Source organism: Nesoenas mayeri (assembly GCF_963082525.1).
Source record: "Nesoenas mayeri genome assembly, chromosome: 2".
In the NCBI taxonomy this organism is placed as follows: domain Eukaryota; kingdom Metazoa; phylum Chordata; class Aves; order Columbiformes; family Columbidae; genus Nesoenas; species Nesoenas mayeri.
Genome location: NC_137543.1, coordinates 138,863,296 through 139,007,474, shown reverse-complemented (window position 1 = coordinate 139,007,474; position 144,179 = coordinate 138,863,296). Strand labels below are relative to the sequence as shown.

The following is a 144,179-nucleotide window of genomic DNA, read 5'->3' as shown; positions in this document are numbered from 1 at the left end:
AGAAAAGGCCAAGATTCCAATATGAAAATGTTTTCTTTTTCACCTATTAAAATTCTCTGATGTTTCAGAGCTGTTTTTTTCACCACAGTTTATTGTTTTTCTACCACCACCAAACAGATTTATGCACCAAAAGCAGCTAAATGCACTGTGTAAATTTTGGAAAAATAGTGAAGAATGAGCATAGTTTGAATAGGAATTTAAACCACTAGTGTGTTTTTGTTTAACAGTCAGTAATACACAGGGTGTGGCGAAACAAAAATAGATGAGAACAACATAATACAAGCGGAAGGCAACTTGCCTGTGTTTGATCTCTGTCCCTTGCAATAACATATTTCTATTTGCAGAGCTAGTTGTGTTGTTGTAGCTGGAATAATTATTTAAGCCAGACAATGAGCTTTTCTGCTTCCTACAGGAGAATAACTTTCTCTGTCAGCTGAGTTTTTTCAGTAAATGTCACTTGTAAGTGGGGAGGAGGAATGCGGCTGCCATGACCTGCATACACATCCCCATCTTACAGAGGGGTTGTAGCCAGATGCAGAGAGGAAGCCCAGGGGGGCGGTGGGGCTGGGCAACAGAGGGGACATCCAGGGGACCTTTTACTTCGCCTTCCCAGAGCAATGGGCAGATATTTTCCTTATTTATAAATCTAATGCTACACATCCTTTCTAGTAAAAAAGCACAGCCATACCTGGACCCAAATAACTATTAGACATTACATGCTGCATAAATAAGACTGTTTTATTAAAATGTTGTACAGGTATTTTGCAGTTTAAAAGACTGTTAGGATGGACTTCTGTCTTAGGTCGCTAAAGTCATCTCACATTATTGACAGATGGCTTCATTTGAAATGGCTTGCTGATCTATTATCAAGACATGAGTACAGATTCTGAAACAAAATGTTTCAGGAGTCTTATAATGCACTTTGGCACAGGCAAAATGTGCCTACAGTGAGCATAAAAGAACAAAGAAAGGAACCGATACTGAGCTGATTTATTTAAGTTTGTCATGAAAATACTTAGAACAATGTATACGACTGGCAGTTTTAAATACAGAGGCTCCAGAGGTGGAGAAACAATTATTTCTGTAAATTCATCTGCATTTTTTGCCCTGTGGCCCTGCAGTGACATCAAATGTGGTAAGATGGAATGGTGTCAAGCACTTCAGAAATCTGCATGCTAATTTCAGAGCCATTAAAATATCCACTCCAGACAAGAAGAGGAGGAGGAAAGAGGGCAAAAATCAGACTTTGCACATCCCAAAGGGCTGTTCCAATTTGAAACACACAAATGAAGTCAGCTTTGAATGAATGATGCAGGAATTTGTGGGGAGGGTTCCTGAGCCGCTCAATCCACCAAGACAACTTCAGTACTTCAGAGTTCTGCCCAAATGTTTCTACTTACAACCCCTGCCTGACGCCTTCATTTCAGAGGGTTATTTACTAGGAGAAAATCTGGTGACTGCATTATTTTTCAGATCACCTCAGTACTTATACCAAATCTGGGCAGCACCAACTGCCTCTGTGAAGTGCCAAGTCCTCTTCTCACACACAACAGTGAAGTTGTCCTTCTCCATTTTTTACAGCATCACGAGATCAGGATATTCACTGAAACCCACGTTATTTTTCCTTGTCTTTGAAAGAAGGAGGTGGGAAGAATGTTTAGTAAACAGATCAGGGAGGTATTTTAAATAAATGCAAATTATTTTTCATAATACAGAGTGCTTTAAATAATCCCAGACAGACTGTCTTAAAGGGTGGATACACTATATACTTTCTCTTTAATCACCCTAATTATTTTCCACACAATTAGCTGTTAGTGAAGTATCCTTTTTTCTATTTACTTTATCCTAGCTCTAGTTTATCTCATTATTGCCTTTTTTCCCCCTGGCTGGAGCTAACTGATGCCATCTAGCAGCTGACCCTGTGGTAATAATAGTGAATTCTCCTTCAGGATTGAGACACCTGCTAACAGGAGCTTCTGGAAGAGGATTCCTCTATTTGTGAAGCGGCTTGTAGCACACTGTTTGCTTTAACAGGGTAAGATTGGCTTCATTTGCACTGGAGAATTGTAATGTAAAATAACCTTAACATTCTTCAGCTTGCAGAAATTACTTGAATATTACTTGCTCTTCTAGTCAATGAGAAACAGGCTCTTTGGCAGCAAATAAAAAACCAGTTCAAATACAAAGGAAACAGAATTTAATAAGAACACATTACTTTGAATAATACACATATGTACATTTTTAAACAGTTAACTGCCTGACAGATCAGTTTCTAGTTTGTAAATCAAAGGATATAACATTGAAAGAGTTAAAAGAATGACTTTATTTTAAACCCCATATTTATTTTGCAGTCTGTCATACTGTATTTATTACTTTTCATGCCTAAATTGAGATGTTCTCTTGTAAAAGTCAACCCAAATAAAAAATTCCCATAAACTTTTTTTTTTGCCATTTTTTAGTAAAACAAGTGTGGGAGGCATCTAGGGCCTGATTATTCCTTGTGCCTCCCACCCATTTTATATCGCAATTTTTAAGCTGTCCCTTTGTCTTTTGTATTTACAAATAGGTAAAACAACATAAGGGATGGAAAAACTGCCATATTTTCCAAGAAACTATTAATAAAAAGAAGAAAAAAAAGGGCAAGTTGTAGCACCCAAAGGAAAGGGATTGTCAGTCTGAAGAGAAATTGCTATTTCAAGAAAAGCTGACATAAGCCTTTGCCATTCTTGGAGGTGTTGGCTTTTCTTTTCAATATATAATAAAGAAAACCAAATCACATTGGTATTTTCAGATGCTTTGATTTCCTGTTCCTGTGTCTTCATACACATCTAGGAAAGAACATATATATATATACATAGATATAGCAGTTGTCCACAATGCTGCTTTTCTTTTATTTAACGAACACCATTGCAAATATATAAAAACCCCAGCAATTCTAAATACAAAAGTAAAATAGTTCTTCAACCTGATTGATTGACAGCTCTGGGGGCACGTTTGTAACACTTTGATATTTGACTGAATTTTTAGTATGAGTAAGATCTCTAGTTTTAAATATATAAGACAGGTTTGAGCCATAAAGAATATAATGGCTAATATAGCATGCCGCGTTGCTGCTTTTTCAGTACAAATATTTCAAGTTGTTCATACATTAGCAATGATAATGTATGGGAGCACCTGCTATAGGGTAGCAGTAAGGGAAGGCTGAGCCAGTGTAATCTGCAGCACAAACCCTGTGCTGAAATGCTGGGCGAGGGTTTGCATCCTCACTGCTCTACAGCAGCTGGTGGAGCAGAAATGTGTGAAATGGTTAATGCTTGATCTGAGAGAAACTGTGTGTATGAGAGGAGAAGGAGATGATGTAAATTTACCTTCATTTGGACTAAAAATGAAACCTAAGTTACAAACAGTGCTGCTCTCAGAAAAGCTGTGAGCTGTCAGTGCTTGTATATAAAAGCTGGGTAAACTTGCTCGTTAGCTTTGCAGGTATTTTTGGATTTCTTTCATATGTGGAAGAGCCTGTTGTCCAGTTTGTCACAGGATTTATATTTAGTTTTTAAACTGTGCAAGGATCATTAAAAAAAAAAAAACAAAACAAAACCAAAAAAAACCCCAAACTAAAATGGTTTAAAATAATGTGTTTAATGAAATAGTTGAATATGTGATAATCATGTAACACCATGCGACTGTGAAGCCCAGTGATGGAGTAGGACAGTTTGCTCAAAAATTGATTTCATGTTTGCCTTTTGATTCTTTGGAGGAGCAGGGGAGACAGATCTGCAAAAGACTATTGTGAACAGTGATTAATATCACCATGCGAATGTAAAAGTGGGATGCCAGCCATCAGCCCAGCTCCTTTTTTGACTGCAGTTTGTTATGTTATGTTATGTTATGTTATGTTATGTTATGTTATATGTTATATGTTATATGTTATATGTTATATGTTATATGTTATATGAGTTTAATTAGTTTCCAGCAGTATTATCACTTTTTAAGAGCTGGGAAACATCTGCAATTTTGTAATTATTTAGAGTACCAGATGGATATGTGCACATGTGGATGAATGGACAAAAAGACTGATGAAAGCATAAGGAAAAGTGGAAGGAAAAAGCTATTCCCAGGGTGTTAAACATTGGCTAGGCCACAAATTTGCTGCTACTATCACTGGGATTTCTAATAGCAAGAGAGAACATCAGCTAACATTATAGAAGTTATATTAAAAAAGAGGATTTGAAAGATTCTCAGACTGTAAACCTGAGAAGGAAACAGTGGTTTTGACTTATTTTTCTTTGCATGTTAATTCTAATAATTAACAGTTATTAATAATTACATATATTAATAAATTAATAATTACATATATTAATAATTACAGTTCCAGCAAGAACCACTGGGAATAAGATTAAAACAATCACTTGAACAACAAACCTGTTTGGCTCCCAGAGCATCTGTTACTTTGTTCTGCACAAAGAGAAATTCCTGCCATAAACAGAGTGCAGGCAAGTTCTGTACCGTTTTCCCCATGAACATTGCTGATTACTGTACAGATGGCTGCATACCAAGTTTGTGGGATCCATCCACAAGTGATCATTACTTTGCACTACAGGAGTATGGAATTACTTTCCCAGCTATGTTCCCTGTTCTATGGTGGTTTGGTTTTTTTCCTTATACTGAATGTTGAAGCATCCTGCTGTGAGGACCAGTATCAACTGAGTTGTCCTTATTCATTTACCACTCAGAGTGCTCCTTCATGGCAGGTCAGAAATTGGAAAATTCATGAAAATGGTCTTTCTAACATGAGTAGTTTGCCCATTATCATGTTTACCAGCTTTCATTAGTAAAATTTGGTTTTATATTTATTTTTAAAAATCTTGATCTATGAAAAGAGCAGCAAAATGGTTTTATGCAAATGAGTGCTTTACAAATACAGAATATGTTTTGTGAAGTTTGAATTGAAATCTGAACTGTAACAAATTTCAAGTTACTTTTAGTTTGAAGAGGAAGAATAAGATGTACTTTATGAATGCTGTTTTCCACATCTGGTTTAAAAAAACATCTTAAGGTTCAAAGTGAGTACCTCCAAGCAGAACAAAAATGTCATTAGTAATTCATTATTGCTTTCTCACTGATCAGCTTGCTTTTACAAGCATGGCTGTGTGCTTGCATACATAATTTGGACACACTGTTGAAGATGTAACCTGAATAAAATTTTTTATAGTGTAAGTAGTGAATGCTAATGCAGTCACATAAACACTGTGATTACTCAGCCAACTGATTAGTATATTGCTAAGAGTGCATGTTTTCCTTTTCAACCATAAAAGAAACAGAACACATCATAAAAAGATGGAAAATGTGATATAATAGGCTTGTTACCAAATAAAGTCTTGTGTGCTGTTCTTAATTTGTAAGAAAGACCATCGGTATTCAGAACAGATTTATGGCAGCTATGCCACAATTACAGAAACTTTACAGTATATTCATTCTTCTTATGCCAAGAAGTGCTACGAAGTAGGTGATTTGAACAAAACCAGGACTACCAGACACTAACTGCATAAGCACAATGGGCTGTGCTCTTTCTGGCATTCAACTCAACAAAAGTGTTTCTGTGGAGTTCCCAGCCAGGGTACTGCAGAATAAGAATTCTTTTGCTCTAAATAATTAGTTAAGATACAAATTAAGAGATTGCTTACTCAGGTAACTAAGCATTATCTGTTAGTATTCAGTGACCATTTTAACAACCACTGGTCACTGATCAGTTGACCAGTTTCAACACTGAAAAAAACCCCAGCAAACAAACCCCTAACTCTACTTGGCACAAGGCTGGCAGCCTGGAAGCCGTGCTGCCAATTAAACTGCTTTGATTGAAGACTTAACCTGCTCAGTGGGAAACGCTGATGTCTCAGTGCTGTGAAACTACAGCCACCTTCTTAAAACATCTGGGAATTTTCATTTGAAATAGCGTTTCAAGATCTTAACTTTTGTTTTTCACACTTAGACAAGACTGGCATGATGAAAAAACAGACTGGAGCCTTGAGGAAAAGTGAGGATAGGAAATGGTGGAGGAATTGACGTAGCTTATACCTGTTTTCCTTCCTTACTCCTCTTGCTGGAATCAAACACCTGCTACCAAAATGTAAATTTTTCTGGAAGCAAAAGTATTTGTCTTTAAGCTACAACATGAGTCTGCTCAGGCTTTAACTTACTGTTGATGGTCTTGTTGTGGCTGCTCAGGAATATGATGAATAACTTCATAAACCGTACTAAGCATGTCCTGGCCTGGGACAAAGTCAGAGCCAGGAACAGATTGACTTGAGACCTAAAAGCAGCAAAGAGTATTCCTACTGTGAGTGCATGCGGGAAAAGATTCAACAGAAATTAAACTGATAATGTAATTTCTCATTTTTTAACTTTTCCCTATAAATGGTTTGTGTGTGGATTGAACAGTTCATCTCTATCAGTTCACATTTCATTTTGAGTAAGTTTTCATCACATTTATAGTAAGGCAAGTAACAGTTTTAAATTCAACTAAGATCTTAGAAGATTTAGGATGCAGCACTTGCATTTACTATAGCAAGTGTTTTACACGAGTGTACCACAAGTGAAGGAAGGAAAATTTAGTAAAGAGAGAAGCAGGATAATAGATATTAAAAAGGGAGAAAATATTCAGGGAAAGGGTTCAGCTTAAAACTCCTACCAGCATAGGAAAGAGAGGGAACTGAAATTAATTTCCATAGATGAAGTAATAACTAAATTATTCAGTATGTTAAGCATACAAATCAGCTCTTTTGTCAACCCAACACCTACACTCCCCACCTATAAGGAATTCTCGGTCTTTCTGCCTGTACCCAACTGCCAGTTCTTCATTATCTCCGGTTTCTTATTTTTCCCTTTTTATGCTAACTAACTAAAATGAACCAGTGGATCAAATGCTGACTTTATCTGCAATGCCATACATCTCAGTAACTGAATATAAACCAGTGGAGTTTCTCCCTTTTCTTCAAATTGTACTGGAAATTAGAATAGATTTCATTGTTTGTACATGCATCCTTGTGTCCTTGTCACCTCTCTCTCCCTCCTGACCCACTGAGGCCCCAGTTCTGCAATAATGTGACTTTGTGATATGATCAGCTTAAGGGATATTGTAGTGTGCCTAAGACTGTGATGATTTAGAGCCCAAGCTCCATACTTAAGAAGCCTCCTATGGTTATGAACATTCACAGATACAGTTCAGCTCCTCTGTTTTCTAAAAGCCTTTTATTTCTGCTGCTTTAAAAGTCTATCCTCTCCACTAACCTTTACAAAAGCACTCTAGAACTAGAAATGTTTATTTCAATTATCTAACCCCAGCAGAGAAAAGGTTTTTAAATATATGACTGGTTTTTTGCTAATACGTCATGTATTAGGAGAACTAATCACAGTAACAACAGGTGTGACTGTTGTGACCCTGTGTGATCACGTCTTAAGAGCTCTCCCTTACCTGACCATACTGATGCTCTTCAAAGGTAAATTATATTCCCAGAAATTTTCCCTAGCAAAGAGAAAGTGCTTCTTCTCCTTCCTCTCAGTTTCAGTCCATTGTCCCTAAATTTTGTGGTCCTATTTCTCATTTTTCTTTGTGCTTTTATACCACATCAGAATGATCTCCTGCTGCTACACAGTAATGATAGCAAAGCCTCAATGCAGAGAAGTAGCATATGTAGTAGGATTTCTTCTGCTAGCAAAATTCCTGTGCTTAAGTCCTACCCCACTATACATGAAGCTAACAAAATAATTATTGTGAAATATAGCTGAGATTTCGTTTGCATATTTTTACAATGAGAACTTTAAATACCCCCCAAGGCTTTTCTGCACTTTGGAATTTGTATGTTGCAGAAGCAGCAGTATTAGGGCCAAGGGACAAAATGACATCAAAATAGTTAATTTGCTTGTGTGACGCAAGTAGTTCAGTGCTACCCATCACTAGTAAATATTCTTTTAATACAGGGCAGCTGAACTGAGATTTTTGTCTTTAGAGCTTGGTTTGTTCCTTACTGCACCATGTTGATACAAGTACTGAAATAGTAACACAGCAAAGAAAGAGCAAGTACTGGGTAAACAATAGCCATGAATATGGTGACATGTAAACATCTGTAAAAAGCAACAGAAGCAAAGTGACAGAAGGATTCTGGTACAGATATTTAGCACACCTTGAGAAATAGAAAACAACCCATGCATTTATGATTTGAAGTCACATACCCTAGAACCACTGGCAAGATCAGGAATAGCGACAAATTCATATATCCCAAAATCATCCAAAGCACTTTGATGTCCTAAAGTTAGAACAAACAAACATGAAAAAGGTATTGAGATGTAATATGAACCTGGAAAATAATGCCTGGCAAAGTAATTTGGCCTAATTTTTAAAACATCAGAATATTGGTTGTTTGATCTGCTGTAAACCACTTCCCTGCCCAGCTCCTAAGCTGTCTTGGAGCAAAGCAGGGCAGGTGCACAGCCGTGTGCCCAGGGCTTGGCTGCCTCCAGCACCTTGGAGCAAGTGAGGAGCCTCTTGCTAACCTCAGCAGTGCTTTTAGTAGAGTAATCGGGGCTCTCTTAGCTAAAAGGCTAAACAGACCAATTTACTTCCATTTCTCATGGAAAAGAGATCCAGTCCGTAAGCTGAGCACATCTACACTGTAGTGAGACAGCAGCACCTGAATATTTTATGATGCTGAAAGTAAAATAATGGAACATAACACTAATAGGTGCTGCATTATTCAACCAGTCGACAATTTGTATCTAGGATTTACTTCAGATACAAATTGTAGTTAGGGTGGGAGTCTCTTTCTCTACCCTCCCACTGTCCAGGAGATCTGAGCCACTTGGTTGTCTCTTGGGCATCACTCCATAGCAAAGGCTGCAACACTAAAGGCAGTGCTGAGATTCTCTCCTCCAGCACCACTTGCTGGGGTGAAGGACCCTCTGTGCTCAAGTGACTTTTTCTTACCTTCTCTGTCCTCTCACATCTCACAGATTAATGGCCTGCTCTGATGTTTCGGCATAAATAGACAGGAAAAAAAGGGCTACCCTTCCAAAGGGCAGCTGGTCTCCAGTCTCTCCTACTCAGGACAATGTGGGAAGGATTGTCGAGGGAAAAGAGTCAGTGACAAAAACACATGGGGTCCTCATGACACGAAGAAAGTTAGCACAGAGTGCGGTAGAGGCTAGAATATATATACTGTAATGTCATATTAGTATCTCATGATTTTGGCATCAGTTGGTGCCATGAACACTTAGAAATGCGATCCTTCTATGGCATATCACCTCTCATGGCTATCCCATAATAACACTAATTTATTTCACATTGGTGAGAACAGCAGAATGTAGGTGATTAACAGATAGAATTCAAGATAACGGAGTACATACTGCTGTGAACTCCAGGCATGAGCTAAAGCCACATTGACCTGTTGTCATTTTGGTTTTATCTTAAGTAAGCTAACACACAGGTAGGTGTGCAACCCAGATTTAAAACCACGTTTCCCTTCCTTTCCTTCTTTCTTTTTGTATGTGGAGATGCTAATTTCTTTGAAGAACGGATTTTGACCTTCTGCTCATATTTGTTTTATTAGCATTACCTGAGAATGTCTGTGCCTTTCTGTAATCAGCTTCTGGCCTAGGAAACATAAAATGTTTTTCAGTTTGACGTTACAAGCCAAGGAAAGAAAATTAATATGATAGAATGTAATTCTCTAAGAATGATTTATTTTTGTACCTGCTCTGCAGCTTCCGTTGTATCACTGAAAACAAGAGAAAAAAAGAAAAATAATTCTTTTTGCTCTGATACTCCAACAGAAGAGCTGGAGTGTGCTTAACTTTTACGTACCTTTATGTGGCTGATATCTTTTCCATATGAACAAAAAAGTCATAGCTAGGATCAAAAATAATGAAATTCCTGTTATTACTGCAAGAGATGACACAGATTTTCCTTCCTGGGCCAGCTTTTCCAATCCTGTGACAGAGAAGATGAGTACTGTATTATTCTCTTGTTCTGTACAATAAACATAATCTATGAATTAGAGCTTCACAAAGACGTAGAATAATAGTCTAATTTTAGGTGTGGAGACACCAGATTACTAAGAAATTAGGTGACAATTATGTGAGCAGTTTGTGCTAGATGGGAGGGAAACCGTCCAAGCTGCAGGAGCCGTAGAGTAGGAGAGAATAAATGAACTATTGTATTTTTTCTGAATCTTTCAGGTCACTGACAGTCTGATTGTTTATCAGAAGCCAAAAAATTTTGTTTGTTTGCATTGATGTCTAAATATATCCAAAGTATTTCTTTCCTTTGCTCGGGTCTTTTGCTGAGATGTGCACTAGCAGCAGTTTTCCAACAGGATTTACTGATACAACACAAACACAGTATGTATATAATTACATACACAAAAGCACACAGAAAATATTTGCATAGAATCTGCAAAGACAGGGAAGTGAAAGTTAGGGAATGTCAGACATAGTTTCTTGTGCACCCTTAGTTTCCTCCTTTCGCTCTGAATCGTGCTGAATTCATGTAATGAAAGGTTAAGAAAGGTTTAATTGAACCTATCTTGTTGAACATTATAGCATACATTGCTTATCTCAAACCACTTGTATTGATCCATATTAATAAGAGATATCAGACTTCCTCAATATCTTGTTTTTTGCTGTATGCTTCTGGAGATTTTCTGAAAACCTGCTTTGTTGCTGTTTAATGCAATCTGATACAGAAATTGAGGTTATAAGGTGTGAGAAATAAAGGTGTGTGTTCAGTCAGTCCATAGATTCACAAATATGACAGTGAAACCTTTTTTGTAAACAGATTCTAATAAAACCATGCATCATCACATCTTATATTATTATTACATTGTCCAGTAAACTAAGGTTCTTAAAATTTCATTACATTTAATTTAAGGTTTCTTAAACATTTCATTACATTTAATTTAAGGTTCTTAAAATTTCATTACATTAAAATTCACAACCCCTGCAGGTAAATTAATGCTTCATATTTGTCAGTGCCAACTTTATTGATACAATTCAAGTGTGTATTATTTAGCTGGATGTACTTCCAGTACTTTGATGAATTCCTGTGCAGAGAGTTAGCATTTCTTACATCTACTTACACCTTCATATAATTCACTGGCATTATGCTGGTTGCCACAAAGATTGTCACAAAGATTAAATACGTGGATTTCAAACCAGATGAATCCCGAATATATGAATTTCGAACCAGATGCATCCCAAAGATATGAGAAAATAAATCACTGCTATTTCATGAAAGTTCTTTCATGCTCCTTCAATATACTGCTTTTCTTGGAAAAAAACAACCAAACAAAAAAACTACAACACAAACCCAAATGCTGGAGAATCAGCTGAGTCCTTAAAAGTATCATTTAAAATGAATAATTTCAAATTTTGACTCACTAAATATATTCTACATGGGCATACCAGTGCAGAAAACAAATATATGCTCTGTGTGCATTTAACACGCTCGCTGACTCGAGAACTGAGAAGTGACTTTTGTACATAAGGAGATATATCCTCTTATTTTAAAATCTAACTAGTCTTGGCTAAAACTGGGTAGCAGCTTAGTGCAATTATTTATATAGTTGTAACTTATGATATAATGGTTTTCTTGATGATTTTTAGTATGAATTAGGTAGCTGTTTATAGCACCATACAAGTAAGTTTCAGTCCCTCAGGTGGTGAAGTTGTGTAAGGTCTTCTGAAACATCACAGTTCCTGTCAGTGCTGAAAATGGGGTTTCCAGTATTTTGAAAGGCACAGTCCATGCTCTGTATCTAGGACTGTGGGGACAGGGAGAAGGTATAATAGTGTTCGCTTACTATGCTTAATTCATTGCAACCAGAATTTAGTCTGAGCAGGATCTCACAGGTTTAGCCTCGTGTGAACTCATATGTCTTACAGTCAGTGCTGCATCGCAAAGTGTCAGCTTGACATCTGGAATTAGTACTATCTAAATGAATACTCATCAAGAAGAAAATGGCTACAGAGGGCAAAATGGATATTTAATTCTTTTTAAATAAACAGGATAAAATGTTTTAAAAAGCTTTATTTAGGTAAAATATCTGTAATTAGGACATGTATGTTTTTAAGTGCAACTATGCATAAAGCTGTGCAGTTTTCCCTTCTTTTTGGCCTTTGAAAGGAAATCTCAGCTGAAGTTCTTAACACTTACTGATGAATATTCACACATATATCATATCTTATATGAACTTCCTGGAGAAATGTCATGTTTATTTCTACCGACACATAGCTCTGATTGCATTTTCTTTCACCAGTGACCACAATGTTTATACAGTGCAGTATTCTCATTTTAAAATTGCAACCCATCTTCATTCCAGCTCAAAGCCATGGATTTGCGATGAATCCATAAGTCAGCCTGAGCAACAGACATCTGCTCTGCTTGTTTATCCGACTAACAAATGGCTGAGCTCTTTGTACTGCACAAGTGAAATTGCTTTGTTAGATTTTCTAGAAGGCAATCTATTCTATCTTGTTGAACATTATAGCATACGTTGCTTATCTCAAAACACTTGTATCGATCCGTGTTAATAAGAGATATCAGACTTCCTCAATATCTTGTTTTTTGCTGTATGCTTCTGGAGATTTTCTGAAAACCTGCTTTGTTGCTGTTTAATGCAATCTGATACAGGAATTGAGGTTATAAGGTGTGAGAAATAAAGGTGTGCGTTCAGCAGAACCTAGCAGTCAGTCCATAGATTCACAAATATGACAGTGAAATCTTTTTTGTAAACAGATTCTAATAAAACCATGCATCATCACATCTTACATTATTATTACATAGTCCAGGAAACTAAGGTTCTTATAATACCTACCCACACTGGAAAAATATTAAAGACCTTCATTGCTGTGAGTCTGTGCCTGGTTATTTTAGTCAGCAATGTATGCTCAAAACTATTCCATGAACTAGGTCACCTGGTGGCCCCAGGGCTCACTGCTCCTGAAAGCTATGGGACAGTGAGCCTTGGACAAAATCTGCCCTTGGGAGGAAAGGTCCATCTTGGCATTCAGCAGATTTCTGCATCATTCTCTCCATTAATCTTTATCAGTTTTAAATGCAAAAGTAAGAAACAGAGTAAGAGACATATAACTGTGCCTGGCTACTTGGTCATGATGACGTCTGCCTACATAGGAAGTTTCTCTGCTCAAGGGATAAAGTTCCAAATGGCCAAATATATTTTAGTGTAAAACTCCTACAAAACTTCAGCATCTTAGTGTGTCTTGTCCAAGGCTGTGTCACATTGTGAGTAAAACCCAGATCCCGTTGAATGGCAAAAATCCCTTTACTACATGGTCAGGAAGACCTCACTTCTGATATATATTCTCTAAGAACTATTTCCTTTTTCTGGGGTTGACACTCTGCTCACACGTTAGAGTTACAGCAATGAATCAATGTTCTTACCTACAGAAGTAACAATGACTGTGAAGTGAGTTTCATCTCGTTTTCCAGTCACGTTGTTGAAAGCACGGCACATGTAATCTATTGTCTTCTGGGCCACTTTATCAGGTACAACTTCCAGGTGGGGTCCGTATTTGATTACATGAGTGGTATTGTCAGCCCTTTGAATCCACGAGTAAGTATTTGGTGGATTTGAATCTGCTGAGCAGTCAAAGAGTATAACTTCCCCCATGTCAACTGTAAACACCGCCCCTACATTCAGACCTTTATCTGATTTAACTCGAAGTCCGTAAGGTCCATCTGCGTTGGAAAAAAAAAAAAAAAAGACACCACAGTATAAAAATTAAATTCAAAGTACACAATTAAACTTTAAATAGAAGCTAAACTTGGAATTTTTAAGTTAGACTAGCCTTTCGAATGGTTGGCATTGGATTCAATAATTTCAATTAAAAGGCTTTCAGTTCCATAGCTTGATCGTACTAGATTTATCTCACACTACATCCACTTAATATTGATCTAATCACTGCTTAGGCAAAATACGTAGATCTGTGCATTGCTCAGTGTGAGAGAAAGAACAAAAACGGAAAACAGTTGGAGGAGCATATTTGACCCTTTCTACTTAAGTGTCAAACTTACTGGCATAAATAATTTCTCTGCACATTAAAAAGTAAACAAATTACCCTCGAAATATACAAACATTCACTGTAATATTTGCAGTATAATAGTTATTTGGGGAACTACCCTAGAGGTACAATAAAGAGTGGGGTGTGCCTTAGATAACTTCAGAAAACATTCTCCATAAATGACTACTAAAATAAACTTCAACCTTCCCCGCACTTCAGTAGGCTACTACTATTTCAACATTTCTGTTTCTTTATAATCCCTTGGGTTGAAAGAAAGTGCTGTTTCTGAATATGATTATAAGAGGCATATATTATTCAATACTCATGTGTTCGTTACTCAGAAAAGTGAGTAGCTAAGTATTTTTAGGGAAATAGGAAACTGAGAAGCAAAACAATTTATTTAAATATGATAAGAATATTTCCCATGCTATTTTTAATAGATCATTTGAGATCCTGTGGTGCTTATATCTTCACATGTTAAAATCTATTTTTACAGGGATCTCAGTATAGAAATTAATGTAGAGATTATAATAATCAAAATATGCCTTATTAAATTACTTTTTCCAGTCAAAAGCACTAATCATTTTAATGTTACTAATTCTCTGAGGAATTACATGCATAATCAAAAATGCAGAGACCTAATACTGACAGAAGCCAAAAGAAGAAAATATGCAGAATGAGCAGGACACATCTTTTTGGTAAGATCCCCAAAGTTCAGTAAAGCTGCTGACAAGTGCCTCACACGGAAGTCAGATAAGTCAATATTATGCCCATTGTAGACAGTGCAATCACATAATATTTCCACCTTCTTATAGTCGTCTGGAAGCATTAAGATGATGTAGCTGGGTTTGAATGTGAAATTCCCTACTGTATGCAGCGGCACACTGGCACACTCAGACTCTATTTCTCATCAGGAAGTTCAGGCTGATGTTAGACCTTCCTCTGACAGGCACACTTCTACTAATTATCTGCCTTTTTAATGAGACTAATTTATTCTTCAAGAACACACAGGCAAGCAGCATGCAGCATGAAATAGGCCATTTTGTTTGTGCCTCTGGGGTTTTTTTTTCTCTATTTGTGAAGGCTCAGATGAAAGAATGTAGACTATCACACCATGACCGCCAGTTTAGTCAATGTTTAAGTGAATGTCCATATTTCACAACGCAAACTTGTCAAACTTTTAATTTTCTCTACTTATTTCTTAGCAGTAAGTCTTTTTCAGTCTCATTTTAAGGAAGGCCCAACATCATGCACAATATTTACTTGGGAAATGCAACACGGTTTCACTTCAGCAAGAATTGATGCTGCTCCCACTTCCATGGCAGGGGCCACTGCGAAGAATAGAGGCATTTAACTGTAGATGTTGATCTGCTTCTTCACAGGCTCTGCAGCTCCCGAGTCAGTTCCTTTACTGTATCCAAGAGCTGACCTTGTGATGAGCATTTCTGGGAACTACAGGCTTATCACCACCGCTTTGGCCTGGCCGACCTCACTTGGGCTGCACATTCCTGTGGTCCAGGAGCCCTCCCAGAACACCAGCGTCTCATGGTGCATCGCCTGTTATAGGTATTTACTTCTCTTTTCTTCAGATGGGAAAGGAGAGGGATGTATTGAACTTTTTTCAGAGATGAAAGTAAAACCCCTCACACACCATTTATAGGCAGGAACACAATTTTTTACTTTAAAGAGAAATACGGTGGTTCTTCTTATCCAGGTCTTCTTTCTTAGAAGAATTAGCTCTTATTTTGACTGATCATATAACCTTTGATGCACGGAAACAGAGATTAATGGTAAGAATAGCTGACTGGTCTCTGCACACCCTCACTATAGTGGGAGATTTGCCATAGTCTGCAAAATAATCAGAATTGAGTTCTGCTTTTTCTATCAGTATCATAACAGTGCAGCATAGACAGATAACACTAACAACATAACTACACTCTCGTATGGAAGCTGCAAATAAAAAATCCCCACACATTATAAAAACACTGACACACACTGACTGGGGAAGTATGTTTGAAAAAAAAAAAGAAAGCTTTTCTTTAGAAATAACAGTCAACTATTGCAAGGTCTGAGAAGTGGCATTGATGAAGTCAACACAAGCATCGGGTAACCCTTCTGCTTCACCTGGATCAGTCTTTTGCCTCTCCTGGGCATTGTGTACATCACTGAGATCCCTAAACACTGGGTGCATACACAGGGATACGCACAGCTTACAGGATGATTCAGAAAAGCAGGTAATTAACCTTTTCCACTCTAGGACAAAATACATCATAGCTTTGGGAGGTCCCAAGGGAGAAAATCCCACTTGGTCTACTAAATTCAACTCCATCAGCACAGTACAGCAGTTTCTGCTGTAGCCTCTGTGACAGCAGCTTCTTCCAGTCTTGAAATAAATTGTTTCTGGGTCACACTACTGCAAGAGGCATATTCTGGGGTGCATTATCATCACAGCTAGTGGAGAAACAGAATAATATTAATGAGGAATGAAGAAGAAACCACTTTCGATTCTCAGTGAAAAACCACAGTGACAGCCTTCATGGGTCCCTCAGCTATACTTCTCCTTTCCAGTATTGTTCCCAGCCGAAATCTACCTCTTGTCTCAGTAAAGCCAGTTAACTAAATGACTTGTAAAATAATAAATCACCTGTTCTGAGTAACAATTTACTTCTCTGTGGGAATATTTCCAACTGCTCCTATTACCACGAGACTGTTGCAGTTTCCAAGCAGATGGCAGGTATTTACTGTGAGTGACTTTTTCTTTTTATCGCCCCCAGCAACTCCTCCGCAGCAATGACATATGGCACACAGAGATCCCGGGGGCTGTTCTACATTGGTATTGACAACCGGGAGCTGGGAGACAAACTACCTCTGCAGGCAGAGGCTGGACCAAATTATTTGACTTAGTGTAGCTCAGGAAGGAAAACCCCAACTCTCATCACTAACTTGGATATGAACAGTAGCGTAAGTATTGTGGCCTTTCAGCATTGCATTGTTTGCTCTTCATATTTCTTTTCATATTTTAAATTATGTGCAAAACAAAATTTCAGTACTCATGAAATAAAAAGTACATTCTGAAAATGCAACTACTTACAACAGTATTTCCACATGTGGAGAAAAATTCAATCTCAAATTTGTTGCCATACAAGTCTTTTGAGCTGTACATCAAAATCAGACAGCAAAAGGTTCCAGAAATGTGGACACTGAAGTAACTGAGATTTTAAAGCTCTGCTAAATAATGGGTCAAAACCAGGTTTTCAGTTCAGAACTTGGAAAGATTTTTCAAATTTGCTGGAAAATACGTGTCGCTGAATGAAGGAGAAGGGAGGAAGCAGTACCAGAACTGAGACTAAAGGACACACACCTTGACAGTTCAAGTGTCCCAGACACCCATCAGAGTCAGAAATGCTCTGGAGCCAGTTCTGTGTGCAATGGGTCAGAAATGCCAATGCCAAAGCCAAAGAGGCTGTGCCACAAACCAACAGAACAGTCCAACAGGTAGCAACAGTGTCAGATATTTTTCTAGCCTGACCTGGTCTTATTGAATTGTAAGAAGGCGATGTATACAGTGTCCCCAAATTTTTTGTAGGTATTCTTTGAAGAGAGAAGTGTGAAAAGCCCATTCGTAGCTCATGAAAGTGAGAAAAGCAGTAGAGGTAGAGCATTCACACACACAGCTCCTGTTCTTAGCACTTCAAGTACTTAAGTGAGCTGTGAGTGTGACAGTAGAAAAGCAGGCATTTAAAACTGTGCTACCTTGAGGAAAAAAAATATTTTTGTTTATTATGGTAGTGATAAGGTATAACTCCATCAGTGCAAGTTATTTTCTTGTAGACCATTTAATCATTATTCCTCTGTCTAATATGAATGGAAGCTCAAGTCACATCTGCCCTGTATAGGACTTTTTGCAGCAGCTCCTTCATGTCTGCATTGCTGTCAATTTTATAAGAGCACCTAAGAGATCAGCTCTCATTTAAGAATGTCCTTGTTAGTCTTTGCTAATTTAGGCAGTATCAGAGGTGTGTCTTAGATGCAAGACACCCCTCCATCTGATTCTTCCAAACTATAATTAAAAATAAATAAGTAGCAGACAGGATAATCAGAGACGAAAGGAGGAGGAGGAAAATATAATGTAGTAAGAGGTGTAGCTGCTGCATATGCTAGCAGTGCAGTCAGACCAAGCCTAGGGCATGGGCTGTCTGCAAGCTGCCAGAGCCCAGCAAAAGCAGAAGCGAGCACCAGCCCTTGGCTGGACAGGATTCCAGTTCCAGACCTTGCACTGTGCCATCCACACTGTGCCACTGGGTAAACTTGTCATATCTGAACAGGGCTGGTGGCAAAGTAGATCCTGACCTGTCTGATTTCAGCTCTTGTCTGAAAAGGGCACTTCAACCCCTGAAGACATGAGTGTTAGAGCCTGGCAAGGCCACACAGGTAGTATGTACTACTTGCAGATCTTGGAGGCACTGGGAGTTGATATTACAGGAGGAATAATGAACAAAATGAGAGTGCCCTAAGATTTAAAGTATAACTGTTGAATGTTGATTAAACCAATCTTCCGTTACCTCCAACTCCTTTAATTAATGAACTCAACTAATCCACTGTTTCTTCCTTTCTGCTATTTGTTTCCAGTCGAAATATCCGGCTAGCTTATGGTCTGTTCTTCTGCCAGTGTTGGTCATTATGCAACTCTTCTTGCTCCCTCATGTTTCCTTTTGATGTGGAAAGCAAACACTTCTTGCAGCTCTGATTTTGCTAAATCAGACTCAGGTCTCTTCTCCTTTCTGTTCTGTTTCTTACAGTTTGAGATCATTGCTCTGATACATGCAGGAATAGCATACGGTATTCTACATGTGCTCTCATTTTCTGTGTGCCATTAGTATTTTATTCCTCTTACTTCCTTGTTGGAAATACCTTACTTACATTATTTCCCACCCAATCTCCATCTTATCAGCAGAGGTTCATGTTTTTTATTCTCTAAAAGGGCATTTCATTTCTGTTGTACTAGCGAATTTCATACCAGTTCTATTATTCTGTCAAAGTCTTCAGTCCTCTTAGTTTAATGTCATGGGTGAAATTCATTGAGATACTCCCAGTCTTTATGCTGATGTTGTTAATGAAATTATTAAACAGGACTGGACTCGAAATGATCTTGAGGAAAACCACTAACACTAGTCCTTCAGCCTGGTACTTCCTGTACTTAGCTTTTTGATAGTGTTTGCTGTCTTGATTTTTAGCAATATTTTCATGTATACTCATCTGTTTTTTTTTTCCTTTCAGTCCTATCTCCTCCAGATATGAAGATGTCTGTACTGTGCACTTCTTGAAGTTGCTATTTTAATTTTGCTGTTCAGACTTAGCTTCACAACTACATAACATTAAGTATCATTTTCTTAAACTGTTGTAAGCTAAAGCTGTTACAAACAAGCTCATTTTGAATGCAAGCTCACATACAATGTTGACTCAAATGTTTTCTGCCTGTTTCCATAGTTAGGGTCATTCTTTCCAACCAGATCATTTATACAAAGGTAATTATGAATATTTAATATACTCACAATATATGGTTGGTGCAATTATCTCACTTTCCATTGCACTGACAGGGTTAGACACCAGACAGCTGTAATTCCCAATGTCTTCTTTTACAACAGGAACCATTAGAAGTGTGGCATTGTTTGAGGAAAAGGTGTAATTAGGGCTGGCATGGAGAGGCTTCCCATTTTTCATCCATTGGTAAACGAGCCTTGTACCTTTACCCACAGAACATTTTAGGGTAATATTTCCTACATACTCCACTACCCCTGAAGATGGCTCAGTATGTACAGTTGGCTTTGTGACAGGAACTGTAAAATAAAGAGATATGAAGAGTTGTAAAAGTGATGAGCCAGTATATTACAGCCTTCATTGTCAAGATAAAACAAATAGCAGTCATGAGCCTCAATGGAAAGTACTCAGACTTCAAATTTTACTTATTAAATGTGGTTAAAGGTTGAAAAATAATGCCATATTCTCAGCTGGTGACTGTAAGAGTTGTTCTAGTACTTAAATGAAACATTGCCCACAGCATGTGGCTGCCTCAGCTTGGCTGACACTGGGCACCACTGAAATACACTGCCGATCCGGTCATGAGGATGGCTGCAAACTGGGATGGCTATGGGATTTAAACGGCAGCTACAACTTTGTCACATCAGGGTGTCATTATTCCCAGCCTAACAGTTACCAGCCTCCCTCTGTATAATCCAGAAATTACAGTAGCCTTTTGTCATTCTTTTAGATCATTCTTTCTACCTTTTTTTCGCCCCCTGTCCCCACTACAAGGAGTAGAGTACAAAGAGAGAACTTCAGTATTTCAGGACTGCAGATCTGGGCTTCTTTTACAGACATGATCACTGGCGAAAGTCAATGACTCCTCTTTAATAGTTACAGAAGGTAAAGGCAGAGTTGTGCATGGAAAAGACTATCTGAAGGAATGATAGCACAGCAGAGCCTTATGAAACATTATTTTTTAGAAGTTTGTCTAATTTTATATTATTATTGGTTACTATACCTCTCCGATTTTTTACTTATGATGCAGAAACATTAGTAAGTATATTAATTTTGTTTAAAGATGACATATTTTAGTATTCCCTCCTGCAGCAGCAGAAAACAACACAACTTAATTGTTGGTATTTATTAATGTATGGTTGCATTAAATTATACACTATTGTAATTGGATACGAAGAACCAGTACTTCAAAACCATTGCAATTTTATTTACACAATGAAGATGCTATATTTTACTAACTTACCATCAACAGCTACTTGAATCTTTTGACTGGCAGCTATCGTCCCATTTCCACGGACATTGATTTTTACAATATAATTGCCCTCATCACTGATATGCAATGGATTGATCATCAAAGATGCATTTGGTGGTGTAAGGGTAAACTTGTGCTGGTATTCCAAGTCTGGAACTACTGTTTGATTTACAGAGCCAAGCAAGTATTTTGGATTACTTTGGGGCCTCTCAAAAAGCCAAATTATCTGGATTTCAGAAGCTGTAGCATTGAAATCGTAGTCAACAGTAAGATGGAGTGGTTGCCCTTCAATGCCATGGATGGTATGAGACGGTACCGTCAACTTTAAGGCAGAACAAATACCTGTATGAAAAACAAAGAACAGATAAATACAAAGCACACTTGGAAACCTAGGAAAACTCAAATGAGAAATTCTCACAGAGAAAATCTCACAAAGTTAAAGTTTACACTTTTTTGTATGGTTATAACTCATATTTCAAGTAAGAAAGGGGCAAATACTGACCTCAGCGAAAGTGCATATAGCTGCAGAGCTCCAGCCTTAAAATATGTGAAAAGTCAAGGGAAGGACTTTTGTGATTTCTGGGCAGAGAATCATTTACTGTTGAAAGTTTGACAAAAGAGAAAATGTGTATTTACCTTAATGTTTAAAATATTTTCCCTTTTAAATATTCCAAATTTCTATGTCTTATACTGTCTAACAGCCTTGGATCGCAAACTCAATTTTTAGGATATTTTTTTTCTGCATAGGTTTAGCTAGGGACAAATTTCTTAGTGTTATTTTGCCAGTTCTGCTGAGAAACTGACAGAGAATCTAATAAGCATCACTTCCATGAATTTGTCTGTTTAAAATGATATATAGTTCTTATTGCTGCCTACACTGTACATGTATGACTAAATTCAAGAAATGTTACTAAACTTGGCAAAAGTCAAATATTCCAGTTTTCAGCAAGAACAGAAATAAGGTTTGCTGTTGATATGCAGAAAAGCAAAATTTTCAGCCACATGATTAATCATGTTCTCCAAGAATCCTGCCTCTGTTAGGGTGCAAAAAGACCACTCCTTAGTTAATCATCAGCTTTCCCATATATTATTTTTGAATAATTTATCATTGTGTTGGCATGAGATAAGATTTATAGACCATTATCAAAACTTTACTCTTAGGACTGAATGATCAATTTCCACGTGAACTTTTCCACAGCACAAACAAGAATAGCAATTATGTAAAGCGCTGACATTAATCAATTGATTTCATAGCACCATTACAATAGATACAACTTTACAGATGAGGAATTTAAGCCCAGATAAAATTAACAGCAAAAACACCCACTCATTTTGGATGATCAACTTGAAGTATTAAGGACTGGATTTTTCAAAATACACATAAACAGATTTTAGTATGTTCAAGATGCAACTCTTATTGACTTCAGTTGCAGGTTTGATTGCTCAGCTTTGAGTGCTCAATATTGCTAAAAACCACTCTGTGAGTGCTAAGTCAAAACCCAAGGGAAAAAGCAACCTCTTATTCGTAAGGGCATGTAAAACCCATGATTTAAGTAAACTGTCTACCATTGCATAAGAGCACACTGGAAACACAGAGAGGATGCACTGCCCAGGGCAGCCTGCAATGCTTCCACCATGCACCATCTGTTCCATCCCTGCTATGGAACATCTTTGGACCAGGTGACCCGTGAGGTCCCTTCCAACCTGGTATTCTATTACTCTGTGATTCTTGACACACTTCCCAGTGCCTGTAACAAAAATTTAACTCTCCAGTTGAAGTACATATACTCCCTACCTAGAAAGGGGGCACAAAGGGAGCTGTGTGTGAAAAGTATGACTGTGCTATTGAAGTTTAATACAAGGCAGAGATAACTTTGTTTCTTGAATTTCCTACCTTCATAGCATTTGTCTTTATGACATAAATAAATTGCTAAAGCTTCATTTGTGTCTCATTTCCTAGGTTATACAGCAGGAAAAGATGAAACTATCAATTGAATAGCACAAGATGGTATCTGTATATGTCTTTTGGGTAAGAATCTTCAAGTTTCACTGCAGAGCTGTTTGCCACTTGAGCTAATCGTGAAGAAAACTGTCACTGGGGATCAGGGTAGGGACACAAAAATGGGGTGAGGGTAAGAGATGCATCATGGCAATCTGTAATGCCAGTAATTAATGTTAGAGGTACTCTGGAAGGGCATGAAAATTAGCAGAGCAGAGATGGTGTGAGAGGTGTCCGGCTGGTGGGTTGCCAGCAGTCTTGTCCATGCTGCTGAAGGTGAAAACCATTGGTGAGATACTAACTGTATTTCAGGAGAACACTCTATTGCTAACAAATCTCTGGTTATATTCTATCCATTCAGGAACTAGTGAGTTTTATACTGAATACAAAACCAGCTTCAAAGTCTGCCCCAAAAAAGTAATTTCATGGCTGGCTTCACTTTTCATAAAGCAGAGCAAGGTATCCTCAACTAGAGAAGACATCTGGCAGCACTTCTGCAGGTGCGGCAGGGAAAGCAAAGGGAACCGTGGCAGAACACCAGAGGGGTGATGTGTATAAAGACAGGGAAATCATTTGACAGAAAGCCCGGCAAACTGACCTTATCAGGGGCAAAAGAGGACACGGGCAGAGGACTTCAGGTTGCATGGACACTGAGGTGGAGAGGACAGTCCGAGTCAGCTGAGACAGGAGAAGAATGGGACAAAAGAGGAGGAAGAGAGTAGAAAAAATATGAAGAGGCTTAAGTGGGGCATATGCAGGACAGAGAAATTTACGTTTAGCTTTTTTGAGAAGAAAAAAACCTGAAATGGCTGAAGCACATCAAATTGGAGCCTCCTCCCCAACCCTATTTCATAATACTTGTGGCCTGTTGGTCTTGCACTGTTTTCCAGCTCTGCACAACTCCCAGGGACTCGCTAGACTCTGGTTAATGCGAGATTAGTTTTGCTGGTTGTCGTAACATTTCTCAGAGGTGAATTTCCTCCCTGTGAAGCTTAAAATAGAGATCAGGTTTAAACAGCTGTTGTCCATTTGAAAAAAAGCACACAATTCCTCAGTAAAATCCCTCACAAAATATTTCATGTTGGAAATGTATTTCATGTAGCCCTTCAAATTAATTTTTAAATTTCCTTGAATAAAGTAAAGAACATCTGTCAAATACTGGGAGATCTGTAAATGATCAATTAAAAGATCTGTCCATATCCTTCCTCATTCTTTAGGCATGACATTGTTCAATTTTTGAGTTTATTTAGCTGTCAGTAAGCAATTGTGCTGTAGGACAAGAAGCCAGTTAACAGCTGCAGTGAAATCATAAAATATGTATAACAAATAATATTTCGCACAGACCTGGTTGTGCACAAAATTAGCAAAAAACAAGCAGGTCTAGTGAGCATTAGGATAACTGGGACCACCACTGCAGAAAGGACCACCATACAGTAAGAGAATTGTGGCTGGAAAATTCAATTTCTTGTCAGTTAAAAAATTGTGGGAATAGAAACTGTACATTAACTTTGTTCCACTTGATTCACAGGGAAAAGCAGCTTCATTTGATAGCTTGGAAGGACATTTTGATCTGCAGTTCCGGAAAATCTTTTAGCAAAGACCAGAGGTGGTGAGGGCAAGACCCTGCTTTCCTCTGGAATCTGTTCAGGAGTGACTTTGGGCGACTGCAGCTTTTTGCTGCTCCCTCTAGGTCTGCTGGGTGATTTTGTGGCATGAAATCATGCTCATCTCAGCACTCAGGAGCTCCTCGGTGGCCAGCAGGGCCAGGCCAAGGCAGGAGGCTCAAAGGTGTTAGATAATGGTGCTCTGCTGAAGGGAAGGGTCTTACAGGAGCAGTGCTGGGAGACTTCTGTCTTTAGCAGTGATCAAATCTTTTGCAGTCTGGAATATTCTTCACCAAAAGGGCTTTTTCTTCACCAAAAGGATTATCAAGCATTGGAACAGGCTGCCCAGGGAAGCAGGTTAGTCACCATCCCTGGAGGTGTTTAAAAGACATGTACATGTGGCACTTAGGAACTTGTTTTAGTGGTGGGTTAGTTAGGTTAATTAGGTTAATGGTTGGACTCTATGATCTTAAGGGTTTTTTCCAACTTAAATGGTTCAATGATTCTATTCTATTAGACTAATTTCATTTTTTTTTTTTTTAATTAAAACTGAAGACTGTTACAATTAATCCTTGAATTGTTAACAGTGAAATCAAGCCAATGTGCCAAATTCTTACTTCATTGTCATCAGGCAAAAATTCTACACAATTTAAGCCTATCTCTATAGTTTTCTAAATAAAATGCACATTTTTCCAAGACAATAGAATTCTGAAAACTAGTTTTTGTATAATGACTGTAAGAGTTGTACCAAAACGACCTCCATTTGGAGCTCAGTGATCTGTGCTTTGCTTCCATCTCATTTTGCTATCACCAGTATTAGCAAGCACAACAGAATCATTGTTGACATAAAACAAGGGCTGCAGCTTTAGTTTAAATAAAAAACTATGACATAACTTTCGAGTTTATGGCATAAACTGAAACCTGCTTAGCGAGGTTTTATCATTCTCTGAATTTAACATGCACATCTCCTTGTCAAAGTGAGTTTGGATTCTCGACTGCCTTTCACGAGAGTGTTGCAAATATGTTCATTTCTGAAACAAACCAGATACAACAGACCAGGGAATCTGCAATCCCTACACCTCCATTTACATCACTGGAGACTCAGGCAGGCTCTTCCCTACTTTGGGATTTTTGCCCAAGAACAAGTTCCATTGAGCTTTGTTATTGGACCTAATTTTAGTTTCTGAGGTCAACGTCTTCAGTAGGCTTTGTGTCGTGCCTCCAATGCGTCTGATGCCTGTCATGATATAAAGTATAAGCTGTACATGTCCCATGGTAGGAAATGTGTGCGTCTCACTAAGGGTATACAATGAGACTTCCTGGGGAACAAACACATACTCCAAAGCACTCTGCTGCCACACCAATATCTCTTGCAGGATTTTCATAAAAAGCATCCAGTAAAGTTGTGATGTAGATAAAGTGCATATTCACTGTGTTTTTTCTCAACCGGGGTTTTCATTTTTAAAGAAGAAATCCAATAAATTTCATATAAAACTGTAATTGTTATGAACCCAAAACTCTTGACAAAGTATTTAGCTCAAAATTAAGGAAAATAGGTGATCGTATATGAAGTTCACAAAGCAGATAAAAGAAAAATTGTCCTTACACATGAACGAGAAAGCACTACCTCTGTAATATCATATATTCCCTATGTTGATTTTTACAAAAACAAATAAGTACAGAAAAAGCGAACTACTAGAGTTTGTAGAAATATAAGTTTATCTAACATTTGATTACAGGATATTCCTGTCAAAGTGCATAGAACCTCTACTTTTTATCAACTGCATGCGTAACAAATATATACTTATGAAAACTGCACCCAGATAAACAAATGTACTATTAATGGGAAGATATTATTCAGGCGATTGAAAGTTTGATTATGTTTTAATACCATGTACTTTTAAATTTTATGTACAATTTTCCCTATTAACTGTAAGGCATCATAATGAACTGAAAAATAATGTATCAGAAGTGTCTCAACACAATGCATTTTAGAAGAAATGTGTAACAGCTTCTGTATAGACTTTGGTTGAGAATCTGTCCAGGCTTACTTTTAAAAAGAATGCATAATGCATATATTAATATGACAATATATATGTCATCAATGCCCACATTTTATATACAGATTTTGATTAGCACATTTTTTGTCAGTTGCTAAAAGTTTATAGCTCCACTCATAAAACAAGGGGACACTATCTGATTAAAAACTTTTAGGTTGCTTTCTTGAAATAAAAACATCTGACAATAGAAGAGAAATATCTTGAAATGTAGGAGTATAAAACTAACCCACGTTTCCACAGTGACTATCAAATATAATTCACAGTTTCTTACCTACAAGCAGAAAATATATTTTGCACTGTAAGTCCCAAAAGAAGTTGGCTAAAGGGCTCCATGAAAGCATCCTGTACCATGCAAATCCCACCTTCTTCTCAGTGCTAAGCCAGAGCTTGGACCCGCAGCTGCTGGTTTATTTGCCAGGGAAATCAGCAGTGAGTTAACAGGCCCTGTCCTGTCCCCTGCCTTATGTGATTTGAATATGTGTATACAAAGAACAAAGGGAGTGGAGCACCTGTTAGATGAGCACCCATCTTCATTGCCTCTGACTTTATGGTAACCCTTCCCCGGCAGTCACAGCAAATGACACAGAATATAACAAATGAGGCACAGAATACAAAGTTCATTGAATTAAAAAGTGAAAGCACCTAATGTACTATGATATTTAGGTATTAACATTCTTTAGTTACAGTTTCATAGAAAATACAGTGCTGTTACATGGTTCTGCTTATTTCAAAGTCATATTCAGAAGATTTTATCAGATCTTTTCCTTTGACAGCTTCTCCTTTTCTATTATAAAAAATATTCAACAGCTATTAAAGAGCCTTGCTTATCTTTTTTTTCTAGTACTTCCCTAGCTTGTAACTTTTCTGCGTTTTCCTGTATTTTTTCCTTAACATAACTTGGTGATTATTTTATTTCCTTTCTGTAAACAACATGAAATGTGAAGTATCTACCAGGCATCTCCTCACAAAGAATCCTGTGGCTAGAGTGGACAGCTTTCTACAGTTGTGGAGTTAGCTGCTCATTACTGTTTATTCTGCATTAACTTACATCAGTTGAATTAATATTAATATTATATTAAAGTAATATTTGGATTTTGTCCAAGGCTGCCACTCACGGTACAAATCTAATCAGCAGCAAACCAGGCAACCTCCCACAGTTGCATGTGCAGTAAGAGTTTGCAACAGCAAATATTTGCATTGACAGGGATGGTTTATCCATAGAAAAACACACTAAGTTTTTGCTATACAGCCCTTAGGCAGACTATTATGGATTAACAAATATTAGACTAGACTGTATCCTGCCTTGTGCAGGTGAGACTGGTAGCAAGGAATTTCCTCCTTCTCACTGCAAGGGTCCTGCAAGGTGCTAAGCCGCCCGAGAAGGGCTGAACACTTCATTTTTACTTATGTTAAAAGGAGGTGAAAATACCCAGATCCCTCCAGAATTCTTGGCTGCTCTGTATAACCAAAAGTAAGAAACATGATGGTTATTTTAGGTTAACAAAAATGTAATACAGTGGTCCCACCAGAAATAATGTTACCATCTGACATGAGCCAGTAGATGAAGAGGGATATTTTGCCTATTTCCAAAGGCTTCCCAGCTCCACTGTCCTGTCCCTTCTGAACGCTGCTGTTTACAACCTGCTTAAAACACTTAATTGTAGGCTAGATATATCAAATTGCAATGTTTTGTAAAAACTGAGTTAGAAACTATCTACTTGGTTTTAACATGTAATAAAATATTGGTCACAGGTTCCAATTAATTTCTAACTGAAATGATAGGAGGGTTCATATTGGGCTAAAGCCTGTGTTGGTACTTTAACTGCTGTATGTGGGCAAAGAAAATTAAAGCCAACCAACCAACACATTATAATTTTTTTTTCAAGTGTGTCCCCTTACTTCCAGTATTTGGATACTCCTCTGATGTCACTAACATGCTGCAAGTTTTTCCACTGAATAACTTGCACAAATGAAGTAGATGCTAAAGATGCATATTATTTTTACTATAGAATTCTAGCTTGTGCTGGTTGTTAAATGGCAGACAAAGCAAATCAAACCTCATTTTTAATAAAAGCAACTGCATTAAAGCAACTTTATTTGTAGCACATTCTGAACATTTTTGAGTATTTCTGCAAATGTTAGTTGTTTTATTAAGGAGAAGTATCTTTGTTATGTGCTAAACTTGTTAGAAGTTTCCCATAGAAATAATTGCAGATGATATTCCCAATGGTAGGCAAAAGTAAAGAATTCTTGCTGAAGAATGTCAGAAAAGGGTCCACTGGTTCTGATGTTCACTGTGTCAGTTCAGAGAGCTGTACAGCCACTTCTGCCTGCAGCGGGATACAGGATTGGGAAACACACGCTGAGCTGATCTATGTGTGACTACAGTAACCCAGAAGGAAAGACAACCTTTTCTGCAGGTGTTACTACGCTGCAGTGGAGATGCTGGTGGCCGTATTACCAGAGGTCATCTCAGTTAAGGACTACAGGATAAATCATCCCTTTTCTCGGATTGATATAAAACAGATTAGAAAAAGCTAGAAGCTTCTAGTTGACATATATACAGCCAAAGCATAGAGATACAAAAGCCTGTTTCAGTGATCCCACACCCTTGTGCATAATGCCTTAAAAAAAAACAGAGACAAACAGAAAAAGGTCAATGTTCAAGTGTATTTTCTAGATATTCCACCTCTTTAGACAAAGCCTCATTTAGTCTTCTCCGATAACTGCTTTCAAAGTCTAAATACTCAATGTCTAAACACTCCGTAACATCCCCCAAACCACGGAGAACCCCTCGGCCTGCTGGGCGACCGGTGCCAGTCGGGACGCTCGGGGATACAAACGGAACCAAGAGCCCGAGGCCGCGCACGGTGGTCGGTGCCGTGAGTTCAGCAGCGCTGTCGGACAGCGGGCTGCACAGCTCCTTCCACCGCCCCGGAGAGCGCCCAGGGCCGCCGTCCCGCTGGCCGTGGCCTTTCCTCCTCCGTGCCCCAGTTCCGCGTCCCGCAGCCACGGCGGCGGCTGCCGCCCCGCGTCCCCGCACGACATGCCCCGCCTGCGCCCCGCGTCCCCCCACAGCACCCCCGCCCGGCCATCCCGCTCGCCGGAGCCTCAGCCCCGCCCGCCGCGGCGGAAGGAGCGGCCCGGCCCGCCCCGCTCCCTGCCCGGGTGCCCGCCCTCCCGGTCGCGCTGACGGGGGTTGTAGTTGGGCGTCACCGCCCCTGGACTACCGGTCCCAGAGAGCATCGGGCGGGCTCTGTCAGGTGGCGTCCAACATGGCTTCCCCGTGATCGCCGGAGCCTGCGGCCGCACGGAGCTGCTGAGCGCTCTCTGGGCGGCGGCGGTGGTACCGGCACCGGTGCCATCATGCAGAAGATCAAGTCGCTGATGACCCGCCAGGTGAGCGGCTCGGGTCGGGAGGTCAGCGGGGTCCCGCCGCGGCTGGGTCCCGAACTCTGTATCCCGGGGGGCGCCGGGACAGGCGTGTGCGGCCGTGCCCGGGCACCCTGATGGGCCTCCGGGGCGCGGGCATCACCCTCAGTCCTGCCTGTGAGGAGAGGGGCGTCCTGGTGTGCATGAGCTCTTGGTACGCAGGCACCCAGCTTATTTTTCCTCTTTATATCAAGAAATGGAAGCGTGCACAGGTGCCAGCACGAACGTGTGCGGTGACAGGCAGATTGGCGTTACAGATGACACGACCGATCTGCGTCAGGCCTTTCTATCCCGCACAGTTCCGAGCGCTGGGCCGTGGCGCTGAACGTGGCTTTGTCTGGGGGCAAACGCTTTGGATCGAAAGGGAGGCAAAGCTGGGGAAGGATTTGAGTGGACACCTACTGACTGTATGCTAGAGCACCTCATGTGTTTCTGTCAGCCCGCTTCCTTGTGCCAGGTGTCTCTGGGGTTAGGTAGATCTCTTCTAGTGTATGTTTGGACTGGTATTTCCAAGGTTCAGAGCCTTTTTTAAGGAGTGTATTGGAGTATTCAGGTCATTCATGTATACTAAATATCTCTAAAATGAAGCCTGTTTGCCCGTGTGTCTAAATTTGAGAACATAAAAAAATCACCTGAGTCATCCACCACATCAGGTATTCTAGATAGTTATAGGAAATGATGGGAAAGTCAGAAACCAAACTTTTTATTTTTTTTTCCCCTAAACTGTGCCCTCAGAATTGTGATGCTTACATGGGAGACAGGGCTCAAAAATGGGCACTGGCCTGAAAGCTGAATTTCCAAAATAAGGTTCTGCTCCCATTCATTATAGGGGTAAATGATCAGTTTTGAGCTTGACTCCGAGGAGCTGTGGGAAGCCTGCCCAGTGTGGGAATGTTGTGGTCTGAAAATGATGTGACTTATGCAATTTTCAGCCTTTGGGAAGGATTAAGTTCCATTTAGCATTTGATTAGTTAAAAAGTGAAACTTCTTGCTGCTTCTGAAGATAAGCTGCTGGTACTGTAGATTTTTGAGAGGGCAGGTGGAAGATTTCACATGCAGTATGAGAAGCTGAAGCAGTTGCTTTGGTTGTTTGTTACCTTGAATTTCTGATGCATAGAGGTGAGTCACCTGTGGGGGTGGCAAATGGAAAAGGCGGATGTTTTGAAGTGATGCACATGGAAATCTGAGAATCAAAACTGAAATGAAGAGGTTTTGCATCCTAGGAAGATGAAACAATTGTAAAATGTAGTAGTTACCACGAAAGTGATGGACTTGTAAAACACTTTAGTAGTTTCAGAAGATACACACATTTTTTTTTTTTTGTTCATGAAATCACGTAGTAATTGCATAGATTCTTTGTGTGTACATACCAGGGCCTGAAAAGGGCTTGGGAACAGTGCTGTTAGCATCAACTGCAGGAGGAGGAGGAAAGTCTGCCTGAAACTCACCACTCATGTGAACACTCTGCAGTGTCAAGGGAAGCTAGAGTCAGAACTGTATCTGAAACTTGAATGTTTAGATTCACCTCTGCCTAGGGAGCTGGTGGAAAATTTGCTAAGCAGCATGTTCTGTGGTATTGCTTCACCAAATTGTGAATGTGCTGGATATTCAGCAAACACATATTCAGCTGGTTAATTGATGCTTCCTGTACAAAGCTTCAGTCAACTAGAACATATTCTGTTTATGTGGCTGTATGTCTTGAAGAGTAAGAATTACTGTCTGTAAAGCAGCTAATGTGGATTATGCATCTTTCTCAATTTAGTTATGCATAAGGAAAAACAGTTCTAATGGTATTATGTGGTAAATAGACAAATATGCCATAAAGCAAAAAAAATACAATTTTGCTACAGAGTAGGTAGCACTTGAATTTGATTATTTGTTTCCATTAGACCATTAAGTGAGTGAAGCAAAGTGTGTTACGTTTTTTTGACATATGCATTTTTAAACGTAAAATAACACCTGGAAGTAGAGAGGAGGATATAAGTGAACTGTAGTGAGAAGGTTCGTATTGCAGCATAAAGTTGGAAATGCTGAGGTGTTTGAGGAACATAATTTGTATACCAATGGTCTTGCTTAATTGTTTATGGAATAAAGCCTTAGCCTTCCAGCCTCATATCGCTGTAATTTATTAAAGAACTTGTAGATATATATTCAACAGCAGGTGAGACCTGTGCAATTTAATTACAATATATATAAAGTAATCAGTCTTAGCTGACTATTAAAATTCTTTTACAGGGTCTGAGAAGTCCTCAGGAGAGTGTTCATGACCTCAGTCCTATTGAAAGCTTTCGGTTTCCTAGTAAGGTATGATACACACTCCCTACTCTTTCCCGCTTCATTTTATGTTTTTTATTTTATGGTTAGATTACACTTAGGTTGTTGTTTTGTGTGATTTTTTTTAAGTTTTATTAAACCAGGTTTGCTGTTGGTCTTTTTGACAGTTTTATTTCTTGCTGAAAATCTTGTAAAATAGTTTTATGAAAGAATTAAAAGCTGTGAAGCAAAACAGTTCACTGACTCAGAATGAACTTGCATTAAAACTTCTATCTTGGAACTTCTGAATTGTCACTGGATGCTGATCATAATATTGTAATATTGTCTACGTTTCCTGCAGGAATGAAGGAAAAAAAAAAAAGAAGGAAAAAGAAAAGTGCCTTTTTTTTTTTTTTTTTTAATTTGGAAAGTAGATGCTATATGGGTAGCCTGTATAGTTCTAGTCTTCATATTTAGTCTCTTAATAGTCTTGGTGCTGCAAGTGTATTTTGTACTTTCATGGTTTTACTCTTCAGCATATATAATTAACTTCATGTTCTCCTTTAAATGTTACGGCTTTGTAATACTAATAGGTTTTTTGGTTTTCTTGTGTCTCACTACTTAAATACTGTTGGCTCACTCTTGTCTCACAAATTATGCTGAATAATTTGGGTGTGAGGAAACATTTGTCACAATATTTCACTGCTTCTTATACACTGTTGATCTGAATGGATGATTCACAAGACTTGCTGTGGATGTTGTCTATTATTTAATCCTAATTTGGATTTTGCGATTAACCAATGAGATACATAAGTTCCTAACTAAAATTGGATGCCTTATTTCACAATAGTTAAAACCAAACCAAAATAAAAAAATCCTTATGTTCTTCTCTAATATGTTGCTTGTGCTGAGGCAGACCAGAAAATCAGCACTACTGTGTATTTGAAAAATCAAGTAACAATATCTGAATTGGTATATAATGCTGTTAAACAGCGGCCAATATATTGATTTCAAAGAGTGGAAGTATTCATTTGCAGTGATGTTGAAAGCACAGCTTAGATTTCAAAATTGCAGATTCCTGCCACCCACTGAGCATCCAGTTTCAAACTGTCTTTTTTGTCAAGTAAAAGTTGATGTAGCACGTCTTGGCTGGATTTCTATTCTTTAATAGAAATATAGTTAATAGTTAGAAGTCATGTGTCTGGTAAGCCTATACCTTGTACTAGTAACAATGGGAAAACAAATGCCTGTCAACCATTTGTAATTTTTTCACACGTTTATGTCAAACATTTGCAATGTGAAGACGTTATGTGTAACTGTTCTGCAAACAGAATCTCTTTGTAGTTCTGAATTCTGTGCTTGAAAAGGCAAGCTTGCATCAACATTAGATCTTGTCAGCTGATTATTTTTTTAGAAGCTCATAAAATTAGAGTATTGTTCTCTTCTGTGCCACAGAATAAGAGTTTTATATTTTTCAGTCTTCTAACATTTTTTTTCCTTCCAAAATGTTTTAGGTGAGTAGTTCTCAAAATTCTGAGTTGCTTAGATGAACTTTTTCCTTCTCAGCAAGCTGTATTGAGTGAAACTCTTATGAAGTTGCATGACCTGACTATGTGATTAAATGAAAGCATTAGATCACAAGAATCTTGAATAAAATTACTGTGTTTTGATCAGTTTAACTCTGGGCTACAGTCCCAAGCCATTTGCTGTGGTAATTTTACTTCTAGCCCTTTTCTTTTGGAGAAGGATTTTATATCGTCATGCCTCCTTAACTTTGCTGAAATCTTAATTGTAGGATTTTACTTTTCAAATGATGAGACATCAGATGAGGCACTGTAATATGCCTCCTGTCACTATGAGCATAGATTCAGATACCCGTTCTTGAAAACAGGAGTTTTTTGAGGTGAAGAGGGGGAGATATTGTCTGTGTTTGTGGTATGAGTAACTGTCACGGAGATTAGGTTTAAGCACTGCATGGAAGTTGAAAGTCATTAAGCTTTTGGATATTGGTATTTGTTTTGAGCTGAAGCTATACTGAATGCCATGGCAACGTACTGATGTCACAAATCAGAATTTTGTTATAATCACAGGATCAAGCAGCTTAGCTGGATATAAGCTAATGCCCCTCAAGAATTATTTTATAATAATGTGCGAGTTTGGTAAAGGGAATTCACTTTTGAATGCAAAAATAGACTGCAGTAAAGGTGCAGATTTTTGAAGGCAATGAGTAAAATGAGCTTCATACTGTTGCGGGTCACTATTTGGAAGCATAGGTTGCTCTCTGCTGCCACATTTTAGAAACTGTTTTCGTTTATATCTTGAATAATAAAAGACTCAGGCTCACCAGGCAAATACTGTATTGATGATAGAGTGGTTATGATGCTACTCTTGGTATCTCCAGATTGATCTAGTGCAAGTGTTACTGAAAGTTTCAAAAGCTGAGTTAAAGCTGTAGGGAGATACAGGATGCAAGGTTGCAGAGCCAGCATGAATTACTGGAAAGATCACAAGCCATTGATAGATAATGCTAACTCTAGGAACAAAACGTTGTTTTTGAAGAGGGGCACTGTCACACTAGTTTGGTGGTCAAATGGGAACTGTAGAGGTCAGAAAGAAGAATATGTTGACATTGCGTTACATAAGGGGAAGACCAGCAAAATTATTTTGTGTCTTGATATCTGAAAGTTGTTGGTTTGCTGGCTGGTTGATTGCAGGCCATCACATTGAAGTGATGACTGTCCTCCTCAATTTTTAGTTTTTAAACAATGAAATGATTTGGTACCTGGATATTTTATGGAATACTTCTATGTGCATGGACTCACTCATGTTAACCAGTACTCCGACAAGTTCTGTAAATATCCTCAAAAACTTCAATTTGCTTCTGTCATATGAAGGCAAATTACAGCAAACCTGGTTTACTTTTTGTTGTATTACAGACTCATACTGCCGACTTGCTCATACAGAGAAATAAGTGCATAATAGTTAATGATATGGTCTGTAGATAAGGCAATTCTGTACTGCAAGGCAGGATTTCTGGTAGAGAAAGCTGACTGCAGAGGGGTTTAATATCTTTTTTGATTGAGATACCTTACTTCATCTGTGTGCCCTGGTCACCCTAGGGAGCTGTAATTCATAGAATCATAGAATACCAGGTTGGAAGGGTCCTCAAGGTTCATCTGGTACAACCTTTCTTGGCAAAAGCACTTATTTTTGAACCATTCTGTTACTGATAACTTTGTTGTTTCCCATGCTGGTATCAGTTTTGTTCAGTAGATGCTGTCACAAAAGGGTGAGAGAGGTATTTGGTACACTTGAATTCAAGTGTGTAGGATTAACAATGAGTTGACTTTGAATTAGGTTATGCTTATCTTGAAGATAATCATTTCATATGAAAATACAAATCTCAGTTGGCTTTGTGGCTTTGAGTGGTAAACAACACTGAAAGGTTTTTGGTTTTTTTTTTATTTTTTTTTTAATTTTTTTTTTGTTTGTTTTTTGTTTTTTTTTTTAAAATGCTTTTCTTATAGCTATAGAGGTGTGGTTTTCTTGGTCTGTGTGGGTTTCTGTTTCCCCAACAGTAGCTGAGTGCTTTTCAGGAGTGCATTAAGTGGTGGTATGACTAATATCTCTTCTATGGATCAGGCTTTGTTGTTCTCTCCACCAGGAGAATTGTTTTCACAGTGTAATGTTTGTTTTGGTAGAGTGAGGGCTTTTTAATGAGTACTCTGTATACATACTGAAGAAGGAGAGATCAAAAGAAGTTTCTGGGCATTTCCTGTGTCAGATAAGGGAAGACCACAAAGTTGGCCATGGGATTGCCTTACCTAGCTGGGCACTAGCTATGGTGGGAGAAAGAAAGAAGTTTTGAGGTGAGTTTATAGATACAGTTATACATATATTATGAGACATATATAATAGGTAGATACATCTTTTTACATAGATAAAAAGATTGTGTATCTATATATAAAATACTTTTATATCTTATTTATTTCAAGGTGGTAGGATGTTGCAATGTACCTGCTGATTAAATCTGTTGAGCAGGGCCCTCATCCTGGTATTTAGGATTAACTTTTGACAGAGGTTTTTATCCATATTCAGAATGGAGGGATATAAATTGTCCGTGTGTTCAGTGGTGTGTTTTAGCGCATGAGGCTGTGTCCAAACAAGTACCGCGCAGACTTGGCCCCTGGCACTCTCTGTGTAGAGGTGCATAGGCTATTGCTGACCTTCAGCTTCTGATTATGCTGGAAGCTCTTTATTTTATTTTTTTTTTCTCTGAGTAGGACCAGTTAGCTTTTTTATGTCATTGCTTCCCAAGTCTTTTGGTTGATCGTGACTGGAATGCAGAAGGTGTTTGTTTCAACTCCCCACCAGTAATGCTTCATTCAACAGAGCAATATTGATTTAGGTGTTACAGCCAGTGAAGAATACAAGGAGGGTGGGAATGTGATGTGCTGGGAAATAGCTAAGTCATCTAAAACTTGCTGAACTGCATTTCAGAGGGGTCTGCAATGAAGTGACTCTTCTGAAGTGTATTTCCAGGAATTGCCACAGTCTTCTGGACCTATAAACTTCTATTTCCATAGAACAGGAGGGCAAAATGATGTGAGGTGTGAGATGCAAACACTAACCACTGTTTTTTACTTAGCAGTGGCTTCTTCAAGTGTGTGAACTTGTCAGACAGATAGGGTCTTTTTTTTTTTTTTCTGTATCTCCCCAGAAACTGTCTTTCACTGATCTATTTAGGTGGCTTTACGAAAGAGACACTTCCTATTTAGGGTTGCACTAACCATAACCTGAAAGGAAGTATGTTTGACAGGATAAATTGTCTTTCTATGAAAATATGATCCAAGCTACTGGCCAAAAAAAAAAAAAAGTTGCACATTCAGCACCACAAGTGATGCAGGTTTTATATAGGAGGTGAAATGTCTTGCTGAGCAAAGCTTTGGAAACATAGATGGCTGTGCTGGCCCATTATTGCTTGGAGGGTTCCTACTGCTGAACCTGTGTAGTAACCTGGGCAGGTAGATTGAAATTAATACTATGGGGTCTGCCGTGCCAATCTGCTACTCTTCCTGATCTGTGTATCCAAATTTTTCAGAGGTTTTTCTATTCAGAATAGCACTTGGAATTTCTGAATTTATGTAAAATATCCATAAAATTTACGGACAAGTGTGCTTTAATATTGACTCTTTTTTTTTGAAAAAAAAAAAAAAAAAAAGAGATAGAAAAGTACACTGAGGGATTTAATAGAATTTCTCTCTCTACCTCTCCAAAGGGTTTGAGTATGAACTCCACAGTGCTAAATCTGACCTTCCCTGAAGCCCGTGGAACTATGGACTTCATATGTATATAGTAAAATTGTTTTGTATCTCTAACTGAAGGGATGACAAAAATTGAATAACAGCAAATAAACTTTTGCTAAGAATACTTGCTTCCTTCAGTGGTGAGTGAATAGATTGGCCTCGAGCATGTCAGTTATTTGAAACTAGTGGAGCATGATGGACTGGAAGCTGCAGTTTATCATGGCATAAAGTCTGGTGGCAGATAGTGTAATTTATGTGGGAACTTCAGTTTGTTATGGAGAGTTGTTCTCAGTAGATTGCTTTTCTGGAAAGAATGAACAAGATAAGAACCAACCAACCAACCAACCCAGCCTATTTAATAAAGATTTTCCTAGGTAGTATTTTGGCAAGAAAAACTGAGATGAAGAGTCTTTCTGAGACAGGATAAAGTAGTTTATAATTAATTTTCCTAGCCACATCAACATCAGATTTATTTTTGTGCTGAAAACTGTGGTCTTCTACAAAGGCAAAAATATCCTTGATTAGATTTCATTGGAATGCTGATATTAAAACCAACCCTCCCAACTTATTATCATGTGGCTCTAAATACAGAATATGTGTCCATGATGGCTTTCTTAATACATCTTCAGATTATATCAGTTACCTATGGCATTGACATATCCTTTCACCAATATGACAAGGTATCAATAGTCTAGAAATTCAAATGGTCCTAGAGTTTTCTTCTTGGGTTTAGTTTTTCTTCTTTTAACAAACAACCATGGGGAACTTGAAGCCAAACACCACATGACAAATTTGATGATTTCATTTGCAATGGTTCAGTGGGCAAATTAAGCTGAGCCTGTTGCCTGTCTTGCGTAACTTTTAATTTTAGTTTCATGTAGCTAAAACTCAATGTACTGTAAGATGCTAAGCTAATTTATAGAGAGATGTCATTTTTTTAGGGAGTGCAGAGGGAAATAACTTTCTGTTTGTTTGTTTTAAAGGACAGGAATACATATGGTTAGATAACGGATTCATTGCTTTATAAATTAAATTATTGCAAGAGCAGTATGCCATTGAATCTGAATGTGTGTGTCCTCTGCCAATCCATGCACTCTTATGTGATGGAAACTTCAAAATAATAGATTAAAAAGTTGAAAAAGACTCTAAAGTGACTATTTCTAAAGAATCTTTTCATTCCTCATAACCTGCCCTCCTCTGTTTCTCATGCTTGTAGTAAAGGTGAGACGTGAGGTGGAACGGTGAGTGGTGTGGCTGGAGCTGAAGGGATGGTCTGCCAGCCTGGAGTCCTGCCTGGCCCTTCGGTGCCCATGTGGTTCTTCCCTCCTGACTCCTGCAAACTGGTACCATCTTCTGTCAGTGCCCCGTGGCCAACCCAGCCTTTGCCTTCCTCTGAGCAAGGTGCTGTTGTGGCTGGTCGCATTGTGGACAGGTGCTTGCCGAGTGCTCAAACCCGGTTTTAAGGGTTTGTCTAAAGAATAGCATCGTTTTGCTTTGTTGTTGTTACATGTTGTCATTATATCGTTAGGTGTATTGTTTTCTTCTCTCCCTCACATATGTGGGTGCGCTCCCTTCGCCCCTGCCTTCCCTTGCACAGCCTCCCGCCGGGTGCCCGTGTGGTTGGAGGGGGGTCGCTGCCTTCGCCCCGTGGTGCCAGGCGGGTTTCTCCGTCTCGCTGCAGGTCAGCCCGCCGGGCAGCGCCCCTGGCGGGACTGAGCCGGGCGTTTTAGACACTCCCTTCGTGGAGATCTGAGGCGCTGGGCGCCTGACGGTAGGGGAGGAGGGCGGTGGTTTTTCTCCGGGTTACCGCTGCTCCATCTCGGCTCGAAGCCGCCTGCCAGCTGCCGTTCCGCCCGCGCTCCAGCTGGCGGAGCCCGAGCACTGCCCGGCGGGGCCGGGGCGGGGCCGGGGCGGGGCCGGGGCAGCCCGTCCTGCCGCGAGCAGGTGTCCCGCCCGCCCGCTCTTTGGCCTCCGTTGTGCCCGCTCGTGTCACCGAGGGGTTCGCGCTGCTCGGGGGCGCGAAATCCGGTTTTCTGTGCGTCGGAGCTATTGCTTTTGGCTCCCCTCCTCTTAGTATTTTATTTTTTCTTTTTTTCCTGCGAGAGATATTTTAGAGGAGCAGTGGCTCCATCTCATGCTCTTCCAAACTGTTCACTTGCCATCCCTTGGCTGCCTCTAGTTGCAGAGAGGAACAGCACATTCCTTTCTATTTAAAGTCTTGGTTTACTTCATGTCATGTAGGCATTGACCTTATTTCAACTGATGTACAAAATAAGCAAGTTAGTGGTTGTTTGGTAAATTAGTCTAAAATCTGATGTCTGTAGCTGGTGAAATAAGCCCTTGAGCTCCTGGTGATGAAACACTGGCACCTTGTCCTCCTGTAACAACCCGGCATTGTTGTGAGGTGTGGGGTCTTTATGGGACACTTCAGTCCACTACATCACTTTGGCAGAGCGATTGTTGAGCAATTTGATCCATTTTATCTTGTATTCTGGTGTAATAATGTCCTGGTACTTCTCCCTTTTGAGTCTCTGCTAAAGAATTTTCATTACTTCAGTGGGAACAGCATCCAGGGGAGGGCTGGTCTTAGTTGAAATGTCTGATATAGAAGGTGAAGAGGAGGCTCATGTTTGGTCCTTTGTTTGTTGCGACCAATGGAAGCAGCTGGGTTGTTGAGAAGACCTTCCGGGAGGGATCGTGACAGCAAGGAGGGGATTGCTCACCTCTTGAATATTAGCTTTCAGAAAGGCTAACAGCACATCTCTGCTTAGAACACCCTACTAGTCAGAGAAAAATCTGAAATCTGAAGGCAAATTTGTTCTGCTTTTACTTGTAAAAAATTCAAGTGTTTATTCGCATGACTTTTATTACAGTGAATTCTGAGGGCTGAATTGAAAAGTTATATATTTGTAGTGACACTGGCTACCTTATGTTTACAAAGATGTTTTTTTCTGGTTTAAGAAAAACTCAGGTTTTTTATTTGTCACTTTTTTGTGATTTTTTTTCTTTCTTTTTTTTTTTTTTTTCTTTCTTTTTGTTTTTTCTTCTGGTTATATAGCCTGCCAATATATTTTTAGTTTATTATTAGAATTTCTAAACTTTAGAAGGAAAAAACTGTGGACTTTATATGCGGTTGTGCTATAAATGTGTTGATGAATAAGTGTTTAACTGATCTACAACATCAAAGTCTGCACTTTGTTCTTTGAAATGTTTTAAATATCTTGCTCTTTTTAATGGGAAGAACAAGTTGCAGTGTACTGAACTTTTTGTTCTTTGCTATTGCTTCTTGTACTAATAGTGTAAATGGGTTTTGAAAAATGCTTGTTTTGGTAAAACATTGTTCTTGTTAGGACGCAATATTATATCATGGAATCTCTTTTTGTTTTGTGAAGGAGGAGCTCAGAGAGGTATGTGAAGAACCAACTGACCCTCAAGCTCAGCAGGAAATAATTAATAGCATTGAAGAAGTATATTTTTCCAATGATTCCTTTGATATTGTGAAGTATGAGTTAGAGGTAAGTTGTCTTCTTAAAAGAAAAGACAGTTATATAACAAAAAAGGAGGGTCAAAAGAGTATGCTCGTTTCAATGAGCTATTTTTTGGTTCGTTTCTTAGATCTTGTATTAATGCAAAACTGTACCCTCCCAACTTGTCTTGGGGTTGTGTGGAGCTTCTAGCATACAGTATTGATGTGGAGTCTCTTCTTTTAATGTGTGCTAACAGCCACTTTGTAATTTAAACTACTGTGAAAAAGACAAAATATTTGAACGGGGGAAAAAAAAGTCTGTTCTATACTTTGGGTATTTGTTTTAGCAATTAATAGACTGGGACATAATAATCGCAATGATTAGGGGAGGGTTGTATGTATACATATATGGCTTAGAACAATGTAACTTTGAAGTAATTATGATATCATATGATGTAATTATGATATATTGTTTATCTTAGCACTGATACATTTCAGTATCCATCATTTGAAATAATGGATTAATTCTGCAGATTAGGTTGCAGAAGCAATAAGAATGTTTCTTTAGTGGAATTGATTGGTTAGTTAATACTACATGTGTATTTAGCATCCTTTAATTTCTCGATTTCATTTTCTGTGTACTTGCAGAGGCTTCCTCCAGTACTTAGTCTTCAAGAACTGGAAGAGTACAGAGACAAATTAAAACAACAGCAAGCTGCTGTAAGTAAAGTTGTTTTCTCTGTGACCTCACGTTAGATATTAAGTGTTTTTTCCTTTAATATTATGTTGTGTGCTTTTATAGTGAAAAATTGTATCAGCAAATCATATAATAATATACAACCATGGAAGTAAATCTTGGTGATGTGTTGTAACAAGGAGAAAATGTGCTATTTCTTTAGAAACTCGGTTTTCTGAATGTTTAGCTTTTCTTATATATTGCAAGAAAAGTAATATGCAGCAGAGCACTGAAACATGTTTTAGTATCTTTTCTGAGGGATTTCTGGCTATGTAAAACATAAAGTATTTTTAAAACTCTTTCCTTAGAGCTGGTATTTTATCTTATTTTTCATTTACCAATTTATTAATCATCCATGAAGGTTTCTAGTGAATACTGATACAGAGTTATTATGTAATAAAACAAATGAAATGCAATAGTGAGCAATAACTACAATTTACAGGGGAAATCGGAGTTGCAGCTTCTGAAAACTACTTGTTACATTTCAGGCTTTTAAAATTATGGATTCATTGCTCTTTTAAAGATTAATAATATGGTACAGGGAACTAATGTATTAACTGTGGCATTTGGAGAGTATCTGCAAGCAAAATAATAGTAATAATCCTAATTCATGGCTTTAAATGAATAAAATATACAGAAGGAGAATGTTAGTTCGTTAACAGTACGTAGGGAACAAATTCCTTCTGCCTAGGACTGCTTTCCCCAGAATAAATCTATGAAATTTTGTAAAGTGTTAGGGAGAAGTTGAGCAAATGAATATGCCATGTTTCTCATCAAGAGGTATAAGGAAAGAAGTTGAAAGTGGGTGGTGGGCTTGGGTTTTGTGTGTGTCGTGTGGTGTTTTTTTTTTAAGGCTGAGAGACAACTCCACTGAGATACACATGATAATCCTAATATCTGTTATAAATATTTTGGCAATTTTACCTGCATGGTGGGAACCGTCTGCAGCTGGACGAGTTGGTTTCAGTGCATGGCTGCTGCTGAAACATGTGAACTGGAGGGTGCATGCAGCTAATGAATAGTAGGGGTGAGAACTGAGCACGAGGTTTCCAGGAAATATGCCTCAGATGTGTCTTTCTTTCAGAAAACAAACAAAATCTTTCAAAGCCAAAACTTTTGAAGAGAAATGTGCATCCAGTTCTTCCCCCAGCATCCCCCGAGGCAGGATTAGGGTTTTCTTGTGTCTGCCTTAATCTAGTCAAAATATGACTCTGTTGTAGGAAGGAATTGTTGCTTGGATTTGTTTTCCTCCTTGGGCGTGTTCTGTGTTGCTAAAATTTATTGTATGCTGCATATCATGTCCTTGTGTTATATTTCCAGGGCTAGTGTGAGAGACTGTTGCATGTTTTCTTCTCCTGTCTCAATTATTGTCTGTTTATTTTGTGATATGTCATTTAGATTACTGTCTGTCTTAAAGGACATTAGAGCCCTTCATGGAAGATGGTACTGCAGAATGTTTTATGTTATTAGTTCAGTCCTAAAAATATATTGATGCTGATTCTGAATAGATTATTAGATGGAGGACTCATGATGTCTGTTGGCAGATCACACAATATCTCTGCTTTTGAAAAAGAATAGATACTGCATTTTTCATTTCAGTGCCTGTAGCTATAGCTGACATAGGATTTTACAATAGTCATTTAGAGATAATTCCAACTTCTAAATTTCTGAAACACAATTTACTCAAACGAGTGTGAATTACAGGTAATAGAGCTCTGACCTTCCACTTCTCACTGGCTGCTGCCATCTGCTTTTGTGAGCTGATCTTGGTCATGCCTTTTGGGGTCACTATAGTCTCTGAATTTTCCCTAGATTTTCCATTCCAGGTTTCCATTCCATTGGATGGATTCCAGCTCACTTAAAGCTTCTTTAATATGTGTATCATGACAGCTTTAATTTGTCTAATCCTCTTGGTACGGACGATTTGAATTAGGAGGCTTTTTAGTTTTATGTATGTCTTCATTTTAGTTAGTAGACTGATATCCTCAGCTGTATATTTTTTTCTTTCTTCAGGAGACGAAATATTTTTTCCTGATGTGATAAGAAAGAGAAAATTGTTTTGGAGAAAATTGTTTGGTCCCCTCAAAGAACATTGTTGTTTGCCTGCATTGATAACTGCAGCCACATTCATAGCTAGCAGTTGCAATTCTAGATTCCAAAAGTTGAGAATTAAACCAAAACAAAACTAACCCCAACAAAATTGTATGGAAGATGCCAAAAGGAGTGGGACCATTTCAAAATGAATAACCTGTGATAATGTTGCTTATCCAAAATAAAGAGAATCACTTGGAAGCTCGGAAAAGTAATATCACTAAGTTCAGGGAAAGAAAAAAAAGATGATATGACAGTGGCAGATGCTTGGTAGTCTTGAGGTTGTTATTGGTCAAGTGTAACTGAGAATGTGAAAACAAAAAAAAAACAGATTAAAAACTGAAAATGAGACACGTCTTATGTTCATGTGTACTGCTTCATGAATCCCTCTAACAGTGAAGAATTGAACTGTTGGAAACTATAGGAGAATGCATGACTAGCAAGTGTATCCCTGTCCTAAAGTTTTGACAGGTACAAGGCTTGTGGCAAGAACAGGTTGGAAGAGGGAGGTGAAAATTCTACCAGATAGAGACTGTGCAGAGAACAAACCTTCTTTAGAGGCCCAGGGTCATGTAGGCTTGTGTACCTTTTGGACTGATAACATCCTTTCCTGCCCCCCAGTGCTCTGGAGTGGTTCTTTTTCTGTCCTGCAGAAGAAACCTTTGTTATTTATAGAACAACTAAGAGGTTTTAAAATCATTTGGTGATTGTGGATGTTTTTTAATGTGCAAGGAGGAAAGCATAGCTAGATACATGTCCTGTGTCCAGACTGCCACCTGATGATACTGGGGTACTTCGAACACCATTGGTGTGCAGGTGCTTTTCCAGAGGATGGGAACTGGCCTGGTGGAGCCACTGTCAGTTTGTTACAGGAATGCTGACTGAAGATCCCAACTTTGCTATGTTTGAATAAGCAGTCAAATACATAAAATCTTCCTCATCTCTCTTTCCCAGTTGTGGGCTGGCTGACTGTCATAGCTAGTTTATCCTTTTTCCTTTTTTTTTCCTTTTTCCTATTTTTCCCCCCTTTTTCCCTTTTTTCCTTTTTCCTTTTTCTCTCCTTCTCTCCTTCTCCTGTTCTCCTTCTTTCTCTTTCTCCTTCTTTCTCTTTCTCCTTCTTTCTCTTTCTCCTTCTTTCTCCTCTCTCTTTCTCCTCTCTCTTTCTTTTCATTTCTGGGAGTATTGTTCCCAAAGAAGAATATAGAACAGTATCAATAATTTCTTTTTCATATTTGAACTGTTTGTGATCCCTTCGGAAAAAAACAAAACAAACCACACTATTCTCAAGCCTGTGTTTATATGACTAGTACTGTTGGATATTTTGTTTTTAAGCTTGTGTGTTTGCACACAGGAGACTGATCTAGATGACAGTGCCCATTTTTAAATTCAGTACAGGCTGCAGCTCTCGGTAGCATTCCACTTACGGTTAGTTCAGAACAATGGATAAAATCTTAAAATATTAATGTTCTGTGTGCTAAAGAAAGGGTATAACATGCACAAGATAAATATTAATTTTGATATGGGTTTTATTTAATACAATATCAGTTTGTAAGGTAGATGTCCTTACAGCTTTCATAGATCTCCATGGTAAATTGTTAACTTGAATTTGTACTCTAGCAGTACCACAAGCAGAATGTAAGCAATTATAGTGTCCTATATTATTTTTACTTGCTATTCCAGTGTATTCCTTAACAAGCAGGAAAGGGATTAATTTAGAAATGCCCACTGATTCCTAGATAGAACTGTAAACACTTTTCTTGTCTTAACTGGTTGTCATTTTTTACCTTGTGGCATATTAATGAATAAATTTGAGTACTACAGAGCTGAATGATAAAGAATCACAAACTTGTAGAACTTTAGTATAGGAATGGTCTACTTAATTGAGTTTGCTATGTATCACCTGTAATATATTTCTTTTTAAGGTATCTAAGAAAGTTGCAGACTTGATTCTTGAAAAACAGCCTGCATATGTTCAGGTAAGACAACTAACAGTCACTTTTTTAAGAGTAAACCACTCAATTATTTGCTCTTATAATGGTGCTCTTGTTTCATTGGGTATTAAATATATTAACAGTCACTTGTTAGTAGAGATGCTAGTGCCTGCTTAGAATCAGCGGTCTCTGTATGCTAAACCTCTTATCTGTGGAGTGAAAAGAACCAAGGGCATATTGTGCTGGAGGCCCTTAGAATGATAAAGGCTTTGGCATACGACCGTTTTAAGAAGGCTTTCTGAAAACATGAATTCACAGGCTTGACTGTGGACTTGAACAGGAGATTCTTTAGTGCCTGTGTTTAGGAATGGTTTCAGATCGATATTGGGACCATCGCTGTTTAACATCTTTGTTGGTGACATGGACAGCGGGACTGAGTGCACCCTCAGCAAGTTTACTGATGACACCACGCTGTGTGGTGTGGTTGACACGCTGGAGGGAAGGGATGCCATCCACAGGCGCGTTGATAGGATTGAGAGGTGAGCCCATGCGAACCTCATGAAGTTCAACAAGGGCAAGTGCAAGGTCCTGCACATGGGTCAGGACAATCCCAAGTGCAAATACAGGCTGGGTGGAGAATGGATTGAGTGCAACCCTCAGATGAAAGTCTTGGGGGTGTTGGTTGGTGACCCAGCAATATGTGCCTACAGCCCAGAAAGCCAACCGTACCTGGGGCTGCATCAAAAGAAGCTTGAGCAGCAGGCCTAGAGAGGTGATTGTCCACCTGTGCTCTTGCGAGACCCTGCCTGGAGTCCTGCGCCCAGCTCTGGGGTCCCCAACACAGGAAGGACATGGACCTGTTGGATCAAGTCCAGAATAGGCCACAAAGATGATCAGAGGGCTGGAGCACCTCTCCTGTGAAGACAGGCTGCGAGAGTGTGGAGAAGTTGAGATTTGCACCTCATTTCTAGTATGAAGTACTGGTCTAACAGGCACTACTGTGGGCTGAGGGAGACATGGCACAGGCACAAGGCAAGGGATTTATAATTTTCCTTTCTCCTTGGAAGGAAAGGCATGCTTTAGGAACAACCAATGGATGGAAGAATAAGAAAAGAAAAATGTATTCAGCCTTAAATGCTGGAGGGAATACTTCATCTCTGGGGACCATTAGGCTGCGCTCTCTCTCCACTGCATCTCCACCCAGGCACGTTCAAAGGAGATACTGTAGAGAATCTTTGCAAGAGGCAAAGCTGGCTTGAAGTTGCTCCTTATTGTATACATTTCCTCACGGAAAAGGAAATATCGACCTTTTCACTAGCTTTGACATTTGCAAAGTATGTTTTTAGTGAGAAGTCAGTACTGAGGAAAGTCATCCTTGAATTTGGTTTCTTAAGATATTATGCATATCAGCAACTAAGCTGTCATTTTTGCAAAAGCAGCATTGTTAACATAAAGGAGGAACTGTTTTTGGTAAAAAATGCAGTTCAGTGATTTGTCAGAATTACGTGTATCTTTGGAGAATGACCAGGAGCTTTTCTTAAACTGAACTAAACTTTAAACTTGTTTTTGCTTATCATATCTTTAGAATTAGGTTAGTTTTCAAGGTGAAAGTCTCTGTTCTCTTCATGGAAAGCCCTTGATATGTTTTGAAATTATAAGCAGTATTATAAAAAAAAAAAAAGGTTTTTTCTTTAGCATGGGGAGAGCATTCACTTTTCTGCAGTTCTGTTCCTAACAAAAGAAATCCTAATAGGTATGTTAAAAGTTTTATTCTTTTTAAAGGAGTTGAGATTATGTTAGGCACTTCACTAAGTCAAAATCAAGCTAAATTCAGGTCACCTGTGCTGAAGAGTTTTCAGCTGAAATTCAACAGGATACAATTAACGTTCATTATGAAGTGACATCTATTAATTTGGTAGAACACAAGTGCTTCTAAACCAGAAAATGCTGCTCTCTGGCATATTAATGCAAATTAAACACTGTGCTTCTGTATCTGATCATTCTGCTGTAGGGCATCAATGGTATGGGGATTCTTAGGCTAAATGTACTGTATAAAAATGTAGAGCGTCCCACTGCAATGAAAATGGATTGCAAATATCTTTATTGAAAAGAGAATTGTATTTTAAAAGATAGCTTATGTTAATGTTACATTCCACTGCTTAGAATAAATAAAATGATGAAACAAATAATAATTAAAGTAACTCTGCAAAGTCACTGTAACATCTCAAGAGAAACCTACTAATGACTAGTCTTTGCTGGTGTGTAGCACAACTTCAGCTTGTGTATTTATTTAACCTGTTGTCTCTCTGTAGGAACTTGAACGTATTACATCATTGCAGACTGGCCTTCAGTTAGCAGCGGTTATTTGCACGAACGGAAGAAGGTATCTTGCTTAAATAAGGGCAGAGATTGAAAGAGGGGAAAAAAGTGTTTAAGAAGAAATCTGTAAACCCAAGAATTTTGTTTGCTGGTGATATTTCCTATTTATGTGCTGAATGGAATTAGCAATAGTAGTTAAAGATACTGAAAGAAATACCAGATGCTTTCTCTCTTGCAGCTCTCACTTTTTCAGTTGGGAGTTCTCTTCAAACCATGAACCTTTTGCCACACACCATTGATCCACAGAGAAGTTTTGCAGAAGGGAATACATACCTTCTTACTAGTCTGTTGGTATCATCTCAATTTCTGGGTTTCCCTAAAAATGCTGACAGTGTATTTTCTAGCATATGTTTTGATGAAAACATTAGAATTAATTGGAAATAAGTTTTATTTTACATATTATCAAAGATTATGTTCATTTTTAACTTTGGCAGACACCTGAATATAGCAAAGGAAGGCTTCACACAAACTAGTTTGGGGCTTCTTGCAAATCAGAGGAAACGACAGTTGCTTATTGGACTGCTAAAGTCTCTGAGAACAATAAAGACACTGGTATGTACAATTGTTTTTGTTCGATGGCAAAATAGTTTTCTTCATTTCTGTGTAGTTATCACAGTTGTTTTTTTTTTTTTTTAATTTTTAGCAAAGAACTGATGTGCGTTTGAGTGAGATGCTGGAGGTAAGTCCCTGCCAGACTATTATAATTTGAAGCTATTCTAAGTCTACTTTTGTCAGTCATCTTAATTTTGTTCTTTCTTTCCTTCCTCTTGCAAACAGGCTATGAGTGTGTATGGGTGGTGATATTATATTTTTATGCTTTTTTAAAATGTTCTGAGGAGTACTTCATGTCAGATAGCCCTTGTGCCAGGGTGGGGGAAGTATTTTCTGTCAAAGACCAAATTGTAATGGTAAGAATGCTCTGGAGCCTCCCTACCCTCAACTTATGCTGCTCCTCTAGTCTTAGCTTGATATTTGGAAGAAAAGAAAAGGTGAGATCTAGCTGATTATTGATATGCTGGGTCTGGATAAAGTACTTGTACTGGTAGGGTACTGTACAAATTTATATATGGGCTCCTTACTATTTTATTTGTAAGTATGGTATCTTCTCTTGTTATTAATTGTGTTGTTTTTTTAAGAGCCAGTTGAGAAAACATTGCAGCATGCAGACCATGACACTGAAAATTCTACTGATGCAGTATATCTATATTTACTGACTACAGATGCATTAGATAGTTCTTGTCTTAAGCTGATTAAATTGTATGAAAGACAACTTCAGGATTTTGTTGACAACCACGCTTTAATGATGTAGTGTAACAATTTTGACTTGCTAGTTTACCAAATATCTACAGCTAATACTAGGTGGAATGTCATTATGATAATCCCTAGTTACTAAATTTGGAAAGTAAGCCTTAATAATTGTAACTCTTGAGATTCTTTGAGTTTAATTACATCTTGGGTAATACACCTTGTCTCTGCACACTTTCCTGTTCTTTACCATGCAAGAATGTATTAATTTACAGGCTGCATAAACATTGCCTTCTGCCTAGGAATCTCTGTACAATGATCATCTTTTAGTTTCTGTGCTGTATTGTGTTGCACAGGAAATCAGCTCTTCACTGTCCACTGGTGGGAGTTGTCTTGAGGCAGAAGTGTGAGTGTTGCATCCACACGCAGACCCTGATGTCTGATTGTCAGTGATTTTTAAACGTTAAGGACTGGAACTGCCCTTTCTGGCTAAGTTTTAGAGCTGTGCTCAGTGTATACTCCCAATAAGGTATCTGAGATATTGGCCAATTTACTGTCTTTGTTCCAAGAAGGAGTTAACAGCTTGGAATATGCATGAAAACTCTTAGTAGCCATTCACAGGGGCACTTTTAGATAGGATTCTCAATTGAAAAAAGACCAGACACGAAGCTGTAATAACTTCCAGGGGTGAGCTGTATCTGGAATATGTTGGAAAGCCTGCTTGTGTAACAAGGGAGAGAGCTGGGTCTCTTTAGCTTGGAGAAGAGGAGACTGAGGGGTGACCTCATTCAGGTTTATAAATATGTAAAGGGTGAGTGTCACGAGGATGGAGCTAGGCTCTTCTCGGTGACAACCAATGATAAGACAAGGGGCAATGGGTACAAACTGGAACACAGGAGGTTCCACTTAAATATGAGAAGAAACTTCTTGACAGTGAGGGTGATAGAACACTGGAACAGACTGCCCAGGGAGGTTGTGGTGTCTCCTTCTCTAGAGACATTCAAAACCCACCTGGACACATCAATGCTGTGTAACCTCATCTAGGTGTTCCTGCTCCAGTGCGGGGATTGGACTAGATGTTCTTTTGACGTCCCTTCCAATCCCTGACATTCTGTGATATATTACTGATTTGAGCTCTGTTAGACTTAGAATCATAGGATCATTTCAGTTGGAAAAGAGCCTCAGGATTATCTAGTCCAACCATAACCTAACTCTAGCACTAGACCATGCCCCTAAGAACCTCATCTGACCACCTTTTAAACACCTCCAGGGATGGTGACTCCACCAGTTTTCTGGGCAGCCTGTTCCAATACTTGACAACCCTTTCTGTGAAGAATTTTTTTCTAATACCCAATCTAAACCTCCCCTGATGCAACTTGAGGCCATTTCCTCTTGTCCTTTCACTTCCTACTTGGGAGAAGAGACCAACACCCTCCATGCCACAACATCCTTTCAGGTAGTTGTAGACAGCGATAAGGTCTCCCCTCAGCCTCCTTTTCGTCAGGATAAACTGCCCCAGCTCCCTCAGCCGCTCCTCATCAGACGTCTGCTCCAGGCCCCTCACCAGCTTCATTGCCCTCCTGTGCACTCTCTCCAGGACCTCAATGTCTTTCTTATGATGAGGGGCTCAAAATTGAATACAAGATTCAAGATGGGGCCTCACCAGTGCCGAGTACAGTGGCACAATCACTTCTCTAGTCCTGCTGGCCACCCTATTCCTGATACAAGCCAGGATGCTGTTGGCCTTTTTGACCCCCTGGGCACACTGCTGGCTCATATTTATCCAATTGTCAATCAACACCCCCAGATCCCTCTCTGCCAGGCAGCTTTCCAGCCACTCTTCCCCAAGCCTGTAGGACTGTCGGGGGCTGTTATGACCCAAGTGCAGGATCCAGTACTTGGCCTTGTTAAATCTCATACAATTGGCCTCGGCCTAGTGATCCAGCCAGTCCAGATCTCTCTGTATGGCCTTCTTATTCTCCAGCAGATCAATGTTCTCACCCAATTTGGTGTCATCTGCAAATTTACTAAGGGTGCACTCAGTGCCCTAATCCAGAGCATTGATAAAGAGATTAAACAAAACTGGCCCCCATACTGAGCCCTGGGGAACACTACTTGTGATTGGCTACCAACTGGATTTGGTTCTGTTCACCACATCTCTTTGTGCCCCGCCCTCCTGCCCGTTCTTTATCCATCACGGAGTGCACCCATCCAGGCCATGAGCTGCCAGCTTCTCCAGGAGAATGCTGTGGCATACGGTGTCAAAGGTTTTACTGAATCTAAGTACACAACATCCACAGCCCTTCCTTTGTCTACTAGGTGGATCACCTTGTTGTAGGAGATCAGGTAGGTCAAACAGGACCTGCCTTTCATAAACCCATATTGACTGGGCCTCATCATATGGTTCTCTTGTATGTGCCATATGATGTTACTCAAGATCATTTGCTCCATTACCTTCCCCAGCACTGAGGTTAGACTGACAGGCCTGTAGTTCCCCAGATTGTCCTTCCAGCTATTTTTGTAGATGGGTGTCACATTAGCCAACTTACAGGCAACTGGGACCTCCCCAGTGGTCCCTGGTACTTAGTGAAGCAAGTACCAGGTTTCCAATGGAGAAAGATGCGAAGAGCTGTAAATGCAGCAATCATTTTAGACTGATGTACTGTTCTGTTTTCATCTAATGGATAATACGTGGGTTGTGGTTTTGTTGTGATTTTAGCTAAACTTGATCTGCATTAGAACTCTGCTGTTAAAACCAATTTAATTTCAGAAACTCCTTTCTGATAATAGCTCAACATAAATTACCCTTGCGTTTTTACTCTTCAGTCGATGACTTTGAAATTCCAGTAACGGCTTTGCATTTATCTCTCTGAAGCATGTAATATAACTGATGTAATTAGGACAAAAAAGGGAAGCTATTAGCTGTTAAAGAGGGTTTTCCTTCCTCCAAGAGCCTTTCTGACCTCATATCTAATAGAATATAAAACCAGTAGTTATACCCAAGGTGCTGCCCACATTCTGTTGGCAAGGTCTGGGGGTTCTACATTTTTGTGTGTATGTTTTTGTTTTGGTTTTGTCTTGGCATCTTCATGTACTTCCTGCTTTATCTGTCTACCTATTGGATATTCTTGTTATAATTTAGGAAAATATTTCTTTTTTTTTTTTTTCTAAAGTATGTTCTTTTTGTCCTGGGGCCTTGTGTGTGCCAATTGTCTTTAATTTCTAATTAGCTAGACAATGTGTCAAATTAAGTAGTGTTTATTTGGGCATAATGTTGGAGTGTCTCCCTTGTCCGTTTTTAGGTTCTGTACACTATGGCTATAGCCTACCAGTGCCTGAACTTCTTTTCTTTCTCATGAATTGATCACATTGTATTAAAAAAAGGTTTGAGAGTTAACTGGGAAACTCTTACTTGTTTTGTAATAAAGTCTTTTTGATATGTTCTGTATGAATACATAAGTAAACAAAACAGCAATTATTTTGCATAAGGTAACGTAATACATAGTGTTTCCAGATGTTGCTTAAGTGTTTTCTGTTTCTAATTCTGAAATGCATGTGCATTAAGTTGTGCAACAGACCCTAACTCATTTCCTTTACTATATAGACCTGAGGAAAAATATTTGTTCTTAATGTTTATGCATAAGCATGTAAGCAAAAATGGGTACTGCGGTGTTTGCTTCAAAAGCCAAATTAGCTTTCTGTTGTGTTTTATCCTAAGGAAGAGGACTATCCAGGAGCTATTCAGCTGTGCTTGGAATGCCAGAAAGCTGCCAGCACTTTCAAACACTACAGTTGTATAAGGTAAGATGACATTGTGCAGATTTCAGCTCCTTTGTGATTTATTTGTAATTCTCATTCTCTAAAGCAGATTCGATTGAAATTTAGTTTTCTGCTTAAAAAAGTAAAATTGAGGCATTTATAAAAGCGTAAGCATCCTCACCAGTTCCACCTCCCTCCCTGTACCATTACTAACTGGTCTTCACAATGGTAACACTATGTAATCTATGTTTGGACTATGTCATTGTTTTGAAACTGTTGAAGTATGTTGACAGTTATATATAATTCAGTTTTAGTTAAAAGTTTAACTACTACAATCTGCAGCCTGGAGATACCAGAGCTATATTTTTAAATAAGCAAGTTTACATTCTGGAATTAATTTACCTACAGCAAGATGGATTGTGGACGGTAACATACCCTGATTCTTAGCAATGAAATTAGCAAGTGCAGAGCTTCGTGCTGCCATGGAGAAATTGCTTTCAGAACCTGAAATAATTTGAATATCTGCAGTTCCTAACTTAGAAAGACTTGGTTCCATTGCTTTTTAGAAAGAAAAAAAAAAATAAAGAATTGGGTAAACATGAAGTTCAAATTCATAGTAGATATGACAATAAAGGAGTAAAATGAAGTGAATTTTGATGTTTCATCCACAAAGAAGATAATGGGATTAATTAGATATTCTTTTTCTGTTATTTTTAATTATAATTTTAAATTTGTGGGTAAAATTCTGACATTGATTGGTCTTCTGTCAGACTGCTGTCTGACTTTGAAGGACCAAGAATCTATGAAAACACATGCTTTGCCTTCCTCTGTCCTCTAAATGTATGCTTTGTTGCAATTTCAGAGTAATTACCCATAATCCTCGGTTTCAGTTTAGGATCTGCTTTTGAGGTATAGCTGTTCCAGGATCTGAAGACTCACCAAAACAGTGTGTGAAGTTAGAGATTGTACCTGGAAATAAGCCCCTCTCTATTCTGAAGTCAGATTTCAAAGCTGCTTTTTGCTCTCTTTTTAGTTCCATAAAACTTGTGGATGGATATAAATCGACTGTGCAGCCAACATTTGCCTACATGTATTAACATTTTGAATCCTTTCCTTATATGTAGTGAATGAAAACTATTCTTTGCTTAATTGGATGAGGAAAAATGTGGTTTCACTCAGTCCTTGACAATTCAGTTGTTGAGAAGCAACATTACTCTTGAACAACTTTTGCTCTGCTTGACTCTACCTTTTGTAGACAGATGGGCCTTGCAGTTTTCCATATCTGTGTCTTGTCTATACTGTTCAGTAAGGTCTCCTTGGTACTTACTGCTCTTTCAGATGCTCTGTGGCTCCAAACATTAGTCTGATCTATTCTGCATGTCTCCTGCATTTTTTTCTTTTGGAGAAATCAGCAACATCTATTCATCTTGAAAAGGCAGCTTGATTTCTTAGAATCTTACAGTGCTCATCTGAAAATCTTGCTCTTTTGAGATTTAGGTTAAATTACACAGTTTGTACAAGTTAAATTCTGTTTTTTTGTACAGGATATGAAAGTTTCTGTTTAATGTTAGTTTAGGTTTAATATTACTTTATTACAGCTTCAAAGTTTATCTCCACTACACTATGTCAAGTATAGCAAAATTTAAACAGTTCTCATTTTTGCCATTTGGAATATTTAACCGCAGAAGTCATGCTATTTTAAAATTGATAGCATACTGACAAGATACGTGACAAATAGCTGTGAGGATTTACTTTGTTATTGCACTCAAAAGGATATCCTTGCATTAAAAAAGACCGTGTCTTGAAAGGAAGGATGCTGACAGAAAAAATCAGCATTTCTTCTTTATTCTAAGAGTTTTTTGAGCTTATTTTTGTTTGCATTATGAGAGCAGAAGGACATTTTAGCTATAAATCTCAGCCCCAGTGCACACATTTCAGTCTCTGTGCACTATTTTACTTTCAGAAGTCTGAGAGAATATGTATCGTATGGAATAGTGTCTCACCAGCCTTGGATTGGGCTAAATGAATAAATGGATCTTTTGCATTTCATTTAGGACTGCAGTAAAAAACAGCCAGGCAAGAAAACAGATATGTGGTAGCATTTATAACATACTTACATGAGGCATCTCCTCAGTATCTTACCAAGACATTTTCACAGCATCCCTTTGATTGTCCTCTGTCCACATAGCAAGAATCAGCGCCTTCCTTTGTACAATCATTCGTCACATTTTTCATGTTGGACGGTGGTGGGAATTGGGTGTAGCTCTTAAACCCCAGGGGATTTAAACCTTTCTATGAAGTGTATAATTTTTTTTTATTTTGGTGTATACATAATCTGAAGAGAGAAGCACTTCAGCTCCCTGCTAAGACTTCTGTGGTTTTAAGAGTGGCTGCTTGTTTTCCTTTGAAATAATAGTATGGATGTCTATTGTTTTTTTATTTTCTGTTGTCTTCTTCCTAGGGAATGCTTACATTATGTGATTTTTGTTTAAAAATATAAATCAAAGGCTTTTGTCTTCTGCTTGTTGATCAGTTCTGATGTGAGTAGACTCCCTTGAAAAAACTGTAGGAAAATGTAGTGTCAGATAATAGGATGACTCTGTTGCATTTGAGTTGAAATGTTATGTCCGTTGTATTGCAGTAATGTGCCTTCTAAAAATGGATTTGTATGGATGGGGATGCAAAAAGAAGACTTCTAATAGGTTTTTTATGAATGGAATGAATGCCTTGAATTAAATTCTCAATTATGGTAAATGGGCCTTCTAATAATCATGTAGCTATTATGTCTGAGCACTACCTTTTAATTCTGGTTTAGAAAATACAGATTTAGGTGGACACTGCATTTCTACATTTTAACTTCAATGCTTGATGAAAGTTACTTTTCTTACAAAATTTTGTGATTCCATCTTCTCTTCCTAAGTTAGTATAATGTTGGCTGTACTCTTGTAAACACCTCCATGTGTCATAGCTTGGTTGAATAAATAAACTATGAATGTGAGTATTTAAAACTGGTGCTTGAGCCATTGCTTGAATGGGAAGACAGTGCTGGAACAGGAGATGCACTAAAGAGTATGGATGAGAAACACGTGGCAGTTTTACCTTGCTTGTGTTTCATGTGAAAAAAGATGCTTTGAATTCCTACCCATCCTACTGTCCCCAGAGGAATGAAACGTATGCATTGCAGAATGGCTTTGATCTTGGGGCATTTGCTGGGAATTGTGACAGGAGGGCTCAGATCCCTGAGCTGCCCAAGATTAGAGGAAATGAGGAACTAGTGTTTGTGAGGATCTGTGCTGATGTACGCATGAAATTAGTCAAATCTGATCATCTGCAGTCATCAAGAAATGGTTTTTGAAGACCAGGAAGTTTTTCAGCTGTTTGTTTGAAGGGAATCATAGTCTGGTGTTTATGTGGTACCTGCTGCCATTAGGGGCTTTGTGAACTTTCATAGGACTTCGAGCAGGAAAACTCATTCATTTTTTCAATCTGTGCAGAGGTGACCTGTGTAGCACCTTCTGTATTTTAGACCAGTTAATTTCAACATGTAAACCAGCTCCATGTTTATTCACAGGGGGTGATGGTCTATGCTCTATCCTGTACCTAGTTCTAAAGGTGGAAAGAAGGAGAGATTCTGTGCTCAGAGCAAGGTTCTTCCTCTTGTTCTAATGTCTTCTTGTTGGCTAAAAGAAATGAGGAACAGGAAATGCTCATAAACTCCAGCAGGAGATGTAGTAGCATGAAACTGGTGTGGAGGCTTTTCTGTTTGCAGACTTTTGCATGTGGAGGAACAACAAAGAAATGTTGGTTACTCTATTTAGTGATTAATGCCAGCTCTTTCTGATATTCTTCAAAGAAAGGTTTAAATAGGAAAAAATGTATTGTATCCTGGTTATCTAGCAGAACTGAGAAAGGAGGGGTGATGGGCATATCATTTAAGTGGAGAGAAATAGGTAGGGGACCTAGAATGTGTCTTTTGATAGTTAATGTGGGCCCCTTAGGGGAAGTTTCAGAGCTCAGAAGTAAGTTGTCTAAAATCAGGTACAGTGATTATCCCGTGAAACCTCTGTGCTTTCCATACTGAAGAGAATATCCTACCTATTTCTTGGTTGCTTCAACCCTTCCAAATGAAAACACAGTATTCATATTTTGTGTTTTATTTTTCTGTCTGGTGTTCTGAGATTTTTAAAGCGGATTGTTGGAAAGTTACAGAGCAGTTGTGCCTTTCTTTGTCCTAAATATTTTATGGTAGCTATTCTTGTTAACCTTTCTATACCAAATCTGGCTCAGAGAATTGAAATTATGGTCTTAAAAAGGTTTTCTGGGTTGAGTAAGCTTAAGTTCTTTTTTCTCTAAGAGGTTCCCGAGCAACAAGTAAAACTTACTATATCATACTTTGCGAAGAGTTGATAGCCCTGATCTGTCTGGTTATGTTCTGCTCTAGGCCAGAGTGCCAGATCAGAACATTTAGAGCAAGAGTTTCTTAGGAGTTGGGAATGTCTTCAAATGCTTGGCTAAATGGGGTCTTGTCTGGACCTTCTTAACACCGTTGCATTGTAAACCTAGGATAATGTGCTGCTGCAACAGGTCGTTTAATTTGAAGTGTTAGGAATACTATAAATTCCTGCAGTAAGTGCCTTTCAGTAGTAACATTAGTGTGGGGATGCTAGTCTGACAGAGAAATGGCAGGTTAATGATTTATGACAAATTACTATATTGTGGCTTGGTAGCAGGCAAATACGTTTTTTGGAAACAAAAAACTTGGTGGGAAATGTTAATATGATCAGTAGTTTGATTTTAAACTTTTTCTTCTTTCATTAATAGTGAGTTAAATTCAAAACTGCAAGACACCTTGGAACAAATAGAGGTAAGAATTTAAATATTGATGTTTAGTATGTTAGTATTTAACCTCTAGGTACTAGAGCTTTCTAATGCAACGTTACTAACAATTACAGAACATACGCATTTCTTTCAAATACCTTATTTGAAATACTATAGTCATTGCTATTCATGTAGCTTTTTGTGCTGCAGTCAAATCAAATGCTCTGGAATATGTTACCAAATGAATCAAGCTTACTACTTGTGCCCACTTTAAGTGGTAAAGCAGTCAAATAGGCACATAACATTTGAAGTACTGGAGCAAAGGTCTGCTCCCTGTATACTGAAGGTGCACAGTGATTTTCAGTCCATGAACTGCTGCGAATTCTTTAGACCACTCATAAATAGTTGTGAAAAGTAAATTAGCAGCATGCCAATGGGTTTGTATAAGCTACACACAAGATGACAGTTTCACTGGAAATTTTAGAGGTCAGCAAAAAGACAACTGCTGGACGGGGCCAGTGGTAAGCCAGAGGAAGTAATATTTGAATAGCTATGAAAGATTGCGACTAAGACAGAAGATTAGTTTAAGTTAGTAAATAGTATCGCAAAAGCAAATTAATATTAAATAGTGTCTTGCTGGAAATTGGTGGCAAGAAACTATCCATGAACAACAGGAATTCTTTTAACTCCATTACTGGGTAATTTTGAGCTGGAACATGGCAAGCGTTTTGTAAGAATTCTAGTGATATAGATATGTATAATGTATATGGAGTGCGCGTAGTGCCTGCACTTGTAATACACAGCAGGAAACTGAATTAGCTGTCCCAGCTGCGCTTTGGTCATGTGCTCTTTAGAAAGTCAGATTAGTGCATGTATTAGTGCACCTTGTTATTTAATTCCCTGTACAGTTAGAACTTTGTTAAATTTCCTTCTTTTGCGCATTTGTACTTCAGCTTTCTTGCAAAGCTTTTCTTTGTTACTTTACTCTTTCACTGATATATGCTCTATTCAGAGCATGACTGATTCAAAGGAGCTAATGAAATTACTTTTCTTCATAGTCCAGTCATTAAACTTTTTTTTTTTTTTTTTAAGATCACTCAGCTTTCACTCCTATTGCTTTAATTTATGTGCCATTTATTCCTTGTGAGAAAACATCAAAGTTGCTTAAAAGGAGATGTGCATCTTTACTTCCAGTAACAGCTGGAAAAAGCAAAAGCAAATTCTGCTTGTACTAAAATCTGGTAAAATGTGCTATGTAGGTTGGTGATAGCAATTCACAGCTGGCCACATAATTGTATTCAAGATTTTTATTTATTAATTGTGAATTTATAGAAATACCTTATTTCCCCTCTTGTGAAAGCATCTTGTTTGTTACTGGAATTACGTCTACATGTTGGGAGAATGTAAGTCATCCTGGGCTTCATAGAGCGTTCCTGTGAAATACATACTCTAATTAATATAGAATCATGTTGTACTAATTAATGTTTAATGAGTCTTCTCAATAGTTGAGTGCCTCTGCTTATGTCCATTCATTTTTTCTTTTTTTTTGGTCTTTAATTTAGATTTTAACATTGTTAAAATCATTGTTAAAAGTCATTAGATTTTAACATTGACCTTTTATACTGTGTTACAAATAAAATGCAAGGTGGCTGTCATTGAAAGAACCATTGAAAAATGTAGCTGAAAAGATTAATATGCTCTGTGTTTAAGAACTGTGTTGATGGACAGTTTGATATCCCTGTTTCTCTGCTTGTACAGATGTTCTGCATGAAATAAGAAACCAGATTTTTTTAAAAATCAGTATATGGCTGAAATTCAAATTGCTGAGTAACCCTTTAAAGAAGTTCTGAATCTTTAGGTTACTTGTCCTTTTACCATTTTGCTTTGGAAAAAAAATGCAGTGTTTGATTGTATTCTAGTCTCATATTTTGTGCTTAAAGCGAATATTGATCTGCTTAAAAAACCCCAACAAAATGAAACACACACTCTCCCAAGCCCAACAGTAACAAAACCTCCCTACTAAATCTTTATAATTAAAATTCATCAATGTTTTGTGACAAATAGAGTAATTCATGAAAATTTTGTATTGGAGTGAGTAAAAGTACATAGGGACACTAAACAACCATCTCTTGTGGTTTCTATTTGCAAGAACAAGACTACATTGCAAGATCCTTAAATAATAAGAATTGAAATGGCTTTAGTAAGTAGCAAGGAGAGAAAGTACCTGCTAACTGTGTGTATTACCATGTTATTGATTCCTGTTTTCTTGCATTGTTAATTGAAAATAACTAGAGTTTGGCTGTGTATCTCTGAATATATTACAGCGTTGACATTAGAATTATGTTATTAAGCTACGTGGCTGAATTTGTGGAAGTCATTAAGTAGATGACCCTATTTTTTTTTTTTAAATTCAGTGCAAATAAAGATGAACTTCATTTATAGCGGAACTGTTGCAATGTGCTAAGATATAGCCACGATAGCAGAACTAGTACTTGTGTGCGCACGTGCTTTCTTTTCTTCAAATGTGGTACTGAATATTGTGCTGATATTGTACTCCATAGATGACTTATTTCACAATGAACTTTTAAGTCAGATATTGTTAATTCCATTTAATAGATAGTGGTCAGGTTAAGAAGTCTACAAATGAATTGCTTGAGCTGAAACACCTGTGGAACATTTTAAACTTTTTTCCCCAGATCTGGGGTTTTTTTGAGAGTGTGAGTAGACCAAGTTAGAAATCCCGTCTCTCCCATATTGTGGTGCTAGACCTGCTCAAAGTAAACATCACTTTGAATTTGACTTCAACAAAGTAGTGTACTTTTAACTGTGCTTGTTCTTGGAAATGGGGGAACTGTTTGGCTGACAGAAGTCTCAGACTGAAGTACTGCAGTCTGCAAGAAGTACAGTCTTGGCTATTGTACAAGCATAATTATGAGATCATTTAAATAAGCATCTTTTCCTCAGTTGCTATTGCTTAAGTAATGTATTACTTGGCTCGTTTTTATTAAGTGTTTAACATGTTTTTTCCTTCATTTATATAGGAACAATTGGATGTAGCGCTCTCCAAAATATGCAAGAATTTTGATATCAGTCATTATACAAAGGTTCAGCAGGCTTATAGGCTGCTGGGGAAAACACAGGTTAGTGCTCATCTTCTGAGAGCGGTGTAGCAGCGTGAAGCTTTGAGTGCTGTGATGGAAGTTTATTTTCCTAATGCTGATTAATCTTGTTGAGTATACAAAGACTTTTGTAATGCTCAGATAATTTTAACAGTAATTATTGAAGGTAAAATGTGTATTATGGTAACATGTAGCTTTTTGGACATTGTATAATTCTAACAGTTCCATATTTCAGCTCTATTTATGATGCTGTTTGCATTATTAATTGTGTTTGGGCAGGTGAGTACTACTTTTCATAGCTAGGTGGCTGTTACTGAGTTGTGCACGACCTGTACCTTGCATGTGTGCATTCCCTTTTTATATTGTACTCGAATGCCACAGGAATGAAGATGTGAGGAGATACTTTTTTGGCAACAAAATGTGACAAAAGGCATGTCAAACCTACACTGTGGACAAGTCCTAAAAGCTGCATCTCTGTGTGCCTAGAGCCTTTTATATGTAGGACTAAACTCTCCGATAGGATGTAGTTCTTTTCTGTTGGTGCACGGCCTCAAGGCTGAGGATGGTTTATGTGGGAAGGCAGTGAACTTGTTTCCTTTGGAAGCAGACATGAAGTGTGGGAGCTGGAACCAAGCTCCTGGGAAGTGAAGGCAGGTAAAGAGAAGAAAGTCCCAGAGGCATCTTTCATCATTGATCGGTGCTCATAACATAGTACGGCTCAACATGGTGGTGCCAGCACAGCAATGATGTTTTGCTCAGAGAAGAGATTCCTTCAGGGAGCTTTAGTTGCTAAGGATCACATCGAAGTGTCTGTCCCCTGATGATGACAGGACAAGAACCCCATTTGTTCTTTATTATGCTTGACTTTTAAAAAATGTTTTTCCCAGTATTCAGAAGGATGGCTGACATTAGAATGCCTTATTTTTATTTAAGTTTGTGTTTGTTTTTTCTTTCTTTCTAATTAGAACCTTTCTAGCAAAATGGGTTCTTTTTCCATGGCTTAAGTGTGATAACAGTATAACTGCAGTAGGACAGAAACAGATTTATTTTCTCATACTTTGACAATGTACAGAATTATTTGAGTGCCTAAAGGCTGCAACTTGAAATCAGGCAAGAAGATTAATTAGACTTTTCCTTTGTTAGTGTTGTGTGGGCAATTCCTTTGTTTCCTGAACAAAAGCAGAGATAATGCTTTCACTGCTCTGAAGTCTAGTGCATGATATGGTGAGAAAGGCAGACTTTTTGTTGGAGAGGAATGAAGTTTCTGAACAAAACAAAAGTGGTATTTGTTACTGCATGGTTTTGCCTGCTATGCTTTCATGATAGAATGACTTGTTTTCGACATTCTTTTTTATTACTATTAAAGTATGTGTTTTGAACTTGTCCTGAAAAGAATTTAGTTGTGTCATTATTTAAATATCTCTCATTTTGACCTCTTCTCATTAGACAAAAATGCAAGAACCTTCAATGTCTTCAGTACTTTTCATGTCTTCATTTGTCATTCTATTTTCTTTGACTAATTCAAGTTAGGACTAACTGCAGAAGATTGGTTATTTGCAATAGGATTGAAGCAGAATTGCTTGCTCAGTTCTTATGGCGGTAATTGAGTTTTCAGCTCCTGTTAGTAGCTAAGAATGTTAAATAGCAGGTAGTGAGAAGAAGCAGTGAGAAGAGTCAGTGTCTGAAATGGACTGATGTTATCTACAGTTTATTAGAAAGGATCAGGGAAACAGCCTGACCTGAAACTCGGGTGTGATTGTCACAAAACCTATACTTTATATAATTATAATTAGTTATATAGTTATATAATTCAGTACATGTACTGATTTTTTTTTTCCTGGAAAAAGTAAGTTTAAAGAAATGTCATGTTTTGTTTCTATTGTCAAGAGAGTTTTTGTAAGAAATTTATTGATGTGATGTGCATGCTTTTCTGTAACACTTAATCCTACTTTATATTCCTCAAGGAACGACTCCGTTTGGCAAGTGAATGGATTGCAGACTTTGTAATTCTGGGTTTAGTTTTATTAATTGCGAAGGAAATATTTTTATTTTAGTGTGAAGTGTTTCCAGTGGGAAAAATAGCACTGATCTCAACTAATTTCTTTTTGACACATTCATCAGTGATTAGGAAAATAAATGAATGAATGAGTGAATTCTATGTTTAAATTATATTTGCTAGTGGTAATGTGAAATAACTGATGAGTCATAGAGAGAGAATGGCAGGGGAAGCCAGTTTTACTGCTAATACCCAAACTCTTTTATGTTACCCTATTGTAATATTATCAAGTCTTCTGTTGGGTATTTTTGAAGCAAAGATTGGAGGCTGTGCTTACAATCTTTAAGCATCGAGTATTGAAAAAGACTTACATTAAAGGACTGTGGTATATGACAAATTGAATTTTACTATTTGATTTTATGTTATTCCTTTCCTTTCAGACAGCAATGGACCAGTTACATATGCACTTCACCCAAGCCATTCACAACACTGTGTTTCAAGTAGTCCTTGGATATGTGGAGCTGTGTGCAGGAAACACAGACACCAAGTTTCAGAAGTTACAGTACAAAGACCTCTGTACAGTATGTAATTCTTGCAAATATGTATATGTTTTAATCTGAATTTTTCCACTGTTTTAAGTGTACCTTATTTAAGTAGGGACTCAGTTATTAAAATAACCCTACAGTTACTGTAGTTTCTTAATACAACTCATAGGCTAATTGAGAGATTGGTTATTCACAACTTAATGCTGATTTTGATTGCACTAAATCTTAGCACTTTGGAGTTAGTGTGCACACTTCTAAATGAAGTAGTACATCATAGGATACAAAGAGGAGATCAAGATTTCAAGACTCCCATGTCTTCAATATTATATGCTAGTTACTGGAAGCACCATTAGCTTTGAACTTTAGTCAGTGTGTATAGGCTATATTGGCAGTTTCTGTAATACTGCATTTCAGTATTGATTATTGTAGAGATATGAACTTAACTGGAGTCTTCCCATTGCTCCTAACTTTGCATCAGATTTGCTGCACATTTTTATTAAGATAAGGGACAGCGGTAATACTGAGATGCAAAACCCTGATGACAGGCAGATCATGGACTGGGTATAACCATCTATTTTCCTCTAGTATAGATTTTAGATGCAGTTTCTTGCATATGTATATATTTTTTTAATTACTGTATTTTGAGTAGTATATGTACTTCACTCGTTAATTCTTTCACTTGTTATCTTACTGTTACACCCTGAGAAATTTTCTTAAAATTTGGTGGTGGGTAGAGTGAGTATGAGATATTTTAGGTGGTCCATTTAAAACCTGAAATTATGTTTCCATCTTCAGTGTACTTCAATGATTTCTTTCAGTCACAGACTAAACTCTCATTGTACTTCATCTGCTCAAAGACCCACCCCATACATTGCAATTTATTAAATCAAAGTGCAGTCACAAGGATATTAAAGTTCATATTCTTACACACTTTCTACTCTTTGACTCTGCAAATTTCTTGGGGTTGTGTAGGTTCAACTAGTAAACAGCACATCTGCATTGAAAACCATTTCATTGTGAAGAGTTACCCCTTTGACTTCCAAGGCTTACATAATCTAACAGCCTTCATATGAGTGGAAGTAGATTATGAAAAATTAATTTGTCAGGAGTAATTGACATACGTATTAATGAAGAGAATGAATAAGGTTCCAGATAGGTTGTATTTGCACTTCACTGAGGTGAAACCTAATTGAAGAAAGCCAGCAAACCCTGAGCTCTGTTCTCTAAATGGCAGCCCTTTCATATTTCTCTTTGTCTTCAGAGGGTGTTTTTGTTTTCATTTCTTAGATTCTAATGCAGTTTTATTCTTAGTTTTTTTGCTTTACACTTCTGTATGCCCTTCAGTATTATTTCTCATTCTTTGCTAATATTTATGATATAAAGCCCAATTATTTCCATTTACAAACAGCCCTACTGAGTTCCTCCTGGCATCTTCTAAAATACAGATTGAGTGCTGCTGTTAATCCTTACCCTTTACAGTGCAGAAGGATCTGTGGTTTTTACTGTGTGGTTGCAAAATTATTTCTCATTATTTCTATTTGGTTTTCCTTCTGCAGAACCCTCATGAGATGGTTCTTTAGTTATGTGAGCCTGTAATAGCGGAAATCTGTAAATCTGTAGCTACCCAAATGTTAGGACTATAATGTACTCTGAATACTGCAGTAATTTCCTTGAAATTTATTTATTTATTTTCTAATTTTTCATGACTCTCTTGGTAACAATTAAGTATTTAGGGACAGGCTGCACAGGGGAAAGTTTAGTGACTGTTACAAATCGTGTTGTTCAGTGTTGGTTGTTACTGGTTGCAGGGTATTTGTGAAAATCAGAGTGCTGAGTAAGCTGGATTACCATAGCAATTCCATTCCTAACTACCTGTAGAAAAAATAGCGGCAGTTTTTAATCTCTTGCATTCAGTTGTCAGGGAATAAATTGTTAAAGGCTAAAATATGAGCCTTCTTTCTCCATGTCTGGTTCCAGTGAGAACCCTCTTCAAGCTGTCTACACTGTTAGGACAGGTTGTTCTTAACATGTAAGTGGTTATGGCATGCTTACTCTAATTAAACAATGGAAGTCATACAAAATTAAAGTCCTCCTTTTTGGGAAGACGTCTTGTGTGTTTCTAAAAATCTTTCTAAATGAACTCATATAGCTCATTTCCATTTTACATGGGTAGTGGGAAACTATGGTGGGTTTTTTTCTTTGTTTTAATTTTTTTTGTATGTTTCCTTCTGTAAGTCAGACGCTGGATTTTATAACAATGTGGGCTTTTTAAAAAGAATAGTGTTTTCCGTAATTTTTAGCCATTCATGTAAGTTATGTGCCTGTGCATTCTGAGTCACTATTTCCTTGTGAGCATTTCTTTTCCTAGTGATATGCCATGTTCTAAATTTTCCATCCTTTCTCCTTTTGAATGCTATTGGAACAGGGTACAGTTTGGCAGCTTCATCTTCAAGTTTTGATTTTCTTAGTTATAGCATAAGTTCGAAGAAATTAAGTTGTTTATTTCCTTAGTCTAAATCGAATTATCTTCATATTTACTAAGTGATCCTTTCCTCTCAGCTACCTGGAAGCCGTTATCTCTTCAAGTGTAGTGATCTCTGCAGCCAAAGTTTATATTTTACAGCTACTAAAAGCCCTGAAATACAGTGAAAGTAATATTTCCTGATGAGTTGGCAGATAAAATTGCTGAAACAACTGTTGAAATGTCAGGGCAACTTATTGTTTAAATGATAAACTTAATACCCTATTTTATTTCATCATTAGCAAAGGCCTATACTATGTATATGAGGCTGCCTCAATAATGCAGTCAGTAACTCTCCAATTAAAGGGTATTTTAGAATAAAAAGTAGTGTTCTCAATTGTTACTTTTTTATGCACCAAGAAATTGACTTTTTCTTTTATTGTTGGTGTGCCCAGAATGCCTAATTTATATCCTCGAGGCAGCTCTGGTTTCATAGGGAACAGAACCAGAATAATAATTTGTTTAAAAAAGTCCCAAACAAATGGAAAAGACATAATGATTAATATGAGGCCTCCACGTACTTTTGCTGATGTCATCTATTAATGCTAACAAACAGTTTTTGTGCGTCCTTATTCATAAACAGAGCATAGGAGGATATGGCTTGGGTGGTATGTGCTGCTGCCAGGAGCACTATTGAAGCTTAGAAACCAAGAGAACACGAATTTTTTTTTTCCCTGAAAGCTGAAAAATAGGAGAACCATAAGTGACGCATTTGCTAAGAAATCTTTCTAGTCTAATGTTTATTATCTAACAAACGTAATATTCAAGGTTATCAAGGTTTTGTTCCAATTCATGTCTCAGGGAGGACACTGAGTGTTCTGAAAGCCACAGTTATGTCAGTGGATGAGGATGGAATTCAGAGGGAATTGATTACTTTGATTAAAGTTTTACTCTCTATAGAATCCATGGTTGATTATTTTGGTGGTTATGTTGACATCACTATTGCAGAAGCTGTTACTGGTTTTGAAGAGTTTTGCTGTAGGTGTAACACCAAAGCTTTTATATCACCTAGGATGTGCATTTTTGGGTTGGCCTGCAGTATCCACACGGTAAAAGCGAACTCGCCGTGTGAGAAGGCAGCTGTGGACACTGAAGTAGCAATGAGAAAGTATGAACTGTTTTCTGTAATAGTGTTAGTTTGAAGTGTTGATTTCCACACTTCTCTGAGAACCTTTAAACTATAATGTAATTGAAATCACATTTGTGCAGCTGGACTTTGCCCTTGTTTATAAGCTGTGAGATTGTGCTGGTTCACAGCAAGTGAGATGAGGGTCACATACCATTGTTGCCCAAATAAGCAGTATATTTTACAGTCTTTTCTTTACCCAGCAAGACCCCTTCTCAAATTCATCCCTTGACCTGACAGTCTCATCTTAGATATTTCTACTGTGTATCTATTTCTCTGATACTCTTCACCTAATGAACGTCTTAAACCACAGTTGGCTGGATGGAGCAGGGTGGATCAGGGAGGTAGGACACCTGCCATCTACGTTTGGTTTTGTTTTTAAAAGCCTTTTTTATACAGCATTCTATCCAATGGGGCACCAGCCAGGATGGCTTCTGTACTATTGAACTACAAGCATCTGTGTCATTGAACTGATGCCGGGTCCTTATGTCACAGGGGTGGCTGCATCCCTCTGATGGTTAGAGGTGCAGACCATTAGACTGTGTGACTTCTCTATCTACCTTTGTGGTCCATAAATGTAAGAGGTGGTTAATTTATGGACCAACTGAAGAAAATTTAAAAAAAAAGGTGCTAACATGTGAACTTTGCACGTTTAGACAGCATTTGATTTGTTGACTACAATCAGGCAGTCATCGGCTCTCAACAACTTTTGAAAAGGAAACTGACGTACATCAAACACTTCAGCTGTATGAATATGGAGGGTTTTATATGGTTTTGCCTCTGAAAAAAGTGAGCACAGTTGTTAAGTTTCACAATATTATTTTGTTTTTCTGTAGCATATTACATCAGACAGCTACATTCCATGCCTTGCTGATCTCTGCAAAGCTCTCTGGGAAGTCATGCTCAGTTACTACCGAACAATGCAGTGGCATGAGAATCATGACCAAGATGACGCAGGAGCTGTGTCTTCTGGTAAGAAACTGTTATGGAAACAAAAGCTCTGATATTTGGAAATAACTTCTCTTACGCTCAAGTTGTTAATTTGTGTGTTGATACCTTTGCAGTCTTGACTCAGTGCCTTCAGCATTATTGCTTGTAGTGCCTGGATTTGTTGAAACTATTATTTCAGGTGAAATTATTATAAACATTTCAGTTAAAATTAAGAGTTAGAATATTAAATTTTGACATGAACCAGCTGAAGAAAGATCCTGAAGTTTTGAGTGAATTGCCCATTCTCAATAGTATTTACTTTTAAATTTAAAATAACTTCAGATGATTACATTTCCTTCTCTTGTTTTCATTTTATTGTGGTCTTCGCCTGTGTAAAATAAAGCAGATATCATAAAGAGTTTGTTGCATGGAAGCATTATCACAGTAGACTACTTACTGAGCTACATGTGTAGTTTTAAAAATAGTGCCCCTTAGGGTATCACAAGCAACCACACTGAAGAAAGAAAATTATTTGTACTGCAAAACCTTTTAAAGGAACCATTAAGCTGAATAAAGTGGCATATTCAGTCGCATGGATAATTTTAAAGGCACTGCTTTTTAAATGTGTGCCAGAGTATATTGGTATGTTTACTACTAATTCCCTAAATCTTCTGTCACTCATTTTTCAAGTTTCTGGAGATGTTGTGGCTTAACTGTAATGTACAACTAGAATATATTTGAGCTGCTAAATCACTTTTTCAAATACCTCAGCAATGATAAAGCACACAAAAGGGAATTTCACAAGTATAATTTAATTTCAGAGGGACTATAAGTATCTGCCAAATGTCTGTTTTTAATAACAGTCATTGCTCATGCTGTAGTAATTATTAAACCTGTACATATAAGTCTCATTCCATATTTATTGATTTAATAGCTGCGATATGTGCTACAGCCAAAAAGTATCAGTCCTGTAGAGAGGGTAGGTATGTCGGAAGGAACCATGGAGACAGTTCTGGAAATTATGCTAAAATTGTTCCCTCAGTTAAACTCCATAGACTGAACCAATAGAAGGAGCAACCTTAACTACTGTATGTGGATCTGGCTTTTATAATGTTAAGAACTCAAAAAGTTGTCCCAGTATTATTCTCTTGTTGTCCCACTTAATGTTAGCAGCCTTACAAAGTACCTTAAAGGGGTCAAGGCACTCTTGTTCTTAGGGCACAAACCCAGCTGTAGAAGTGAGAAGCTGGACTTAGAAGGCATGAATTACATATTTTAATAGGGAAGCTTATCCAAAAGAAGTCGTGCATGGATTATGGAAAGGAGGTTGCACTTCATGTAGATCGTGTGTCACATATTTGTGATTATTAATGCTTGTTACAGATGTTAAAATGTACTTTGCATAACTTGTAAATAATTGGCCTTCTGCATTTCTGGGGAAAGAGTTGTGTCTGCTTTATATTACTAAATGTTCTGCTTATTTGTGTTCTGAAAAATAGTCTAGGTTGAGACTGAAGAGCAAAATGGGATAGTAACTTTTACAACAGTATTTGTTTTGTTTGCAATATTTACAGGAGAGAGTCTTTGAGATTGAGGATTTTTACTTTTTTCCCTAGAATGGAATTAGGAATCTGCAGTTGTTCTTTCAGTTATAGTGTGGACTGGTCTTTGGGCATTACTTTTTTTTAAGGTCAATTAAAAAACCCTTTACTTGGAAAAAACTAAATGGAAACAGATAATTATCTCTAGATACAAATGCAATCCTAAAAATTTTTAAGGCATGGGACATATTTAGTACCTTTCATGAAATAGGACATAATAATGGAATTTAGTTTGCCGAAGTGTTATAACAGAGTAGCAGCAAGTCATAGTGAAATGGATGGTGTTGATAGTTCTATGAATCATCAAATAACAACACAACTAATTGCTCTAATGTGCTCTAGGAAAGACGGAATTAAGTGTTCATATGTAGGGCTTGTTTGATCATACTGAAGATAAAATTAGTGAATTAAAAGTATTAACTCCGTAGCATGAAATGAGTTCTATGTCACATTTAATGAACTGCTACTTATTCTTTGATTTTGTTGTTCATATAGTAAACAGCAAACTGCTGTGATACAGTTTTTACCCCTGAAAATCAACTGCTTACTGGAAAATATTCCATTGCATGTTGGTCACGGTTGAAGCATTGTTTGTGTTTATAGTATAGAATCAAAGGAAAAATGAATTTTCAAAGGACCTGGGCAGGTCATTTTGTCTTCCCTGCTGAAAGCAAAGTGAACTTCAAAGTCGCATTGGTTTGTGCGAGGCCCTGTCTGGTTCAGTTGGATTTTCACATACTGTAAAATTTACTGTGACGTTGATGCAATTCACATGTGTTTCTGAGACACTAATTTAACAGAAGAACTGAAACTAAGCAGTAAAATGATCACTACAGCATTTAAACTCCTGATTTGACAAGTGTATACCTAGTGGTAAATTTGCTAACAACTAGAAGAGATTCCCTGAAAAGTAAGAAGAAAATGATGCAAGATATAAATTTAATTTCAACTATTTTAATTTTCAAAACATTCCATTTATAATACTGCACAAATTTTGTGCAAGGCCTGCTTGGTATTCGAAGAATGAAGGTAGAGGGCAATGATTCAATTGATTGATTCTTTTTCCTCTGACTAGCAAGGATTAAACCAAACCCTTTTGTTATGACTGAAGGCTGCCTTTACAAATTTTGGAGAAATACTGAGAAACCTGAAAAATTACTGCATTTAACTCAGGCATCTAGAACAAAAACTCCTGGATGCTTCTGATTCTTATTTTTATGTGAAATTATGAATATTTATGTATTCTGCTCCCTGTTCCAAATTCTTCAAAGCAAAGAAGTGTAAATTCTCATGGATCTTTGTCCAATCCTTGGTTTTCAAGAAAAATATCCTAAATTCATGTGTTAAATTAGCTGCAATAAAAGACCGGAAACAAGACCTCTTAGCATGACTGGCCATAATCTAGGAGCACCGGGAGAATGCCAGAGAGAATATTGCATGGATTTTTACCTGAACAGTATCATCTATATGATTCTGTCCAACCATCCCTTCATAAATGTCAGTTTGTGAAGACAAGGACTATGGTCTTAAATCGTGAGAAGAGACTTGGCATAATTCTGCAGAAGTATAAAAGTGAGGAGCTTCCAGAAACTTCTAAAGAGTGTGCTGCGACTAAGCTGGTTGTGTTTACTCATCTAGTCAGAGAAAGCATAAGTGTTTCTCTAGTTGTGTTGTTTTTTATGTTTATATATTGTTTAATCTTCCATGATAAATCACTTTAGAAAATACATGTCAGAATTATTGCTTTCAGGAGAAGAGGAACATATTTAGGCACAGCTACTAAATTGTAATTTACATATACAGTGGCTAATATTTATTTTATTATTTTTCTTTCATAAGGAAAATTTTCTTTAAGTGCCCTGCAATAGTAGATATAGTATGTTTGAATCTTTTTTTCACATCAAACAGCCTTTTATTTTCTCATTTTGAGTAAGTAGGGTAAATGCTTAGTCTACCTGCAAAACCAGTCTTAATGACTTTAAACGGGAAGGAGCTGAACACGGCTTTGTGGCCTTGGAAGCAATTAATAGCTATCCCTAATATAAACCCAAATTCCAGAATATATTTTATTATGCTTTTAATTGTGAGGAGGAGTTACTCAACTGAAAGTACTGCAGGTCTGTTCTGCACACATCTGAGCACGTTGGTTAAAGTCCTGTATCCAGCTTCCCGTTCTTTACAGGGCTCATGAGGGATTTTGGTCAATGGCCTTCATCACTAGAATTCCTGGTTTTTTTTTCCATCCGAATAATGTGTTCCACAAGTTAGGGCTGGCCAAGAGGCCAGTGCCAGTCATTGAGGAGCGGTGAAACGTTCTACTCTTTACCTTCCTGTCCGCACTGTAGCATTGATATATCTACCTGGTCATGAAGTATAACAGTTTAAAAAGAGTCCATCTTTCAAGAATGTAATCTAAGGCAAGAACGTTACACATGCCCGAGTCTGTTAGACATGTCCTTTTTCTCTCTAGGTAGGCCCAAATGATAGATAGGGGCTGTTTTTCCCACGATATTATAAGCGACTAATTTATTTATTTAGTTAGTTTTCTGCAGGTCCCCCTCTGGGCTCCTTTAGGATCTGCACTTTGTGCTGCCTGTTCCAGTGACTCATGGGCAGCAGGGAGGAGACTTCTGATGTGTGTGCAGAATGATCGCTTGGGCCTCGGGGGTGGTTTTTGAGAAGAAATGCTCATCCTGGGAGTAAGGGAAAGAACTGTCTTTGAGTTGGGAACCTGTGTGTGGAGGTAGAGATGAGACCAGCTGGACCAGGAACAAGGGACTGAATAGTCTTCTCAAGTACTGAAAACTAGCTGGAGGTTGCACAAGAGATGGAAAGACAGGTTGGAGCTGCACAGCAGTGTTGGGGTACTACAGGAAATTTTATTAGAATAATCTTTCTGTGCTTGCAACCTCTTGAATGATGGTGTGGGAGGAGGGCTGTGTGCTTTGTAATATTGCAGTGTAATATTTTATGTGAATTTTTATCTTTCATGTCAAATCACTAATATATATTTCCTCCATCGGGAGAAGAGAGGACCACATACAGGAGATTACTGTGTATTACAGTGCTTTTTTGAAAAGTGACCAGTGCTGTGGGAATGAAGGTTTTAGAATTAGATAAAATAATTTGGAAGAATGAAAGACACCAGATTATATGATTGACATTACTTCATGCGTAAGCACAGATTAGCATGAGAGAGGGGAAAAAAAGAAAAGAACATGCTATGTTATTCTCATAGTTCATGGAAAAAGTTTCAGTATTTTTCCTCAGAGTTGCAGACAGAATTTACTGGGCAGAAAGTTAAACATCTCGCTTCTGAGATTTTTACTTTCATGATTCTTGTCTACAAAGGTAGAATATCTTAGAGAATCTTGTTATAGATGATAAGCAGTGCTCACTGCAGCATTCAACTTTATCTTTTGTATTTAAAATATCAGTATCTGTTACTCTTTATCTTTTTTAAAAATTTTTATTGAATGGGATATCTTGCTTACGTAAAAGCGACCAGAAGCTCTCCCAGTCTGCATTAGTATATAATATTTATACGTGTGTTATTTGTTTCCTTTCAAAAGTTTAGAGCAATGGAGGTCTCCTGAAGTTTGCATAATGGATAATACGATAATGGTCTAGGCAGAAGTTTCATTATGGCTAGACAACTAGGATGCATTTCAGGGCTTCTGGAAATATGTACAATATCTTTCATCTTCAGTTGCAGATGGCAGCAATGTGATTGGAACAGAAGAGAACAGTTTTGACCGCAGCTATGTAAAAAAGAAATTGGAACATGGGCTTTCACGAATATGGCAGGTATGTTTTTTGATCTTTTTTTTTTTTTCCTAAATATTTATCTCCTGGCCAGTGCACCAGCCTCCCTCTGGTAGTAATTACAGTTAAATTTATACTGATCTTAAAAAATTCTCTCCAGGGATATTTTTTTCAAGTGATTTCTTTTGAGCTAAATATATGAAAACCACGGAAATATAATTTCCGTGACTCAAGCAGTACTTGGTTGCTATGATTACAAACTCAGTCAAGATCCCAAAACGTAGTAACATGACTTTCAGCCTGACTCCACTTCTCCCAACCTGTGTGCTGCCCCACAATCTATTTTCTTCTCGTGTGCTTTTTCTCTGTTAGCACAGTCATACTGCTTTATGTTTCTGGTATAACCATAGCTGTGGAGAGCCTGATGTCTTGTGAACCTGCCTGGTTTCACAGTATTCCTGATCTGACTGCTGGATCAGTTTGATGTGCAGTGAGACCCCAAGTGTATGGTGACAAAGCTGTAATATTTTATCTGGCTGAATTGTCATTTGGAGGGTTGTTTGGTTTTGGTTTTTTTTTAGTGACAATAAAACATCTAGGATTGATCTGGTGTTATAGAATGTTAAAGAAAATGATTCTAATAATATTTAGAAAGTCAATGAGAAATCATTCATGTTACAAAAAAATGAGTTCTACTCTAAATCTCAAAAATAAGGATAAGTGCAAACAAACCAAAAGAACCAATGAATGAGGCACTTGAGCCTTCACCTTTTTGTCTGTAGTGTAGTAAGTATGCAAAAACTTGTTTGTGTTTTGTAGGATGTTCAACTGAAAGTGAAAACATATCTTCTGGGAACCGATCTGTCTAACTTCAAATATGATGACTTCATATTTGTACTTGATGTCACCAGCAGGTACACCTTTGTGGTCATAACACCACTTAATACATGTACACAAACTTGAATTCTGGTAAGGCAGCACAGTTAATTAAGGCTGATATTTGCATTCTGATGCCAATTTTGTTCATATCTACTGATAGTCTGAAGAGCACTTCTTTATGTGGGAGTTTATGAGGATGTATTCAGGAGAGGTAGTATAAATTGTTTTGCTGCTCAAGTAGCGCATAAGTGTGATATGATGTTGGTATTGTCCACCTTTAAGACTTCAGATGTGCAGATCTGATGATTTTGATGTCTCTAAAAGCTTTTAAAGGGACTCTCACTCAAGAGCAGTAATACTGTTGTACTGCTAGCCTGTACAGTATTATATCCTTCTGTTTTGGTAATAAAATGGTGGACTCAGACTGTGAGCTGTACAGTTTGCCCTGCGTAATAGGCTCTCAAAACGACATTTGTTTTGCTTATGGTTCTTTGTTGCTATGTTTATGGGACTTTATGATAGGATTTGGAGGAAAATGAGACACGGACCTTTGTTGAACCAGTGAAGTGTTTGCAACTTAATATTCACGCTCTGCTTCTATTGAAATACGTGTATGCTTGTGGTAATGGTTGGGGCTTGTAATTAAGGTTGGAACAGCAGTATTAATAAATCAATACATATTTCTAAACTTTGCTTTATTCTTCTAGACTGATGCAAGTTGGAGAAGAATTTTGTGGCAGTAAGTCTGAAGTTTTACAAGAATCTATCAGAAAACAAAGTGTTAACTATTTCAAAACATACCACAGGTGAGCTTACTATATGTACAGCGGATGAATCTTATGGTATTCATCTTTGTTGAGTTTAACTTTTAATGCTTCCCAAAGGTATTCCAATGAGTTCCTGAGCTGAGGTTGACAGATAGTGGATTATGTCTCATGACGTGAATAGAGCTCTGAACCCTGGAGAAGGGGAGAGGGTGGAGAAAGTTGTGGAAAAGTCTAGTTCTGCAGCAGGCAAGCCAGATAAAGATGGAAATCTTTTTATATAGAAGTTCAGTAGTTTTTTAGGCTGCCTCTTAAGCTGTCTCCTGGGATCCTGAGGATGAAGGCCTCTGAAATCCATACTTCCTAGCAAAATTGTTACTTTTTGCCATTTCATAAAAAGAGCTGATGAGGTGTGTCTATTAAATAATTTTTTCAATATGTAGTTTTGTCTTTTATCAAATAAGCTGTTTAGAACTGAGTCATGTTTTCATAGTTTCTTTATTGGCAGTTTCTAATTATGTTTCATTCAACTCCACTAATCATAGCTGGGGCCAGTTGTATGTGCTGTCATGTGCAGGTAGTGTCTGGCCTTGTATGTGATACATGGCTATGACAACTTCAAGACTTGGCTGTTTGTCTGTTTTGATTTATTGATTTCCCAAATGTTTTGTTTTGGGTGTTTGACAAATCTTTCATTCTAATTATCTAGCATTTATCTTCTTTCTGAGTGTAAAAAGCTAGGAAGATATGAGAAGAAATACAGCCTTCCTTGCTCTAAGGGACTCTTACTGTCCCAGTCTTGGTCTGTTTTTTGTCCTCTGTTGTATGGGAGCTGCCATACAAGTAATACATCCAAACTCATTTGGTCTGAGCCTTTCTGCCTAAAATCCATAAAGTATTAAAATGATGACAGAAGAACATGAGACAGTGTCTAAATTCAGAAGCTGAGAATGTGATTTGGAGTTTCTTCAGCTTTTGTAGTTTATAGCTAGGATTTCTTTCTGGACATTAGATGAAGATCTTGGTTCCAGTTGTCTGAAAAGCTTGAGCCTTCATCAGATGCACATTATGTCTTGTCAGGAGATGAGTTGATTAAGAAACCATGCCACCTATCTTTATTTCTTGAAAACATTTCTGAACCTTGAACTGAATTTCATGAAGTAATTTGTAACCTGAGCTTGAAGCTCTAGGTTCATAAGAGCTATTTTGATGTACCTGTCTTTTACTACACTGACTTACCACATAGTGCCTGATTTGGTTAAGTAAATATAATTTTGACCATTATGATTTACTTATGTTTAAAGGACCTATTTAAAAGCTTAGGGAATCAGAGACTAATTTTCTGAATTATCTTGGAGTAAAATAAAAGTTAAGGAACATTGATGGAACAGGTATAGAAATGATATTTTTTTGAAATAACTCATGTTTTTTATTAAGGTAATGTTTCTTGTAATTCTTGTGAAAATAAAAGGGAATACATATTGATATAACTCAAATTATGTGAACCTTTCAATATTTTTTACATATTTTATGCTGTGTGGGTAATGTGAAGATTAATTGACTGTTTTCATGCTCAGAAGGAAAAATATGTAAAGGCTTCTCTCCCATCTATATCCCTCAAATTGATTTATATAAAAGCTTTAAGCATTTGTCTTTTCAGATCAAGCTAATGTGGCTTTCAATCCTCTTGTGTATTTAATTGGAGGGGAAAAAAAAAGCAAGCTAGTGCTTTTAAGGATTCATTAGTACCTAAAAGCTACATAGAACTGAAATGCCCGGAGTCCAGGAGTAATCAGTTCTTTGATTGTAATTTGATATATGTGGCCTCCTGGGCCATGTGGTGTTTTAGAACTGCCAACACAGGGAAAGGAGCAAAGGGACTGGTCATGTCATTCAAAAAGCCTAGAAGAGCAATGTAATACTAGAGCATACATGAAGCCCTTTTTTAGGTAAAATTTTATTATTTTGAAAAATTAGAATGAGCTTTTGGCCGAGAACATCAGTAAAGCAACTTTTAGAGTGCCATTTTTTATTTTGATGAGTTTGTAAAAAAATGTGTGTGATCACTAAAGCTTTTCAGGGAACGAATGCATCAGACCTTCCGTGTGTGCCACTTTCCAGACTTGTAAACTGATGAAAATGAAGAATGTTTGTTCAAGGACTTTGTCAGTACCTTGATTTCAGCTCTGAAATGCTAAAAAACCTGGTGCTTTCTGGCTTTTAAATGTTTGCTTTTGTATGGCTTTTTCTCCTTAGTTTTCCTCTCAAAGAATTTTAGTCTGTAACACTGATTTTTTTTATGGCATCTCTATCTGTTGTTTCTATTGGCTTTACTATGAGAAGATTTGCAAGCTCAATGCCTCAAAAATAGCATTTGAAATCTATTTGCATTTAACTGGTGAATTCAAATAGACACAGCAAACTGTAGCCATAATTCAACATATTGCCCATTTTGTTGAGGCAAGAAAGTTTTAATTGTAGTGGTGATTATAGTTTGTTATTGAAATAGTGGTATTTCTTGAATATTTTCCTTCCTAATTAGAAACCCGGTACATAATTTACCAGCTGCTACTTGTTAAACAAAACAATGTACCATATATTAAGAAGATACAGCAGTGTGACCTCAATAAGCACTTATTGCTGACTAGTTCCTGATTATGTGACAAAAATATTTTCCTTAATAAAGGTTTTTCTGCTTATGGCTGAACAGAGGCTTTTCTAATGATTAAAAACATAAGAAAAACAGTGCAGAGATATAATGGCTTGATTATGTTTCCCTAATAGATTTTCTGTGTTACTACCAAGGTAAAGTTCTGCTATGCGGAAAAATATAGCTGAGGAGATTAATAGCCATTTAAGTACTTTCTCCTCTAAAAAGCTGATATGTTTGTAGAACATTAGTTCTTTCCACTTCCCTTTGCTACCTGTCAGCTTCAATGTGTTTGAAAGAAGCATCTCTCTTGCCTGGGCTCACAGAAGCTGTTGTACTGCTGAGTATTAGTATATATTACATTTCTTTCTACACTTTACATGGAGGAAAAAAGGCCCAGTATTACTGTCTAATCACAGATGTTCCTCTGTACTTTCTGTTTCCAAATTTTGCTGGTTGACATTCTTTGGGAGTTTCTCCAGAGGTGTCATAAAACATACACTGTGTTAGTAGCCACAGCTTTTAGGTGGTCTGTCAGTTGAAAGAATAATTTAAATATCTATTTTAAAGTGTGGCTTTTTATACAGTTTTGAAGGTGTTTTTTTCTGCATAAGTGAAATAATTGTCTGCTTCCTGATTTGCTGCCAATTAAGTGTATTCATTCATTGTGTTTCAGAACTCGTCTTGAAGAATTAAGAATGTTTTTGGAGAATGAGACCTGGGAACTTTGTCCTGTTAAATCCAGCTTCAGTATTCTGCAGCTTCATGTACGTTCTATGAATAACACATACAAATGTATTAATATTTCAGTAGCTAAGAGTCCTTGTTTTTTGAGAAGTAGTTACATCCATGAACTCCTGTGCAAATGTTTTTAATGGCTGCTAAAAACCTCTAAATTTCACTCCATGATATTGGAAACTTAAGATTCAAATGGTTTTAGAGCAGTATTTCAGGCAAATAGAGGTTTGCAGAAGGTGCTAGAATTGTAAGCTTAATGTTATCCTTTATTTTTCATATTTTAATGTGCTATTAATATGTCAGTTTTGCATTTCTAAATTATTGATCTAATTTATTTATCTAATTATTTATTTAATTCTTCTCTGGTGAACTCCACCTGAAAGCAAGTAATTTTGTGTGCTCACCTGCTGTGAGTGATTTTTGTGATGTTTAGCATGCAGTGGCTGAATTTCACCTCTTTTGACAAATGAAATGTGGGTACTTATGATTTAAACTGTCACTCTAGTGCAAAAATGGATATAGCTGAGCAATCTCAAGAAAAAGATAATTTTGCAGCTTCTATAGTGTTAACTGAAAGTAAGCAAGAAGCTACTGGGACAGTAATAGCATGGGAGGAAGAGGAAAAAGGACCCTCAGTAGCATCCAATAGTAAAATAAGTAATATTTTTAATAGAGATATGGGATTATAAATCCATCCATACTGCTCAAGCAGCAGAAAATGGCAGAAAGTAACTAATTCATTGAAACAGAAATGTAACATTGGAGTCCTTTTAGCTGTTTTTGTTTTGATCTTTAAACCTTAAGATAAATGCTAATGTACATTTTGCCTTTAGTGAAGATGAATAGCTAAAGCTTAACAGATAAAAATGATATGTCAACTGAGATAAGTCAAGGTTAAGATAATATCTTATAAATAAATAAAATAATATCTTATGTACCCTATTTAACCCATGTGTTTGCAAAAGTCTGTGCACTCACCCAGTTATCAGAAACTTTATGTGCAATTTAAAGTCGTACATTTTGAAAAGAACTTCTTAAAAATAAAATATTAAGAAAAAAAATTCAGCTTTAGTAAATTACCAGGCAACTTGTGTGAAGAATACTACCTTTTTGATTGAATTTAGGTCTTGTGTTATCTCCTAATTGCTGTAAAATAAAAACCCCACTTAGTTTTCACCTAGTTTAAGACAGTGGATATTTTCAGCATGTAGATGTATAACATGTCATAGCCAAAACCTGCTAAAATTCGAAAGACGAGCCATAGAAGATTGCCAGTTTCAAGGTTAACTTCCTTAAATAAGCAGCAAGCTTTGGCTGAAAGTTTGCATATCAGGTTAATTGTCCACAAGTTTGTTGTTATGCTCTATTTTTATGGAACTGGAGTTGTAACAATACTGAAACTGTCTTATTGGTGATTAAAATCGTACTTCATTTCTATTAACAGGAATTTAAGTTCATGGAGCAGTCACGTTCCCCATCTGTGTCACCTAGTAAGCAGCCTGCTTCAGCAATTTCAACAACAGTAACGTTATTCGAGCAGTACTGTAATGGAGGAAACCCTTTTGAAATTCAGGCCGACAGCAAAGATGACGAGACAGAAGATGTGTTAGCTTCCAATGGGGTATGGAGTCTTTCAGAATAAAAAAAAAAAAAAGCAAATTTAGCTGTCAGTAAATGGTGTTTTATTTTGTGTAGCAATGATGGCAAAATGTCTTAGTTTAAGGAACAGTTAACTGCAGCCACTTTAGTCCTTTAATTCAGCAGATTGCTTTGCTTTTAACAGTGACAGATAGACAGGCGTCCTCTTTTGAAGTTCAATTTGTTTTGCAGTGGATCAATATTTTTTTCTGCTGAAGACAAGCGTTCCTGTAGGCTAGCAAGACGTGTTCCACCTAAACTAGTATTTTTCCGGGGATTTAAGTTAGCTTTCTTTGTGGAAGTAATTTTGTCATTTTAGGACTGGCTTTCTGGCTTCTTAGGAAAGAATCATTGTGGATTGCTCCTTCTGTTGTGTTTGTTCACACCTACGTGATTTACTGTGGATTATCTGATGTTTGTTAGGGAGTTTTTAGTTGTAATCTAAATGCTCAGGATCTGGCTTTACAGTGGGATCTACTATAACACTGAACAATCACTTTATGTATTTTTTTTATTCAGAATTTTGTCAAAATCTAACTGGTCAAATATGTTTTAAGGTGAAACTTTATGCCATTCTCTTAAATGCTACATTAGAATATTTTTATTAAAGCTTTTGCTTTTGTTTATGAATAGTGTTTTTTGGGGCTTTCTTTCATAATAAGGGTGAGTTTAGGTTTTGGGTTTTTTTTTTCTTTAACTTAGTTAATCCAGCCATTACACTAATGGCTTATTGGTTTTCAGCTTGGTCTTTTGTGCTTTCCCCGTGGAACTTCAGTTGCAAAGCAGCTTGATCTGTATCTCGTGCCCTGAGTGTGATGCTGCAGTGTCTTTCTTTCTGTGGGTGATGCTGCAGTCTCTTCTGCTGGATCATTTGAAGAGAAAATACAGTTTATTGGCAAAAAATATTGCCGCATTATACTTAAAGGAAGCTGCTGGAGATCCAGTTTCCTGGTGATACTACTTCTCCTGTCAAGTAAAACAGCAGAGCATCTGTCCTGTCTTTTCCTATCAGGAAACTGAGAAGAGTTGCAAGGTTATCGGCGATATGTAGACTGCAAAGGAGCATGTTAAGCAAAGATAAACGCGCTGCAGGGCATGCTGAAAACTGCAGAATTCCATGCTACTTTGTAGAAATCCACTCTGAAACAAGGCTTTGGGGAATCTGGGCAACCATTTGGTAGATACGTGCTAAAATAATCCACAGTGAAATAAGGATTAATGATGATACCAAGAGTACTTATGAGGTTTTCAAAATGAAAGCTCTCTTTACTGAAGAGTTCATGTCAGACTTTTCTGTATGTTTTTGAGTAGTTTTAGTTTTTAAGAGGTTTTTCTGAAGAAAAAGACTAGAAAATTAACTTTCTCTTTTATTTTTTTTTTCCAAAGACAGCTTTCTTCTGAAGGTTTGACTCTGTACCAAGTGTATAGAGCCATCATGATCTGCACTGTGAGTGCACAAATACATCTCAAATATTGCAGGATATTTTTTGCTACCTGTTGCATGTAGAATAATAAGGAAGGTGTGAAGTTATTTTCCAAAGATGATAGTAACTGTAGCTGCTGAGACTGGGTAACATCTCAATAACAAAAAAGAATAATTGTTGGAACATGATTTCAATCTCCTCTGATTCCTTGCAGGTCACTGCTAGCAAATAAGTGCATATGCTTTCCCCATAGTTTTGTGCAGTGACTTTGAAGCAGGAGTTGTAGAAGGCTACAATTGTCTTTATTTCTTGATTGTGGATATGTTGAGGAATTGTTTTTTTTGTTTGCACACTTGTATGAGATATGAAAACTTTCCCCACATGTTAGAGCGGACCTGTTTCATTCTTTCCAGATTTAATACTTTGCCCTTCAGAATCTGTTTCACCTAGCTGAATTAAAATTTAAATGATATCAGTTTCCTGTGCACTAAGCTTTTGCTTCTCTGATAATGAAATCATTTGACTAAAAATGCCGTAGCAAATGCTGATGACTGTGTTGGACATACTGTTTTGTTGACGTTTGCCAGCTTGAAGCATGATACAGCAGCCAAGCGGCCTGCTATAGGTAATACCCTCTTCTGTCTTTAGTCACATATTATTTGTTTCTCCTTTTCTCCAGTGATTAACCTATTTGGAGAAGTAATAGAGCTTAAAAGCAAAAAAAAAAAAAGTTTAGCTCTCTATATAAATGTAGTGTTTCAGGTGCAAACTCTGTACTTGAATAATACAGTAATAGTTCCACAGGAATCGTCATATTATGTGAGACCGTTGGTGGTTCTCTTACAGTATCCCACTTCTGGTAATGATTAGCACAGGCGCTGTGGGCTCATGAGGGGTCATCAGTCTTGCAAGTCTCACTGGGACACTTTGTGACCTGCATGGGTTACAAAATGTAAATGTGTAGGATAGTTTTCCTCTATTCGTTCCAGAATTATCTTGAGAAAATGGCAAAGAAGCCACCCCCACCCCAGGAGCACATTCTTTACTGTAATGGAGTAATATCGTTATCCAGGAGGTTACCTGTTACCTTTGTTGCCTTATTACCACAGGGAGCAATGAAATGTCTTTTTATTCTGTGTTTGTCTCTAGCCATTGGAAAAAGAATCTGTATGTAAAGGTTACTGTGTTCATACTGGCTCTTCACCATTGTCTGATTTTTTGAAGGTATGTGAGGCTCCATCCCAGCCAGAGCTGAAGCATTAGTAAGCGTTAGTTTGTTAGTAAGGGATTTGCCTCCTGCTTTGCATGTTGGTGCTGCTGTCACTGAAAGCGCCATGGTGGAGATGGGGTTCTGGTAAATCACTGTCCGGATGCTGTGTTGGCGTCTCTGGTGAGGTTTAGAGCAGCTGCCTAGGCAGTTCAGTCTTGTAACGGTCTACAGGGCATTATGATCCCATGAATTACCAGTAGGCTGATGTGTTACACCAGTAGCAAAGTCCATGTTGTGATTTCCTCATCTTTAATTTTGGACAGTGTCCCATTTGGTAGGCTCGTGCATTGTCAGAAGCTTTCAAGGCTGGCTGCACTGTCCTCCTTTTTCAAAGCGGTACACCAATTTAGTGTTCTTTATTATAATAGTGAAACTTTAGTATATTTTAAATTGATAAAATCTGTTCTTGTGCCTGTTGAAGAGCTATAATGAATTTTGGCTTTCTTTTGATGCCAGAGGGACAGAACGTTCTATGTGGAAAAACTGAAAGACCAATGATATCATGACTTATGTGTTTTTCTTGTGAAATATAGGTTAGATTTACAGTCATCCAAATTATAAAATATATATTTTAACCTTAAATGTTGTGGTATTTACACAACTTAGGAATAGTGTATAGAACTTTTTTTTAACTGAAATGTAATGTTAAATTTCAATTTGTTCAATATAAATTGCTTATGGAGAAAGATGCTTATGATTTTTCTTCCCTCCTTGTGGAAATCCGTTGTGGTGAATATTTCCTTTGACATGTTTCTAGCAACGCTGTATATAAACAAGTTTGTTCTGTGTGGTAGCTTGAGTTTAATCAATTGGAAAATGGAAACTAACTGGTTTTAGTATTTAAAGATGTGAAGTAAATCTATAGAATCATACTGAGAGTGAAGACAAGGGTGTTCCACAATGCTAAGAAGCTGCTTGGTTTCCATCAGTGTATTTGGCTGTTAACACAGTCACTGGAAGGATAAAATCCTTTCCAAAAGCTTTGTGAGCCAGGGAAGTATTATGCACATTTACCAAGAGAACTGAGGCACAGAACAGGTTAATTAGCTTGTCAGTAGTTGTACAGGATGTGTAACCTGACTAATATTAGAACGAAGGTTTCTTGTGACCCCAGTGAGTATACTCTCCAGGTAACCATCCTAATTCCCTTTTCACATGTTTTGTCTTCCTTTACGATTTTTTTCTTTTTTATTTTTAAATCAAAGTTACACATATTTGATAATCTTTTACATAGATACAGAAATAACTTGCTCAGGTACTGTGGGATAAAATGTCTACAAAAGTTTTCTGTTTCTTGACTGACCAGTTAAGGTGGAGGCACGTTTTAGCACTTAAAATTCAAATTATTTCATATGGAGGTTGCAAAATTTTGTTTCCAGAGAATGCAGACATGTTCCCAGATATTTCAAGAAATTGAATGACGAGGACACAAGCAATTGATTTACTTGTCAAGTGATCTGTAGGATGCTAAGAAGTGTCAGGATTTCTTTTGAGAATGTAAAGTCTTTTCAACAGCATAGCTGTTCTGGACAACTGAATAGGGGCTTCTGGATCCAGACACCTCAGCTCTATGTCTTGAGTTTCAGTGAGATGCCTTATGCCCCTTTTCTGTAGCTCCCTAAAATATTTTTGTTGCGATACAGTTAACTTACAGGTTTGTAACACTCTTCAACTTCAGTGTATCTGATCACTGTTCCGTGGATTCCTTTGGGCTGATTGCCTAAATGCTTGTGAACTGACTGTTGCTACAAGAGATCTGGATTACTTTTAGCACTTTAAAATTTTACTGGAGACTCTGCATATTCAAAATGGATTTATAACATCTCTTCGGGTTGAGGCCACTATTTAACAGTTGAGAATTACTTCATAATTTAAAGTGCAGATATTTTAATCTCTCTTTTAGTTAAATAACTTTTCCAGCTCATTAACAGCATTAGGTTCAGGAGACTTAATAAAATATTCTTCCATGTAAAAAAGAAAAAAAATTCTCAAAATTCTCTTAATCTATGATGTTAAGACTTTTAAGATGTCAGCTGTCAGATTGATATATCAATATGAATTGCAGTTAACCATTTGTAGTCAGTTTATCGTTTTAATACCACTGGATTTTAATTGAATCAGCATGTCATTTATTATATATTAATGCTTAATAACTGGTGGTAGTTCTTCATGCTAGTGTTCCAGCCAAGTTTGTTAAACTTTGAGTCTCTTTGTCCTTAAGCAAGCCTGAACTCGGGTCATTTTTGAAATAAACTGAGCTGCTTTCATTATAGCTTTCCTTTGTCTGAAATGTTCACAAGGCAGAAATTTTGCCTGTTAATACTAATGATCAGAACATTTCTTTTTAGTCTGTGTCTCATACTACATTCTTTTTTTTCTGTCTGAGCTTTTCTGTTTCTTTTGAATGTGTCTGTACTGTGGGCTTCCCGCTGTTATAATATACAGCTTTCATAGTGTGAGGCTTTAAAAGCCTCCACGGCTTGGGGCTGGGACCAGGCATTGCCATGCATGACTGAAAAAATGTATTTCTTAGTTAATTTAGGATGATTGAGAGACTGGCATTGCCTTTATCTGTCTGTCTTGGTTTTCCCCTCTGGAGAGCGGTTGTATCCTTTAAATCCCTGCCATTTCTCAAGGATCCTGGAACCAGACCGTCTTTGTTGTACGTGTCATTGTTGACTTCTTGGATAAAATGGCTTCAGAGCAGTGTACACGTTAAGGAAAAGTTAAAAGGAAAAGTATTGTGGTCTCTCTTCAAGTGCAAGTGCATTCTGGACCCTGATGGATATACTTAATGCTGTAATAGTTGTGTAGGTATTCAGGAAAAAGGGTTATGTCGCAGAGCATCAAGTATTTGTTTTAATCTTTTATGGATTGAGAAATTTACACTGTGAAAAAGTTTATTTCATTAATTATGAAGTGGCTAAAACACTTATACTACAGGACAATCTCAAACACTTGAAAAAGAGATTGATATTAAATGCTGCTTTTAATTGGACTAGAAGAAGATTGCAAATTTCAGGTGGGTTTTTTTGTTAATTAAAAATCCCAGCTGTACACTTTTAATATGTATGTATGGCTTCATAATTATAAAGAAACCCCTCTATTATCTGTGTTTGTGAATAGTATTTCTCCACATAACTCACACTCTAGCAATAATAATGCATGTCTACCATGGAAATCCTATATGGTATTATTATATGCTGTGGTCTGTGTTGCTTATTTTTTCCAGATATCACTTGTTAAGCTCAAATCTTCCATCCTTGAATTGAAAATAGTTCTCTTACAATCTTTGAAATGCAATTCAACAATTGAACAGAGTGAAACAGTTTCAGAAAAGCAGCTGGGTGTTTGGAGTCAGTAGTTGTCTGTAACTGCTTAAGCTTCTCATTTTTCAATTAACTTCAAATGGTGTTCCTCAGTATAAAAAGGCATGTCTCAAGGCAGGTGTACATCGTTAATTTATCTATGCATTCATATTTTTCATAGCGTTATTCTGGAACAATTTGTGGCATTTGTGACAAATGAAACAAATGGTGCTTGAGGCTTTCTTCTCTCAAAGAGGAATTGTTTCACTGATCATAAGATAAATATTTCAAATATCTGGATTTTGTACCTTTAACTAGATAAAGGGTGCTGCGTGTTTCAAAGCAAAACTAAGAACCAGCACACACAAATAAATCCAAGCATGTCCTAGACACATAGTGAAGTTTTCTGAGAAAGCGAAGGAAACAAACAAAAAAAGAAAAATAAAATACTTTTTATCTAGCCCTCCCTCATTTATTCCACTGATACAGTTGAGTTATACCTTTAGAATGTTTTGTAGAGTAATATGGTGTGGTATGTTTTTTGGGTTGTGTTTTAGTTTTTATTTTCCTATAGGAGGAAAGGTATCTAATATCACATTGCAGAATCCTATTCCTTGCTTGCTCTGCAGTTTCTGTTTGTTCCATGTCCAAAGTTTATGTGTATAGAACATACAGGTATATATAAAGTTATGCTTCTTGCTGTTGATGTAGATAAAACAGCATACAGTTGAAGAAAATAAGTGCAGAAAAATCAGTGAGAAAAAAAATTACATGGTACTAGTAGTCATGACAAATATTTTTGGGGTTGTTGTGGTTTAACCCGTCAGGCAGCTAAACACTACACAGCCATTCACTCACACCCTGCCAAGTGGGATGAGGAAGAGAATCGGAAAAAAAAGTGAAACTCGAGGGTTAAGATAAGGACAGTTTTATAGGACAGAAAAGAATATAATAATAAAATAATAGTAATAATAATAAAAAGAGCATACAAAACAAGTGATGCACAATGCAATTGCTCACCACCCTCCGACTGATGCTCAGCCTGTCCCCGAGCAGGGATCACTACCCCAGCCAGCTACCCCAAGTTTATATACTGAACTTGACATCATATGATAGGTAATATCCCTTTGGTCAGCCTGGGTCAGCCGTCCCAGCTGTGTCCCCTCCCAGCTTCTTGTGCATCTCCAGCCTCCTGGCTGGAAAGTTCTTGACTTGGTATAAACATTGCTTGGCAACAACCAAAACATCAGTGTATTACCAACATTCTTCTCATACCAAATCCAAAACACAGCACTATACCAGCTGTTAGGAAGAAAATTAACTCTGTCCCAGCTAAAACCAGGACAATGGTTAAAAGACTGTCTGGTAGGAATGTCTTCGGAGTGTATTAAAAATGAATTTTACAAACAACTGGAAGTTGGCAGTGGCTTTTTTGTTTTGTGTTTTTTGCTTGTTTTGGTTTGGTTTTGTGTATGTGTATGACATAAATGAGCATTTTTGTGAAGCAATAGTTTAGTCCTTCCTGCATTAATAATTAAGGTTTTTGTGGTGCCAGTTTTTTTTGGTTTATTGTCACCATATGGATACATTTTGAGGCTTTGTTACAGTTTTGTCAGATTGTAAAGCAAATGATAAGCTCAGATATGTGGGTATTTGATACAGCAACAAGAAAGAAAAAAAAGTTATTGGTAGCTGGAAGAAATAGGATGATGAAAATATTTACTCTTAATCAACATCTCAGAGTTTGTTTAGGAATGTACTCACAAATGACTTTGTATAATTCACTTGCTGCATTTTAGTGAACATTATCAGCAGCCTTTCAGCCAGCAAAGTTTTTTGTATCCCGATTGAGGTAAAAGCCAAAAAGTGACCAAAATGCTACATTAAATGAGGGACAATATTGTAAGGAAAATAATGACTTTTTTTTTTAACAGTATGAATCAGATGAACAAGAAAAAAGTGCATATCAGGAGTATGATAGTGACAGTGATGTTCCTGAAGAGCTGAAAAGAGATTATGTGGATGAGCAGACAGGAGATGCCCCTGTGAAAAGGTAAGTAGACCGTGTCAGTCCCTGGTCTCATTTACAGGCTTTTTATCTCAGTACTCTAATTAGTTCATTTTCTGTTTAATCTATACTCTACAACAGTAGAATAATAATCAAATAATCTTTATGCTACCTGCACAGTTAGAAAGGCTCAGCACTTAGATCTACGGAAGGGGGAGGAACATTAGACTGCTCATCATTATTGCAGAAAGAAACTTTGGAAAGCAAGATTTTGAAGGAGGATAAACGCTCTCTGAAGCAGGTAGTGGAAAACTGATTATTGAGCATTAGATGTTAACTGCAGGTTCTTCTACAACTGCTATTGTGCATACATATACTTTCTGTTGTGTCAAAAGCAGTTGTTTGCAGACAAATGGCTTGACGTTGGGCTTTTACTTTTGCAGAACAAAAGTAAACTTTTGCAGATTTAAAAAAAAAAAGTTGAATTCTTCCATAGCTTGAATGTGGTAATTTGGAATTTTGCATTCTCTCTTTCTTTAAGAATATATATACATACACCTACACGTGTGAATATGCATATTATATTTTGATGAAAAAGTATGTATAAATACTTTATTAATATAAACAAAATCCAAGTCTGTAACCTGTAAAAGAATTAAAGACTTTGTGAAGCAAGCTAACACTACATGTATGCAGGGGATTTCAGGAGAACTAGAAAGCCATCACTTGGGTCGAAGCAGAGGAATATATATATATTTATATATATTTTTTTAAAATAAGTCTTTAAGATAAAATATTGTTAGCATGGTTTCATAAGATATGTCACATAAGCTACTTAATTTCAAAGAAGTGGTGGAGATATTGATAAAAATTACTTAATTGAAACAAACCACAGTCACTGTCCATAGCTTCGTGCTGTGAAATCGAAGCTTTCTGAGTTTTTGGAAGAATATCGTTTTGAGGTATGACAGCTGGCAGAAGGTTTCTCTTAGAGAATCATAGAATATCTCGAGTTGGAAGGGATCCATTAGGATCAACGAGTCAGACTCCCTGATTCTTGTAGGACTACAATTTATGAAAAATCTAATGTTATCTTAGTTTCACGTTCTTCAAAATTGTTTCCATTGTTTCCAGCAGATAGTCATTTTCAGCTATAGCTTACTAGTCTGCCCCTATTTTGTTGTTCTTTTTTTCTTCACCTCATAAACTATGAACTTGAGTCAGAGTGGTTAAAATGATGGCTGAGGCCAGAGAGAGGCCTGCGGAACTCCAGCCTTGGACTACAACTCAGAAACTCCTTTCTCTAGCACAGTGTTATGTAAATTAGGCCAAGCTCCTCTCTTTAAATGTTAAAATCTTAAACCAATTATGCTTTGGCATAAATAAAATACTGGAAGGCATACTGTTGTGTGAAAGAACGGGGGAGGAAGGATTTATTTTCTACTAAATTTTATGTGTATGTCCTTGAATATAATAAGCAGTCATATTTGGTGTATTTTGTTTTGTTTTCTTTAAAGTGTTTCTCGAGAAACTCTGAGGAGCAGAAAGAGATCAGATTATAACCTCAATAAAGTGAATGCACCTATCCTAACAAACACTACGCTGAATGTAATAAGGCTTGTTGGTATGTAGAAAATTGAAGTATTTTATATGTGTTTTTTATTTTAATGCAAACCTATGGATTAGATTAAATATGTTAAATTAATTTTAAGGCTTTTAAAAACGTACCTCGTTGGGCTCTATTTGCACTCTTAGAAAATCTTTATGAAATAGAAATAAAGCAGTAGACCAAAACATTTTTTAATTAAATGAACAAATTTGGTTATATCCTGTGAGTTATTTTTACTTTGAAAATAATTCTGAATGCATATATTGATTTTAACCAAAAATGGTGGATTATTTCTCTAAAATATTGAATGTATCAAAACAGTGGAGAAGTGATCAAGATGCTACTGGTCAAGCGCCTGAGCAACCTCATTTCCTTAGACCTGCTCTGAGCAGGAGATTGCACTAAGTGACCACTGGAGGTCCTTTCTGGCCAGAAGTTTTCTATGAAAACCCTCCCTTCCAGTTCTAGTTGTAATGGGATTGGTTTTTTTATGATAATGATTTCCGTTTGTTTATCTAGGTAATTGTACAATAGCAGTTTTCTGCTACTGAATTTAATGTTATTTATAGAGAAGGGGAAGCAACTACCTAAATTTACCAGGTTAGGCAGAAGAGGGAAGAATTCTGTATGTGTTATATTAATAAGTTTGGTATATTAATTAAGTTTGTTTTCAATGTTTATGTGCTTGGAAAGATTATGGTACTTCAGAGTAAGCTGGTTTTAAAAGTGACTACTCTGACATCTGGTTAGTACCTTTTGCTGTCTTAAAAGGCAGCATATGAATCAGAAATTGATTTTTAAAACCTTTTTTGCAGTTTTTTTTTTCCTCTTGGAGCATGTACAATACAAACCTGAAATAAGAATTGAGATTATTCTGTTGTAACTTTTCTGGTGTTGATCTGTGAGTTAGGTTGGAGAGATTTGTTTGCTACCTTCGAAAATAAGGCTTTGCTCTAAGTAAAGTTAGGATTGAATTTAGAAATGACACATGACACTTTCGTGCAAAACACTTGGTCTTCCCCCAGCCACTGCCTCTGCCCCTCTGCCCTAACACAGGGTGAGAGCAGCTGAAGATGTAGTTCTAGTTTTCCAGTTTTACAGAAAGAGTTATTTTATTTGTGGATTCTGGCCATAACGCTAAACTTAACGTTATTTGCAAATCTCATACATATGCTTTTTCCCCCTTCTGGAATGACATTTAATTTTCAATATTTCTGCTATTGGCAGTGGTTTATATTGATTCTGTAATGACTGATAATAGCGGTATTTGGAACATGAAATTAGAAAGGGACCTCCTGCAACCCCTGCTACTGGAAGACATGTCATTTAGTACTGCCTGTGAATATGCTTGTTTTGAGCTCTGACTTAGAGAATACTTCTGTTTCATTCCCACCACTATCTAATAAGAGCTCTATTTGAGAAGCCTTATCAAATTCGTGGTTAAAAAAAAAATTAAAAAAAAATGATCCACCTATTTTTCTGCTCACTTGATTTTATGTCAAAATAAACTTTGAAGTTCAACAGATCGTCTGGTTCTTTGATACATACTGCCCCGCTGTTCTTACAGAAAGCAATCTTGTTTCTTCTCAGTCTTTGATTTATTAAACTAAATGTACCAAGCTTTATTGTGTCCTATATATTTACCCACCAGAAGCTTATATCCCCTACTTTCTTACTATTTTTAATTTCTGCTTGTGTTGTAGTCTTGTCAAAATCATGTGCAATACTTTGCATGAGGTCTCCCTGCATTGGGCCACTGTTGTATTGCAGCATCTTGGTCAGCAGTTGCCTCTGTTTTGCACCTCTTTGGATTTCTCACAGCTTCCTTGTACTGGCAGTTCAGTCCATCTCTAATGAGCATGTACAGCCAGGTCCTTCACTTTCCCAGTTTTTAGCAAGGGATAAGCTGCTAGTTTCTATTAGAAAGATGCATGTTTTTAATTAATTGGTCCCCAAGTGCATGGCTTTTACATTTTGTACTATTGAATTTCATCCAATTTCTGTAACAGGAGTCATCAAGGTCCTCTAGTTCTTCCTGCACATTATGTCAATCCTTTTCAGTTCTGATGGTGCCTCCTTATTTTTTTCCATTATCATGCTTTTAGTTTTGTGCCAGAGTCATTAATGAAAACACTAAAGAAGAAGCCAGTTGCTGGGAACTCCACTAGTAGCTTTTCCAGATATTTCCCTTTTCAACACACTCCATTCTGACTTCTCTTTCATTAAACCCTTGTTTATTTAAAAAACCCTAGCTTCACTTGTTTCCTGTGCAACATTGTTAAATTAATACTTTGAATAAATCTTAATTTTGCTTCCATGTTTCTGCTTCTGTCACTTCCATACTTTCTTCAGAACTTGATCTGAAGTCCTTCATCCTGCAAATGATGCACTGGATCAATAGTTGCTTGGATGACTATAGTTCTTCTTGAATGTGCTCTAATTTGCAGTTTTTTCAATTGTAGCTGTACAACCCATGCCATCACTGCTTATTGCACATACAGGTTATTATACTGATTGCCAGACTGGTGATTTCACAGCCATTTTTTATTATGACTTGATTCCTTTGCTACTGTAGCTTGACTGTTTTTAAAGTCTTTTCCGGCTCATTCTCCTTCTGGCTGAAAGTGGCCAGTTCAGTTCTATTAGTCACCCTGTTCTCCTAATTTTTCTTGCTGTCAGTATCATTGTTCCCAATTAAAACCAAGGCAAAGTACTCTTGCCTTTGGACTGTCTTGTTTGTCTACAATTTCTGTCCTGTCATGCCCCCTCAGTTTGGTTTGCCTCTGTTAGTCTTCTGTAATTGGACAACTCCTGATTTTTACCATCTTTGGGAAGTTTAGTTTTGGCAAGACTTCTGGTACTTCTAACTCTTAATGTAACTTCCTGAGAGAATAGGTCTGTTTTTTCCTTTTGAGTTTGTCCTAGTCAGGTTCTAGGAGATCCAGGTATGATCCGGTTTTCTGGATTTTCCCCCAGCAGACAGGACTGCCGTGGAACGTGCCCTTTGTTTAATGTCAGTCTCTGCTTGTGCCATGGAAAGCACCAGTTTGTCTCACACTGTCTCAGATTTTTGGCTGGGAAAATGCCATGGTACTTAACGCTAATTTCAGGGAGTATATCTTGGGATCCCTTCATTATCAATGGGGAACGGCAGGTAATTCCAGAAGATGATAGTTTGTTGGCTACTTTGCCTGTGTGTCATTGCACAGATACCTTAGCGCTTGTCTTTTGGAGCTGCTTGCCCTCTGCACAGGAGATCTAGGCTGCCAGTGTGGCCTAAGGGTCTATTTTTTTAATTAAGTTGGACTATGGGAATTGCATATGCAAGACCAGCGATATGGTGCCTCAAAAAATAAACACGGGCCTAGCGTAGTACAGGGGCCACTATAGATATGTCCTATCTACAGAAAGCCTGTACTCTCTTAAAGTTCTGTTGCTTGAAAATAAGGCTCTATTTTAAGAGAGATTTGTTCTGGTGGCAAGGATGTGAGTATTTAAGCAGTTTTTGTCCCTGCTGCATGTTGTCTCTGATGTCCCTGCCTCCTATATGTTGCATCACCATGATGTATGGTAGGTCTAGATCAGCACCATGATCTTAGTTAACAACAAATCATAAAGGAAGCTAGGCTTAAAAAGAGAAATCTGGAGTGAGTTGAAGATGCAAATTTAAGTTGCCCAATAAAGCAACAGAAATTGTTGCCTCACTTTTTAGGAAGGGATGTTATGCAAATAGTAGTACTCACTGAATGAGTGTAACAGTGCTCATAACCCATTTTGAACTATTTCTGTATGTTGTATGCTGTATATGGAGGCCAGATGAATAAAACAAAGTGTAGCTTAATATTTATAAACTACTAAAATGAGTTACTATGTATAATTGAAGTGGAAGCTGCTATAACTTTTTAATTTGAATTTCAAGTGAACAGCTCAATTTATTTGGTTTTCCCTCAAGTTTTTTGCTGTAAAGTAACCATGAGATTAATTTATAAGGTTATTTTTTTTCTATCAAGCCATTGTGTATTGACTTAAAATGTGAAGGAAGAATGATCCTGTATTAAATTTGTATTGAATATTTTGATCTAGGTTCTATACATCCACAAGAATAATTAATGGCCATGCGTCTTTATGTATTGATTGGGTGATTTCTTATTTTAATTAATATCAATCTGACTTAAGAAATACCCATTAAACTATTTGTTAGGTTGGGGTTTTTTAATACCTTTTCTTGCCTCATTTTTGCTTTTGTTGTGAGCATTTCTTGTGAAGAAACTCTTAGATTTTGCTTACTTTAACACACATTAACTTTTAAGAAAATAATAGTGGTGATGACAAATCTCACAGCAGAAACCTTGTAACTGAGGGAAGTGATTGGTTACATAGCATAGAATCTCATTTGGCTTAAAAACCCCCAAATCATACAGTCTTTCAAAATCACATAAATAGAACGGGCTTTTACTTTTTCCTTCAAAGTGCTGTTTTAGCTCCTAATGTATGTCACTGTAAGCTGCATGTTTGGAACTGTGAGACTCCCTGGAAAATTATTTTACTAATGACCACAGATATACTAAAACTCAAATATATATTTTTCAGGAGATTGTGTTTTTGTTTACCTTTTTGTTTTTACTGATAATTTTTGTATAGATTAGTCTGATAGACAACACTCTCTACCTACTACTGTCTTTAAGGACAAAAGAAGAGTTGGAGATAATACTTCAAAAGAAACCTGCAAATCTTCAGCAGTTTTAACTACAATCAGAGAGCCTCTAGAAAGTCAAGCTGCTTTGAATTGTTGAAACTCTAAGTGGTGTGTTTTCATGTATTTCTGGAGGTTTCCAGCACGGCGTGGCTTTGGGCTGTTAGTGGTGTTTGGAAATGTTCTCATACACCCCTTCTCACTCAAAATAGGAACTTCAGTGCAACTGGGTAACAATATACAGAAGTTAAAAGTCGGCGTCCTGTTAGAGCAATTAGGAGGAAATGTTCTTGGAACACTTGTGTCAAGATGCTGAGTGATGTAATGATAGAGAAATGTTCTTGGCTTCAGGAGATTTTTGTAGGGACAATACGGGAGCAGTGTACAATATGTAGCCCTTTGGAAAAGCATAAGACACTGCCTCAGAGTTTACCTTAAAATATTCAGGCCAACAACACAGATATTTGGAAATCTAACTGTCCAGAATGTAATACATTGCCCTTATATAGTGTATGGTTGCAGACAAATTTAAATATGTGTTTATCACATAGTAAGTGAGAAAAATCAGGCTGTGGCAGTACAGAATATTCACATATCACATATGGAGGTGACAGCTGCTTTGAGTGGGGTACCATCCTTTCCCAAACATCTGAAAATTTCTATATTGGGCTGTGCTAGAATTAGCTTCATTTGGGTTTCCCTTTTGGAAGACAAATAGAATTTTTTTAAGTCTCCAATTTGTTCATAATGCTGTAGATCAAAACACTGATAGCTACACATAGAATTAACAGTTGGGCTAAACTGCAAAATATTAAGTATTGCAATCTCTGTCAAATCTCCAAAAATAACATAATACATGCTTGTGTGTGTTAGCAAGCTGAGACACAGATGCATGCTATTTGGGCAGGGAGTCTAAGCTTGATGGAAACCAGGAAAGTAGTGATGTCAGGTTATTGCTTGATTCTTACCATACTGCTATGTCATCTTACCACGTGTGTATGTATATCATGTATTTGTCAAATTAATGTTATCTTTACTGACCTACATAAGTAAATGCTTACAAAGTTCACGTAACTCCCCTGATACAAACAACTAATTTTATCTCTGCGTTACTCAGTTTCTCTGCATAAAACAGTATTTTCTGTGTTGATGAGTAAGTTAGTTTGCTGGGCACAGCATTAACTTGCAAAACAATGTTGCTGACTACAGGAAAAAGAAATTATTTTAGTAATTGTAATTTTTTTTCCAACCTATCACATCAAAACATGTCTGGAATGTGGCAATTTGTTAAATGATCTGCTGGGTGGACTGCATTTACATTTTGGTTCAAAAATTGATGTCACTGCAATAACCCAAAACTTATTATATATTCTTTATGTTTTTAAGATGCTTATAGGGCAAACATTATTTTTGAACTAGTCAGCAGGAAACATAAGGTAGCTGCTATGTTGAGGTTTTCATTAAGTGTGATTTTTGTATGACTCGATGAAAAGAGCCATGCCCAGTGCTGGAAAACAAAAGAACTAAAAACTATAGGCACTGTTAGGGAAAAAATTCTTTCTGCATCCAAATCCTATGATCAGTTTGACTTAACTAACACATAGATAGAGGTCCTGAAATATATATTAAAAAAAAAAATAAATTAAAAAATTCATTTTCTCTAAGCCGCGTGTGCAGCATCAGAGACCAAGAAGGAAGAAAAGGAATTATTCTTCTTTGTGGATGTGCCAGGGTCCCAGCATCTTCTTTTTCTGTCAGTCTGTCCCTCTAGAATAATTTCAAACGTACATCTTAAAACTATTTGGTTTTCTTATCCAAAGATAAAAAGGGAAGAGAGCAGCGAATGCTGTGTTGCTGATGTGAAACACATTATTCCTAGTGTTGTTGGATGAAATCCATTCTTGAGCTTATAATTTTTACACTGTTCTTTTCTGTTGCTTGAAAAATATCCATATGTGCACATATAAATGCACACTAATGCATCAAATCTTCAGTGGTTCTAGATAACGTTTGAATTTGGTACCAAAAGGCCAGGAATCGTTCAAGACATTTTGATATCAATTAACATCCATATTTGGAGAAATCTTGAGGCATTTCAGGTGTCTTCATCATTATATTTAGCTTTGTTTTTAAACACCCCAATCTCTAAAATATTACTCAGTTGTACTTAATCAATATTCAAAGCTAAATAATAAACTTTGTAAAGCTGGTTTTGAGTTTGTCAAACTCAGCGCTGTCTTTGTAACATGCTGAGGAAAATGATCTTCTGTGTTTAATTTTTAAGGGAAATACATGCAGATGATGAATATTCTGAAACCAATTGCATTTGATGTGATCCACTTCATGTCCCAGCTCTTCGATTACTATCTGTATGCAGTCTATACATTCTTTGGCCGAAATGACATGGTACGTAGAAACATTTTATTTATTTCCAAGTATCACTGTACACACAGAATGAGAATGCAGAGCAGTTCTCTTTACTTAAAATACTACCTAATATGTAATCCCCAGAAAAAATTAGTGGCAACAGAGTGGATTTCAGTGCAGGAGTAAGAAAAGGCTGATTACATCAGCAACAAGGGGAATAAGAACTGGGAGCATCATTATCACTGGGGCATGAATCCTGTTATGTTTTGAATAGATTCTGTACTTTTGTTCCAGCAGTGTTGTGAAAGAGGGGAAAGTCAACATAAAACACCTAGAAGTAGTAGGAAAAAGTGAGGAGCAAAAGAGCAATCTGTGGAAGGAGGATAGTGGTTTGGAGCCTAGAGGGTAGGACTTGATTTAATTTTCCTATATGTATGTATCTAACTTATAGTAGAATAACAAAAGGAAGAGGCCAAGGGGGCCATGAAAGTTAAGTAGTAACTCAAGTTTAAGAGGTTTGAAATACATGTTTTCCTGTCTAACATTCTTCTGTCGAACTAATTGCATTAAGGAAAACAGGTTTTCTTTCAGTGATCATGTAGTTGAAATAAATACTTGTTGGCAATGTCTGTGCATAACATAGATTGAATTTCAACAGAATTGTTTTAAAGCATTTATGAAAAGCTATGTGTAAAAATAATTTTCCCCTCTCTTGGCCCCTAAATTACTTCACTAGTAATAATATTGTGGGGTTCCAAATTCATCTTCATCTGATGGCAAATTGTAATGGATTTTCAGGCTCGACATATAGCTCTAAATGGTTTTGAGCTGTTCTATTTGGCAGAACAAATGTAATTGCAATTTGTTTGTGTTTAGAAGATGGGTGGGTGTTTTTTGTTTTGTTTTTTTTTGTTAAGATAATTGATTTCCATTAGCTTAGTCAGCTGCTCTGGTATTCACATTGTGTTGCACTTATTTTTATTTTTTTGCTCCTCCCATTTTTTGTTTCTAAAGCTCACACTGAGTTCCTCACTCTGTACTTGTGACAGAGAACAGCCCAGTGCTAGGCAGGTAAACATTATAGCAGATGGGTGGTAAAATTGTGATGTTCTTGTAGTGTGCCTAATTTTTGTTTTGACAGATGATTTTCTGTGGGAAACATAATTCTTACAAAGGGTCTATGAATGTAATAAACCCTCTTGTAATGCTGCTTAAATGTCCTCGCTCCCCACAGTGTTTGTAAACCTTTAGAAAGTAGAGATGAGTGATGGTATGTGATTTAGACCACTGAAAGTGTTCCTGTTTTATTTTTATTTACAAAATAACATCAAATGGGATTCTTAAAAGCATGCCCGTAATTTAACTTCTTTAAGTGGTTGAAATTATTTGTGAATATTGTACTTAAGTTGCATGTGTGAGTTAGTACACACATAAGGAGAGTGATTAATTGTATAGAGTTCCTTGCCAGTTCAGAGAAAACCAAGGATTTAAAATATATGTGTTGAGTTCTATGTCCAGTCACGATGCTAAGTCCTTGCTCTTTCCAGACCTCTTCAGAATGATTAGCCTATGTAGTCAGCATTTGGCATTCTTCACTGCCAAAAGTTGCACATCATTGTAACCAGAATTGCTCTTTCAAAACCTTTTTAATTCATGGGATGGAAGTTAGGGCTTCCTTTCCTTCTTTTCTCAAATTATGGAGCAATCTAACATGAAATTAACTGGAATTGCCTATATTTAATATCTGTTCACTAATGTGTAAGACATTTATGAACATGCCACAGAATAGTTGTCTTTAGCAGAATAAATTTGAGGCAAGTTATAATTTTTTTTGACAAGACATAGTAATTTGTAAACTACTGGTTATTCTAATGGAAAACATTTTATCTTTTAATCATGACCAGTTGTGTAGAATTAGCGAGGAGTAAAATTATTCTGTAAATTGCCTAATGCTCTGCTTACTTAACCTTACTAAGTCATCAATTTGTGGAATTTAAATATCTACCATTTTGTATATAGAAACAGCAAAAAGTTTCATGAAACAAAGCAGTTATACTTGTGAGTGGCATGTTCTGTGTGAACTCATCAGGTTCTGTTCCTCTGGAAAAATGCTGAGCAACAATATTTTTGGGTTTTCTCTTTATCCTCATACACATGGATGCACAATTCTGACTTCAGGCTGTAACTGGTTGTCTGATAAATCTGGAGTTCTTGATATCTAATGTTTTACAGACATTTAAGTTTGTTCTTATATTCCTTTTCATTCAGATATGTTTCAAATGTGAAATTGCCATTTTTTAGAAAAAATACACTATTATAGAATAAGTAAGTGAAAGTTACTGATAGCTATTGAAAGTTAGTAGTTAAAAGGCAGAAAGAGAAAAAAATAGTGGCAGATTGTGTGATATGTAGTTTTGGTGGTGCAGGTGCACATTTCTTAAAATGAAATTTAACAGCTGAAACTTGCAAATACATTTTTTAATATATATGTGTGCTTTGTCCTTTAAGCAGGGTATTTTTTCTATTTGTGCTTACCTTAACAGGGAGAATAGCCAGTCTTGAATTTGTAGTCCTTGTGGCCATGTCTTGAAAAACTACCGTATGGTGTTAAGGAGGGGAAAAAAAGGAGAATCAAGGGTGTGTTTCTTAAAGGGAAAAAAAGTTCTTTTATTTTTCACCCATATACCTACAAAATCAAAGTCAGTTCAGAACTGATATTTCTACAGTAAAAATGTGAAGAAAAAAAACCAAATTATTTTTGTAAAAAAAAAAACTTCATGTGTGGAAAAACAAAGGCATGAACACGTATTTTTATCAAACATGGACATTAGGATAGTGATTTGTATCTCCTAGATCAGGTTCTAGATTTCAGCAGAGTGTACTTCCAGTGGGAATTCAGCTCAGAAGTAAATTTTCATTGAATATACATGAGGATTGGGGCAGATGGACATCATAGGTCAGAAACGTTAGATGCAGTAAATGGGGACCTAAATTATACCTTTTTGTATTTTCTAGAGGAGTGGATGGGATGACATGAACTTTCCTCCCTTATGTAGCACATTGAAAGGAAGTCTGATAATGCAGTGTACCACAGTGCTCCAGATATTGTTCAGTAAATCGCCTTTTGGTGTGAATCACATACCAGAATGGGATTCAGATACTTCCAGATACTTGATGTAAATGTGTATTTCTTAGCCATCCCATTTCTACTTTTGTTGTTGTGTTAGTTTGTTCTTTGATTTTTCAATTGGAAGTAGAAGATAAGTAGCTACATTAATTGCACATGTTGAATTGGACCCTTAGCTGGTATAATTCCTTGCATTTACCAGGAAATCAGTGTAGCTATATTGATTTTTCCCACATCTGCCCCATAATACTTCCGAGACGTGAACATGAAGATGGCACATTTCTCAGGTAGATCTTTGCAACCGTTAAGTAATCATGACTGCTTTATAAGATCAATGGATATAATCTTACATAGCAAGTTAGAAATTTAATAAGGAATTACAAGAAATTTTATAGCTTGAGAGAGAAGTCAAGACGATGCATGCAGTCACAGTGGGGACATGGTGGTTCACCATTCTGGGCTCATCGTCCAAATGGGAAAATCTAGAGCCCTGCACCCAAAAACAGTATTATAGCAATAAAGGATACTGGTTGTTTATTGGTGTGAATGGTAAGCTGTCATCTTCATGAAAGGTACTCGGGTCTTCACATCAGTGCAGTGTTGAGTGCTCTTACCTCTGTTGATTTTCTTTTCATTTTCTGTGGTTCTGATTTTGTGCTCAGACTTCAATGTAAGTATGCTGTAGGTGGTGTTTACAAACTGAAGTTTTGCTATATCCCTGTAAAGTTTAAACCAATGGGTTTTCCTTTCCCAACTTAAGGAGATTGTATTTCTTCCAGTATGAATCAACAGGGCTCAGCAGCAGCAGATTGCGCACCACACTGAACAGAATCCAGGAGAGTCTGATTGATCTGGTAAGTACCTGGATTTATTGATGCTCAATGAAATAGTGGTCTGTGTAGGAAATGCAGGAATTGTATTTCATCGTGAGTTTCTGATTTTCATCTCTCTTCATATCCAGTGTCTGTAATTACAAAGGTTTAGTTTCATGGCATATCATGAAGTAGATATCTTTATTGTATGAAAACACTTGTTTCTAACGTACAACAAAACTAGTTTAATAGCTTTTGCTATATGTAACAATTACATTATGTATTTAAATCTTATAATGTATTACAGTTTGTGTAATATAGACATTCCAGTAATATCCTTATTAAACACGACTTTTTATAAAAACAAAAAACCAAAAAAGCACAATAGGTGGATCACTTTTCTTCAGTAAAATAATCGCAAAGCAGTAAGCCGTCCTGAAGTTAATTCGTCTTATAAGATAACAGAAGTAATATACTAAGTCCTTTGTTAAGTCATTTCTGAATTGTGGAGAAGTTTCGCTGACATATTTTATAGATTATATCCTGTTGACCACTTAATGAGTTATTTTCAAAATGTGAAAAATAAATATGTTGCTTGTGTCACACTAGTAGTAAATTACTGTCCTTCACATCACATTACAAAGGGAAGACAGGAGACTTCAGGTAGATTTTCTGGATTCAACCAAGCAGCAGAGTTGTCAAGAAATATTGCTAAGAGCTAGACAAAAATGGAAATTTTTATTTCTTTTTTTCCACCTAAATGTAAAACCCTTGAAACATTATGAAGAAATTCCATAAGAGTATTGTAAATAGCTTGTATAGGAATTAATACCATGGATGCTGCAGAAAGGATTTGTTTTCTAAGGCTTCTGCCTTACAAGGAAGTAGAAGACAGATGCTTTTCTCTGACTTTCACAAGGATTTGGCTCTCCACAGGATTGTACTTTATGCCTTTTAAATTCCTTGAAGTATTATATCGAATCCTAAACCATTAATTCAGAAAAGCTTCTTACAGGGTTTTTGGGACATTTCTTATAGAGTCAGTAGAGGGAGCATAAGATAACTAATAACACCAGGCCTCTATAAAACAGAAAAAGGTTCATCATATTCATCATTCATCTCAACAGCAGTGTATTCAGAAATCTGTTTGAGGAAGATCTTGCAAACAGATCAGTTAAAGATTATGGAAAAATGGCAGGTTATGGAATTAAGTTTCTAAACTTCATCTATAGTCACAGTTTCTGACAGTGCTTTACAGCCTTGAATTTTTTTAATCAGTCAAAATGCTAAAAAAAATATATATAGGAGTAAACTGGAAAATAGCAGCACTTCTTTTTCTACCTCAGTCATTTAACAGTGCTGGTACAGATAATGTTAGTGTAAATTGAAATTAATAGCTGTGTTCGAGGAAAGATGTGAAAGGAGGAAGAAATCTTAGCTAACTGCTATTAACTTAAAGGCATTCTGTGAAATTTATTAATATCTTATGTACTTATGCTGGTCTTATGCTATACATGGAAATTTTTCACCTTTTGAATAATGAGGAAGAAAGTCTTCTGTATATTTGTATTGTTTGCTTATTTTTAAGATTTGTGGAAGTTGAGCTCAATCTTTACTGTGTCATGAAATGAGTATTTCTCATTATTGTATGGACTGTTCTGGATCACTCTCAAGATTCTCCTCTCTTAGTTTATTATAAACTGCTTTCTGAAAATATTCATGTCTGTGTTGTAGTGTTCAGTCTCATGGCCTGTTTGGAATTTTGTTTTATTTGCATTGTTTTCTATTCATGGTAACTTTATTGAGTTATTTACTCGATATATGTTGTCGGGTTAGAGGAATAATTGGAGGGTTTAGAGACCAACTCCCCCAGCTTTTTGTAGTCTTTCTGTTGTTTCTGCTCGGGATTGAATTAATGTGATCTAATCTGTATCAGATGCCTTTTTAGGATACTACTTCTATTATTATTCAGCTGCATTTGAGCTTCCTTTGTGAAGGAAAAAGCAAAGTGGAGGGGGGGTTCCACTTCTGGCAAGGTAAAGACAAGCTGTGCTTACTGTTCTTTCTTGTGTCTTTGCAGCATATTCAGTATGAAGAGTACAGAGGTCGATTTGAGCCATTCCCTGTAGCTCCTTATGTAGCTGCTCTATTCTAAGTTTATACTTCTCTTCTTACAGTGCAAGAAGTGTCTGTCCTTTTAATGTATATGGTACTTACTGTAGACAAGCCATACTTGAGAAATAAGTACTCCTGATTTTCAGCTGGACCATCACGAGGCAGAGAGCTGGGCTTCTGACTCAGGGCCACTGAGCAAAAAGGCTGCAGAAATTTAAGTGCTTCCAGTGCTCTTGCCTGCACCCCTCCTCAGGCACCACACACCCTCTGCTGCTGCTGGAGGGTCCATGTCCCCTCTAAGCAGTACTCAATGACAGCTGAATCACTTCTCCAGTGTTTCGCAATCTTCTTAGCAAAGTGCTTTATAAGCTGCTACAAGTCCACCTGCAGTTTCCATTAATGTTTTAGGCGGTGAACAGGACATAGCTGAGATATGAACACGTGTTCAGACATGTTAACTTCACCGCAGGGCAATGATGTGATACCTCAGCTGTGATTATTCACTTTCCTTATGCTGTCCCTACACTGATACAATAATATACATTACAGTAAACCAAAAACCCAAAACAGTAACAACCAAACCTAACCACTTCTTTTGGAAGTGAAAGTTCCTCTCCTCCTTGTATTTATGATACAAATACATGTTGGTAATTTGGATTTTTTTTTAATTTGGATGTTTTGTATGATATATTCAGAATGACAACAATGAAGGGAGTTTATGATGACAATGATGAAAGGACGTAACTCTTCACAAGATAGAACAAGCATGTTCTTTAGGCATTACTGCTTTAAATATGATTCCTATTTAAAACTGTTGTAAACATACCAACAATGAGGTTTTGTCCTGCTATGGCTTCTATTAAAATCTGCACTGTTAATAGTGAAACTGGTTTAAGGATAGTATGAAATTTCTTTCAATATATACTTGAAATAGGTTTAGTTTCAAAAAAATAAATAAAAGGAGCCTAGCAATTAGCAAAACTATCTTTATTTGCTTTCTTATAGTAAGTTATATGGAAGTGTACTGGGTTGCTTACAGTGACTAACCAGTTTTCTGTGTCTAAGCTACTTATCTTTGCCTTAAGGAAATACCTGCAGGCTAATGCAAAAGTATAAAAGATATAAGCACTTTGAGTATTTGTTTTAAAGTAGATTAGGGTGAACTTTCATTTCTGAAACGTAAGAGAGCAATATGACTTTCAAAAATCTGTTTGGTTATGTTGTACTGAACTTCATATTTGTATCTGAACTTCATATTCAGACCTTTTCACGGCTAGTACAGAATAGCTTCAGCACAGATTTCTGCCTTGCAGCTGCTTCAGAGCTAATAATTTGGAAACAGGGAAAGAGAAGAGTGAAAAGGGGAGGAAGAAGCGCTCGCTTATAATGTTAAAGTGCAGATTTGATTAGGCCAAACACATTGAAACAGGCGCCTACATTCTGAGCTGACTGTGTCTCCTCACTGACAGTTCCTCCAGAGTGGGGTGTGCAGAGATGCCCACACACATTGGGTCCCTCTGTTCATCATTTCTAACAGGAATGCGTTTTTACAACAGTAATGATGTTCATGTTAGTTCACTGAGACCATTAGCCCCCAAGTAGGTACAAGGCACCAATTGGATTAAAGTGATCAACAGTAACTGGTGATTCAGAAGGGAAGTTTCTACTTCTGATTCCTTGCTTTATCTGTCTTTAAGCAACTTCCTTATCTTTACAAAATGTAACTTAGTCATGGTACAGCCATTACCGAGATGTTGTTTCGGACTGTCCTGTGTATGCAGATAGCTGCTTTGAGTGATACTTCCAACACTGAGGTTTTGGCAGCAAATAACCATGGAATACTCATATGTATTTCATTGGAAACTGGCTTGCTCAAGAAAAACTGGGATTTAGAATGGAGTTTGTTAGAGTTACTGTGCCTTACAGCAGTAGAAAACAAACCACTGCGGTAAAGTGTATAAACATTGTAATGCCATGTATAGAAGACTCGATGGAAGGAATTACTGGTATAAAGAAGTATTTGTTAATGTATTTTAGATTCTGTCTTGTCTTTAGCTTTTGGGCTCTTGTCCCGTAAAGTATATATCTTTTGACAGAGATAGTAGGTTACAGATTGATGGTGCAGAGATGGAAAATGTAGATTTTTCAGCTGTACAAATAAGATAAGGAATAATGGGAAGAACACTTTTTTTCTTCATGCCTGACTTTCCAGCCCATTTTGGCTTTGACCCTTTGATGCTGTGGAATGGTACAGTTCAGTTCTAGTCCCAGTTCTGGGAAGAAATAATTCAGTTTTTCTTAATGTCACAGCACAGTCCTACATTTGTTATTGCTGACATGTTCTCTGTTATGTCCTGGTTCGGCACACCAAGGACAAACTCGGTAGGGTCCAGGCTGTGGAATTTGTTACCTGACACAGCAGTGCCTAAGCACAAGATGCTACTCCTAGAAGACACAGCTAAGCTCTGAAGATAATTTCTGCGACTATTACAATCCTTACTTGGTCTCCTGCTCCTTCAAAGAAAAAGAATAAAGCCCAAAAGACAATTTGTGGGGTTCTTTCCTTCCTTTCTTTGAAAAGATTTGTACAACATACATAATAACAATGTTAAAGGTGTTGTGTGACTTGCTTGTCAAGAGAAGAGAACTCCATGTATACAAAAGGAAGTTCTGATCTGACAAGCACTTTGAAAATATATGAGGACTTATGCAGGTGGTTTCCTCCTTCACATTATTCGTTAGAGCTCTTCCACAACTTTTTCTTTTTTTGTTTGACCGTTTACCCAAGCAGACTGGAATGATTTACTGAAGTTTTCTAGCTTATTTCTTTTCTTCTGTGTTTTGGCAATTGCTTTGTCTCTCTTTGGTCAGTCACTGAGCCATCTCATTTTAGTCACTTCAGACTCTTCTTACTGGGCACCCAAAACTTGGGCTGATTCCTGGTCACAGAGGAGTGCTGGTGTTCACAGAGTAGCAGCTGAGCAGCTGGGATCCAGTAGCAGCTCCTTCTCAAAATCTATTTGGATAAGAAAAATGTGATGGTAAAAATGTGTGTGACCAGAGCAGATTGGCTTACGTGTTTTGTAAGGTGGTGGTTCAGGTTCCCAAGGGTGTGTGTAACAGTGCTTGTCTGCGGAGGCTCATTTGATATTTGTTTTTTAAAGCATAGTTAATGACTCATTTTCTCAGTTGTCTATCAGCACACATGGATTCCTGATAGAGACCTTGTTGTGTTAGGTTAAACAAGGTAGTAGATAAAGTTTTGGTAAGATTTTTTTATGCAAAAAGTCTGCCATTTAACTTTGAACACTAAGAAATAAATTAAATTGAAAGATCCCAGAAGTTTCTATGCAGACTTGCTTGAAGTCTGTTACTGAAGTCAACTCAACTGAGCTTTGGGACATGCTTGTTTTGTAATGGAAAGCATGAAGGATCTACACTCTTGAAATGGCAACCGCCTACCTCAGGGCAGTGGTGATAACTCAGCACTGGGGCCAGGGTGAAGTGCATGCAGTGGAAGTGTTGGCACGTTGGGAATCCTTTGCATGGCATTTCGTAATGCTGTCAAGGTATCACTTGCTTGCAAAGGATTGTAAATAAATAGAAAATTAAAAGCATCATTCCTCAAGATGGTTTGTTGCTTGGCTTGTAATGATCTGCCCTCTTCAAGTGTGTTGAGTGGTGATTGTAGTAGTAGCTGACACTGTTTACATTTGATTTAGTTTCCTAAGGGCTGAGTCAAGATTATCTGTTTTATAAGCATTGTGCCCCTCAGCAAGAAAATATTAATCTTTCCACTTAAAACATAGTAGGGGTATTGAAAAGTACCATTTACCATTTTTAAGCCTTAAGGCATTCGCATCATATTCAAAAAACACAATTACCCTTGAGTGCAATGTGATTGTACAGTTGGCTTTACCTGTCATTTTCAGCATCGAGTTTCAAGGATGTGTAAGTTTAAGGGGGAGGGAAAAACCCTGACTTGTTGCTTTGAGCACATCTCTTCTAATAAAAAATTCTTGTATGCGAAGTAACTACCTGGAGTTAGTTGAGCTATTTTCAGACAGCCTTTGAATATAATAAGGGGTTATACTTTCTTTGATCAGTATTTATTTTCTTGTACCCTACGCTCATGATATTACAGGAACTATCAATTACTGTTTCATAAACAGAGATGATAGAGCTGTCCTATCTTAGATAAATATCTGGGGTCAGACTGCTTTTCCTTCCCCATCAGTACACGTCAAGTTCTTGGTGGCAGTGTTGGTACATCGGAGCTGGTGTCAACTGTTTGAATGCCAGAACCTTTCCAGATAGTCTCATTTTTTCCCATGCCTTTGAAACACCACTTATTCTTTTAAGATCAGGATTTCTTCAGTACTGTTTACAGGTGTCACCATTTGGTCATAGCAGAATTAAAATTAAAATTGTACCTATTGTGTATGTATATTAATTCTAAACGGTTCTGAAGCTAAAGTCATACAAAAGGTACTAGGTCAGGAGAAGCTCAGTTTTGAAAGATTATTGGTTATTAGTGTGATTTGCAGAGCGTTTGTGTGCTGGGGACAGGTTGTGGCGTTTACTGTTTTTTATTTGAAACCAGCGAAAGGAGATGATTATAATTAACTGTCAACTTTTCTCCACCAGAGATGGCAGATGATCAGCTATTTTGGTCATAGTTTCTGTTGGATAACTGAAATAAATACGTGCTCCTGAGCTCACAATGAGATCAGGCCCCTTAAAAATGTCTCTTTTGCAAATTGCGCAGCAAACTTCTGACTTAGATAATTAGCTTAGGTAGCTTTTACCTCTGATTTAGGTAATTAGTTTCTCGTCTCATCTTCCCACTAAAATGGAAGGCTTAACAGAGATTTGCCGCTGGGTTCAGCCAAACTATTGAAATGAGAAGTTCCTGTTGTTACAAAAGAAGATTTTTTTTGGAGGAAGTGACTGAAGGAGAGGTTTATTCCTCACACAGATAGATTTATTTGGTTTTTTTTTTCCTGGTCACTAAATATTTTTCTTCTTGGGAGTAAACAATTAAATGCTAAAGTAAAATGTCCAATAATTAATCAAACAATATCAGTCTCATAGAATGTCCTGAGTTGGAAGGGACCCACAAATATCATCGAGTCCAACTCCTGTCCCTGCATATGACAACCCCACAGTTCACACCATGTGTCTGAGGGTGTTGTCCAGTCTCTTCTTGAACACTGTCAGGCTTGGAGCGGTGACACCTCCCTGGGGAGCCGGTTCCAGCGCTCCACCACCCTCTGGGGGAAGAACCTTTTCCTCATGTCCAACCTAAACCTCCACTGGCACATCTTCCTGCCATTCCCTTGGGTTCTGTCATTGGTCACCAGAGAGAAGAGACTGGCACCGGCCCTTCCTCCTTGTGAGGAAGCTGTAGACTGCGATGAGGTCTCCTCTTAGTCTCCTCTGCTTCAGGCTGAACAAACCGAGTGATTTCAGCTGCTCCTCATGTGGCTTCCTCTCCAACCCCTTCACCAACTTTGTAGCCCTCTTCTGGACACTCTGTAGCAGCTTTATGTCCTTTTTATCCTGTGGCACCCAGAACTGCACACAGTGCTCCAGGTGAGGCTGCACCAGTGCAGAGCAGAGCGGGACAATCACCTCCCTCGTGCAGCCCGCAATGCTGTGCTGGATGCCCCCAGGACACAGTTGGCCCTCTTGGCTGCCAGAGACGGTGTTGGCTCATGTTCAACTTGCCATTGACCACAACCCCCAGATCCCACTCTGCAGAGCTGCTTTCCAGCATCTCGTCCCCCAGTCTGTATGTGCAGCCAGGGTTGCCGTGTCCCAGGTGCAAAATCCAGCACTTGCCCTTGTCGATCTTCATGCTGTTGGCGGTTGCTCAGTTCTCCATTTGTCCAGATCCCTCTGCAGGGCTTCTCTGCCCCCAAGAGTGTCGACAGCTCCTCCCAGTTTTGTGTCATTGGCGAATTTACTTAGTATTCCAAGTCCTGTGTCCAAGTCATTTATGAAGACATTGAAGAGTACTGGCAATAGTTATTATAGTTATTATTCAGATAAGTTTGGTGCTTTTGATGAAATTAAACAAAACCCAAACTAAACAAAAATCCAAACAAATAAAAAACAAACCAAAGCAAAACAAAACACCAAACCAACAAACCAACCAAAAAAACAACCAAAGCACAAAAAACTGTGAGATCACTGTTGCTTATTTCTTGTTTGGCAAGGAAGGAGAAACACATCATGTAGTTTGCATCAGTTCCATGTTTACCTTGAAATTATTTTATCAAATCTGTATTTTTTCCCAGATTGCTTACAAGGACATTGTGTAGGCTGTAATATGTCTTAGATATATCACATTTCTGCTCTATCAGCAAGACCTGCCACTCATGCAGAGAAAAGCTGAGCAGGTTTGTTCTGCTTTGCTGCTGCTGTCTGCATGCTCGATGCTGGGTGCCGCAGTATGTTCTCAGTGTAACTTGCCATTTCTTGTCATCAAAGTTGGGCTGGCTGCTTTTAATTTCCTGGCTTCTGCTCTGCTCATCCTCTTCTTCCTCTTGAGAGCGGCGTCATTTTTCCCATTGTCATTTTTATATGACCTTACCTGTTCATGGGTACTCAAAGGCAACCTCTGACAACAGAAGTTATCTTACAGTTTTTCTTAAATCACTGGAAGGGTTAACTTTAACAAGTCCAGTTAACTGCAAAACACATTATTTTTTTAAATACTCTGTAGCCTTTTTTCCTGTTCCAGTCTGAATGTTTTGTCCCTTTATTTCTGCTTTCAATCATTTGATCATTTCTGTTAATGAAGGGTGGAAGAAAAACCACATGCATCACTGAAACCCTTTCAGAATGGTCTTGTGCTTTTCTGGGGAATCGGCGCACCGGCAGTTCCCTTGGGCTTCCTTTTTGCTATCAATGTGCTTCTGCAATCCCTGCTTTTTAAAAAAAGCAAGAGAATGAAATGCTCATAGTGTTTTTAGCCAGTATATTTGAACCAGAGCCCGACCTCGTGGTTGAATCCAAGCATGTCTTTGATTTAGCCAGTTGTCTCATGTACATTTTGTGTCTTCAAGTGCAACACATTTTCAGCTTTTAAAAGATTCACAAGGTATTTACCTTCATGGGAAGAAGGTGGGTAAAAAAAAGTGTTTAAAATGTATCATAATACCGAAGAGACAAGCACCTTTCAAGTGAGATAAATACAACATTAAATACTTACAGTGTTTGGGGTTTTTTTATATAATTTGTAGTTAGTCTTTCAAAGAAGCAGATGCTTAAATCTTTACTACTGATACTCTTCTCCCCCTCCGTGGCTCACTGTCTCTCCTAAGAATAAAGATTTGGTTGGTGGGCTGTGCGTTTGTTTGTTATCATGTGTAAACATTTCAAAGCTTCTTGTTGTTGTTGTTGTTGTGGCTTTTTTGAGAATGACATTAAGTGAAAAAGAAAAAGAGAAGGTAAATAAGGAGTGGATTTTGGTAGTTAATCAATGCTGTCTTTGGCTCAGGTAATATTTTTTAAAGAATTGGCCATTATGCCTGGGTGATTCGATGTTATTGCCTAAGTGCACTATACTTGTGGATGTGCTGGGTAGGCATCTTCAGAACTGCGTGAAAGAGGTTATATGAGTTTTAGCAAGTATCTAGGCCTTTTGGTTTGCTTATCCATTCTGACATACTCAGCAGAATGCAAACTTCATGGTATTGTGAAATGTCTGGCCAGTTTAATTGCAAATTTATCAAGCTGCTTGTGAACATGCATCAGATCAAAGTAAATTCATTTTTCAAATAACATAGCAGTGTGGCTAGCCTTTATGAATGCTCCCCTGCTTGATGCAGCTGTATCTGATAGCATTTACCATAAGCTTCCTTTAGAAGTTTTATCTTTTGCTCATTGATCCATTTCTATGAGACTTTTTAGCGCTACAAATGATGTGTTGATGGTATTGCTAAGTCAGCAGTCTTTGGTTTTAATGCCAGAATTTCTATGGGGATCCTTTAAAGCTCCCTGCTTTATCCACTTGCTGCTACTGTAACCTCTTACAGTTTTTTTTACAAGTCTGAAGGTATTTTCCTCACCCTTGATGGTGAGAACTCCGATTTCCCAGTCTGCTCTTTGTTACAACTGCTGTAGCCCATTTTTGTGTTTGTGTTTGATGTCTTTGGGAGAACTGGAAGAGCATTTCTCATTTAGCAAATCCAGTTCCCTGTTGCCTTGGGCTGTCACATCCAGGAGGCAACTATCAGCTAAAATGCAGGATGGTTGAACTGGAACTTGTGATCTTTTTATTCCTCTACAACTCAAACCATTTTAACACCTTGGACATGATTATCTTCCTGGTTGTCTACTATTCTTAATGTCACTTTTGGCTTGGCTTTCATCTGAGCAGTAAACACATTCTGGTGTTGCTTTGCCTATAGCAGCAAAGTTTTCATCTTTCTGCTCATTGTATATCACTTAAATTCTCACCAAATCTTTATGCATTTTGACATAATCAATTTTTGCCTGTCCTGCCTCTAATTGCTGCAGTATAACCACTACAGATCTGACAGATATTTTGCTCCCAGAACAATCTCCCTGTGGTTTTTCCCTTTTTCACCTGATCATCTGTGCAGCACCTTTTCTGTTGTTTTTTTCAAGATCTACAATGCATAACCTTCTTGCCACAATCCTGATATTTAGAATGAGTTAGAGCACCACTTAGTTCTATCAGTGTTTCTAGTGCTCACTGCTTTCCTCTTCTTCTTAACCAAAACTGTCTGAAAAGTCTGTACATAGTCTATACATAGCCATTATTCTATTTGGTGTCACTAATCACAGTTATTCTCTGCTGTGAAGCCTAGAAGACTCCTTCTGCTTCTGATTCTTTAGTTAGTTCACTGCAATTTCCTCTCAGTTTGTTCCTGTCTCCAGTTGGGAAAAACAAAACAAACAAAACTGCAAAGCTGCTTTATTTATTATCATGGTTTTACCTTCATCTTTGTTCAGTTTTCCAGCAATCTGAGAATTATGCTAGATTTTGAGTCCAGCTTTAAATGTCACATTTAAGTGTTATTGTTGTCATATGGGCTTTGTGTTCATACATTGCTTTACAGTGGAGGTGTTGTGCACCTGATCTTGCTTTTGAAGAAATTATTTGTACCAGTACTTTGTCACTGTGTTATTGCTCACATTTATTTTCATTCCATACAAACAGGTTGATTTATTGTAGCACCTGTCTGGCCACACAGATTCTATCCCAGGTCACAGAAAGCTCTTACTTAAGCAATCAGTGCTGCATCATGCCTGTCTTCTTTATCTGTTTGGGGTTCTGTATCACCTTTACTTGGTAGCGTTTCTCATATTTTTGTAGGCTGTGTCTAAGCATTAAGTGTGGTATGAGTAATTAATCTAAAGCCAGAAGTACATTTATGTTTTTGTGTCCTGCTATGGTTTTGGCAAATAGCTAAGCCACAGAGTGTGTCCATTTATATACCCGCTTAGGCCAATATGAGAGTTCTGGCAATTTCTTCCTTCTGTGATTCCTCTTTTAGCTGTAACTTGTACTTACATTCCTCAAATGTAGAGGTGGGGAGTTGCCCTCTCTCACACTCTCTCCCCCTCCTGTTCCCCTCTTTTTCCCCCTTTGTGGTTGTCTTTTGATTCAGGCTTGATTTAAGTTGCACCTTAGAATTAGAAGCGTTCCTTCATCTTATCTGCCAACTGAAACTGCTCAGCTGGAGCCATTCTTGCTGTTTTTGTGGTTTTTCAGTTGCTTAATTCTTTATTTTAGGAGGTCTCTGCTGATCCTGCAGGAACTCTCACAGCTGCTGAAGAGAGAAAGGAGAAGGTGCCAAGCCCACATCTCAGTCATCTCGTAGTTTTGACATCTGGCAATTTGCTCTACGGTTTGGCAGAGAGAGTGGTGGCCACGGAATCCTTGTAGGTTATTTACTGTACACTGCGTTTGGTGGTCACTGAGGCCTGTGGAGGGTTTAAGAGATTGTGATTACAAGCCAAAACCTTCTTGAGAGTTCAAAAATTCTTACTTCTCAATATGATTTTAAATGAGTGATAGAGGTAATTTCTTAATTAAAGGTAGCAGGACTTAACCATCTGGTCTAACCACCTGCAAGCACATGCAATGAAATTTTGCTGCAGCTGGTCCAGTAATTTGTGACAGTACAAGGCCAAATCTAACATGAAAAAAAGCTTAAAGAGGCTAATGCAAGTATTTAATCTGTGTGCTTCATTTAAACCTTATATTAAGTTCTGAAATGGTGGTGGCTGAGACTCAAAACTGCTTAGTTCATATTGGTTTGGCTTGTATGGCAATGTTGTTGGCAATGGGTGGAAGTTTACCGGTGAAAAAGAGATTATAATAAGCAATTAACACAAAATTAACAAAGTAGTTTTTATTTGGTCAGGATAATAGTAGGAGTCAGATAGGAATTATTTTTTCCCACAAACAAGATGACAGTTAAAGATTAGAAGTTCATTTTAAAATGAATTAAAAAATATGTTTTCAAATGAGCTTATTTTATTAAGCATTCATTTGTGCTTGTTTAGAAATGTATTTCTTTGTTATTATTAACAAATGTTACCCTTGAGAAAGAATTTGATCTCATATTCTATCTTTTAAAGATGCACCAGTATATAAGTGATTAGGAATGTTATTTTGGAATGCTGACTTGCATTTATTAATATTAATGTGGACCACAGTATGGAAATTATGGGACACTTGTCCACTAATTTTACTAGACTTTGGATCAGACTTTTGCAGTCTATCCTGAGTAAACAGAAGTATGAATTGTTGGTATTCAAGCCTTAGTCTCTCTCTTCAAGCATTTTCTTGTTTGCAATCATATTTTAGATTTGTCAGAATTGAGAACACTTTGCTGATATGCTGGTATGAAGCAGATACAGTTCTTCTCAGGACTGAATTTTCCAGGGTTACATATTGTTATTGCCAAATACGTCAACTGCAGAGTAAATGTTGTACAGAGACAAGCCAAATCATGCATTTAGCTCACAGTACATTTTCTTTGCTTTCAAAGGGTATTTCTGGCTGAGCAGTTTGAGTTTCTTCAGCCTCATCTTGATGCAGTGATGCCAGCTGCCAAGAAGCCTTTTCTTCAGCAATTCTATTCTCAGGTCAGAGTAGAGTAATTCACAGCTGATTTTTAAACAAAATATTTGAAACTTGTACAATATGGTGCAAGTAGTTGTACATCATAGTTATATATTGCTCTTATTAGCCAGAAATTTACCGAATTTAATTTTATTTATATTCTGTTTCAGACAGTGTCAACTGCCAGTGAACTACGCAAACCAGTTTATTGGATTGTTGCTGCTAAAGCCATTGATTATGAACAAATGCTGCTTCTCATGGCTAACGTGAAATGGGATGTGAAGGAAATCATGTCACAACACAATATATATGTAGATGCTCTTTTAAAGGTGAATACTTTCTGGGAAATGGTGTGCTAGAGTTTATATAAACATTAAATTACTGTAATACTTCTCTAAAACCATTAAAGTAGCATTGTTTGAACAATACAGCATCCTGACAAATGGTGAGTTATTATAAGGAGGTCTGTCCAGAATTTTCATTTTTCTTGATGCCAGCAGACTGTTGTTAGTGATGATTTTTTACTATGTGGTGGGTGAAAGTGACCACAAAAGTTTAATGAGTTTCGTGTCTGTCTTGAATGATAGATAAATGTGTAGTAAACAGAGTAATATTGGGGAAAATCCAGTGGCCTTCGATAGTGGATTTTTTTTACAAAGCCTGTTTGCTGTTCTGCATAATTTTAGCTGTTGTCTTTGACATGTATCATAGGGACTGTAGGTCAAACCGACACCAGTAATGATCATGCACTATCTAATTGAGGTTGCTGTATTTAGAAGTTAGCATGAGAAAAGAAAGGTAGAAGGAAAGTTATTCGCCCAGCTCTCAATTATTCACCCAACTTCTCAATTGCATTCAGTAGAAGTGGTTATACAATTGCTGTGTCTTATGGCATAAAAACCCAGTTCTTGGGACAATCTCTCTCTCCTTTTATGTATGCCTAACGGATGTTTATAAAGGTCTTTAGAAGTTCTGGCAGTGATATAATTATACTAATTCTTAGAGAGAAACTGAAAACTTTATTTTAAAGATATGTGAAGTATGTATCACAGAAAAAGTTATTCGTCTGTATTGAGCAGCAGTTTTGATTATGTCTTTGTACTTTGTAGCTGTTCTCTGCTTAAACAAACAAACAAACAAAACCCCCCGAAAAAACACAAAGAAGGGAGAATCTAGCAGATGATGTATCATTGTACTGAATTTCACTGAATCTTTGTGATTTCCCGTTTTTATTCTGCTGTGGCTTCTTGAAATCAGTTTGTACCCACAGCATTTGATCTCTGCAGTAGAACTTTTTCCTGTTGTGAATGTACAACTGCTAATGAATTTGCTTCAGGACAATCAGGGCTAATACCATTTAAAACCACTTCTGGCCTCTACATTATATAGGTAATGATAGTTGCTACAGAAGCTTTAAAGTTACTGATAAGCAATTAGTGATGTGCTGTGTACCCTGGGATTCCAGGAGTGTCAGATGTAAGCCCAGTCTTTAACGTTAAAACCAATTATTTTAGCTGTGTGCACATGTGCAAAATTCTGTACTTGGTCATAGTATGTATGGAAGCAAATAATATGGGGGAAGAGGATTGTTCAAGAAATTCATTAACTCGGAGTGTTTGGCATCTTCATCTTCAGAAGAGTGAGTTGTATGCCGATCAGAGCATGGTGTTGTGGTACCCTGTTTCCTCTTGCCAAATTCCCCTTTAAGAAAATTTGTGTTAAACCCCAGTTATTTGGTCAGATACTAGATTAAATTGGTTATTGAGATTCCCTTCTGATTTTTTTCACTTAGTGAATTTTTGATAGGGAGAAAAAAAAAGAAAGGAGGAAAAAAACCCAGATTAACAGCCTTGGAATGAAAGCACTTTGTTGACAAATATGGTCTTAATAGACTGCAGTACAAACTGGTCTTGCTGGTTACACAGAACAGTTCATTATCAGTCTGCTTTATATTTAAGTCATGTCATACTCTTTTTTAAATGACAGAGGCATTAGTCACTGATGACAGATTTCTACTTCACATTATGTAAATGATAAAATCGTGGTAACAGTAATTACATTTGGTTATGACCAGGCCATTGATGTTTCAGGTGGAACCAGATGCCTTCCCTCAACCTGAATTATTAGCCAGTGTTGCAGTGTGCTCCTAAACTGTTAGATCTGGGCTGTTTTCAGTGGGTGCTCTCAGCTCCCTTTAAAGCACTGAGGAGCTGTCTAATGTGAAAGGCTGAAGAATGAAAAGTGGTTGTAATATTTCTGAGCTTCTCTTTGAAAGCTGATGGGGCAGGTATTTAGAGGGGTAAAGAGATCATCAGTGGATTTTCTTCAGTAGCTGTATATTGAGTTTTAAGAAGTTAGTGACTAGTTTGGGGAGAGAGGCAATGAAAGTGGCATTTGAAGGATTAGCTAAGGGGTTAATTTTCAGAGGTGCCAGTTTCACAGAGAGCTGCACCTCTGGGAAACAGGAGTATTTCCTTTTTTTAAAAAATACTGAGGTAATGTCGTGAATAATGTACTAGAAGTTGTATGCTTTCTACTTTACACATTAAGCTTGTCTCTACAGTCTGTGCCTTTTTGAGCTTTTCTGATTTGCTCTTATTTTCAGTGTTCTCTTTCATGTGCATTTCTGATTGTTTTTGTTGTTGCTAGGGATGTATAGCGTATGATACCTTTCATGCTAAAGGAATAATGATCTTCCATGTTTCATCAGGAATTTGAAGAATTTAACAGAAGGTTGAATGAAGTGTCTAAGCGAGTCCGTATTCCACTGCCAGTCTCCAACATCCTTTGGGAGCACTGCATACGCTTGGCCAATAGAACTCTTGTGGAAGGGTAAGTAGTTCATGAAAAGTCTTGCTTTTCAGTAAATATGTCTATAATGATAATGTCTGTCTTCTGGAATGAAAATTTCTAATTTTGTAGTGCACTGATAAGCCCTTGCACTTTTGGGGAGTCTAAAAAATATCAAGGCATACCATAGTCCTTAGTAGGTGTTTCCCAGAGTATGGTACAGCATTAAGCCTAGAGGGGATGGCCTTGTATCTAGATACTGTGAAGAATTACACTATCTGAGTGTTTTATTGAAGCATTTAAAACAACATTGTTCTCTTTTAAAGAAACTTCGATCTGAAAGTTATTGTTTCCTGAGAGCAAAGAAGAAAGATAAAGTGTAATTGTCAGCATCTCTATGGTGATGCCATTTGTCTTTTCCAGGAAGAAAGATGGAGTTGTCAACCCTAGCAGTTATCTTAGAATAGTGATGGAGCAGGATTTTTCCACATTTATCAGGAACAGAGAGGTGTCTTAGTTGGCTTGGTAAATAGAGGCTCAAGCACCTTAGCCAGGAACTGCTCCGCCTTGCGCATCCCTCCCTCCTAATCAGTGTCCAGTCTTTTCAGAGTTAATATTGTGGCCTGAGTATTGCAGTGTTTTCATCTACTGCATTAATTTTTGTGTTCTTGTCCCCTTGCTACATATGTCTGGGCTCTGATCATACCTTCTGCATCATAGAATATGTACCATCTTCCACTCTTTCTGCATATTTTTCCCTATTTCCTTCTTGGATATCTTTACCCTATGCACTCCCTAGTACCTGTTTTACTTCTTTTCCTTCTACTCTCCTGCTGTCTGCTCTAAGTTAGGACCTCAACAGCATTCTTCTTTTCCAAGTGTTAGCTGACTGACAAGGATCATCAGCTTCCACTGCTTCCATCAAGCCATCATTTTTAAACTCATGCCTGTTTCTTTTCATGCCATCCTTCCATCCCTTTGCAGTCTCTTGAGAGATCCATTTCATCTTCAGGGAGACTAAATCCAGCCATAATCCAGACCTATACAATTATTTTTACTTTTTGAAATTTTATTTCCACCTATCATGCTTCAAATTAAAAGAAGCAAAGATATGGAACAAAAGCCTGTCTTCTCCTCTCCCCATCTCCCTTTCCTTTCAAGTGGATAAAACTGTCAGTCGCTACCACACTTCTCTGCCTTAGCCCTTTTGCCTGTTTTGGGCTTGTTTCTTTCCCTTACTTCACAATCGTACTCATCTTTTGTGACTTCAATGTTCACAAACCACTTAATTCTTAGCTGTGAAGGTCATCGCTCATATGTCTTGTTCCATGCTGCAGTTTTATTTCACACTTGGGACTTACCATGGAACTTTCACCTTTACTTTCATCTAAGCATTTCACTGACAGGTAAAAGCGGAATGCGAATACCTTACTGATATGATTTGTCCTATGTCCTTTCTTAGAGTATAAAGAGCACTTATCAATCTCCTCACAAATATCTGCCTGTAATTTCCTTCTTGCTCTGTTCCTTATTTTTTTCCTCACCTGTCTTGTAAGTTGTTTTTTTTTCCATTGGGGAAAGTGAATGAAGATATTCTGAACAGCTGATTCTCTGAATACCTTCATAACTTCTTTCAGCTCAGAGTTCCATGAAGGTATGGAATTAAAAGCCATAAAGCAGATGTTTCTCCTCCAGTCAGCCACACAGCTTTGAAATTGCTCTCATCAGGCTCTTTGCTAAGCTGTATCTCCAGTACAGTCAGCCGTACCCTTCTTTCAATTTTACCCTGCCCTGTCTCCTATTTCTATGTTCTCTCCTATTTCCCATCTGGCTTCTTGAAGTGCTTCACTGTGCCCTGTTGAGAATCATCATCCAATCCTCTTCAGAGCTCCAAAAGCCTTGTGCCTTGCTCCCCTCTCTTTTTGCCTCTGTTATTTCTGCATTCTGCAAATTCTTTCTGCGTACCAGCTGCAGTTTCTCCCTGATCTTGCTGTGTATCCAGTTTCCAGCTGCATTTTTCTGCTGCCTCCTTTGCATCAGGCTGAATAATTTAGGGACTGTATAATAATTGCATCAGCTTCATGAACCAATGGAAAACTAAGCTTGCTTAAAATTTGGTAGGAAGGAAGAATAGAAATGGTGGGACTGGACTGTTGTTTGTGGCAGCAGCCCGTGGGTGGGCTGCATTAAATCTATAAAGACACTGTGCCTCAGAGCAAAACTTTTTTATTCCCTGAACACAGCTGAAATTGGCACTGTTAAGGGCATCGCGATGTCATTTCCTTTGATCTTGACAAATGCAATTTTTTACCCATTTGAAGAACTGCAAAGATCGTTATCTTCATTTGTTGCCTATCACACCACTGTAACCCTTCCTGATAATAGCCTGCCCTGCAATCACCTACTGTCTCTTCTTCTTTGACCTTAAACCTATCACTAGTTTTCTGTCAATCTACTCTCGTTAAAACATTAACCTCTCACAGAGGTTAGCCAGTGCTGCCACCCCTTATCCTCTGGTTACTGTGGGTGGTTTAAAACAAGCAGCTCTGTGCCATTCTCTGATGCTGCCACCACAGGTCTGCCAAGCTCCCGGGGACCATTCCTAAAGCTGCCACATTACCTTGCAGATTTCAGTGGTCATGATCACTTGCCTAAAGCCACTGTCTAGCGTGCTGGCAGCATTGATTTCATTCCTTTAACCCATTTCTAGTAAGTTGTTCAATGTAGGGTTTTTAGTGGCTTTTATGGAAAGGGTCTTGTGTTTTTTTAAGTAGCACTAGGTATAGTGACATTCTGCTCTGTGAGTGGGGCTAAAATGTATTATACTAATGCAAATAAAGCTCTGCATCACATATCCTAAGGGGAGTTCTCGTCTGCTTTCAACTTAAAACCATAATTATGTTCATTTTTATTTCCTTCTAATTTTCACTTTCTGCCATGTTTCTCTTTTCAGTTATGCCAATGTAAAGAAGTGCAGCAATGAAGGACGTGCCTTGATGCAACTGGACTTTCAACAATTCTTAATGAAACTAGAAAAGTTAACAGACATTAGGCCTATTCCAGATAAAGAATTTGTGGAGACCTACATTAAAGCATACTACCTAACAGAAAATGACATGGAAAGCTGGATAAAAGAACATAGGGTAAGACTGAAATTTCCATTCTTTTACTGTCTATCAGGAAAATTTACCCTGAATCATGCTAACAACTCTAAGTGATTAATGCTTCTGCATATTTTAAAAATGAATATATGCATATATATGTATATATTAATTTATTATAATAAAATCTGTACAGGAAGCTATATTAATATAAATGCGTGTCTGCATGTTTACGTTCATTATATTAATATATCAATATGTTAATTATATTCACATATCATATGAACTTTGTATGTGTTTGTACTGATCCAGCATTTGATGACTGGGAAGAATGAATAAGCCAGTCTCATTTACCCACCGTGTCAAAAAACATGGGGAACTAGAGCAAAGTGAAGTTTGTGTGCTTTTCAGAATATGTCAAAGTGCACAACTTGATCATCAAGAAATAGAGTTTGAAATCACCCCATGAAGTTTTACTTTGCCTTTAGGAGTAGATTGCTTAAACTTAGTTCTAAGGCACAATGGATAGGAGTCATTGCTTTTTCTTCCATAATTTTATAATACTGAGTCGGGATCAACATTTCTCTCTAAGTCTTCATTTGTGTTTGGAAAGCATTTAGCATGCTTTTGTGACAGCATAACCTAACTATTATAACAGGACTATGTAAGTAATAATCCCATGCTGTTGGTGCTGCCCATTACTAAAGTGAAAGGTCTTTTGAAACGGAGCATTTTTAAATCCTAATTTTGGGATTACTTTAAATCCCACTAGTAATGGATGGAAGAAATATGTCTTTAATGCTGTTTTCCTTGTTATACCTGGAGCCACAAGAGAAATTGTGAGCTGGTGTTCGGTGACCTATGTGGAAAAACTCTTGTGTAAACGTACTGGTGGAAGCCGTATTTTGGGTTGTGTTAAGCATAAAGGTAGTACTGGCAAATGTGGTGTTTTGATGGGTGTTAAGAGTTCTTGTCTTAACATTTTTTCCATTTTTTCCTCCTTTATCATGTACTGAAATTAATATTGTTTGGAGGCCTGGTAGACAGAAGTATTTAGAAACTTATTGGAAGTGAGAAGTCAAAATAAAAAAGATCAACTTCTGTCACAGTTTGTTTAGAAAAACATTTTTGCATTAAAAGCTTATCCCATTTATATATATATTTCTACCACACCTCACAAAGAGTGGAAAATAGATTAAAAGTTGATTTAGATCTATATGTATTCACAGAAGTACTTTCTGTGAACTCAGTCCAACATGACTAAAGTTGTAAGCATTTTCCTTTATAATCTGCCATGTAGCAAAATACTGGTTTGTCCTCTGCCTCAACTGTGTAAACTGTCCAGACCTGACTTAACTGCCACTTTAAATCTCCCTTGTGTACTGACTGCTTCTATCAGTTGAAAAGTCCACAGTGTGTATGTCTGCATTTTGTAATTTTCTATCTTTGTCCAGTGTTTCATTCTTCCATAACATGATCTGCTTTTATTTGCCAGGAATATTCCACTAAGCAGTTGACCAACCTGGTGAATGTTTGTCTGGGCTCCCACATCAATAAAAAGGCGAGACAGAAGTTGTTGGCTGCTATTGACGACATAGACAGGCCTAAAAGATAACTGGAGAAACCTGCTTTCCATGTGACTTGTACATTTTCTGTTCATGTGAAGCATGCAGACAAACCTGTCATGGACTAATGACAGCGTTCTCTTAAAAAACATTGTGCATGACCTTTCTTACCAGCATTGGAGACACTCTGAAGTGGCATAATGTTCCAAAATATGACTTTTCTAATCTGTAAAATTATTTTCTGTTGTATTTCTTCTTTTTTTTTTTTTTTTGTGTTGCTTGCCCTTGGTAAAGGGCCACTGTCTGTGTATCATTGGTGAGCTGTGTATTTTGCAAATCTGTATACTGTGAGTAAAATCAAAATCAGAGAAACACATTGGCTTAATATATAATTGATGCTCTTTTCTAATAAAAGGGCTACTTGAAAATATTATTTCTTTCCTCCCTGCTTTCACCCTTAGAATTTGTGCTTTATTATGGGCCAGTGTAAAATGAAAGGAAATGTACAATATTTGATTGATGTATCTTGCATGTGGATTAAGAGTACAGATCAATTAAATACTCTCATGTTAAAGCTTCTCATCTTCATACGTATTTAAAAATGTCTGTTTATTTGAGAATTAATTGTCATATCAAAATGATCGACTTCAGATTAATAGAAGGTAATAAATACTGAATACTGATAAGATTTCTTTGTGATATTTTGTTTTCCTAATTCAACAATCCAAAATGTCATTTACAGTAGAAATTAGTACTGTTCCTTTTGTATCATTTCCCTCTTGTCCCTCTGCCAGTCTTCCCTGTCCCGAAGCAATAATGCCTGCGCATAGGAATAATGATTTTGGGGTGAAGTTTTGGATTGATACTAAGATAATCGTACTATTTCCTGCTCTGCTGTAGACACCCTGAGTGATCCTGAGGGAACAAAAAATTGCTTGGCTGAGTATTTGTCTTAGAAATCAATTTCTCAGATTATCACTGACGCCACTGAGGTTTTCCAGTTATTAGTATGTAAAATTTTAGATATTTTTTATTACATAGTAAACTTTTTGCAATGCTCTCAAACCTTTTAAAAGGAAATATGCTAGCGTTGAGCTAATAGGTGAAGTAATTTACATAAAGTACAATCCACCATGTATACACCATGGTGCGTTCTCAGTTTTGGATTCACACTTGCCATTGCACTTTTAATTCAAACACAGGAGAATCAGGACTCACTGAATGACAGCAGTACCTGGTGACAGAAAATTACCCTGTGGAATCATTATAATTGCTCTTCTTTATGGTTTAATTTCCTCTTCAGAACTGGACTGAGTGTCATTGGGTGAGTTCAGTAAAAGCTGGTACACAGTTTTAGAAGAAAGACAGAATTTACATTTTAAATGTTGACTGTGTAGTATTCAGCTCCCTTGTTCATCTACACTTTAAAAGGAAATATTTAAAACAAATTTAACTCCTTTATTGACCATGCTGTTGCACTGACTTCTACTTAAAACTTCTTTAGCAGTGTGTCAGTGTGCATGTTGAGGCTGAATCGCTTTTGCCCTCACTGCGAAGGTGGTGCAAAAAAAGGAAAGTGTGGTGCATTTTGGAAGTGTGGACTTCTGCGTCAGTTTATCTGCCCTGGAGTCAGGTCCTGAACTGGAGCTCTCGGAAGAAATAGAAATGTGTCAGAGACAATTAGTGTAAAATCTCTTTCACTTTTCTTCTCATGGGTGTAATAAGAAACATAAATATCTTTACCAGAGCTTTAGTGAGGTGAACACATGCTTAATTTCTCCTGATCTGTTTAGGTCGCTGTAATTTGATTGCCTACCAAAAGGTAGGAGAATAAGCGCTGATTGGAATGTAAGCTCAAGGAAGGAGGTGAGCAATCGCATGAATCATAGTCAGGAATGATTTTTTTTGTAGCATATCTATTGTTTGACTTGTTATTTATAAGAAAGCCCCCAAATAAAAGAATGTGTAAGAGACAGTGTTAAACCTATGGAACAATTGTTTGATCTTCATTCATCTTATACTTGTTGAGACAATCCCAAGCACAAATACAGGCTGGGCAATGCATCTGTCAGTCCTTTAGCCTAGTGAAGAATTTAAATCCTGTTCCCCAGACAATGAGTAATCCGATATTTGCCGAACTGAGCTGGAGCACAGATGACCAGCTTTCGAGATTCTGGGTAGGCGAAGGCTCTTCCTGCCCTCATCAGATCCAACTGTCTTTTCTGCAGTCAGGTTGCACCTAATGGTGATGCTGTTCTCCAAAGAAGTAGCTACTGGGATGAAAATTGGGGGAATGCAATTGATCGGTTGCTGTGATGCTGATGTAAGATTCAAGACCTTGCTTCAGCGCAGATTTAACTATTCAAAGCAGAATGGCATTGATGGGTAAGAGTATCTTGGATCAGCAGGGCTTCAGCTGATGGGATAGTGCACAGAGCAGCCCCCAGAGGTGTAAATTCCTGTGCCTGATCTGCGTAGGGAGTTGAATGCTCCATGATTTCACAGGACTAGCTGAATTTCCAGGTATCTCACTCTTCTGGGGTCCTTGTTCCCCTGTGGGAGGCTTTCCATGTGTACAACAAAAGCTTGGTTTGCTTCTGATCTGCAAGGGGAAAAACTAGTCCTTGGCTAGACCTGCTTAGCAAACCCTGAATGCGTGGTGTAGATTACAGCTTGTGAGCACTGCTGAAGGAACAGTCTTCCTTCTTTTGCCCCTGTCCCCTAAGGGGAGAAAAAGGGACAAGTGATCAGTGGCTGTCTCAAAGCTATCTGTGAAAGGTTTGCATCCCCTTCTAATTTTCCCAGATGTGAGTGGCAAAGGCACGTCTCGTGATACCGAAGATGGAGCTTATTTCATGCAAAGCTGTGGATGTGGGTTGTGCTCTTGACTTGTCCTGCTACCACAGAACACGCGAAATTATAGATCCTCCTGTTCTTCCCGTCTGAGTGATATATGTGGGGTCTTTACTCTTTGAGACCTTGTTTATGGTTAATGCTTATGAAATTTCTGTATTGCAAGCTGTACTTCGGTGACTTGAACTTTGAATAAAGCCAGTGTTTAAACAAACAAACAAAACAACAAAGCAAAACCACACACACAAAAAACCCCTCCACCATGATTGAATTGATAAATAGTGCTGTCTCTTAGCAAAATCCTCAAAAGGCCAAATATTAGCCAGCACCTACTATATCATAAAGGATGCAAACAGAGATGGATAAAAAATGCTGATTTATTGCATGTGGGTGATGGTATCTATTTTATTTATAACCAGTGCTTGAAAGGGCATAGTGTAAAGACTAAACACTGCACCAGACACTAGGATTATGGTACAAGTATGGAAATACAGTTTGCAAACAGCGAAGTTTCCATGCTTGTTGGCTATTTAAGGATATCTGTGAATGTTGTGTATGCAGTGCCAGAGCTGTTATTCATCACAGTGGGGACTTGGTTTTTAAAGATGTCCTGTTTTTCCATGAGATCCTGAAGTGTGCTGTGAAGCAGCATCTTCAAACTATACTAAAGACTTCATAAATCTGTGTGCTTTTTGTTTACTTGTTTCTTTCTTTTTTCAATAGGCATTTGTGGGGTCCCGTTCCGACTTCGGACTCAGGAAGGTTCAAAAATGATTCCAAGAGTGAGATTAGGACACAAACGTGGTCAGATGCCGCTAAATAAGCTTATTTTATTTTTATGCCTAAAGACAGAGTAAATCTATTTCATTTTCACACCTAAAGCTATAGCAACAGAGAGAAAGCGGGGGAGAAATTAGGAGGAAAGTTAAGTAAGCATGCAAGAAGATAAGCAAGAGGTAGTCACCACCGAGTATCCAAATGTCATCTTGTGTGGGACAGCTCTCAGGTTTCAGGCCTCGGTAGCACTGGCAGTTTGCAGGTCTTGGGTCCGTGCGGTATCAGAGTTCGGGTCGCAGAAGGTGTTGGCAGCACTTGGGCCTCAGATCCGCCGGTCCTGGTGACAGGTTTTGGTCCTGGTGGTGAATGGCCACGCTTGCAAATCGTAACCTGGTCATTTTTTAGCAGTTGGTGGCGGGTGCTGCCTGAGCGCACTGCAGGCCTGGGCGCAGATGTTGGTGGCTGATAACGCTGGAACTTCACTTGAGCTTCCATAAGCTTCAAGCATTTTTGAGTTTTAGCAATTCACAGTGATCATGCATTTTGCACTTTAATTCACTGTATTTAGGCCTTTACAGTGACGCCAATTAAGCAAGCAGTGTGAACAAGCATTCTTCTGTAACAAGCAAGCCTTAAGCGTATTATTTTAGCAAGCAAGCAAGCTTTGAGACAAATAATTCACAGAATCACAGAATGTTAGGGATTGGAAGGGACCTCAAAAGATCATCTAGTCCAATCCCCCTGCCAGAGTGGGAACACTTAATTCACAATATCTCAGCCTTCCACACTTACGCCGTGCGTTACGGACCACTGTGTTCCACACACACTCAAACCATATGCTGACAGACGTCGTCTCTTACACCATTGAGTCAATAATATGCCATATGATAAAGTATATGCCTGAGAAACTAATGAAGAGATGAGTAACCGCTTTGGTTTTTTTTTTTGGTGGATCCATTGATAAATTTTATTTTGGTGGAATACTCTGTCCAGTTGCAGAGGATTTACATGTATAAACTAAACTAAAAATAGTTGGATGTGTCCTAAACTTGAATCTACTTGCCTGTCCTGTTAAAGAAAGTTCCCCCAGTACTCCTCAGCTCTGCTGGATAGGTCTGAAACTTTTGATCTGGATATATGCGTAAAAGGAAAGCAACTTTCAGAGTGGAGATATATAGATCTATGTGTTAAATTTGTAGATTATCTTGCATATAATTCAATATTGTTGGATTTAAAACTGGCAAAGAAGTGTCTAAATGTTTGTTGATCTTTGAAAAACAAAATACATGAGGAAGCTGAAGATGTAGAATAGATGTAGTGAAGTGCCTCTTTTCACTAAGCACAAAATTAATGAATGTGCAAAAGGACTGAAGACATTTCTGAAGATTTTTTTGCAAGTAAATCCAAGGTTCATACTTGTATGTTTTTCCTGCCCTGTATCTCTAGTAATTTTTATTCATAAGTACCACTATTCATAAACAAAAAGTCAATCCATTCATTGTATTTTGATAAAGAATAAAATAGAAGTGTCACCTCAGCCTTAAAATAAAATGGATCCTTGTACAGGACAGACATTGTCAGGATTATACTGTGGCCGCTGTCTATGAGCTCAGGGATTTCATGTAGAATATGCACCATAGACCTGTACCTTTTGAAATTCATATACCATAGTGTAAATACAAACAGGCACACAGAGTTTTATGTGTAATGTAATTCAACACTGGGGATCACGAAAAAGAACGGCAAAATTCAACAACAAGCAACACATTATTGGTTTCTCTGCCATCACTTATATTAATATTAATAGCTGACCCTGAAGACCGGGTAGGCAGGGCAGAGATGTTTCCTTTTGTGAGTAACTGGTGTCCACTGAGGACAGGGTCATAGTCTAGGTCTGAATTCAGAGCTTTGAGTACATCTGAGTCAGCGTGCTGCTCGCACTGCCACTGACGTGTGCTGTGTAGGAAGCATTGTGCACAGCCTGCTGAAGAGGAGCTCCAACCCAGCCCAAAGCACTGTGAGCATCAGCTTGGACACTGCTGCTGGAGTGTGATGCTCCTGCACCTAAGCAGAGACTATTGATAGCTGTCCTTGTGGTCCTGCCTGCCTGGGGGGATACCTGCCCCAAAGTCATGAAACTTGGGGTTGGAGGATGGGCAGAATTGGGCTGAAAGGTGAAAGTATAATATGTCAGTGTGGGGAACATTCAGCTGGTTCCATGACAGCTCTCTGTTCTCTTTAAACCTGACACCTCAATAAATGTGGGAATTCTCATTGCCTGATGTAGTCATTAGCAGAGTACTAAGCACATGTGAGTTTTCAGGACCATTTATTTCTTGAAAATGTCATCAATGTAAATGAGTTTGACCAGGGGCTCCTTCCTGGCCCTGAGCTGCTGACATCTGTCTCCTCCAGAGCAGTTTGAATATTTAAGCAGCCAAATGCTCCAACCAGCTGAGCGTTCATAGGCAGTTTATCACATACTACATTTCAACTAGAAAAAGTTGTTGCCATGAATAGTAATGCCTCAAAGCTGTAATCCCATTAGCCCTTTCTTCTCCCCTGGCACACACAGCCCGGCGTTGTGCTGCTGTCTCTGCCGTTCGACAGGGCATTCCTTCTGAGAGCGTGCAGAGCCTTTCTGCAGGGAAGGAGAGATCTGTTTGTTTTTGCTGAGATGTTTACTGCAGCTTTCTATTGCTCAACATTTCTGCAGTGGGATGCAGGGCTCTGGGTGCTGCACGTGTTTTTGCCTGTATGCACTAAGAAAGCCCTTGCTGTTCATGGCTGCCCTGCCCTTGCTGTTCATGGCTGCCCTGGCCCGGGGTGAAGCAGCTCCCTATGGGTGGTACATTCTGTAAGAGGTTGGAGATGCTGCACACTGCAGCAGCCAGGTCAGGAACCTGTCCTGGGCTCTGGTTTAGGTTCTGCTCTGTCTTGGTGCCTGGTGTAGGGAATTCTGGTTTATTTTCCTGTACTTTCTCTCCTAGCTATAAAAGGAATGATGTTATCTGCCATGTGTTATGAAGTACTATCAGGCCATGGTTGTGTAGGCATGAGCTGTACTTTCTAGAGAGTGACTTAACCTTAGGGAAGCTGAAACATCAAATCTTCATGGAGAAGAAAACACATAAGGAAGCTGCCTTTCCTGTGTCTCGGGGATTTTAGGTGCTGTTTCCTTTCCAGCAGGAGAGAAGCCAGCAATCTCATGTATGTTCCTTCTTTTGATGCTAGGCTTCAAACAGCACTGTTGGCTGTGTAGCTGGGGACACTCGTATGGACCAGAAAACAGACTGAGCTATGGACTGGACTCTTCTAAGAGGTGTCAATGCATTACAATAATCTGCTCCCACCAGAAATAATAACCAGGCACATCAGATAGGCAAGACTGGACAAAATTAAGGTGGGATTTAACTTTTTATAAATTAAAGTATGAAAGGATACTAAAAATATGTACATACACACATGCATCCTGATGGCTGTCCTGTACACCATCAATAAAAAGCTCTCATGGTCTTTGTGAATCATGGGAATAATTAGACAGTAAGAAGATAAGTACCGTGGAGATACTGTAAAGATGCAGACTGAGAGATAGTGTACTGGGAGAGACTTCCAAAGACACACGAAGTGTAAGGAGGCAAGACATTTGCAAATAAGATCTCATCTTTATTGTGATGTTCAGCATGACTTCTAGGTAAAGGAAAACAAATTTTGGAGAGCTAATCAAGGCATTTTTCATTTAGGCTTCAAGTCTTTATCCTCCTCTTCTACATAACAAGGCTTCATTGTATCAGTTTTTCTCCTTTTCCATTCATTTGTACCCGTAGCCTGTATTTTCTTCCGTACACATCTGCACACCTCATTCAGGTAGGGACCCTTTCCAGAGTAGGCTGACTTGGGGAAGGTCTGCCCGGGGGGGTCCACAGCAGCGCTGCTGGCAAAACTGTTCATGGGCGAGGAGCCAAGGCTGCCACAAAGGCATCAGGCTCCATGTGAGACATCTCAGGCCAGTCAGAGGTATCTGCTGGCTTTATGAACCAAACATCTGCTCTTCTGCCTGCGGAACCTCTTACCTCACTGAAGGAAGCACAGGAAACTCCAGGGACCACCTTGATTTTATTTTCCTTGAAGGATAATTTATTTTTTTTAAGGCACTGAGTTATGATCTAAATGCCAGAATTAATACACAAAGGAGCTAGATGCGGAGGGGCAAGAACTGTGCAGAAAAGACTTAAGATCTCATTTGTCCACAAAACCCAGGAAAAAAATACAAAAGGCAAAGAAAACCCTCTTGAGCATGTGTTTTCTTTTGTGAAGTCCAAATCTCAGACTGCTCCAAATAAAATATTCAGGTAAAGAGATCAGGAAAGAGTTCTGTCCAATGCCCATCCATACTTTTTCAAATCTGTCTATTGAATAATGAGAAATGATGAGATAATATCTCTAGAGTTTTTTTTTCTTTTATAGGCACTAAATTGTTTGCTTAGCTTCATTTGCCTGGGTGAATGTTCAGACTCTAAGCTGGTAGGCTCTGTTTAAGATTCTGGGTGATTATTTCCCGTGAATTTGTGTGCTCTTATTTCATGCTTTTAGGTTGAGACTTATTTTTCTATTTAATTTCAGTTTGCTTTATTTTAAATTACTGAATTGTATGAATAATTAAAACTCATATATTAACACATAATGAAAGGTTTGTAAGGCTGGGAATTGGACTTAATGATGTGTGTGGGAAGTGAAGCTTCAAGTTAAGTGAAATTTGCTGGAGATCAGTATGGGCCTGGTTCACAACCTGAAAGTAAAATGAACACAATCTTATCTGGGGTCATCTGGTACTTCATGATAAATCTTTCTGGTCTCACTATTTCATAAAGTCAGCGAAGGATTTGGAGTCTGAACTCTTCTGCATTACATCCTTGTATTCTTTCTTGAAAATGGGCTACTGTTCATACATGCTCTGTTTACAAACATTATTTTTTTAAGGAAAAATAAATTTTAAAAAATGAAGAAGACTGTGGGATTCTTTAAGTATTTTACTAATATGTTCACCTTGCTTTACTTCTACATTGTGGAGTAAAAGCAGCAGAAGACAGATTAAAGCATTATCAGCTTTCACATAAAGCTGGCAGGTTAATTTTTGACATTTTATTTATTTTACAGTGCCCTGCATAAAAGAAGATATTAATGGTCAGATGCAGCTTATGAGGGGAACACTGGTCATTGGTGTTCCAATTTATGACTATTGTAACAGCACTGGGATGCTCCAGTCATGGAAAACATCATCGCCATGCTGGGCTTTCAGTAAAAAATATGGAATAAATGGTTTATGTTGCTTCAGTGGGGCCTAAATCTAAGAATAACATAGGTGGAGGGCCATGTTTGGCTGATCTCCATTCCCCTCATTCCTCCCCTCCTGCCTCCCTTTCTGGCTCAGTTCAGGAGCCTGACTTTGGGGTGCCGAGTCGGCCGGTGGAGCAGCCTCTCTCCATGTTCCCTGCATGAGTCTGAAGAGCAGCCTCCCATCCTGCGCTGCCCGGCACGAGCACCTTCTGCCAACACACACGGGCCTGGCTTTGGTGTCAGTGAGGGTGGAGGTATCAGCTCCTGGAGCCAAGAGCAGAATCCAGCCCCGCGACTGCCAGGGTGACGAGCGGTGCCTCCCTCTGTGGGATCTTTTTTGACCTTCTGTATTGTGTCACCTGTTAAAAAATCAAATTAGTATACCCTGAAGAGGAAGGAGGGCTCATCATTAAATCTAACGCCTTCCAATGAGAGCAAAGGCAGCCACCCAGGCTGAGGAGAACAGGACTGGGGAGGGCAGGACATGCCGCTGGCACCTCTTTGCTCTACTGAGGAAGGCATAGAGCTTCCAGCTTTCCTCCCAGACCTTGTGGTGGTTGGGGAATCAGGCTGTCACCTCCTCTTACCCATCAGGCTGGTGGGAGCAGAGCTGTGGTTGCAGAGGGCTTCCAAGGAGAGGGGTGAAAGAGACCAGGGCAGCTGGCCAGGGGAGGATTGGAGGGCACCAGGTGAAAAAACAGGCTGATGAAAAGGACAAAGGAACTTGTGAACAGCGAAGACCTGTCTGCCAAAAGAAAGCCATCTTCTGTTTTCTTTTACTTCCTTTCCCATGCTGTTGAAGCCCAGGAGCAGCACGAGGGACCACACAGAGGGCTGCTGCTCTCTCCTGGAGTCACAAGCTTTCTGCCACCATGTCCTGAGAGGTCATCATCCTTCCCAATGAAATCACCAGCCAGGCTCTGCTGCCTGGCTTTTGCATTAGCAGAGTTTAAATTAGGCCATCACTCTGAAATGCCAGCCATCATTTGCTACTGACAGGTGAGAGGATGCAAGCATAATCAAAGGAACAAATTAATCCAATCTGATTCATCTAATCTTGGTTCAAACTAAATTCTCAAAGGAGGTTACAGGAAAGACAGGGAAAATGGTTTGTGTGTTTGATAGGGTCTTTCATGATCTACCCCAATATAAGACAGGAGGAGGCCAGCTGAGCAAAGTGGCTTCTCTCTCACCTGCCATGGAGAGGGAAAAACCACCCTGCTGATTCCTCTCCTCCACTCCTAGTCAGCCTAATACCTAGTTTTTGGTATTCATCTTGACTTATTATTTCGTATTCAAACCTATGTAAATGGAAATGAAGGGTGTGTTGACTAGTTTCTCCTGAAAGGCACATAAAACATTGTGTTTATACAAGCAGTCATTCTTCACTATGCATTATATATCTGTCTGGGTATCAGTGAAAAATCATTTGCAGAATGGATGTACATGTATTGTCTGTTGTTTAAAGTGCCTATTTTCGTGAAGATGATGCTAGTCCAAATAATTAGGTGTAGCGGAGAGGGAGGAGATAAATGGTACAAAGTGCTGCAAAAAGGCTTAATTTGGTTAGAAAGAAGACTTAAGATTTCATTACTCCCATTGCAGTCTCTAAGAGCAAGGTAACCTGAAAAGGAAAGACACTACTTTGACAAATCACCTTTATTTTCCTTCCTACAATAACTCATGGACAAAAGACAGATTGTTTTTTTTGATGCACTGTGTCAGATAATTCTCTCCTCTGACTCAACCACCCTCCTCAAACCTTAACTTGAGTGAAATGGCAATTTGATTGTACTTGTATACATCCCGCTGTCTGTGTAAGTGGACACAGCTGTGTGCCTCAAGGTTTACTACAACACCACAGTCTATGTTTTCTCTATGAAACGTGAAGGTTCCAAACAATTCCACGTGTACAGGAGGAGAGGTGGGATAGGACTGGTGGCATTGCCCTTCCAATCAGGCCATTGCCAATGTCCCCTCATGATTCGATCTTGTGCCCTTAACTGGAGAAAGCAAGGAAGAAACCTAAGCAAGGTCTAAGAGGTCTAGAAACAAGACATTTTTCTGAACATATTGGGTCATTTAGTCCAGTACAGAAATGCACAGTGCTGGCCAGGAGCTAAAGCCAGTCAGCTGTCTTGGAAGATAAATTCCCATTGTAAGGGATAGGGCAAATCACGAATGTGGAGGAGATCAGAGGAAATGGTGAGGGTCCTTGTTTCCTACAGTCTTGCGAGCAAGGTCATGGAGTTTTCTCAAAGAGCTTTCTTGTAGCCTTAACTATCTGCCCTGGTGTGATGTAGCGTCAGTGTCACTGTGCTGTTTTGGATCAGAAAGGAATATGACTGAAACTTTCACAGTTTTTCAAAGTTAACTTTGAAGGTATAAATAAATCCCAAAACATAGAGGAGACCCTCACGACTGAGATAAAGAGAACTGAAGTAGTTTAAGTCCAGAACACTTTCTCAAAAACATCAATGGAGCACAGAAGGAGTTGGAAGGTGGCCAAGCCCAGCTTCAGCTGACACAAAGGCAGTGAGGAAACTGACTTTGCAGGGAAGGATTTGGAGAAGAAAACCTGGGCAAAATATTGCCTTCCAAACTTTCATCAAAATATGGCTTGAAAAAGTAAATCCAGTGACTGAATTCCAATTACATACAAAAGATTCTGAAATAAGTCTTTGAGACGAAAACCGTTAGTAAGGTGAGAAGGAAATGTTTTCCTCCACAGAACGTCAAATATACTTCTTATTCCACAGAAATACACACGCATTCAGGGCCAGTGCTATATGTGAACTCTGTCAGACATTGTTTCTCCATACTAATCCACTTGCAAATTCATTCAGTGAAGTACCAGTTAACCTCAGATTATAAATCTTAAATGCACTATCAGATTTCTTTCTTTTTTCTTTGCTTTTTCTCTTCTTTAACTTGAGTAATGGCCTGTGGGAACAAAAACAACAACAAAAACCCCCATGTTGCTTGCATCCTTAGCCTTTAATACATCTTTTCTTTATTGACCAGTATCAGGGCTCAGATTACCATTATATTTGGCATTGAGCTGCTGAAGACACTACTGTGCCTTTAGTTTTAGTCTCCATCCTCTCCTTCCTCAGCTGAGATATTTTACAGGAAGGAGCGGGGAGGCGGGATAAGTCCCAGCTCTTGTTTTGGTTGGGAATGTGGGTCTATTTTTTTTTCCCACAGAGGGAAAAGCAGCAAAACTTCACGATCTATAAAAACAAATTTCTGCTTTTATTTATTTAGTTTCATTATTTTATTTTAATTTAATTTTAATGATTTTAAAGAAATGTTCCATATATTAAAGTCTTATATTTCATTTTTTGCTTTCAGGGGTTTTTTATTTTAATTCAGTGTTTAAAGAATAGGATATTTTGCGGCTATTATTATGTGCCAAGAAATCCTCTGCTCTGAGCTTCTTAGACCTTGGTAGTGTCTCTTGATATACATGCACTGTTGGTTATACAATATTAAGCTTCTCTTAGGGTTTTCATTTAATGGGGGTTAAACTGAGAATGATCAGCTCAGTGACCATCTCTGAGTTAAATATTTCAGGAATTACTGGTGCTGAGCGGAACAGAAATCACTCTTCAGCACCTCCTTATTTTGACATAACCAGATTTTCTGACCTAGTGGGGAATGCCTGGAATATTTGGCCAATGCTAAATTTGTACCAGGGGGTCTGCATGTGACTGACTTAACTGTTCTGCCTATTTTAAGCTATACTTAACAGTACTTTTAATAGTGCTATAGTCATTGCTGAGTATTGTGGGAAGTTACAGAATTCTATTTATTCTATTTATTATCTTTAGGAGACCCCTCCAGTGGCTTGCTAGCTGCTCATGACTTACACCATGAGAAGCTTCACTAGGCACTGTCCTGGAGACAGTGGAACATAGACTCTGATGACCTAGGACCTGCCCTGGAATGAATCCCTCTGCTTTTCTTATCAGCTATTTTAAAAGCCCAAGTGTTTAAATCTTAAAAATTAATCACACCAAAAGTAGTGAGAAAACTAAAAACCCAGACTATCCCCTGAAAGAGATAAATTCAACAATTTAGTTCTGAAATTTTACCTGTATGCAATTTAGTGGTATAAATCATCAAGAGAATTACATCTCATTTCATCGAACAATGTTATGGGAATCAAAACATACTATGTCTTGGTAGGTAGAGGTTAAAATGAGTAAATGTTTTGACAGAGTAAAAAAACCAGAATCATTGGTGCTTTTTCCCAAACCAAAGAGCACCAGTGACTTGTTGAAGTGTGTCAGTGACACTCGGCAGAAGAGTTATTCAGACATAAATTGACCAGGTGCATCTATTCATCATCTGTCCCTCAGGCTACATGCAGCACAAACAGACACAGTATTTATTTTGCAGCGAGAGTATTGCAAGTCAGTGAATTGTGATACCTGCTTCATTTTGGTTCCTGGCTCCTAACAGTCCCCTGCTCTGGGCTGCTGGTGGAGACCATGAGCTGCAGTGGGTACACTGAGGTCTCCTGCCCAGCCAGAGGAACAGGTGAGAAGGTGTCCAGCAGAAGTCAGCGACCACGCCAGCAATCTAACAAGGTGCCTGTCTTGTTTCTACTTGTAAAGTGACTACACCAGCCACTGAGTTGGCGGTGTCAGGTTTCTTGAAGGTGCTGGACTTTGCATGCATAAGATTTCTAATACATACATATCTGCGTGGGATCACTGGGAACCTTGTGGAAATCAAAAGACTCACTGTGAGTTAAACTACCTGTTCAACGAATCTTCCGTGACTGTGAAAGCAGGCTGGCTAAGACCAGTCATCCTTCCACACACATTTTCTGAAACCATCTGTGAAACTTCTGGATGACCAAGAGTGTGAAGTTGTTCCTAAATTGATTTATGCTACTTCAAAGAACATGTGGAATGGATCTGCCATTTGATTTAGGAGCTTGCAATGTCATTTATCAGAAACATATCTTTCTCAGAACCTGTAATGTCTTTGTACCTGGGACAGGAAGGATTTCTACTTGCAATATTTCATGGAAATACAGCTTGTATAATTCCAAACGTACATGAAGAGCTGCAGCACGTTGTCTCTGTCAAAAACAATTAGGGCAGTCCTGAATAAAATTAGTCTGTTAATTCTTTGAAATAAATTGTATTTAAAAAACAAAACAAAACACAACAAAATTCCCAAACCCAAAATCCATCCAACCACAAAAAGCTTCATTTATGCTTATTTCTGTACTTCCTTTTTAGAATTCAAACCACTAACTTTTATGGGTTTTTTTTTTGCATTATTATTAATATTAATTCATATTATTAAGTTCACAGTTGCTTGGTAACTGTTGACAGGCTTCTGCTTGTCATATCCATAAAGAATGCAGGAGAATATACAAAAAAGGCATGAGTTGGTTGTACTGCTGTCCACACAAAATGTGCTATCCAGGGAAATTCCTCAGACTGCTCGAGTTTGCTTCCCTGTTTTATTTTATCCTGTGCTCTTTTCTGGAATTTTCTTGCATGTTTCTGCTCCTCTGCTCTTTCTCCCTCACTCTCTGCTGTTTTCTTCACCAGGAAAAAAAACCCTGAAATTTCCAGGCCTTTCTATTGTGCTCAGGTCTTATATGCATAATGACTAATTCTTAACTCTGAATTTGTTCCAATGTGTCAAAAGCTCCACTTGCTCTGTGACTGCCAACGAGCACCTTTGGCTTTCCTTAGACATTTACTACGCCACACAATGAATCATTCACTGCAGTACAGTGGTGTCTGAGAGCCTGAGACAACACAAAATTGATCTGATCTAATAACAGAGTAACTATTCATAAGACATACTGTATAATTGATCTGGATGAGAGATCAGCTGCGTAAGCTGGTAGGTGGCCAGGAGGGAAGCATTTAGGAGGACTTTACTCTTACATTCAAATTCTTTTTACAGGCAAATGGGAGAACACAACTTTGTATGTGGACACAGGAGTTTGTTGTTTGCCTAAGGAGAAGTTTTTAGATTATAATAATAATATAGATTATCAGTCCAGTTACAATACTATATATTCATATTGCATATATTTAATTCAAATTAATACTGGAAATCCTTGATAACAGAGTTTAAAATGTTATAAAAGAAGATCTCCTTCCTATATATATTTCTTATGCTCAACCTTGCAATGCTCCTCTGGGCACCAGGCCAACAATTTCAGTGTATGCACCTGTGCAGGGGTTATGAGAAGCTGCCAGTGCCCTGCAGAATTCACTGGGAAGAGAATTGTGTTCTGTCTCCCCCCTCTTTGTCAGGAGATATGTAGTGCTAAGTTTTCTTACTCTACTGTATTGGGATCCACTTGTTTGTTTGTTTGTTTATTGATTGTTTGGGTTTTTTAGCACAATTTGTTTCTGTGCTCTATTCCCAGTTATTAAGTTTTTCTGTTCTCTTTGTTACTGCTAGAGCTGGTTTTGGCAGAGCAATGCACATTTACACCCCTGTAGGGATGGTTGACTTGATCAGCATGACCTTTTAAACAATCTATGAGCTCTGGTGTCATCCTGCATCTGCCATCTTCCACACCAATTTCATTCCAGGCAGTTCATAGGCACTTTGGTCCACACGTTACAGATAGTCATTAAATGATAAACTGTAGCTCAACCAAAACAAGCTGAGGCAACAATTACCAGATGTTAGACAGTTAAAAGCTAAAATCAGGTCCATCCAAGGCAGCACCTCAGATTATGTAGTTTCAGGCCAATATAAACTCTGTAACTATTAATGGCAAAAATCACATTTACTGACCTATATTATCTGCACTCTTTTGTTCAGTCTTAGTCTAGGACCCTGGCTTTGTTGAAAGCTATGTTGGAAGGGTTAGACAGACCCAACTGAGACCTTCAGGCAGACCACAATAAATAGGCTGACTAGTTTTTATAGATGTCAAGGTTTTTTTAACTGTGCATGATGCATCGAAGGATGATTATTTGTCAGATGTCTCTGTGCCACCACCTCCATACTCACATCAGACAGGTCAAGCAGTTCCTTTTAGCACAGAAACACATTCAGTTCCAGACACATGAATTCCAAATGCTTGCAATTTTGCTTTTTACTTTCAAAATGGACTGTAAAAATGGTGTTGCATTTTTGCTAGCTTTTACCATCATCTAGATGAATGATGTGTGCTATATATGTTTACTATCCCAAATGCTTTCTGACAGAAATAACAATATTTTTGTATTTAGGCCATGCTTTTCAGTTCAACATCAGGTTTTAATAAAGAAAGGGCTCTGAATTTTGAAGTGACCATGACTGGTTGAAGAAAGGAGTCTCAAAGTATCTCAGTTTTCACATCTTGGTTGATTTCTCAACATTGGTGGGAATTCAGAGGAGAAAATCTGTTTATGCAAAAAGTTGTTGCCAGTGCCACTGGGAATTCAGACATTGCCATGGCAAGTTCATCAAGTTCCCATTTGACTTTCAGCAGGGACCATTCAGGTTTGGAGTAGGTTGGTACGAAGCAACTTTCTAGGAATGATGTTCAGTAGAGTATGACCTCTGCACTGAGGTGATTTTGCTCATATCACATGCAGAGTTTTTCCTGTTTCAGGCACAGGTTGATAGTATCCAGCCTCTTGTAATTTAATTCCAAATTGGTCTGGAATTTGAGAGTAAATTTGTATGTGTATAGTAGACTGCATTATACTACTGTTGTATTTCTTTCAAAGATTATTATGTGTGTAAGCTGAATGTCAGGTGTTTAAACAGCTCCAATCCTGTGAGCACCTCAGATGATTAATTCTTTGTGCCCATTGCTAAGTGCTTGATCCAAAATACATTGAGTCAATGGAGAGATCAACATCAAATCTTAAATCCTCAAAGTCTTTGACTGTAGGAGCTGGGTTCTGCTCACTGTTTCACTAAAGTAACACAGAGAGTTCGTACAACACAAGAGCAACAGGCCTAGATCAAGCTCTTGTGAATACTGCTGCCTTACAACTAATTCCTGTTTCCCTCTCTGCCATCCCGATTGCTGCTGTGAAGCAGATAGATTGATTCATTTTCTGCATCTAATGGGATGCTTATCCTTTGGTTCCATTTCCCTGATAAGTTGTTTCAGTGGTTTGTGTATGTTGACTGAGAATAAACAAGTTGGGAGCATATAGATCATAGGCTGGCTTATGTTTTTACTAGTGAGGTGGCTTTTGTTGGGTTTTAGACTGGAAACTCCCATGGAACCCTGGAGAGAGAAACCAACCCTGGGAGCTCAGATATGGCAAAAGCATCAAATGAAAAAAACGTGAAAGCAACAGATTTGTGGGAACAAAATGCCCCTGGAAACCCTCCTTATATTAAAGTCTAACATAGCTTCATACTGTGTATTTCTCAAATAAAAATATGGTTCCTCACAAAACAAATATTCAAAAGTTTTAAATATTTCAAAACAGTTTTTTTGATACGTTGTACAAACGTGCTCCCAGTACATAAGTTTGTATAAAATTTAAATGTTTCATATCCTGCTCTTTCCCTCATTAGATTATTGCAGGAGTATATTTTCACTCTGTTTCCATTTTATGAAAAAAGTGTTGGATGTGAAAAGGAGTAGCTCTGACATCCACCAGCAGAGAAGCAGCACTTGTGAAATTCATTTGCACATAACCACAAAATGCTGAAGAGTATGCTTCACATCGTTTGACTTTGTTCTGAAAGAAATGGGACCGTTCAAACAAGTAACTTCAGATGTTTGTTTAGGTACTTTTCCAAATCAGAGTATAGTTTAAGTGAGTAAATGTTATCTAGTGATTGATCTTCAGAACTCTTCGCTGGAAAATATATTGGCAATATTAGACTCCTATATTAAATACAGATAAACCAGTGAACTAACATGAGTCAGGAGGCAAAAATGAGCAAGAGAAGAGGCAGCAACCCAGGCCTTAGGCACTGCTGGGCAGAGTGGCTTCCCTAGTCCTACATTGTGGGTTTTATCTGTATAATGCCACGTAGCACATATAGGACTCCAAAGAGCCCCACAGGGCAAAGCCAGGCAGGAGTGAAATGTCCTGGAAAAGGGCTGGAGTGAGATGGCAGACCCTGGGGCCAGCCCATGCTGATCTCTGCTTCATACTACTGCAGGCCTCACCTGGAGTTAATCCCAGTTTTCCCATTCACGAAGGACAAATGGAAGAATATTTCTCATGTATTGGAGTATAAATATGCATTTTATACAGAGGCATACGGTCATTTATCAGAGACCACACCTGCAGCACAGAGAGCAGCTCCCCGGCCAGGTGAGAGCTAGTCCCAGTTTAATCTGCTTCAAACCAAGGACTCAAAGGTGCACATGCTGCTGCTGGCACCCGCCTGTCAGGCAGGGCTCCTAATGCAGCAGCAGGAGGTAGAATACAGGGAAAGACCTGGCTGAAGTCATTGTGGGTAAAAACTGGATGTAAATAGATCCTATGAAGCCACAAAAGCAACTAGCATCAGCGTACTCTAATAGCAGTTTCCATTCAAGTGCTCACCACGGGGAATGGATTCGTATGCTGCATTTTGATTAAAATTTTTCAAGGTCATTTCCCAGATATAGAAATGTAACCTTTTTCAATTTAGCTGGAAGTAAGCAAGATAATTTCTGCATAACATGGCCGTTTTTCATCTCATCCTGCTTATCCAGTGCATCCTTCCCCTTATGTTGCTCATTGTCATTCACAGTCTGATGTTCACGGACACTGTTAAAAGCTTTTCATTTCACATCTGGAAGCTGAAGCTATCTTAAAACTTCCCTCATCTGTTTCATCAGTCAACAAGAAGAATGAGGCCCTGGGACCACAGAGTGTAATTATGGGTGAGATTAGTCCAGGAAATGAAACACCTGCATATCCTTTCTGTAAACATGCACTGCTTTTCTGCAGCAGCTTGGACTGTGATTTCAATAATGAACCTACTATTGTTTAACTGGAGTTTAGTTTGCTGCATGGTGCATCGCATCTCTTTATTTTCAATGAGATTTTGGAGTGCTGATTTATGGGTGTCTCTAATACCATGTTGAACATTTTTAACTCAGTTTTGCTCAAATAGCAGCTATCAAATTACAGACTGTTAGGGAATAGACTACCTTAGCTTATTGAATTATTTGGTATACTGCTTTGTACAGAACTTGTTTAAAAACTGCTTATACAGAATGCACTTAGCATAAGTAAGTTTGCTTAGCGTAACTTGTGCAAGCTGTGAATCTTTGAACTTTCTGCTTTGTTAAGTAAAAAAGGCCACAGAATCTTCAAGCTAGAAGATAAGGGGAGCTGAGTCCCTGGAGACAAATAAAGGAACAGAATGATGCCTAAGAAAACAGAAGAATATTTTGACTATTACCAAGAACTTATTTTCTCCAGCTGCAGGTGCAAAATAATAACTGAAGATCAGGACTTTGACTGACAACCTGCCTGAAGTAAATGAAGAGATCCAACGAAGAACAGAGAGACCCCAAACTCTGATTTTGCAGTTTTCTCAGAGTGATACATTGAGGGGGAGGGATAGATTATGAGGATATAATTGTCCAAGTTTATTTGTTTGTTTTGTTTGTGTTTTTTGTGGTTTATTTGTTTGTTTGGTGGTTGTTGTTGTTGCTGTTGTTGTTGGTTGGTGGTGCGTTGTTTGTTCTTTTTTCTCCCCCTGAGGGCGCCTCTTCAGGAGGCACACAACCTGAGCTGCTCTACACTGTACCTTGTGAAGAAATTATTTATTTTAGAAGAATTTCTGGAATCCATGCCTGAGTCTCTGCTATGGGAAACCTAGGAACTTCTCTAACACAAAGAAAACAAAGGGACTTTAACTATATCCTGTATCAAAAGGGACTTTAACTATAACCTGTACCAAAAATAGCACGGTCAGCAGGACAAGGGAAGAGATCCTTCCCCTGTACTCTGCATTGGTGAGGCCACACCTGGAGTACTGTGTTCAGTTCTGGGCCCCTCAGTTCAGGAAAGACATTGAAGTGCTGGAGCGGGTCCAGAGAAGAGCAACACGACTGGTGAAGGGACTTGAGCACAAGACCTATGGGGAGAGGCTGAGGGAGCTGGGGTTGTTTAGTCTGGAGAAGAGGAGGCTTAGAGGTGACCTCATCACTCTCTGTAACTACCTGAAGGGAAGTTATAGCCAGGTAGGGATTGGTCTCTTCTCCCAGGCAGTCAGCAATAGGACAAGGGGGCATGGGCTTCAACTCTGCCAGGGGAAATTTAGGCTGGATATTAGGAAGAAATTCTTTACAGAGAGAGTGGTCAGGCATTGGAACGGCCTGCCCAGGGAGGTGGTGGACTCGCCGTTCCTGGAGGTTTGTAAAGTGAGGTTGGACATGGCACTTAGTGCCATGATCTAGTAAACAGACTAGAGTTGGACCAAGGGTTGGACTCGATGATCTCTGAGGTCTTTTCCAACCCAGTCAATTCTGTGATTCTGTGATTCTATATTTAACATAAAACTGAAGGTTAATGACATCACTCTGAACAATCTAAACATAGTAAAAGACATTTAGTTCTGAAGTACTAACTATAGACTCATCACAAAAGCAAAGCATATTTGTCCAAAACTGTCAGACACAGCCCACAATCCGTGTTCAGGAATTAGTGGAGGCAAACGAATAAGGACCAGATCCAAATCTTGAATAAGTCAACAGGAGTTTTTCCTTTGGTTTTGATGGGCTTTGAGTCTAAAATTCTTGTTTTGCTTCTGTCCTTGCTAAAATAAGCATCAGAAACTCTACTGATGTCAGTGACACAGAAACTGGTGGCAGAGGTCTTATTTCATAATTAAACACAAAACGGATGTCATTTCAATTGGAATAAAATATCCAGATGAGGTTGTAAGGTCATGACCACAGTCTTTAACTTTGATAAGTCCTGCCCTGTGTAATTCAGAGCCCTGAAGCACAGGGAAAGTTTGCTGTTCTAGCTAGTGAGTTACTATGCACATAACTGCTTGAATAAATTTAAACCCTTTAAGTAATTTACTACCAGAAATATATCAGTCATGACGTATCTTCAGGACTAGATGGGTTTTCAGGTTCTGCACTTTGAACTCAGGTGATTAAAGTGGAACTCAAAGAACTGTAGCATATTTTGTATTTGATGCTTTAGTTTTCTTTTTCTTTTCTTACTCATAGTAATAATATTAATATTCTTAACTTATCTCGTATTTTATTATGCCTAAAGAAATGCAATTGTGTTGTCATTTAAAGAATTACAAGATGTGTTTACTCAGAATACTACATTGCTCATAGTTTTGCAGATACTGGGACTCATACTTTAAACAGAAATACTTCTGTCATTGTATTGAAGCTATTTAATTCTACACCTATTGCAATAAAAAAAATCGACAGTTTTTTATGAATCATCACTTTCATAGTTGCTATAAATGTTAATGAAAAAACTGAGTGAAGAAACTGCATGAGTGATAAAAGTCATAACTTACACCAGACTTAATTTGTATATCCACTATAAACTCAGTCTTCTACGGATCCACGGGTTTTTGTCTGGTGTGCTTTTTCAAGTGTTAGCAATATTGCAGCAGTGCTACTCCACACACCACTACTGTCATTGTGGGGCCATTCTCTGTGTACATAAATGATTTTTTTTCAGACCTGAAGCCATTAGCAATGGATTAACAAAATTAGAAATCTATGGGCTTGTGTTATTGGAGCTGATGCTTTCCTTGTGACGAAACCTGCATGGAGATTTGGGTTGAATTTGCAGATTTCTGGTTCTTTGAAGACTGTCTTGTGCCATGATTATGAAACATGAACCAGTGAGGGCTGGAAGAACGAACATCTTGATAACGCAGCCAAATTTTGACTCAAACCGCTGTTAAAAGCTCCTTGAAAGCACTGACAGAGACGGATCTTCCTCATTGTGGAGATGAGAAGAATGGAGAAAATGAATGAGGTCTCTGGATAAGCCAGCCAAAGGTGTATTTGCTGTTTTCTGGAATACTTCAGAGAAACTTTGCAGTTGCTTTCCATGTCTAGGAGTTGTTAAAAGAAAGTGTCCTCAGATCAGCAAAAAATGTCATGGTGCCTAAAGTGAAATGGAAAAATAGATATTGCTTTCTTGATATGCAATGAAGGGCATTCATACAGACTCATATGCTACAATTCACACATACTCTGTTTCTGAGAGGAGTGAGTGAGTCTCACATCCTCACATGGAGGAAGAGAGGTTTCCCAATTTGAATGTGAATAACATTCACAGATTTAGGCTTTCTTTGAAAATTGTTTAACATTAACAACTGAAACTCCGATATTGTATTATCTCTAAATGCACAATTATTTTTTTTGCTAATTTTTGGCCTCACGATGGCAAGGAATCTCAAAGTTTGTCCTAAATAAATATGAAAAGCTATTATTTTAAATGGGTTTGGATATGCTGCCTTTTGATGCTCTTTCATCTTCAGACGAGAAGAGTAGAAGCCCTGATTAGATTTTTCTGTTGCTCAACATCTTAAATATTTTCATCAGGCATCTTTTTAAGGATTCCCTTTCCAAAACAAGGATTTCCAGACTATCTATCTTTCTCAGAAGGGGAACTTAATTCTTATTCTATATAATTCCAGTAAGAAAGCTCAGGTCTTTAGGGTATTTCTTGCAAAAGGCAAAGCCAGGCTCAGCTTCAGGAAAGCCAGCCTACTCAGGTCAGGTCTACCTTCAGAAGAGATCCCAGATGGGCAG

The 144,179-nt window shown here is 38.0% G+C and overlaps 2 protein-coding genes across 4 annotated transcripts; one reads left to right on the top strand and one right to left on the bottom strand.

Annotated features, from left to right (window-relative positions):
* Positions 1 to 6,193: 6,193 nt before the first annotated feature.
* On the bottom strand, positions 6,194 to 26,867 carry HEPACAM2 (HEPACAM family member 2; the record flags this gene model as incomplete). The annotated part of the gene is made up of 9 exons (XM_080338518.1): positions 6,194 to 6,310; positions 8,230 to 8,303; positions 9,609 to 9,646; positions 9,746 to 9,770; positions 9,857 to 9,982; positions 13,454 to 13,750; positions 19,626 to 19,910; positions 20,855 to 21,205; positions 26,798 to 26,867. 9 exons carry the CDS (start codon positions 26,865 to 26,867, stop codon positions 6,194 to 6,196), a joined length of 1,383 nt encoding a protein of 460 aa, XP_080194644.1.
* A 2,939-nt stretch (positions 26,868 to 29,806) lies between these two features.
* On the top strand, positions 29,807 to 122,180 carry VPS50 (VPS50 subunit of EARP/GARPII complex). Of its 3 annotated transcripts, none has more exons than XM_080339504.1 (28): positions 29,807 to 29,925; positions 32,194 to 32,262; positions 40,910 to 41,032; positions 41,632 to 41,703; positions 45,733 to 45,786; positions 48,054 to 48,124; positions 48,555 to 48,672; positions 48,764 to 48,799; positions 53,084 to 53,166; positions 57,946 to 57,988; positions 60,984 to 61,082; positions 63,498 to 63,638; positions 68,086 to 68,221; positions 73,496 to 73,587; positions 74,365 to 74,459; positions 75,132 to 75,230; positions 78,515 to 78,605; positions 80,021 to 80,197; positions 88,151 to 88,269; positions 89,742 to 89,848; positions 96,811 to 96,932; positions 100,800 to 100,874; positions 112,720 to 112,868; positions 113,984 to 114,080; positions 114,228 to 114,386; positions 116,768 to 116,889; positions 119,801 to 119,990; positions 121,444 to 122,180. In XM_080339504.1, exons 1-28 carry the CDS (start codon positions 29,893 to 29,895, stop codon positions 121,561 to 121,563), a joined length of 2,892 nt encoding a protein of 963 aa, XP_080195630.1. In that variant the 5' UTR covers positions 29,807 to 29,892; the 3' UTR covers positions 121,564 to 122,180. The 3 variants fall into 3 exon arrangements, with proteins under 3 accessions (XP_080195630.1, XP_080195629.1, XP_080195631.1); XM_080339503.1 differs by having other exon boundaries at positions 73,490 to 73,587; XM_080339505.1 differs by lacking the exons at positions 112,720 to 112,868; positions 113,984 to 114,080 and having other exon boundaries at positions 73,490 to 73,587.
* The last annotated feature ends 21,999 nt before the right edge of the window (positions 122,181 to 144,179 follow it).

Coding starts and splice junctions, on each gene's coding strand:
- VPS50 (XM_080339503.1), top strand. CDS start 29,893: ATGCAGAAGATCAAGTCGCTGATGACCCGCCAG. Junction 48,125..48,554: donor ATTTGCACGAACGGAAGAAG/GTATCTTGCTTA, acceptor TAACTTTGGCAG/ACACCTGAATATAGCAAAGG. Junction 80,198..88,150: donor ATGTGTTAGCTTCCAATGGG/GTATGGAGTCTT, acceptor TTTTTTTAACAG/TATGAATCAGATGAACAAGA.